The following is a 104,922-nucleotide window of genomic DNA, read 5'->3' as shown; positions in this document are numbered from 1 at the left end:
CATGATGGCCAGAATATAGACCCCATTTCCCAGCTGGGGTTCTGGCTATTGGCTGTAAGCAGACCTACCATGCGGCAGCTTGTGACTCTTTGGAGAGTACGTGTTCATTTTCTCTTTATCACCTTCCTTCCTGCTGCCTGGAATGCAGATATCAATATATGGGACCCTGAGGTCAAGACCTTTCAAAGCAAAGGGACACAGAAACTGCATATAGAATGTCACATCACCTAGACTGACTTTGTGGATACCGTGAAGAAGAAAGAAACTTCCATCTTAGGATGCCTGGGTGGCTCAGTCAGTTAAGCATCTGCCTTCGGCTCAGGTCCTGGTCCTGGGGTCCTGGGATGGAGTCCCCACCGGGCTCCCTGCTCAGCGGGAAGCCTGCTTCTCCCTCTGCTTGACGCTCCCCCTGCTTGTGCACGCTCTCTCTCTCTTTCTCTCTCTGGCAAGTAAATAAAATCTTCAAAGAGAAGAAAAGAAACATCTGTCTTGAGGAAACAATGGAACCTAATCCTAACTGCCCCACAAACCTACACATATGCATATAGAAATCTAGACTCTGGTACTATTTTCATTGTACATCAGTGGGGAAAGACAAAGCGATTAGCTTGACAAAAAGTTTTAAAAACGCTTTATAGGAAAATACAAAGGGAATACCTATGAATTTGAGAGAGGGAAGGATTTTTTTAAAAGAGGTTTTATGGTGAAAAACATAAAGGAAACAATAGGTAAACTTTACAACACCAGCATTTTAAACTTTTGTATGACAAAAGAAACTATAAACAAATGTAAAAGACAAATCTGTCATGTTCAAGTTCAGTGTGATGCTGGTTGTGTATGTGGGGTGGGGCAGAGGGGTGGTCAACTAAATTTGAGGAGAGCTGCATATTCATTCCCTTTCCCTCTCAGATAGGGACAGTGCGTAGTAGCTTATCAAAAGATCTGAGAACTTCTACAGAAACCCCCCCCCCCCCCCCGTGTGGAGCTCAGCATTCATACATACAGCTATTTTATTTAACTGTGGGATCGCTCTCTGTGTGTGTCTGTGTGTGTGTGTGTGTGTGTGTGTGGTTAACATCTATGAACTTCTCCTGCTTGTATAAGGAACACATGAAAATGCTGTCATAAGAAATAACTCTTTGGGGTGCCTGGGTGGCTCAGTAGGTTAAGCATCTGCCCATGGCTCGGGTCATGATCCCAGGGTCCTGGGATCGAGCCCCATATCTGGCTCCCCACTCAGCCAGGAGGCTGATTCTCCCTCTCCCTCTGCCCTTCTGCCCCTACCCCAATGCTCCCACTCTCTTCGTCTCTCTCAAGTAAATAAATCAAATCTTTAAAGAAAACAAAACACTTTGCTCATGTGAGAAGTGATTGTTGCGTTCACCTTTGTGTCCCCACAGGTAACTCTTACTCCTTCAGGAGTTTTGACCAGTAGTAGCATTGGAGGGAAGGGGAAGGAAGTGGAGAGGGTGGAGAGGGAGGAGGAGGAGAAAGAGAGGAAGAGAGAAGAGGAAGAAGATGAAGAAGTGGAAGGGGAAGAAGAAAGAAAGGAAGAAAGAAAGAAAGAAAGAAAGAAAGAAAGAAGGAAAGAAAGAAAAAAAGAAAGGAAGAAAGGAAGGAAGAAAGGAAGAAAGAAAGAAAGAGAAAAAGAAATTTGGGGCTTGGGGAGTAGGTGTAAATTCCCCTAGTAAAGTGAACATATCCCAAGAGAAGGAAGTCAGCTGTAGTTTGGGTTGTTCCTTCTCGCAGCCATCAGCTGGAACTACTAGAAGTCGGCATTTTGAAACAGACCCAAGTAGGGAAAAAAGATCTTTTTTTTTTTTTAAAGATTTTATTTATTTATTTGACACAGAGAAAGTACAAGCAGGGGAAGCAGCAGGCAGAGGGAAAGGGAGGAGCAGACTCCCCGCTGAGCAGGGAGCCCAGTGTGGGGCTGGATCCCAGAACCCTGAGATCATGACCTGAGCCACAGGCAGATGCTTAACCATCTGAGCCACACAGGTGCCCCAAAAGATCATTTTAAAGATAATTTAGGGGGCGCCTGGGTGGTTCAGTCGGTTAAGTGTCTGCCTCCATCTCAGCTCATGATCTCTAGGTCCTGGGATCAAGCCCTGCATCAGGCTCCCTGCTCAGGGGAGGAGTCTGCTTCTCTCTTTCTTTCTTTCTCTCTCTCTCTCTCTGTCTCCCCCTCCCCACCATTCATTCTCTCTCTCTCTCTCTCTTTCGAATAAATAATCTTTTTAAAAAAGATAATTTAGGGCAGATCTCAGAGAGTTGTGATGCAGAAAATGGCATTTGTGACAGATTTCTTGCCAGTTATGGGGGGAAAAGGAAAGAGCAGATAAGGTCTAGGATGGTCAATTTAACACTGATCTCTGCCTGTCTCTGTCTCTGTCTTTCTCTCTCTACTCTGACATTAAGGCCTTTATAGTCTTTTTTTTTTTTTTTTTAAGATTTTATTTCTAACTAATCTCTACCTGCAATGTGGGGCTCAAACTCATAACCCGGAGATTAGGAGTCTCGGGCTCCACCGACTGATCCAGCCAGGCTCCCCAAAGCCTTTGTAGTTGAGAGAGAGAGACTTTGTTAAGGATTTTATTTCAAGTATATTTAAAGCCCTTTACTTATTTTGTCTCATTTAATCCTGTGACAGAGGTACTCTAATGCTTATTTTTAGGGTGAGGAAAAAAGACAAACAGTTAATTGTGTAAGGTTAAAAAGTTAGCAAGGGATTGGAGGGAGGATTCCAACCCAGGAGGTTTGCCATTGGTCCAACTCACTTTACCACTGTTCTGCCTATTTCTTGCAGATAGCCACCACATAGCACATGAAACACCATGACAGAGACGAACAACGTGAACATACCGAGTCCAAAAGGACCAGTGGAGTCAGTTCACTTTAGTGACAAGCTACAATTTTCCTGGGAGCGAAGAGAGGAGAAAGCCATTACAGGGTAAGAAGGTCACCTACCTGCAAGCCAGTGGAAGGGGCAGGAAGGGGCCTCCTCTTAAATCCAGATGTGCCAAGTCCAGATATGGTCTTTGGGCACCTCCAGCCAGCACAAGTTTCTGAGTAGGAGGGACAGGCCAGGTTTTTTCTTAGGAAGATATTGGGAGTGATGAGGAGGACGTATGGAGGGTGGAACGACCCAAGATGAGGCCAGTGGAGGAGCAGGGGGCAAACCTTGGGTATTCCCAAAGACCCAGCAGAAGGCAGAAGGAAGGGAAAGAATAAAGGAGGGTTTTGGAAAATTTGGTGTTAGATTTTGTACTGCTAGTCAGGGAAAAGGACCAGAGCTCGCTGAAGCCATGGGCTTGGGCAGAAGTGTTGTTTTTCTGAGATTTGTGCACATTTTGAGTAGCGAGGTTAGCAGAGAGAATGTGCATGCATTGGGATCAGTGATTCTCTTTGCACAGGGCCCAGGTTCCATTAGGACGTCGCCCCAAGTGCCTGGGGGCGAGCAGGGTGATGACAACTTGTAATCTGGTGCCTTGACCGTCGAGGTGGAATGAGCATCCTGAGCGTTCATTGCGCAAGGAGTCAACTTGCAGGAGCGGAAGGCTGGTCCCTTCCCGGGAAGGCCGCCCGGCCGGACTCGCGGGTCCCGCCCCGGGTCCCGCCCTGGCTCGGATCAGAGCATCAGGTGGGGCCCAGGGCACCGGCAGACGAGGCTCAGGCGGCCTCTTCTGGCCCCGACGGGCAGCAAGTAGCCGGTCGACAGTCTGGCCGGTGGTCCAGGGCATTTGCAGGCTCGGACGGGGTGGAGGCGGCTTGGTGGGGGACACCCGTAGGCGCTCGCAGCACCCCACTCTTTTCGTTATGGAATTGATTTCCTAGCGCGCGGGGCCCTGTCACAACCACCCGGATTCCGCCCCAGCCTCCCAGAGGGACGCGCATCGGCCCTTGGCCCCCCGGGAACTGCCCTCCCGGCCCCCCAACTCGCGGACTACAAGTCCCAGCAGCCCCCGCAGCTTGCACCTCCCGCCTCGCAGCGGAGACCCCCGGCGGTCCAAGCGGGGCTCTGGCTGCGCTCGTGGCGGGGCCGGGCGGGGAGGCCGGTCCCGCGGGCGGGGGCGGGGGCGGCTCCGCGACTTCTCCCGCCGCCGCCGCCAAGGGGAGTTTCCAGGAAGTGGCCATATTGGATCCATTCAGCCGCAGCCGCCCGGGCGGAGCGCGTCCCGCAGCCGGCTGGTCCCCGTCGCGGCCCGGGTGCTCGCCCCGGCCCGCCCGCCCGGTGCGGAGCTCGCCATGGCGGCCACTGACCTGGAGCGCTTCTCGGTGAGGGCCCTGCTGGGCCGCGGCGCGCGCGGGAGGCGCGGGGCGCTGGGAGGGGGCCGCCCTGCAGCTGGCCGGGGGCGCCAGGCGGGCTGTCAGCTACGCGCGGCCGGGCCTCGACGCCGGGCTGGCTTGGGGACACCCGAGCGGGCTCTTCGCAGTGCTAGCCTGGGGTCCCGGGGCGTCGGCGGGGGCGCCCCCCTTGGGCGTACGAGAGGCAGACCCCCTTCGCGGGAAGGAGCAAATAAATACCTGGCTGCTTCGGGCCAGGTGCGAGGACAGACTGGGGCCCCAGGAGCCGGAGGTGTGTGTGTGTGGGGGAGGATCCGGGATCCTCCGGACCCCCACATCTCGCCGGGTGTTTCTGCACTGCTGGGGAGATTCGTAGCCGCGCAGGTGCTGTTGGATGGGCACAGCCTGTGAGGATGAAGCCCAAAAGGATCCGAGGGAGTCCTTCAGATGAGCTCAGGGTAGTTGCAGACTCGGATCCTTGAAGACCTTGGGCCTGCTTTGCCTTCCCCCGCCACTCGTCTCCCATCTCCACTCCCCGCCTAAGCGCCCAGATCGTGGGGGCATTCCAGGCAGGTCCCAGCTCAGTGATCCGGTCTCAGGCAGCAATTCCCCCAGGAAGAGCGATTCTAGGTGAATGTTTGTTTGGGCCCCAGTCTGGGTTTGCCTTCGGCAGGGCTACCGGCTCGGGTGGTCCCTGCAGGGGTCTCTGTGGGACTGAGCCCACCAATAGCCAACTTCCTAAAGATGTTTGTAATTCACCTGGGGGAGGGGAGCCTCTTGGGGATCGTGTCTGCCTGTCCCCTGGTGTCTAAGGCTGGATCTGGGTGTGTCTGGGAGGCTGGGCTGTGACAGTGAAGGAAGCTGTATCCTCTTGCCAGCATGTGAGGCCCTGGTCGGGCGGGAAGGGGGAGGGAGGGCGGGCTCGGGGCTGTTGGGGGGGAGGGGGGAAATGTTGAATATGTGACTGATAAGGAATTGGTTCTGGGGCTAAATAAAGGAGCTAGGACTTATGTAATTAATGCTATAAATACTGTCATCTGAATTTATGTATGTAAATTTACCCTTTAATCTGAAAATACATTTGTTGGTCTACTTGGGAAATATGCATAACTGAAGTAGGAGCTTTTGGTTTCCTAATTTCTGGACTGAGGTGTTTTATTCCCATTGAGGAGGAGGCTCTGTGTCCGTCAAGTAAGTTTAAATATAGGAGGAGCAGACTCAGAGGTTGGGTGAATCAGAGGTTTACCTCACCCCTGCACTATAAATTAGAATTTATGTACCCAAGGAGAGCAGTCCCTGAATCCTAAGAGAGCTGATTAGCCGGAGGCCAAGAGATCTGGGGGTGTTTGCGCATCTGTGCATGCGTGTCTGTGTACATTTTCTGTGCCCCGCTGACCAGAAAGTTATGTCTGAGTTTTGTCTGCGGCCAGAGGTTGCTCTAACAGTTGGTTGGTCTTGCTGGTGGGAACGGTATGTAGAGTAACCAGAATCAGACTGCCCGATGTGAATCCTAGACTACTACTCCTTGGCCATGTGACCTTGAGCACGTTAGTTAACCCCTCAGTGTTCTGAATTGGAATAAAAACATTACCTTCCTCCTGGGGTTATTGGGTAGATTCAGTAAGAGAATCCAGGTGAGGTACTTAGAGCAGTGTCTGGCATGCGGTAAGGATTCAATAAATGACACATGATACCTAGTGTCCTGGTAGATGTGGACACTGGCCCTCTGTGTAAGAAGGCAGCAGAAAAGGAGTTTGCTCCGTTACTCAGTACCCTCCCTGGGGCTCTGGTCACTGCACGCCCAGAGGTGGTCCTCAGACCCTGAGCTGAGAGACCTGATAGCACTGCCAGGAGGTGGGCTGGAAAGACCCTTCCCCTCAGATTCCCATGTTGGCATTTCTGTGAGGTTTTCAGGTATTATCTCTTTCACGGGTCAAGGCACAGAGAGGGGACTGACTCAGGTATGGTTGTAAGGCCTTGGTTACTGTGCCAGGTTGAGCTGTCTGGATGGACGCCTTCCACACCCTCCACGCTCTGAGCCATCAGCCTCCTGGGAGGACTTGCATAGGGTTGAATTTGGGTGGAGACCTTGGGTGGGGTTTGGCCTGAATTTAGGAGCCTGGACTCCATTCTCCTCTCCTGGTTTGTCATCCTGGGAAAATCATTTCTTTCTCTGTCTTGGGCCCAACCATACTAATATTCTTCGGAGTTTGTGAAGGTTAATTGCAGTCTATGGCATGTTGAGAGATATGGTTAGGTGTCTGTCCAGCCTCAGGGCCGACTTTGGTGTTAAGCATTGGCCATGAGGCTATGATCTGATTGAACTTTGGCAGGTCTGCTCTCCCCGAACCCCCGTCCGCCCCCGAGGCTGGCTTGGTGGTCAGCCCAGCCCCGGCTGGCCTGGGAACTGTCCCATCCTGGAGCTTAGATGAGCGTACAGAGTTGTACCTCGAGGTCAGTATGTGCTGGGTTCCTGTTCCCCGCATAGCATGATGTAAATAGGCTCGGTGGCCTTTACGTCCTGGCTAGGCTCTGCTCGACCCTAGGTCAGCTGTGCGGTTAGGTTTGACATCCCCTGGATGTGCACGTCTGGGACAGCCCTCTGGGGACTTTCTGGTGCCTCTTGTCTTCCTGGAGCAGCCAGACTCCTGTGCACTCTTGCTGTGCTCCTCCTCCTTACTAGGACCCCCCCCCTCCCCTTACTGGGGCCCAGAGTTTCCTGTCCCCAGGGCCATCTCCTGTGTTTCTTCTGTCAAAATCTCATGGGGCAGGGTTCAGACTCCCAGGTGAGGGGCTTTAGAGCCAGAGAAAGTGTGGCTGTGAGGGGGAGAGGGAAGAAGCGTGCAGCATGGCAGCCTCACGCCTGGCATTCCTCCCAGCCAGTCACCTCCCCCCCCCCCCCCCCGCCATCTCCGCTTTATCCCCAGCACCATCTGTCACTTCCGTTGTCACCCCTGTAATCTTGACACTCCCCCAAGAAGCAGGCTATCCAAGGAGTGCCTATTCCCTCCCTAAAGCAAAAACTGGTGGGAAGGGGTGTGTGGGAGGCAACTCTCTCGTGCAACAGGGCTCTGTCATGGAGTGGTATCTCCCTGTCCTGTAAAAGTGGCCAGGCACCTCCTTGCTGAGGCATCCTGAGAGAGAGACGGGAGCTCAGCAAGGGACATCTGTGAAGCTCTCAGTGCCTGGGGGTGTTAGAGGTCGTTCGTGAGCACCACTGCAAGCCTGCAGCTCTGCCCCACCTCCCTCATGGGCATCGTGCCTTGCTATGGGTGCCGACTTTAGGAAGGCATGCCTGGGATCTTGTTTGGAACGGGTCAGAGCAGGGAGGCTGGTGGAAAGGCACTGAGGATCCAAGGGAACATGTGGTAAGGGACTGACCAGGGTAGGGAGACAGAAGGTGGCAAGAGGGAGCCTAATTACAGTGCCAGCACGATGGGAGAACCGATGGAGGCTGGGACCCCAGGCCTGATTTTTGTCAAAAGCTTTGGTTGTCAGGGAGGGCTCTGGATGTTATCTGCCCATCAGGTTGTTGACGCCAGCAGCCCGCAGTTGGGTGAGGCAGCAGACGCTGGTCATTGGTAAGTTTAGGCCTGAGACCCAACCCCAGCACCCACGTAACCCTTGAGATGACAAAGAGGGTGAAGCCCTCTGAGTTTTGGGCTGTAAGATGGGCGAGGGGGAGGTACGTATTTGGGGCATTAACTACCGTGAATGTCTCTGTGGCTTGGGTCCAGCTACCAGAAGAAAGCAGCTGCAGGATGACAGAGCAAAGGGCCTGAGGGCTGGCTGGCCTCTGTGTGTCCCCTGAAGCTTCTCCAGCCTTTCTGCCACTGTGCTGCCAGCATGGGTCTTGGGATCCCCAGGCATGGCCCCCAAGGCACAAGCTTTCCCAGACAGCCAGAGGAGCCATGCAGGCAGGAGGGAGACACTTATGACCGGGGAAGGGATATTTTCCAAGGGCAGCATGCCATCATGCTAGCGTTGGAGTGCTGTTTGCTGGAGCCATCTGTATCTTCAGGAGTTAGATGAGGAACCATGGCTGGAAAGAGGTGGTGGAAAACAGGGCAAGGGGCATCTCGGTTGTATCTCTACTTGAATTGCCCTGAGTGGTCTTGGCGCAAATTAGATATTCTCCTCAGAACACATGGCTTCTAGGCAGTTCTTGGTCCCTATCCTGGAAGCCAGGTTAGAGGGATAGAGCCAGGGGAGGGGGGAATAAAGACCTATTTCAGATTGCAGGTGCCAGCTACTCTTGGGGGGCCTCCTGGGCTTGGGCCACGTGGGGCCCAGGGTTCTGGAGAGGCTGTGGACATGAACCCAAGTCCACTTTCCAGCCCTGGTTGTGGGGAGAGGGTGCAAATCTGATACTTTGCCCGGGGCTGGGGTGAATGGAGCAAGCAGCAGAATGATAGTACTGAGCTTCCACTGGCCCATGTTGGTACCCTTGCATTTCTCTGTCCCTTCCCAGTGCCGGCATCCATCCTGGGATTGGAGAGGGGGAGGGTCCCCTTCACTGCCCACATTCCCCCTTCTAAGGGTAGGGTCTCATTCACTGTGGAGCACTGTTTCCTTCCAGTGATGTCCAGACCACTTAGGCTTTCGCTGCTGCAAAGCAGTGGGGACTGTTGCCGGAGTCCCTGAGCCAAGTGAGAAAGTATGAACACATGGGTTTCCAGTACCTTCTGAGGCCCAGGGCGTCTTTCTCATCTGCTCCATGGTAGAATGGACCACTCCTTCTCAGACAGCACAACAAAGCCCAAGAAGGTGTTGGGGTAAGCTGGTTGGACCTAGAGACCAGCAAATGCGCTTGGCTTCTTAGAAGCCTTATTTTGACAGGAGACCTGTGAAACAAGCTGTCGTATGTTGCTAAGTGTCAGCCTTGGCTTTCTGTGTGCACGAAAAGGGAGGAAAGTGCCTGCTAATGAGACATGGAAACAGAGAGAATGGAGTATAGGGGTTGGGGCATGGGGTGGCCTTAGGCTCCTGGGGGTAGTTTTGCTCCTAAAGTCCCTTCACTTCCCAGGAGGGGGAACGGAATGACTGGCCTTTGGAGAGTGATGGTGGCCTCCTCCTGGGGCCCAGCTGCCATGGTGCCATTATTGCCACCATGCCGGCACTTTTGCTGTTTGATCCTCGGTCATGTCTTCTCCCCAGGCTTTTGGGGGTTTTGTTGCTGCATTAGGAGAGAGACACTTTTGCTCACAGGTCTGGTGTCTTCTTGATTATGGGTAGGTGAATCCTGACTCTGTCCTTCCCTCGCAGCCCAGGAGAGCAACATTCTCCCCCGCTCCCTCCCGCACACATCCCTTTGGTTATTTCCCGTAACCTTTGACCTGGGCTTAGAGACTTGCTGTGGAATCCTGGGATGTGAGCCTAAGCCTTTCCTGGGAAAATTCCTAAGATTCCTCTCAGACTCAAGGACAGTTGCGCTATGACCACGGGTTCTGGCCAGCGGCCTCTGCTCTGGCTATTTAAGGCCCAGGCTGCTTAGAGCAGCTAGAGCTGGGGGTAGTGTGGTTTATGCCAGGAACATGGGTTGAGAAGGCTCCCAGTGGGGCAATGACTCCTGGGTCCATTGCTCAACAGTAATAGGGCTTCCCTAGGGCTGGGGCTCTCCTGGGGAGTGGGCTTCCTGTTTGCCTGGCAGGTGCTCAGTCCTATGGGTTCTAGGCCTGGGAGCCTGGGGGAAAAGAGTTGTTGAAGGCCAAGGCCCCGGAGAACTCTTTGGAAGGCTTAGGGTGGGGAGTTGCTCTTTGTCCAGGATTCGGGAGCCAAATACCCGTACAGTGGGGTACCATTTCCGCTTCCATCCCAATGACCAACTTAGTTTGGGGGGTTTGACCTCAGGATTCTCTATTCACCCACACCTTCTTTGGCTCTCTTGGTTCAGACATTCAGCAGATTTCTAATTTTTCAGGATAAAATTGTGTTTTTGTGTGGGCGAGCTATCAGACATGGTTTCTCCCCAAAACCCACCTCTCTTCTTGGTGAAAGGAATAGCTCCTTTTGGATGGCAATTAGGGCTGCTCCAGAAAGCTCAGACAGAGCATTTCCTGGTCAGGAAAATGACGTCCTAGTTATCCACTGGGCTGCATAACAAAATGCCATTTTCTACTTTGTTCTGGACAGCCGGGCATGGAGGAACACGGCGGGCCTGAGCAGTTGTTATTTTGGTTGTTGTCTTTGATGTGCCAAAGAAATGATGACACAGAAGCCTGGGGCCTGGCTCAGGAGCCAAAAGCTTGTTAGTGATTAGAGAAGGGATAATGGCCCTGTGGAGTTTCCCATTGTGTATGTAGAGCCCAGAGCTGCCAACTCTCTCTTCTGGAGGTTTGAGGACAGTTAGACCCCCTGAGCCAGCACCCCAGGGACCTGGGGGGGGGGGGTGCACAGGGCCAGAAGCTGGGCCCGCTCCTCACCGGGGTCTGAGCTGAGTTGTCTAACTGAAGGCTTCTCCGGTGGAGCTCTCTCCTGCGGGTCTCCACGCCCCAAGAGCAGAGACATGGGTGTGCTGTCCTTCTAGCTCACTCTCCTACCAGACGCGGTGTTGCGGATCGTGAGGCCGCGGACCAGGTACAGCCCCCAGACAGGTTGTGTTGGGCCCCATGGCATTCTCAATTTGTATTGTTTGCCAACTTTTAAAAATTAGGGGATTGCACGTAAAAATCTAGATTTGTGGATTCCCTTGAAAAATCGTTCGATTTGGCAGCACCAGGCCTCCATTCCCAGAGTTGGCTGGAGTTGCACAGACAGGCTCTGCAGTTCCCTGGCGTTCCCACCTCTCCCGGGGGGACCCCACGCTCAGCCCAGTCAGCAGGTCTCGCAGCCAGCAGGCCGTGGAGTGATGTGGCTGGAAGCGTGGGCTTTGCAGTCATCCTGTCTCCATTCACATCCTGGCTTCACCCTCCTGAGCAGTGTGGTCCCGGGCAAATTCTTAATCTCTTGGAGCCTAAGTTGTCTCATCTGTTTGATGGTGGTGATATGACAGCCTACCTCACAGGGCTGATGCGTGGACAAAATGACACTCAGAGCTGTACGTGGGAAGCTCCTGATAGCCATTGGGTATTGTTGTCCTGGTTATGACTCTACTTTTTCCTCTTCACCCGTTGACATTACCTGCTTGGCCTCTCTAGCCCTTTGAATTTAAACTGCGTTACACTGAGCCCCCGAGGTCTAGGATCCAGTGTCCTCATTTTTTCTTTGGCAGCCATCCCAGTGCCTGGCACATACAGCAGACGGGCCCCGTGTGCGTGTGCCGAGTGACTGACTGAAGGGGTCAGGAGCCTTGTAAGAACAGGGGAGGCAGTATGGCCCGTGGTTTGGGGCCAGGACTCGGCTACTCTCAAATCCTGGCTCTGCCCCGATTTGTTCTCTAAGCGTCCGTGCACCTCAGTTTCCTTACCTGTAAAATGGGGATAATAATGGTGTCTGCCACAGAGGGTGGGAAGGACTGCGTAGGAGCCTGTAGCCACTTAGCTTAGTTCACACAGAGCAGTCCTCAGTGGGGTGTTGGGTCACCAGCTGACGTCTGGTGCTTTCTTTGGTAGACACTGAGATGTTTTACTTTGTGCACTCTTTCCCTGTCCTTACTTTCCTTGCTCTCTCTCTGATCCTCTGTGTTCCGAGTTTCACTCTGGAAGCCCTAGCAGTCGCGGCGTTCTCCGCTGTGAGTACTGGGGGGGCCCACTCAACTAGCAGAGGCAGTAAAGGGGAGGTGTGGCCAGGGGCAAAGGGAAAAGCCCAGAGGTAGAGCAGCAACTGGCTTGCTCTCTCCCGTGGTTTTCTTGGCCCTGCCATTCCCTAAGTGGGCTGTAGCCTGGTGCCAGCTCCCCTCATGCTTACAAATGGTCATCCAGGTTTAGCGTGGTGCACTTGCCTGTCTCTGAGCCGGTCGTGGGATCATGCCGATTGGCTGAGGGCTGTTAGGACCTACCCTTAGAGTGGGAGCTGAGGTCTTACCTGCAAATTGCAGGACATTTGCAGGGTCACCAGGTAGCCATTGGGAGAGCTGAAGTTTCTTTCTGAGTTGTGTTAGGTGAGACATGCCCGTGATGCTTTGGGGGCTGCTGGCTCCTCCGAGGCTGGGTCAGCAGAGACACCTGGTTCAGGCACCTTGGAGTGAGCGGTACACCTTGGATCACGTGTTGTTGATGCCAAATACAGGATCAGAGAAGTTGGCATTAGTGAGAGTCACGCCGCGGTACAGCGAGGAAGTCAGTCTCCCGAGACCAGGCAAGGAGGACCAGTCTGCCCTCCTCAGGACCAGCGGCCTTTCGTCTGTGTGTGTGCATGTGTGTGCACGCACGCCCTGGAGATCGACACTCCCGCCGGCCCTGCGGCTCCTGAGCAGGCGCTGATTGCCCCCGGTGTGTGGTCCCTGGAGTGACAGAGTGCAGCCTGGGCAACAGTGTGGAGACAGGCACCTCCCCGCACTCCACACACGTCTCCAGAGAGAGCCTGGGAGTTGTGTGGGTGAAGGCAGCCAGGGCTGGCTGAGCAAGGATAGGGGGACTTATGTGAGACCCCCCCCCAGTGCTGCTCTTAGCCTTAGCAGCCTGGAACTGTGAGAGAGTGGAGAAACGCAGAAATAGGATGGCGTCTGTTTCCGTGCAAGTACTCCGCAGCCAAGCGTGCGCGCGCGTGCTTTCCAGACGCAGCTGACTGGGTGGGTTTTGGCGGCAGGCTACAGGATGTTGGACTGCATCCTGATTGTGTCACCCTTGGAAGAAGAGGATGAATAAACACATAGCCTTCTCTGCAAGCGCAGCACGCCTTAAATTTTGGAGATTTTCCGTCTCGCCTGGAAGGAAAAATGCTCTAGACTAACCGTTCTGTCCTCCCTCTGATCCTTAAGCTGCGATGAGCAGGTGGAACCGAGACTACATAATGCAGCTCTGTGCGAGGTGGGCAGATGCCCCCGGTGCCGCAGCGGGTGAAGGCAGCGTTCAGTGGCTTGTAAATGGCGGCGTTGTGTGGCATGTTGGGCATCCTGGTGGGAGGGTGGGAAGAGTGGAAAGCCCGACCTCCCCCAGCCTGCAGCCATCCTCAAGCAACTTACAGAGGAGTTGAAGACCGGGATGTGTAAGAAAAGGACAACGCATAGTGCAAGGAAACAGGGTCACAGCCAAGGGAGGGGTGTGGAATGTAAGTATGTAGGGCCAGGTCAGAGCAGGTGCCGGGGAAAGGGGAGAATGAGCTTGGAGCCCGGAGAAAGGGACCGGTTGGAAGAATGAATTCAGAGTTAAACTGGCCGAATCTGTGAGGAAGGCCTCAGGCCGTGAAGGGCCCAGAATGCCGTGCTGGGGGATTTGAACCTGATCCAGGACCTCCTGTGCTCTCTTCACTGTTTCTGATGTGGGCACCAGTGAGAGGAAGCTGCCGTTGGGGCCTCTTTGTTGGGTTATGTTTGCAGTCCTGGGGGGAGCCTGGGCTGGAGTGGGAGGTTGTAACATGATCCCCTGGGGATGGAGGAGATGGAGAAAGGGTCGGCTGTAAGAACAGAGGCTCTGTGGAGAGAGGGTTATTAGAGAGCAGGGGTTGGGGTAACCCTGACTTGTTTGAGGGGTTGGTACAACTGCCCAGAGGGTCCATGTGTAGTCAAGGCTGCCAACACACACACCTGGCCGTCATCAGTGAAAGGTTGCAGTGACTGAGCCAGGCTGGGGGGTGAGGGGAGAGGGATGGGCATCATTAGTCAAGGAGGGAAGGTTGAGTGTATGTGCTGGGAGCTGTGGTTGGGAGGAGAGAATGGTTAGAGCGGTTCGGGCTGAGGCAACAGACTGTGGCTACTAAGAAGTCAGAGAGGGCTCAGGTGCTGAGCAGATCCCTCTGTAGGAGGGCAGGCAGCCAGGGCCCACTGTCCGCTCTCCACATTGGCATGAGAACTGCCACTGTCCTACCACTCAGTAGCTCCCAGGGCTGCCTTCATTTGGGCCTGTTTCCTCCCTTCTGGAGCTGTGGGCAGGACGGCAGGATGGGACTCACACCCTTTGTCCTACCCTGGCCTTGCTTTTCTCGTGGGCAGCCAGGGCCAAGGGGCTCAAGAATAGAGTAGACGTTTCTGCACCATGGAGCTGTCTGAGGCCTGCCCTCCCGAGGTCTGAAGCTGGAAAGGCTGAGCCTGGGAACCTTCCCTTGGAGGACAGCATTTTATCCCCATTCCCAGGGAAGTGAAGAAATCATCCACACAAATTGGAGTCTGACTTTGACCCTCTGCTTCGGGTCCTGGTGGTTTCTTTTTATAGTGCTGTGGGCCAGCTCCAGTGTCCCCAGCTCACTCGGGACCTGCTGCCTGCCTCTCTCCTGAGGCCACGCCTCCATATTCTCATCCAAATCGTCTGTCTGAACAACCAGGGCTGGAGTGGGTGTGGGACGGTGGCATGAGCCAGAGCCTGGGAGTCCCTAGAGAGTACCACTGAGGCAGGAGGGCTGATGCTTCAGTCACAGTGCCCTTAGAGACTAGCCCTGAGACCCGGCGGTAGGTGTGAGGGAGCGCTGGCCCCATTAGCAGGGCCCATTTGTGCACTCCGTGCTTGGGTGCGTGGGCAGCAAGGGGTGCACGTGGAGAACTGTGAGCCCGGCCCAATTGGGGGTGGGTAGCCCTCTGACGGAGAACTAGTGTGAAGGGGTCAGGCCAGACCTGTCTCTGCTTGAGTCCTGTCTCAGAAGGAGTGTCTGTGAGGCCCGGGAGGGAGCTGCGGGAACATACACGTTATCCAATCTTGGCCTCTTGAAATCTTTATTTAAGATAAAGATTCGGGGGACCATCTGGGCCTCCTCTTGGGCAAGAGGATAGGTAAATCCTCAGGGGTAGCAACTAGGATAGATGGTTCCCTGGGCCATCCGTGCCAGAAGACGCCCCAGGCCCAGGCATGGCTTGCCAGCCCAGGTAGAGCAGAGGCGTGTGTGAAAGCGCTTTCCTGGGGTGGGGTCAGGCGCCTGAGGCGCACCGGGCTTCCCCTCCGGAAGCTCCTCCTGGAGTTGGAGCTCTGGCGCGCTCACACTGTGTCCTGAGATTTGGTGAGAATGCAGACAAGTAGGGGGGGTGGCGTTGTCTGTGGGGTGTGGCCTCTCCCCGTGTGGCCTCTCTTCCCTAGGGGCTCACTGCCTTGCTGTTTCTCTCTTGGCAGAATGCAGAGCCGGAGCCTCGGAGCCTCTCCCTGGGGGGCCACGTGGGCTTCGACAGCCTCCCGGACCAGCTGGTCAGCAAGTCGGTCACACAGGGCTTCAGCTTTAACATCCTCTGTGTGGGTATGTGTCCGAGTCTGGCCAGGGGTAGTCGCGGATGGGGGGTTCTCAGATGGGGCGGGGGGGGGGGGACAGGAGCCTTCCAGGAGATGGGGAGTTCCTGCCCTGTCCACCTGTTGAGCTCCCAGGGAGCTCCCAGCAGAGACACTCTTTGGGGGTCAGGGCGACTAGTGTCTTTACCAGGGTCAAGGACAGAGGCTGGGGGCCTGACTCCAGGGGCTTTGAAGAGTGAACACAATTAGACATGTGAACGTGCTTTGTAAACCCAGAGTGTTTATCACAGAGGTTTAGATTTTGTGTTTGTTAAAAACATTAACTGTTGTTCCTACTGCGTGGTAAGGACACTCTGGTAACCGAGACTCCCCGTCGATTATAGTATCACGCAGTACGAGCTCCGGCACACATCTGAACAAATAGAGCCCCAAACAGGGAGACTGGGAGGTTCCATGTGCTCAAGGCCTCGGGCTCCCAGAGGGCACCGAGAGCTCTGCCAGACGCTGCACAGGTGCCGACGCCCTGGCCTCCGCTGGGCTGTGGGGACGCCTCGGGGAACAGTGTATCCTGAGCAGATAAGGCTAGACGGGTCAGGAGGCCACTGGTGGTTCGCACCTGGCCCTGCTGGGCCTGTGACCAGCCTGGGCCCAGGAAGGGTGGTGTGCAGAGCAGGGGACCAGGTCGCACGCTGTCCAGTGGATCTCACAGCTGCCCACATAGCCGTAGCTTATGTCCAAGTCAGCCTTCTGGCCCTTGCTTCCACACATTATTTTTGAGGCCACCGAGAAGGGATGGTTCCTGGTGATGGGGACAGTGAAGGATGGAGTTAGAGGCCCGCCCCCCTCTCTTGTGTGGAGGCTGAGGGTGCCCGCGCCCCACCCTTCCTAGCCAGCAGCCAGGGATAGCCCCGGCTCCAGCCTTTGACACCCTGTCTCCTCCACTCCTTGCTCCCCAGGGGAGACCGGCATCGGCAAGTCCACACTGATGAACACACTCTTCAACACGACCTTCGAGACCGAGGAAGCCAGTCACCATGAGGAGTGCGTACGCCTGCGGCCCCAGACCTACGACCTCCAGGAGAGCAATGTGCACCTCAAGCTGACCATTGTGGACGCTGTGGGCTTCGGGGATCAGATCAATAAGGATGAGAGGCAAGAGGCGGGAAGGGCGGCCCCGCCTAGTCTCATCCCGCCTCCCCCCCGCCCCCCCCCAGAGGCCTTGGTTCTAACACCCCGCTCTAGCACTTTTCATTCCAAGCTGCCCCCATACAAATCAGCCAGCCTCACACCTCATGGGGGCCAGAGGAAGTCCTCTCGGGAAATACCTGAGGTCCTGAGCACCCCTTTGGAGGTTAGGAGACAGGGTCGGCCACCTGTCCCCAGACAGGGACCCCCAGGCAGAAGCCGCTTGTGCCCACAGAGGGAAGGCTTGTGGGCAGCCCCTCGCCCCACGGCTCGGTGCTTGCCTCCTGGGTGACGGAGCTGTCTGTAGTTACAGGCCCATAGTCGACTACATCGACGCGCAGTTTGAAAACTACCTGCAGGAGGAGCTGAAGATCCGGCGCTCCCTCTTCGACTACCACGACACGAGGGTCCACGTCTGCCTCTACTTTATCACGCCCACAGGGCACTCCCTTAAGTCCCTGGACCTGGTGACCATGAAGAAACTGGACAGCAAGGCATGCACCCCCCCAGACTTGTTTCCTGGGCTTCGTGGTCCTTCCAAGTTGGGGACTGCGGTGTGACTGCCCACTGTGGTCCCTGTCAGGGGCTCTGCTGCTTCGGGGCCCTGCAGATAGGCCCTTGGGTTGGTCCTCTCTCTCTATCTTCTCTTACACCTGTCCCTCCTGCTCCAGTGGGCTCCCATCACTCTGGGCTCTTTCTCTAGAGCTCTGTCTCCTGGGCCTGGGCCTGAGCCCTTCCTTTTAGCTGAATTGATTCTTATTCTCAGGTCAAAGCTGGGTTTGCCCAGAGGACTAATTTTGGGGCTGAATGGTGGTTTGGGGGAACCGGGGCTATAAGAAGCACCATAGACGATTGTTACCACCGATTAGAAAGGCTCCAGTGGCTGGGTTCAGGCCAGGACTACCCATGGGAGCAGCTCCTTCTCTCTAGCCTCCTGCCTTTCTGCCCAGGGATGTGGGCCGTCCACAGCTGGGGAGAGCTAACCTCTGCCCCTCTCCCCTGATCCTGGCAGGTGAACATTATTCCCATCATTGCCAAGGCTGACACCATCTCCAAGAGTGAGCTCCACAAGTTCAAGATCAAGATCATGGGCGAGCTGGTCAGCAACGGGGTTCAGATCTACCAGTTTCCCACTGACGACGAGGCTGTGGCCGAGATTAACGCAGTCATGAATGTGAGCATTAGACACTGGCCTCGGGGCCAGAGGGCTTGCAGCCAGCACAGATCTGTGACACACAGCCCCAGAGACTCTGGTTTCCCAGGATTCCAGCCTTAGCCTCTCCAGGAAAGACGGGTGGGCATCTGGGAGCCAGCAGGCCCAAGTCCTGTGGCCAGGAGATGGGAGGAATCGGGTATAGGGCTGGTGCTGGGCCTTCCCTGAGTGTAAGTTTCACAAGATAAGGATTCTGGGCAGAGACTGAAACCTGGAGGAGTAAACAGGCCAGATGCCAGGGTGTAGGAACTTGGAAGAGAGCCAGGCTTGTAGGTCCTGTGAGGCAGCCTCGACTGGCCCCTGGGGAGCCCCAGGGCTGAAAGGACACCTCGCACATGAGGAAGAGGGGGTGCAGGTTCAGCCTGCTCCCCTATTTGGAGGCTCTAGGATACTTCTAAGGAGAGCCAGGAAGTGAGCCCTGGCCAGGCCTTGTTGAGGTCTGGCCACCCCTCCCTGGGGCCCAGGACAGGGTCCATCCGCTAGTCTGTCAGCTCAGTGCTCAGCCGTCCTTGGGCTCCTTTCCAGGCACACTTGCCCTTCGCTGTGGTGGGGAGCACCGAGGAGGTGAAGGTGGGGAACAAGCTGGTCCGAGCGCGGCAGTACCCTTGGGGCGTGGTGCAGGGTAAGTGCAGGAGGAGAGCACATCGCATCGGGGGCCCAGATGTCGTGTCCCGTCCTTCCTGGCTGCCCGCAGCCTCTGTCCTGTGTCCTCCCTGGGATTGTGCCTTGCCTGTCCCGCCTCGGGAGTCTGCCCGTAACACGTTGACCGCTGTCCTGTGTCCTCTCCTCCTGGTGCCTGTCTGCGCGCCCGCCTGATGGCCCACGTGCCCTGTGCTTCCAGTGGAGAATGAGAACCACTGCGACTTTGTGAAGCTGCGGGAAATGCTGATCCGAGTGAACATGGAGGACCTCCGAGAGCAGACCCACAGTCGACACTATGAGCTCTACCGGCGCTGCAAGCTGGAGGAGATGGGCTTCCAGGACAGCGACGGCGACAGCCAGCCCTTCAGGTGACAGCCCACACCGGGAGTGCGCCTGTCTGCACAGCTACGCTGGCATCGGTGCCTGGGGTCTCGTGAGCCAGGGAGAGGGGCTGTGGGGACCCCAGTATCGCTGTGACCGCATGATCCCCCTTCCCACCCCTGCCCCACGCTATCCCGCTGCCATCACACCCTTGGCCTCTTCTCTCTGGGTCTCCACAGCCTGCAGGAGACCTACGAGGCCAAGCGCAAGGAGTTCCTGAGTGAGCTGCAGAGGAAGGAGGAGGAGATGAGGCAGATGTTTGTCAACAAAGTGAAGGAGACAGAGCTGGAGCTGAAGGAGAAGGAGAGGGAGGTGTGTGCGCGCTCGGGTTTGTGGTGAGGCCAGGCCAGGGAGGGAGGGGCCTGGCGGGGTCCCCACAAAGCCCGAGCTCCCCCATTTCTGCTCCCAGCTCCACGAGAAGTTTGAGCACCTCAAGCGGGTCCACCAGGAGGAGAAGCGCAAGGTGGAGGAGAAGCGCCGGGAGCTGGAGGAGGAGACCAATGCCTTCAACCGCAGGAAGGCCGCGGTGGAGGCCCTGCAGTCCCAGGCCTTGCATGCCACCTCCCAGCAGCCTCTGAGGAAGGACAAGGACAAGAAGAAGTAGGTGGTGGTCCCCTGTCCACCCTGGCTCTTGCTCCCTCTGAGCGCCCACTCTGTCCTACTCTTGGCTCCTTCAGTTGACTTTGGTTTTCACCTATGCTCACCTCTTTACCTTTTTGCTCTCATTCCCACCTGCGTCCCCACTCATTCTTGCCCACCTTTCTTTTCCTCTCACTGGTGAGCTTGATATCGCAGGATACCAGGTATCTGCGCACTTTCTGTCTTGCACAAGCGACCCCTTGCCACCCCCCACCTTTCCCTCTTCTCTTCTATCTCTCTTTTCTCTTTCTTTTCTTTCTTTCTCTTTTCTCTCTTTCTCCCTTTTCTCTCTTTCGCTTTTCTCTCTCTCTCTTTCTCCCCTTCTGTAGCCCCTTCAGAGCTGGGGTGGTGAAGACTGGGCCAAATAGGCAGGGTGTGGCCCCTGAAAGGGTGTAGAGGTTTCAGGGAAGGGCTGCCAGGCCTGGAGAGGGCAGGGCCTGGGAATGTCAGCATTTCCAGATTCCAAAAGCTTCTGTGGTTTCTGCTTGGGCAGCTGTGTTGCATGCCCCTCAGTCTCTGAGACAGTAGATGTGGGACCCACACTGGCTGGCAGGTGGTGACGGAGGGCAGCTGACACTTGAGCCCGGGCAGCACTGACCCCTTGGGCAGTATGCTCACTCCCGGTGGAAGGAAGAACCACAGCTCCCTGTAGGGGCTCTGGGGGTCCTGCTCGATAGAGGTGCTGCCCTTCAAGTTAGAGTTGGAGGAGAGAGAAGGACTGGGGAGGGCAAGGAGGCTTTTCCCAGCCTCCAGGAGTGCAGTCAACTTCTTGGCCAGGTGGGGGCAACTCTGAGTCATTTCTCCTTGGCTTTTCAGAGACTCCACACTCTCAACTCTGGCTCCTGGGGATCTCTCTCCTCCACCTCACTTCATTCAGTGTCCCAAACCACATCACACTGTGGGCTCTCGTCCATCCCTGCTTTCCCCTGCCCCTAGTCTGTGTCAGGTACCCTCTCTGTCTTGTCAGCTGAGGAATTAAGCAGGTGACTCCCTTTTTGCCCTCATCCTTGGGCTCCTTGGACTCCCGTTTCTCCTTGGAATGTTTGGCAGTATCTGTGTCCTTGCCGTCCTTTCCTTGCCTTGTGGTTAAGGCCATGCAGCACATAGGAAGCTGTCAGCTCTGGGATGCTACGTGTGGCATTAGCCTGTCCCCACCTCCAGTACTGCATTCCCCAACGCGCGCCCCCCCACGCACCCACACCTCCATGGACACGGTCTGTCTTGCTGTTACTCCAGCCCCGTCACATGCACAGACGCAGGCACATATCTACCAACACACACAGCCCCCAAGATACACGAGCATAGAGGCGTAGTCACATCTAAGCTCCCTGAGCTCCATGAGCTGCTCCCTGGGGGAGGCTAGGGGGACAAAGCCGGGCCTTTAGGAATTGAATGCTTGTTCTTATGCCTAAGGCTTGTCCTCTGCTTTGGGACGGACCCTCCTCCTTTCCATAGTCTCCCTCATCCTGCTCACTGGTGCTGCCCCTCCCCCATCCGCTGGCACTGCTGGCAGAGATGATCCCCCGTCTGTCCCAGGGAGGACACTAGCCCTACATTCCCCTCCACTGTGTGAATTTGCTCTCTGCTTTGCATTTGTCTCCAGCCCCGGCCCCACGTCCAGCTCTTGGCTTGGTGAGCCTGGGGACTCTGTGAATTGGAATCCATGGGGATTTTAAGCGAGTGGCTCAGAAATCTGGTTTCTCCTGGAAAGGGGTCTGTGGGTCTGTGTCCCAGGTGTTGGCACCTAGCGAGACTTTGCCCTGCTCCCTGCCTACTGGGCCCAGGCCATCTGGTTTCAGAAAAGGCAGATAGAGTCTGCTAGGAAATAAGTAATGGAAAAACCCCGCGGAAATGGAAGACGACGATCTGTGGCCAGGTCAGGGCCAGGAGGTGGAGTGCAGGCCGGCTGCACGGGCACTGGCACACCTCTCAGGGTGGGTGTCCATCCCCAGTGTCACGTCTCCCTGCTTTTCCCGTGTGGCCTGGGTCTGGGAGACAGGCGTTCTCTGCCTGCTGGACATGCCAGAAAGCTTCAGTCAGTTTGGCCTCCGGGAGAGACCCTGTGCTCCCGTGCTGGCCTTGCAGGGGCCAGGAGTGGGCTAGGTAAGGTGGCCAGCAGTGCTCCTTCCTCCTGTCCTGGTCAGGGGAAGGGGGTCAGTGCAGAGCGCATTCGAGGTGGTGGGGGGGGTTGTTTCTCATGACCATTTAGTTGAATTGCTTTCATGGGTTGTACTTGGTCTTCAAATTTTAATCTACTTTTGCAAAATTACTTCCCAATCAGATCTTGACCCTCAGCCTGGGATGCCACAAACTGAAGCGAATTCTCTGCTTTGCTCGTCACAAATGCCAAACTGACTGCCCTTTCCCAGCGTCCAACTTGCTGTCTTTTGTTTCTGTTTGATTTGATTGTCTGCGTATCTTTTAATGTGTCTGTTTTTGTTTTGTTTGTTTTATTTTTATTTTTCAGTTAACGCACGCACAGACTTACATGTCAAGAGCGGACTTTAGACTTTCATGTGTTAAGTTGCTTGAGTTACACCTTGTGACCCTTCTTCTCCCATAACATGGTGTGAGGACGGACTGGGAGCCGGTACAGACTCCAGTGTTTACAGCCTTGCTTTGTCCCCTGCCTCCACCCCCAGGCTGCCCTGGGCCTGGTGGGCCACCCCTCTCTGTGCAAACACGTCAAAGCCATGAATGCTGGAATCCAAAACTGACAAGGTTTATTTTTTTCAGAGCCAGTGGCTGGTCTTCCATTTACAGTGTCACTATTCCTTGACGGAGCAGTTATGTGCCACTCTCGCGAAGGCCCCAGCCGGCGATGCTTGGCCTAATTGTTCACCGTCAAGATGGCAACTCATGCGGTGCCCTGGGTGTGGCCGCGTGGTCTGGTGTACATGCTGCAAAATTCACCCTATTCCCCTTCATTTTAATGTTTCTAACCTAGAGCTTAATTTCAATAATAACTTTAGGATACTTCTAAATTTTTATTTTGGCACAAGCGTGAAGACAGATAATATCCTCTCCCATTATTTTCATAAGTAACCCAGATTCCCTGATTTTTAAGAACTAAAAATATCTCTAAACCTTTCTTATGTATAAAGCATCCCTATAATATTTAGGGAGAGGTGGGCAATAAACATCCTGTAATGACAGTGTTTGGAATTTCTTTACGGATGAAAGTGGATCATGAACAAGGCCACGTCCAGTGTTGTAACGCGAATGTAAATGGAACAGCAGCCCAAGCCGTTGTCTGTGCGCTCCAGAGGTGCTACCTGTAAACAGGGACCAACTGCACGTGTGTGTTAAGTGTCTGACTCCAGCTAAGACCCCCAAACCAATCCTGCACATTCCCAGTGCAGAGGACTCCACTGGGAAAAGGTTTTTGTCTCAAGGTCATTGTTTTCTGTTTCCTGGCTGGGTCACAAGGAAAAGAGACGAAGGTGTCTGACGTGTGTGGACAATTTCAGAAAACGCTACCAGCAAAGGAGCTTTCCCCTCTCCACTGCATTCTTCAGGGGATCATTTTAAAAAAGTACTAGGAGCGTCGATTCTTCTCTGTTCCTGTTGGTTTGCGAGCCAGTGGGAGTCAGGGCTGAGAATATGGCGTGATAAAATAGGAGGTGAAAAATGAGTAGCTCAAAGGAAGAATCTCATTTAATGTTGATGGGGCACTGTGCTGGGCACAGGCTACCCAGAATAGTGCGCAGCCCTGCCCTCAAGGAGCTCGCAGTCTAGAGCACTCCTAGTCGGAAGCCTTGAGAAGCTGTGCTAATTTATTGTTGGCTTGGTCGTTTGTTTTTCCTTGTCCTCCATCCTCCTACCCATCACTGTCTCCCCCTTTCTGCCTTGTCCCGCTTTACTGATTTCCAGGACCAAGTCCTGGCTTCATGCTGTGCTTCCAAGATGGGGCTCCATTCAGAGTGGGGAGGAGGGGTGAGCTGTGTGTGTCCGTGGCGACGCAGCAGGAAAAAGGCAGCCTCTCCCTCCTCACCAGGCGCGGAGCAGGCTCTATGGGTGCCCAGAGTGCGACTCTTCCAAGCGTCCTGCCGCGACCAGGGGTGGATCCAGATTTTGAGGGCCTTCAGTGTGGGCATTCAAAAGGCGAATTGGCATATACCTAAGGCCCATGTGGGCCACAAGTGACTTGGCTTTAGGGGGATTATATGTCTGGAGTGTCTTCGGTTGGGTTGAAGTGTGACCTTTAAGATAGCCTCCGTCACCTAACATATTTCTAAAGATGAGGCTCAGTGACCCAGCGGATTTACTGGTTATATAAGAAATGGGGACTCCTGTTCATGGGCCGATCTGGGGACTCTGGAGTGGACATATTCTGCCACCCATCCACCGCAGCGTGTGGGCTGCACCCCAGGCATACTGGAATGCCAGAATTGTGGCTGGTTACCTGTCTGCAGGTGCAAGGCTTATTAGCATCTCTGGGGAGACCCGTCACTGTTCAATTTGCTGAGGTCTGAGCTGCTTCCACAGGTCCCACGGGCTTTAGTGAGCCTCACTGCACTTCTCCCTCTCTGTGCTGCTTGTGTTTGGAAGTTTATCGTCTTTAGCTGAGACCAAATTAGTCCTGGGTGCACAAGGTGAGCTTAAAACGTGCCATTATTTAACAAGCTCCCGGCCCGGGACGTGAGCCCTACTGCGGGGCCTGACGTGCCGCTCCTTTTCAGAGTCATCCTTTGGCATCATCAGGGCTGGCGGCAGGGCTACACCGGCATTTACTATCATGTCTTTCGTACGCCAAGTTGATGTTGGGTAGAATCATGTAATTTATTGTCCAAACTGAGACTTTTCAGAGTGAAAGGAGGTCTTGTAAATAATTATGCCAGATGAACAGCTGTAAGCTAGAATGGTCTCAGGCAGACCGGGACATAGGGTCCCCCGGTGATGGGTAACCCGAGTCTAGGTGGTTTGTAACTGTGTAGACTGACTGCATATGTTTCTGTGTGCCTACGTGTGGGTGCTCGTTAAGTGGGGCTCGTATTACTGGATAAGAGGCCCGAGGGACGTAAGGCTTGCTCCTCTGTTATGTTAACAAGCTTTTCTAAAACTGCTTCACTTGTTAATTCATTTATTCCTTCATACATTGACTGTTTTTGTTCTTTTCCATTCACTTTGTACTTTTTTTTTCCCATTAAATTTTGCATTTATTTTGAGTTTTTGTGGTGTCTTTTTTGGGCAATAGCTTTTGTGAGTCAACATGTTTCCTAGCCTATTGATCTGCCGCACAGCTGGTAAAATACAGCTTGTCTCCTCTGTGACCTTTGTGGGGCTGGTCAGCTGCTGTAGGGTTACGTTTTAACAGTGCCTCCTGCTCTGGGCATCTGTGACAGGCTGCGGAAGGGGTGAGGGATGGAGGAACAAGTTAGGGAGAGAAGACACAGCCTGTGCTCCAGGCATCTGCAGTGGGCGACTGGGTGCAGGAAAGGGAGAGGGCAAACGCTGCCGTTTGAGAGTTTATATCCTTGTGGAGTAGGCTTGACATGGGACAACTAACGTTTGAGTTCTTGTGGTATGTTGGCCATTGCTCTAAGCTGCATTAATGCATTAATTCCTCTCATCTGCATAACAATCCTATGCTTAGGTACTGTTTTCCGCATTTCATAGTTAAGGCACACGGGGGTAAAGTAACTACCCAAAGTCACACAGCTAGTAACTAAGGGAATTGGGATTTTAGTATTGGTAGTCTGTACGCTCAATTCCTGAGCTATAGCCCCACTGCGGCGACCCGGTGGGATGACAGAAGAACAGCAAAAATGTAGCCAAAATTCAAGTGTGCGGTTTGACAGTGCAGGATGGTGGACCTGAGACGGTTTTGTAGAGGTGTGATGCCCTGTTGGTGAGTATTTCGTTGAGGAAGGGCAGACTGGTGGTTGAGGGAAGCGATGACAAGCTCGTGGGTCCATTTGTGAGGACCTTTCTCTGTTGGGCACTAATCTCTGGGATGACCAAAATGAGGAGAGGGGGACTAAGATCAGGGAGCTGACAGCCCAGCAGGGAGACTTGTGTGCAGACATCTCTAATGAAAGTACTGCTCTACTCTACCTGTGGCGAGGCAGGTAGCAGGGAAGCCAAGTCTCTACCGAGCTTTGCAGAGACTCTCCTTGGGAACAGCACAGTACAACTCAGCTCACCTATGTGGGGGAAGGAGTATTTAGACAAGAATTAAAAAGGCCCATGCTGCTCACCTACCCCTCTCTCAGCCCATCTGCCCAAGTCACCATACCTCCATTTTCTGCAGCCACAGTCCTTCACCAGTCCCCGACCATCTGGAGATGGGGACAAGAGCAAGACAAATTGTGTCCATATTTCTCCCACCACAGTGATCCCCAGTCTCTGATCTGAGGTGGGATAGGAGTTCCTGAAGAAAAAAAGAGGAGAGCAGGATGGGACCTGGAATCCCAAGCACGCCTGAACAGCCTATCTGCTTTTCTTAAACTCACAAGTGGTACTTTGGCAACGCACAAGTTTGCTTTTCCTGTTGCTTCTGAAAGATGACAGGGCTGTCCCTTGCCCCAACCCAGGGCTCACAGGTCTGCCTTCTCCTTTTACTCATTTGCTCCAATTGAGAGATTTGCTCTGAGCACCCAGTTTACGCCCAGAGCTCCCTGATTAAGAGACTTTGCAGTTCTCCAGACAGCCTGTGCTTGGCGGGCCCTCAGCGTGAGCCCATACTTGCCCCATGTGGTGCCCACTCCAGTGCAAGGAAGGAGGCAGAGGGCAGTCACGGCCGTCTGTGAGTTGCCCTGAGCAGCACGCTGTCCCTCAGCCTCTCCGTCCGTGCTAGACTGGAGACGGCCGTTGCTGGGCCCGAGGAGATGATATTCCAAGTATACTGAACTGTCAGGTCTACATCCATGGTATCCGATAGACTGAAAATAAGATTCTGACAAGGTTGAAAGGAATTCAAGTTTATTTTTACAAAAGCTCCAACAAGCAAACTTGTGTGGAGAAAAGGTAGAGATTTGTACAGACACTAGTATAGTCTCTCTGGTCTGTGACCACTCTGCACCTACTAGCCTCCCCATGGTTTAGTGCATTTACAAAAAACCGCTGACTTCACAAATGACTGGTAAACAAGTGGTTCGGCCATTCCTATCCCAGCACTACTGACACAGCTCCAGCTGGCGGAGATGGCTGCCTGGGGAATGGCTCTTTGGAGTCAGGGTGTCAGAGAGACAGCTGGCCCCCCCCCCCCCCCCCCCCCGGCCATGCTGGGAAGCTCCTAGCAGCACCGTGGCTGGAGCGGGCTCGGTCTCGGAACCTGCTCCTCTCAACCCAGAGCCCTCAGAGCAGTGTCTCCCCCACTGGGGGTCGGCTGCTAACGTCATTCTTTAGCACAGAGTGCCTTTGATTAAGTGAGCAGACTACTTTAAGAGTAACAAAGGAAAAAAACATGTTTTAGGCTTGATCAAATCACTACATCAAACAAAGCATACTTTACGATCCAGCTCTTGTAAGAGAAGACCCAAGACCGAAGTCAGGGCCAAGTCAGGAGCATGCACCTGGAGGGGGGTCCCATTTTTGCAATGATGGGCAGGGTCACTGGGACCTGAAGTGCTACATGTGTGCCTGGTGTAAGCCTGGGAAGCTGGAAGAACCTGGCCAGCTCCAGCGAATGCAGCAGCGAGAACTGGTCAGTGAGAACCAGCCCGGCCCTTCAGCCCCAAGCAAGGCCCACCGCTGGCTTGACTGCATCCCTTGCTGCAGAAGGAAAACCAAGCAGCAGTGTGACTATTCATTCTTTCACCCTGGTCTCTGACCCATGGGAGAGAAGAGAGCAGGGTCTTGATCTGTCAGACTACGCTTCCCACCAGTGACCCTGACCTGCCTTTTTTTCTCTTCATTGCCTTCTAAAGACTTGGGAACTTTTTCTCAATTGCTTTCCAGTGCCTTCTTTCCTCCTTGTTACAGGATCCATAAAGCCTAGAATTCAGAGGGGTCCCAGCAAGAAGGGGTTGCCATTATGTTCTAAAGGATACTAAGGGTAGGGGCCCAAAGGCTGGGAGGTGGAACAGAAAGCTGTCTGAGCAGGAGGATGACTGCGCACTTCTCAGATGCTGCCCCACCAGCCCCTCGCAGAGGCTCAACTGCTCAGTACCGACCTGTAATTAAAATAGACTGGTCATGCTTGAAGCGGAACCATTTTACATTCTAAGTCAAATTTTGAGTGCTAAAATGTTAGTATAGAGCAATTTCAGGAAGGTGTAACCACTTGACTCAAGAGCATTAACCCCACCATCTTAGGGACATCCACCCCCAACCTCAGTGAAGCCGTCATTGGGCTAACTATGCATTCCATCTTACCCCGTCCATCCTCAGGGATTCTGACCCTTCCATGCCTGCCTCATGGCACCCCAGTACCTGGTACCATATAGTCCTATAAAGGGTGAGGCATCTGCAATTTAACCTCTCCCATAGTAGTAAGCTCAGGGTTGCCTCCTCCTTAGCTGCACACGTCCCCCCGGCTTCACCCCAGCCTCTTGACTACAAGGGTGGCCACTGACATAAAGCTCTTCTTCTGTCAGAGAAACCCACCAACTGGTCCAGTAAAGGAAACATATATCCCATACCCATCCAGAGGGCATGCCAAGTGTGCAAAGCCTGGCCCTTCGGGAGACTCTTCACAGAGTCCCTGTGGCCAGAGCATCTTCTGCAGCCCACAAGCGCCGGGAAGGGTGATGTGTACCATTTGGGGGGCAGAGCGCATCAGCTAGAGGGGCGAAGTGGAGAGCCTGGTCTGGGGCGAAGTTGATGTCTACCTGTGCTTTCTTTAGCAGACCAGATATAGGAGTACACCAGTCGGGCATGAGCCTCTCCAGCTCTAAGGTGATGATGACCAAGGCCAGTGTGGAGCCCTTGAACTGCAGCAGCTGGTGGCCCGCCATACAGTGCTGCAGCTGCCTGGTCAGGGACGCGACGTGGAGGGAAGGATTCCTCTGAGGCAGCAGCTCCACCACGTGGGGCCAGCCCACGATCACCAGGGCGTGGAACTAGAGACCGTGGTTTTTAATGTTAGAACCCAAAAACCCCTACCTTTCATAGATAAATGGCCAAAAGTGCAAACAATTTCAATTTCCATCAGGGAACACCAAATGTTGCCCCACCCTTTTCATTCCCATCATGGCCCCCCAAGGGACTTGAGGCTTAATACTCATTCTGTGGCCAAGTTGAGCTTCAGCCTTGGAGAGAAAAGACAATCTGCTTCCTGACATGGTCATTATGAGCTTAAAGTACCTAGATGACAATGTTTCCATTCTGAAAACAGAAGCATACTATTCAAGATTAAGGTAACAGAAAAGTTACTTGTATCTGTTTGACATGAGCAGAAACTGCAACTTGGCAACAGTGGCCAGTTTTCATAATGAAACAGCCCTTAGCGATTTAATCTTCATGCTTCATAACAGACCAAAACCCCATGACATTTCCACATTGCATAATTTTGCCTTACTAACAGATCATATCCTTAAGAATGACCATCATTCCCGAACTAAAAAAATACCAAGTAATACGACATTTTTTAAGTGCCAGATCAATATGGTCTAAAGCCTCAATAAGGATTGTGTGTAGGTGAATAAAGACAGCTAAGTGAATGTGTGTAAAGTGTAGCAAAAGCAGACAGCTTTTTATGTACAGTATTCATAGAATGGAAAGCTAAATATTTTTGCAGTGTGTATTTAAAAGAGAAACTCACCACAATAGTGCCGTCTAAAAATCTTTATAAAGTTAATTTAATGTCTTATAGAAGTGGGAGTCTGGTGGAACTGTGTTGGATTTAAGATACATTTTCACTCTTACACATGTCTTGAGCCTCGTGGGTCACCTCCCTGTGGTGCATGCGCTAGGGTGTGTGCCTGCCTGTGCTTGGCCGTCCTACGTTGTGAACAGCTGTTCCAAAGGTACCAATGAGTCTAGGGTGGACTCGGCCAGCTCCTCGTACTCACTATGGTCAAGAAGTCCAGCAGCATCCCAATGTAGAGGTCCCAGTGCAGTTTGTCCAAAATAGCCAGCTCCATCCTCAGCAGCTCATTCGGGGTATAGCCAGAGCCGTAGTGCTTTAAGAAGTCTTTTACGTGTGGAATTGACTGTAAAAAGAAAATAAAGAGGCCAAAGCGCTGTATCATGTCATGGTAACTTGTTTTCTTATCCATGGGAACTGGGCATCCATGACCCCAGTAGAAATGTCTTCGGGTGACCTGCCACAGAAAATGCTTCCGAAAGAGAAACCAAGTCAGATCTTGGCAGTGTGTCAAGTCCCCTGGTGGTGATGACAACGTGTAGTGAGTGTCACATGGTCACCCTCTGCAGACAGGTTTTCATTTTCATTCCAGTGGAGTTAACATACAGCGTTATGTTAATTTCAGGTGTACAATCTAGTGATTTAATGCGAACAGGTCTTGATCCCCAAATGCACTCCAGCTCATACCCAAAGGTGCTTTTGAGGGTGGGGCTGTGCCGTCTCCCCTGTTCAGCTGCACAAACTCACTCATGGTTTTTGTTCCTATCATTCCTGTTCTTGATCCCTACCATCCCTCTCTTGTCCCAAAGAGAAAAAGTATGCCTTTGAGCTTCCTGGTCTACACCAGACACAAAACCTCCTAAGGTTTTGGCAACACCATAGCTGCAGCCACATTCCCTTCAACCTTGATTTAAGGCAGCTCATTTCTGGAAAAACGATGACTTTTTCCCGGAAGGACTGGTAAGGCTTGCCTATGACTACACATTCAAGTACAGGTGCTTCAAAGACTATTCTCCTTTTTTTTTAGGTAAACAAAGTATTACCGTAGCTTCCACAGATGCTTCTTTTAAGGCTCATTTACTTGATTTTTAGTTGGACAGAAGCAACTTTGGGGGAGCACAAATTATATTCTAATGAACAGGGGTTAAAAGCACTTTTATGGAAGGTTTGGAACTGGACACACAAGTGATTTTTTTTCTGACCCTTCAGACCCTGAGCTCAGCCAGGGGGGACCCTGTGGAAATGACAGAGACTTCACTATCCCCTAGAGGGGGATAAGTTTAGAGAGAGAAGGAGGGGGGTCTGGGAAGGGTATTCAAAGAGAATCTCCTGATCGGAAACCACAGTGAAACTGCAAAGTCCAACCAATCCTGAAGCATTTGTGGGGGTGCCTCATCTCCCCCAGCATGTGGCCCTCCTGCCCCTCTCAAAGAAGGGTTCCGGAGTCCCTGAGGACCATCTTCATTGACACAGACAAGTCCTTAAGTCTCAAACAGATTTCTTAGATGTAGTTTCTAAGGGTGGACATCAGTCCACATGGTTTGGGAGGCCTTTTTCTTAGCTCAACAGCAGATGCTTCTGTTGGGCGGGAGGCCACATCAGACATCAACCAAGGAGGTAAGGTCCATCTGCAGGAGATCAGGCCTCTGGGTCTGCTGGACCAGGAGAATTCAGCTGTTCTAAGTGCCCATTCGTGGGGTCTTGGGGTGCAATAAAGCTAAAGAAGGAACAGCAGAGATCCTGGGAAGTTAATGAATTTTCCAACATGCCCAACATTCCTAAGGACACAGACTTTTCAGGAAGTCTGAGTGCTCCCATGTTAACACTCCTCTACTTCAAAAGCAGCCCAGACCAGACTGCAATGGATGCCTACCTCCTCTTCTTCGTTCACTTTGGCAGCGAGTCTCAAGGAGGTAACCATGACACATTGGAGTATCCTCTCTCTTATCTGCAAGAATGGAACAAACACATTTGAGCAGAACACGAATGCCAGAAACAAATGGTAAAGCACAGGCAATTACATTTTTTCCTTTTTTCAAAAAGAGATTGACTGTATTCCTCCACAAGTTAGTGCCATTTTAGATTTGAGCAGTGAATATGCTCCTGATTTCAGAACCGTAAGGGACTAGTCAATAGTCCTTTGTTAGGGGAATGAACCATGGTGGGAAATACAGCACCATCTCAGGGAACACACAGTCCCATCCTGGCCTCAGGCTGCACCGGGCTGGCCCAGACAAGCACCTCCTATCTCATCATACGGTAAGTCCTTTCCCAACCAGGTCCTCTCGGAAGGCCAGTCGACACTGAGCCAGACAGGCAGGGGAGTCGATGTAAAGAGGTTCCCATTACAGTTCTACCGTTTCGAACAAGTTCCTTAGTTTATGAGCCTCTGAGCATCTGGGATAACAGAGGTCAGGTTTCCCCTCCCACCCCATTGCCATCCTCACAGGCCTCTCCTACCTTTAATGAAACCAGGAGGCGGCCGAAGGTAGAGCCAGGTTAATAGTAGTCTGGGAGAAGTCGAAAATGTTCTTAAGCTCCAGGAGCCCCAACACGAGTTCCCGGACCTTGTGGCAGATCTCGACCTGCCAGAAAGAGGGGGTAGGGGAGGGCCGGGAAGTTCGTCGGTGGCCCGTCTCGGTCCGCCTGTGGAGCAGGTCTGCCGAAGGTGACCGGAGCGGCTGGGAGAAGTCCCTGCACCTTAAGTTGCGGTGGGACTAAGCGCTTCGCCGTTGCCCAGCCGCTCAGGGACTGAGATGGTCCTCCTCCTGGGCGAGACCGGCCCGCGATTCCCGCCTCGTGCCGCCTGGTGCCTCGTGCCCGGCCCGCACCTGGGGCGGGTCCCAGCGCCGCGGGTGCAGCTCACCTGGGCGCGGGCGCAGGTGGAACCCGGCCGCGTCCCGTGCGCGCGCGGGGAAGGGGGTGAACGCGCTCCCGGGAGGCCCCCGCCGCGGGGCCCGCTAACTGGGGTTGGCCGCCCCTCCACAGGCGCGCCTCGCGACCCAGGGCCAGTTGCAGATGGGCGACCAGCCGGCGCTCGTCCAGAGGGCCGCCCCTGTCCCAGGGCGCGGGCCCGAGAGGTCGCTGCGGGGACGGCGCACCCGGAGCGGCGCGGAGGGCGGGGGCCGCAGCTCGGGGTCCTCTCGGGGACGGCGCGGGGAGCCGCTCTCTCGAAGCCATGGCGAGCGCCGAGTCCCAGGTGAGACCCTCCATAGCGGGCCTTTTATAACCCGGCGCCCCGGCCTTGCAGCTGGGGCCCCGCGGGAGCCGGGCGGGGCAGGCTCTCCCGGCCTTCAGCTGCCCCGGGCGCGCCCGGCCGGTCCGGCTTTGGCCCTGGCTCCCGGGCCGCGGCGCCCAGAGCGCGCGCACGTAGCCAAGGGGTCCCCTCTCCCCGCGCTCCCGGTCCCGCCGCCCACTGTGAGAGGCTTTCCCGCGCGAGGCCCGCGCCCCAGGACCAGAGTCCCGAACCCGGGACGGGGCAGCTGGGGAGCACGCCGGCCCTGGAGAAGGACACCCGGCCGCGGACCCTGCGTCTTACCTCACAGGACGTCTTTGGGACACACAGGACCGGGTAGAGCAGCGTCAAGAGCGCTCCTCAGTCAGACAAGCTTGAGATGGAATTCTGACTTTGTGCGATCGCCTGTAGTGACTTGAACTCTCAGTCTCGGTTACCTCATCTCTTAAAAAGAGACAGTATCTTCCTCACAAAGTAGTTCCTTCATGCGTCCATCTTTCCCCATCAGCAGTTACTCAGTGAAGGCCTGAAATGTGTTAGGACATGACTGTGAATAAAATAGACATGGAATTTACATTCTAGCCGGAAAGACAGGTAATAAACATGAGTAGAATCCCAGCGGTTTCACTTCTAAGTATATGCTCAACAGAAATTCAAAAATGTGCACCCAGAAGACAACTACATAATGTTCCGGGCAGCGGTATTTGTAATAGCCAAACGTCCACCAGCAATTGAATGGGATAAACAAATTGTATATTCACACGATGGAATACTACACCACACCGAAAAAGAACGGATGAATGCTATACCCAATAAGAAAGGATCTCACAAACATAATACCGACTGTAGAGGGGCAGGTACGAAAGGCGTCCTGCTGGATGATTCCATTAGTAAAAGCCTAAGAACAAGAAAAAAAAAAATCTATGACATTAAGAGTTAAGATAGTGGTTACCGTTAGGGGGCAGTGGATAGTAACTGGAAAGGATCGCAAGGAACTTCTAGGGGCTGGTCTTGTTCTATTTCTTGATTTAGATGCTGATTACACAGATATGTTGTTCACTTCGTGAAAATTGACCAAGCTGTGCATTTATGATTTGTGCACTTTATTTAAGGTATACTTCATTAAAAATGTACATTACATTAAATTTACATTAAAATATATGGGAATGTCAGGAGGAGAAGAAAGAAGAAAAGGAATAGAAGAAATATTTCAAGTGGTAATGACTGAGAATTTCCCCAGGTAATATTAGACACCAAACAACAGACCCAGGAAGCTCGGAGAACACTGAGCAGGATAAATGCCCCAAAATAATACCTAGGCATACCATACTCGAACTACAGAAAGTCAAAGATAAAGAAAAATTTTGAAAGAAGCCAGAGTGGGGGAAAGAAACTTACCTATAAAAGAGCAAAGGTAAGAATTACATTGCACGTCTCTTCCGAGATCATGCAAACAAGAAGAAAGTGGGCTGAAATATTTAAAGTGTTGAGAGAAAAAACTATCAACCTGGAACTCTGTATCTAATGAAATTATCTTTCAAGAGTGTTGAAGAAATAAAGATCTTGTATGTAGAGGACCCTACGGAATCCACTGAAAAACGCTTAGAAGTAATAAACAAGTTCATGAAACTTCAGAGTACAAGGTCAATGTACTAGAAAAAAAATCAGTTTTATTTCTATACAATACCAATGAACCACCTGAAAATAAAATTAAAAAAATAATTCCATTTCAGTAGCATAAAAAAGAACAAAACATTTAAGAGTATACCAAAAAAAGTGCAGCATTTATACATTGAAAACTACAAAACATCACTGAAAGAAATTAAAGAAGACCTAAATAAATGGAAAGACATTCCATGTTCATAGATTAAAAGACTTACATTGTTAAAATGGCAATAATTCCCAAATTGATTTGTAGGTTCAACATAATCTTTTAAGTTTCCAGCTGCCCTTTTGTGGAAATTTACAAGGTGCTTCTAAAATTTTTATGGAAATACAAGAGTGTCAGAATAGCCACAACAGTCTTGAAAAGGCAGAACAAAGTTGGAGGCCTTAAACTATATGACTTCAAACCTACAGCAATCAAGACAGCATAGGACTGGCATTAGGTCAGTCTGTTAGATCAATGGAATTGAGTTGAGGGTCTAGGAATCAATAGTCACATTCACGATCAATTGATTTTTGACTAGGGTGCCACAGTAGTTCAGTGGAGGGAAGAATAGGCTTTTCAGCAAATGGTGATGGGACAGCAGGATAGTGATAAACAGAAAAATGAGGCTGGATCCCTATATCTTACCATATACCAAAATAATTCAAAATATATCATAGATCTAAATGTATAAGTTAAAACTATAAAATTCTTGCAAAAATAAGTCTTCATGACCTTGGGTTTGGAAATGGTTTGTTAGGTATGTACCAGAAGTACAATGCAAGAAAGGAAGGAAGGAAGGAAGGAAGGAAGGAAGGAAGAGAAAATACATAAATTGAATTTGATCTAAATTAAAAACTTTTGAGCTACAAAGAACACTCTCCAGAAATTAAAAAGACAACCCACAGAATGGGAGAAAAATTTATGCATATTGTATATCTGAAAAGAGACTTGTATTTAGGATTTAGAAAGAACTCTTACAACTTAATAATGAAAAGACAAATAAAACGGCAAAGATTTGAATAGACATTTCTCCAAAGAAGACGTTCAAATGGTCAATAAGCACATGGAAAGAGGTGCATCATTAGTTATCAAGGAAGTGTGAATCCAAACCAGCATGAGATGCTGTTTTACACCAGTAGGGTGGCTGTAGTCAAAAGACAAGAAAACAGCAAGAGTCGGTGAGGACATGGAGGAACTGTAAACCTCATATATTGCTGATGAGAATATAAAATCGCTGGTAGTGTGGCCACTGTTGGAAACAGCTCAGTAGTTCCTCAAAATGTTAAACATTACAGTAACTGAATGGCCCGGTGATTCCACTGGTAGGCATATTAGACCCAGGAGAAATGAAACGTGTTCACACAAAAACTTATGGCAGCAATATTCATAATGGCCAAAAAGTAGAAACAGCCCAAATGTCTGTCAACTGACAGATGTATAAAAATGTGGTATATCCACACAATGGAATATTACTCAGCCATTTAAAGTAAAGAATTACTGGTCTATGCCACAATAGGGTTGAAGCTTGAAAACATTAAGTGATAGAAATCATTCAAAAAAGGCCACATATTACATAATTCAAGTTATAGGAAATATCCCAAATAAGCAAGAGAAACAGAAAGTTGATTGGTGGGGCTGGGATGTTGACGAGGAGGGGGTGGGGGTGAGTGGGAGTGAGTGCTATGAGTATAGTTTCTTTTTGGTGTGATGAAAATGTTTTGATTGTGGTTATGGTCTGTGTATATAATAAAAACCATTTAAGTTTACAATTTAAATTGATGAATTATATGTGTGATTATATCTCAATAAGGCAGTGTATATGTATATACATAATATATATCATATATAGTATATCAGATGGTGATAAGTGCTATGGAGAAATATGATATATGGAGAAGAGATAAGAAGACTGGGGCTAAAAGTTGAAATTTTAAGTAGAGAGATCATGGTAGAGCTCATTGAGAAGGTGATGTGTGAACAAGACATTCTGAAAGGGATGAGGGAGTGAGGTGGATATCTAGGGGGAGAGCATTCCAGGGCCTAGGTTTGGATCTGGGCTTTGCCACTGTCCATATATCTGACCTTGGACAAGTTACATAATGGCTCTGAGCCTGAGTTTCTTTATCTGTAGAATAGTTGTTCCTATTTTCTAGTAAAATGACTAATAGTACTTATTTCAGAAGGTTATTATATGGATTAAATTAATAATAAAAAAAGAAAGTAAAGCACTTAGAAGAGTACACTGGCACTAAGTCAGATGCTTTATAGTTGTTTTTATTAGCTCCTACTGCAAGTGCAAATGCCCTTGCCTTCTAAGATGGAACCACGCCCAGAATGTCTGTTGAATCAAGGAGGCCAAGCGGAGCTGGTGCAGAATAATGAGGCAGAGGGAAAATTGTAGGAAATGGGGAGAGGGCCTGTGACCTTCAGTCTGTGAGATAGGTAATCATTGGCAGGTTTTGAATACAGAAAGGACACTATCTGATTCATTTTTTAACACCATCACTCTGGCTCCTGTGTTGACAACATTCTAAAGGGGGCAGGGATGCACTCAAGGACACCAGTTTTGAGCTATTGCGGTAATACAGTTGCGCGGTGATGGTGGTAGTGAGAAGTGGTCAGATTCTGGCTCTGTTCTAAAGATAGAAACAAACTCTACTGAAAGATTGGACGTTGGGTATGAGAGAAAGAGACTGCGTTTTGACCTGAGCAATTGTCAGAATTCAGTTTAGATTTATTATGCTGCGGGAAGTATGAGAGGGCGTTTTTGTTGTTGTTGTTGTTGTTGTTGTTTTCACGTCTGGAGGAGGGTGGGGCGGGGATGGGCAGTAACATAGTGAGTAATATAGTGTGTGTGCGCGGGGGCGGGAATCAACCTTTCAGTTCTGGACATAATAATCTTGAACTGTCTATTGCACATCCAAGCGCAGTAGCAGGTGTTCAGAGCATAGGTTCGGACAGGAAACAGGATAGATCATTCGTTCTTTCACAAATATTTATTGAAAACCTGTCCTGTGCTAGATCCTATTTTAAGTCCTATTCTAGGCTCTGGAGATACTTGTGAGAATACAGACAAAGCTCCTCCTGACTTCATCTGTAGTAGAGATACGGGCTTTATAAACAAGTCAGCAATCAAGCGCATTAATGTATGCAAAGTCTTTAGCTCTCTAGGTGGACACAGTGTACAATTGCTTTTTTATTTTTTTGCTATGGTTGTTTTCAATATTTGGAGTACTGCCAGGAGACTAGCGGTGCGACCTAGAAGCACCTCCCTCTCCCGACCGGTGGCAGCCAGGTATCCCCGCCCCAATGCGGGCCAGATTTCTAGCGCAGCCGACCGTCAGCATTACGCAGGCGCGGCCTCAGTCCTGCGTCCTAGGAGACGGACTCTGAAAGCCTCGGCGCAGGCGTAATTCAGGAGGCCGAGGAAGCGTGAGGCCCGGGGATGGGGCGGGGCGAGCTCGGAGTGCGCTTGCGCACTGCCTGCTCTCTCCTGAGGAGCCGCAGTCTCGAGAGCGCCAAGGCGGTGTTTCGGTAATCTCTGGTAAACCTCTCCCGCGAACCCGGCGCCGTTGGACTGCGCCCAGGGCGGGGACCTCCGCCGGGCACCGGAGGGAGCCACGATGCCGGTGAGGAGAGTCGCTCAGCCGCTGGGGTTCCTCATCTCAGCGGCCTGGCTCGGGGGCGCGGCCGTTGCCATGGAGGCGCGGATCAGGCAGGCGGCCGGGGTGGGGCGGGGCAGGGTCCGGCTCGACGGGCCGGAGCGGTAGGGGAGCCTGGCGGGTGGGCTCGGGCCCCGGGAGCTTCCAGCCGGTCCTGGGAGGGGCCCCAGACAGGCCCTGCCACCTTCGCCGGTGCTGCATCCCGCAGGGCCTGCGCTGCTTGACATAAAGGCACAGCGCCAGAGGATGCGCTCTCGCTCCCAGCCCTGCTCACGGAGTAGGGCGTCTGGGAGCGGCCGCGGGGGGTCGGCTTTGGATGCTCCGCACCTGGTGGGGTCTGTATGCCGCGGGGCCAACCCTTGGAAGGTAGCGAAACGAGAGCTGCTTGCTTGTCCAGCCCTTGACTCGAGCTGTCATTTCTTTCGTGGTGCTTTAGCTTACAGTGCAGAATGTAACCCGTAGGTATCTTTGTGTGTGTGTGGCGGGGGGTGGGGGTGGGTGGGTGGTGGTATGTTTGTCTTGTAGGATTTCACAGAGTGTTACCGTACGCTTAACAGGGGGCGTCCTAAGTCCAATCTAGGGTCATGGAGAACACCTGAGCTTTGGTCGGTTTTCTACTGGTTGCGAGGCCTGGGACAATTATTGAATCTTTCTGGGTCCTTAGTTCCCACATAATTAAACTGTTTCTCATGCGGTTTTATCAGGATGAAATAAGGTAATGCACGGCGGAATTGAAGGACAGTGCTTGACATTTAGCATTAAATGCTCAATGTTTGTCCCGCGTCGTGGCTTTCAAGTTATTAGTTCATTCAGCAGATACCGGGCATCAAGCACATTAGGCCCTGGAGGCAAAATATTGAGCAAAACCAGCCAGGTTCTTGAACTTGGGAAGACAGAAGCTTCCCTTCATGGCCAGAGTTGAAAGTCATGTTGATAGAGTCCAGATGCTTATCATTCATGAAGCGAACGGTTGGCATATCATAGAAAGTAGAATCTGGTGAATTGTGAAGTGTTCCTTGTAGGAATGCTGGCCTACAGATGTCAGATCTTTTTTTCAAGAGAATCTATAAATTGTTATTTTTGTGAAATTTCTCCATTTTTAAAATTTTAGCAACTAATTCAAAAATATTGTTAAAGTGCTATGAGCCAAACAAAAGATATATGTGGCTGAATTCAGCCCCTGACTACCAGTTGGGAACCTTTGATGTAGACATTTAAGATAGACATTAATCAAATAAGGAGCAAACAAAAGTAGAATTGAAACTGGTTGTAGATGATGGAGGGAGAAGGGTGCTTTCAGGGCCTATACTGGGATTTGACCTAGTTAGGGAAGTCTTCCCAAGTGAAGTGGCTGTTTTACTGAGATCTGAGAATAAATGAAGGGGAGAGTGAGGAATGTTCTAGGCAGGAGGAACAGCACAGGAATGAAACAGCCTGTGGTAAGAAAGAGCATGGTGACAAGAAAAGGCTTTAAAAAAACTAGTGGCTGTGGCTAAGAAAGCCAAGCAGGGTAGCTAGTGAAATAAGGCTGGACAAGTAGACATGGGCCGGAGCCAGGTCTTACAGACCCCCTAAGGATTGTGATTTTAATCCTGAGATCTGTGGGAAACCATTGAGGAGTTTTAAGTAAGGGAGCAACATGATTAATTTGTATTGAAGCTGTTTGGCCACTCGACAGAACAGACTGTAGGAGAACCTAACTAGATGTGGGTATCCAGTTTAGGGTGAGATCATGGTGACCTAGACTTAGGTGGTGAAAGTAGAGATGGGGAAAATTGTGTTGTATTGATACTGTTCAACTGAACTATTGAGCTTCAGTAACAGGATTGTATTTTTTTAATTGAAGTATAATTGACATATAACGCAGTAATTTCACCTGTACAACGTGATTTGATATTTGTGTACCTTGTGAAATAATCCCCACAGTGAGTCTAGTGACCATCTCTCACCATAAAGAGTTACAAAAATTTTTTTCTTATGATGAATAATTTCAAGATATACTCTTTTAGCAACTTCCAAATATGCAGCGGTGTACTATTGACTATAGTCACCGTACTATGTATTATTTATGCATGACTTACTCATTTTATAACTGGAAATTTGTACATTTGGTCTCTTTCACCCATTTTGTCCACCTCTGTATCCCACTGCCCTCTGGCAGCCACCGGTCTGTTTTCTGTGTCTGTGAGTATTGTTTTGTTTGTTCCTCTGTTTCGTTTTTTAGATTCCACATGTAGGTGAAATCATACTGTGTGTGCCATTTCTTAAGGTTATATTTTAACACAGATGGTTAATCATAAAATTTCAAAAATTGAAACTTTACATATATCAATGTTGATTAGGTTAGAGGGATACTAAAACATTTCTCTCTGCCATTGGACTTTGTTTGCTGTGTTTCATTTCATGTTGTCTTCTATAGAGAAGATAGACTACATATGTCACATGGTAAGAAACATCTTAGCGATGCATTGTAGAAAATAAAACTCAAAGTCTCAGGGGAACACAGGATCTACTACTTTATTCTTGATTAAAGTTGCTAACCAGGTTCAGATGTGTTTTCCTTCAGGCAGGAAACTCAGAGGAAGTCAGGGACTTTTGTGGAGAAAGTCCATAATATACTGATTCATTTTTCTGCTTGAAAAGCATTTATTTACTATAAATGTAAATTAGACTTTCTTTCTCCTCATTTGTATTGTAAAAGAAACCATTTGCCTTTTCATATCTTTTAAGAAGCTTTTTCTGTATATCTGTAAGATCTTTAATTGCATTTAACAAATATTTGTTAGTGCTTAATATATGCAGGGCACTGGGATGGCACAGTAGCCTTTTTCAAATTTGAAATTTAATTTGCTGAAGGTAAAAGTAAATGTTCTTTTCATTATTTGTGAATATTTTCTCCACCAGATCAATAAATCAGAGAAGCCTGAAAGCTGTGATAATGTGAAGGTGGTTGTTAGGTGCCGGCCCCTCAACGAGAGAGAGAAATCAATGTGCTATAAACAGGCTGTCAGTGTGGATGAGATGAGGGGAACTATTACTGTACATAAGACTGATTCTTCCAATGAACCTCCAAAGACATTTACTTTTGATACTGTTTTTGGACCAGAGAGTAAACAACTTGATGTTTATAACTTAACTGCAAGACCTATTATTGATTCTGTTCTTGAAGGCTACAATGGTGAGTATATTATTCACTTTTTCTTAAACAACTTTATCAAGGTATTAATACCCTATAAATTCATCCATTGTAATTGTACAGTTTGATGAGTTGTAGTAAATACATACAGTTGTGAAACCATCACCACAATCCAGTTTTATGACCCCCCAAAGTTCCTATATGCCCCTTTGCAGTCCTACCTCTAGGCATCCATTGACCTGCTTTTGTGTGTAGTTCTGTCTTTGCTCGAAATTTTGTATCTCATCTTCCTAACCTGTTTTCTTTCAGTTGTATAATGTTGTTGAGGGTCATCCATGTTGTTATATATATCAGTACCTTGTTCCTTTTTAATGCCGAATTGTATTGCATTGTATGAATATACCACCTTTTGTGATCTTCAATGGAAATCTGGATTGTGCCAATTTTTTGGCAATTATATATAGTGCTGCTATGAACATTCTTTTATAGAAAGTTCTTTGTGCAGATAAGTTTTTAAGTTTCTCTTGGGTAGATACCTAGAAGTAAAATTGGTGGGTCATATGGTTAATGTATATTTATCTTTTGAAGAAATTGCCAAACTATTTTCCAATGTGGTGACTATTAATTTTTTCCCCCACCAGTGTGTTATGAGGGTTCTTTTAGTTTCTTGACATTCTCACCAACATTTAGATTGTCGGTCTTTTTAATTACAGCCGTTCTAGAGAACCTGTAGTGGTATCTCATTGTTTTAACTTATATTTCTCTATAACTAACAGTGTTGAGCATCTGATCATGTATGTATTAGCCCTTTGTATATCTTTTAAAATATTTTACCTACTTTTCAGTTTCATTGCCTGTGTTATTATTGAGTCATGCTTTTTATACATTCTGGATTCAAATCTTTTGATCAGATAAGTGATTTGGATATATTTTCTTCCAGTATGTGGCTTGTATTTTCATTTTTTTAATGGTGTCTTTCGAAGAGAAAAGATTTTGAGTTTTGATTAAGTCCAGTTTATCGTTTTTTTTTCTTTTATCATTATGCTTTCATTGACATAGGCAAGAAATATTTGCTGAACTCAAGACCAATAAGATTTTCTCTTATGTTTTTATCCAGAAGTTGTAAACATTGTATGTCTTACATTTGGGTCTGTGATTCATTTGGAGTTAATTTTTATAGATGGTGCGTGGTAAGGGCATAAGTTCTTTGCCTTTTGTTCCACCTTCTATGGATATCCAGTTGTTGCAGCACCGTTTGTTTAGACTATCCTTTCCCTATTGAATTAACTTGGTGCTTTTGTCAAATATCAACAGACTATGGTTGCTTGAGTTTATTTCTGGATTGTCTGTTCTATTCCATGTCTATCCTGTTTTTATTACTGTAGGTTTATGTGTAGAAATTAGGTATTGTATGTTCTCTAGCTTTATTATTCTTTTTCAAAATTGTTTTGGCTTTTCTGGATTCTTTGCATTTTCACATAAATTCGAGAATTACCTTGTCAATTTCCACACACACACACACACACACACACACAAAACCAAAAACAAAACCTACTGGGATTTTGGTAGGGATTGTGTTGAATTGTTATTCTGACAATACTGAGTCTTCTAATCCAGAACATGGTATCTTTCTTCATTTATTTATATCTTGTTTAATTTCTCTCATCAGCATTTTGTTGTAGTTTTTAATGTACAGGTCTTGTACTTATTTTGATAAATTTATTCCTGAGTATTTTTTTTTTTACCAGTTTCCCTTTTTTTTTTTTTTTAAGATTTTTATTTATTTGTTAGAGAGAGAGAGAGCACACAAGCAGGGGGAGGGGCAGAAGGAGAGGGAGAAGCAGACTCCCCTGCTGAGCAGGGAGCCCGATGGAGGGCTTGATCCCAGGACCGTGGGATCATGACCTGAGCCGAAGACAGACGCTTAACTGACTGAGCCACCCAGGTGCCCTACCTCTTTCTTTTTTTAAATTTAAACTTTAGTTAACATACAGTGTATTCCTAAGTATTTTTGATGCTTTTGTTTTTATAATTTCATTCTTGGAATTGTATATTTTTGATACATAGGAATGCAATTATTTTAGTAGTTTTTTTAATCAACATAAAATTCAAATAACATAGAATTCACAATTTTAACCATTTTACAGTATATAAGTCAGGGGTTTTAGTACATTCGTAGTGTTATTTGTATCTCTCACTGTTAATCTGTTTCCAGAAGATTTCCATCACCCCCAAAAGAAGCTATGTATCTGTTAGCAGTTACTCCCAGTTTTGCTCCCTCCTACCCTAGCAACTATGTATTTATTTTCTATGTGTACGAGTTTGCCTGTTCTAGGCATTTCATATAAATAGAATCATACTATATAGTCTTTTATGTATGGCTTCTTTTACTTGGTATAATGTTTTCAGCGTTCTTCTACATTATAGTATGTATCAGGACTGCATTTTTTAAGAAAATATTTATTTGAGAGAGAGAGCACAAGCAGGGGGGAGGAGCAGAGGGAGAGGGAGAAGCAGACGCCCTGCTCAGCAGGGAGCCCCATGTGGGTGGGGCTCGATCCAAGGACCCCAGGATCATGACCCCAGCCGAAGGCAGTTGCTTAACTGACTGAGCCACCCAGGCGCCCCAGGACTGCATTTTTTAATGGTAAATTAATACTCCATCAAATGGATATGCTATATTTTATTTATCCATTCGTCCATTGATGAACATTTGTGTTGTTGCCATTTTTGGCTATTATGAATAATGTTGCTGTGAATATTCTTGTACATGTTTTTGTGTAAATGTATGTTTTCCCTTTGCTTAGGTGAATATCTAGGAGTGGGTCAAAAGGTTAACTGCCAGATTGTTTTCCACAGCAGCTGCCCCGTTTTTACATTCTCACTAGCAATGTATGAGGTTTCCAGTTTCTTCACATCTTTGCCAAAACTTGTTGTCTTTTTGGTTACAGCCATCGTAATGGTTATGAAGTGATATCTCATTGTGTTTTGCAGTTGGTTTTTGTATATTGACCTTGTACCCTGAAACCTTGTTAAACCTGTTTATTATTTCTGGTAGGCTTTTATTTATTTATTGGTAAGTTCCCTAGGATTTTCTTTGTACAAGAGCATGTTACCTTCAAATTAAGATAGTACAATTTCTTTCTTTCCCATCTTTTTGTTACCTGAATTGTACTGGCTAGAACCTCCAGTACGGTGTTGAATATGAGTGGTGAGAATGGACATTTTTGTTTTGTTCCAGATCTTAGGGAGAAAGCATTCACTATTTGACCAGTAAGTACGATGTTATCTATAGATTTTTATCAGATTAAGTAAGTTCCCCTTTGTTCTTGTTTTTCTCCCCCCAGGGATGGATTTTGGATCTTGTCAAATGCATTTTTTCTGCACCTATTGAAATCATCTTTTTTTTTTTTTTAAATTTGTTCATATATTCAGTTACATTGATTTTTAAATGTGAAACCAGCCATACCACTTGGTCATGGTATATTATCCTTTTGTATGTTGTTAGATTTGATATGCTAAAATTTTGTTTAAGCTTTTTGTCTATGTTCAGGAGGGATATAGTAGTTTTCTTGTAATGTCTTTATTTGGTTTTGCTATCAGGATAACACTAATTTCATCGAATGAGTTGAAAAGTATTCCCACCTTTTTAATCATATGGAAAAATTTGTCTAGAATTAGTATTGTATCTTCCCTAAGTGTTTGGTGGAATTTACCAGTGAAGTCAACTGGGCCTGGAGTATTTTTTTGTGGGAAGGTTTTTAAAGATTCAATGTCTTTAATAATATAAGGCTTTTTGAGTTACCTGTTTTTCTTTTAGTGAGATCTGGAAGTTTATTTTTCATGGAATTTGTCTCTTTCATCTAAGTTGTTGAAATTATTGGCAAAAAGTTGTTTATATCAATCCTCCATTTTTCTTGTATCAGAATGTGGTGATGTAATCTTTCTCTGATATTGGTATATGGTATTTGTGTCATCTCTTTTTCTTGTGATTAGTCTGGAAGAGGACTAATAAAGTAGGAGTAGGTTCTCCTACTTCCTCTTTTTCTACTTTCTTATGGTGGGAGCTGAGGTAATTATTTTGAGACCTTTCTAACTTTCTAGTATGGAGATTTAATGCTATGAATTACCCCCTAAGTACTGCTTTAGTGGCGTTGTACAGATTTTGACATACTGTGTTTTCATTTTCATGTAGTGCAAGGTACTTCCTTCCCTCTTGATTTCTTCTTTGATCCTTGGGTTATTTAAAAATGTGTTAGTTTCCAGATAATTTGAGATTTTCCAGAGATCTTTGTTACTGATGTCTAGTTTAATTCTGTGTTAGAGAACATACTATGTGAAACTTGAATCTTTTGAAATTAGAAACATGTTATATGACCCAGAATAAGTTTATTATTAAATGTTTGTATATTCTTGAGAAGCATATGTATTTTGCTGTTGTTGGGTGGAGCATTCTATAAATGTTCATTACATCAGTTTGATGGTATCATTCAGGTTTTCTATCTACTTAATTATTTTCTACTTGGTCTATCGATTATTGAGACAGGTATTGAATTCTCTTACTATGTTTTTGTATTTGCCTTTTCCTTTCAGTTCTGTCATTTTTTTACTTGATGTATTTTGAAACCCTGTGAGTAGGTGCATAAATGCTTATGGGTTTCAAGTCCTCTTCATGCATTAACCTCATTTTCATTATGAAATTACTCTCTTTATCCGTAGTAATGTTCTTTACTCTGAAACCTACTTTGATATTAATATAGACATTTTAGCTTTCTTTTGATTTAGTGTTAACATGGTATATCTTTGTTCATCTTTTTTACTTTAACGTATTTGTGTTGTTATATTGAAAGTGCATTTCTAGTACATAGTTATACTGGAGGTCACTAAGATTACCCCAGGTTCAGAGGTTGGTAGGAGAAGTCGAGGGTTTCGGCATATAATTGTACTTACAGCTTTGGTTTATTAGAGCAAAAAAGATACCAAAAAAAGAAAAAAGAAAACAAAAAACAGCAAGGGGAAAAGGTGCATGGGGTGAAGTGTGGAGGAAACCAGGTATAAACTTCCTAGAGGTCCTCTTCTAGTGGGCATACAGGATGTGCTTAATTCTACCATGTAATGCGACAATACCTGTGCAATCTTGTCTGTCAGAGGAGCTCTGTAAGAGACACAGTGTCTGTCCCAGGTTGCTCATGTGGGCGCCCTCAGCCTTGCACTTGCCAAGATCCCACACTCGCAGAAGGAAAGCAGGTGTTTAGTATTAAACCACCTTGTTTATACAAACAGTTTAGGCATAATGAGCTACTCTGTTTGTTAGGGATTAGGGAGAACCCTCCCTAAATCTAAATTCCCAAATGCTAGTCAAAGGCCAAACTTGAAAGCAGGCCTGTCAAAGAATAGTAGCCCCAGATCTGTTGTTAGCTCTCTTCTGTACAGCATTGTGTAGTTGGTAGGTTTTTTTATGTTGTTGTTTTTTAAACCCAGTCTTTCTGTCTCTGCTTCTTAATTGGGTTATCAAAACCATTTATGTCTTGCTGTTGGTTTTGTCTTTGTCCTCTTTTCCTTTTTATGCCTTTCTTTGTATTATTTGTATTCCATTCTGTCTTCTCTGTTGGCTTATAGCAATACATCTTTGTTTTATCTTAGTGGTTGTTTCAAGGTTTATAGTATAAATCTTTAATATATCACACTTTACCGTCAAGTGATATCATGCTACTTCTTGTGTAGTAAAAAAAAAAAAAATTTAAACTCTACTTCTAGTTGTCTCCTCCCAAGTTCCGTGGTGTTGTTGTCGGACATTTACTTCTACATGTTATAAACTCCAAACCACATTGTTGTTATTTTTGTTTAAACCGTCAGTTGTCTTTTAAAGAGATTTAAATAATAGGAAAAAACGTACCTGTTTTCTTACTTATGTACTCACCATTTTTGGTACTCTGTATTCCTTCGTGTAGATCCATCCTCCATCTAGTATCATGGTTTCTGCATTGGGTAACTTCCTCTAATGTTTCTTAGAGTGCAAATCTACTGGTGATGAATTCTTTCAGCTTTTGTAGTCTAAAAAATATTTATTTTGCCTTTGTTTTTGTAAGAAATTTTCACGAGATGTAGGATTCTACGTTGATAGTTTCTTCTTTTAATACTTGAAGGATATTCCTCTACTGTCATCTTTTTGCATTTTGTCCTGGAATTCTGTTTTCCTTATTTTGGTACTTCTTTACATAACATGTCTTTCTCTGGTTGCTTTTAAGATTTTCTTCTATTTCATTGGTTTTGAGCATTTTTGATTATGATGCGCCATGGTTTATTTTTCTTTATGTTTCTGTGCTTACAGTTCATTAAGCTTTTTAGATCTGTGAGTTTGTAGTTTCCATCAAATTTGGAAAATTTTCAGCCATATTTCTTCAAATATTTTCCCTGTCCCCACTCTCTCCATGGGGGACTGCAATGACATGTATATTAAGCTGCTTGAAATTGTCCCACAGCTCATTGATGCTGTTTTTCTTTTTTCTCTGTATTGCATTTTTTATTGTGTCTGTTGGTACGTGTTAAAGTTTACTGATCTGTTATTCTGCAGTGTCTAATCTGCCATTAATCTTTTATGTTTTTCATCTCACACATTGTAGTTTTCATCCCTAGAAGTTTGATTTGGGTCTTTGTTGTATCTTCCATCTAAGTTCTTCCAAACTTCCATCCAAATTTTCCAGTTAACTTTTTAACATGTAGCATATAGTTTTTATAACTGTTTTAATGTCCTTGTGTGCTAATTCTAACATTTGTGTCAGTTCTGAATTGGTTTTGACTGATTGATGAATTTCTTCATTATGAGTTGTATCTTTCTGCTTTTTTGCAAGCTTGACAAATTTTGACTGGATGCCAGACGCTGTGAATTTTACCTTGGCTCTTGGATTTTTTTAATTCCTATAAATATTCATGAGCTTTGTTCTCAGTTGCAGTTATTTGAAAATGGTTTGATTCAGGGTTTTTTTTGTTTTGTTTTGTTTTTGTTTTTTTTAGTTGCAGAGGTAGAATTTAGTGCTCATTACTTGAAGTGCCCTCCTTAATGCCCATCACCCAGTTACCCCATCCCCCCATCTCCCCTCCAACATCCCTCAGTTTGTTTCCTAGGTTCAGCTTCTCTTATGGTTTGCTTCCCTCTCAGATTTCATCTTATTTTATTTTTCCTTCCCCTCCTGTATGGTTCATCTGTTTTGTTTATTAAATTTCACATATGGATGAAATCGTATGGTATTTGTCTTTCTCTGACTCTTTCAGATCTTTTTAAGATCTTTAGTTAGGACTGGAGCAGTACTTAGTCTAAGGTTATTCCCCTAATTCTGAGGCAAGACCCTTTTGTTTACTGTACCTAATGTCCTGTGCATCATGAGATTTTCCAGTCTGGCTGGTGTAGACAGATACTGTTTCTGGCCTTTGTGGGCATTGAGGACTCTTCCTTCCAAATGATCCCCCCCCCCCCATTTAGATAGTTCCCTCACACTCTTGAGATGCTTAGTATTCAGCAGAATACTTGAGGAAGACCTGCAGACCTCTGGAATCTGCAGCTTTCTGCACAGTGTTATCCTCTCTGCTACTGCGTCCTACAAATTCTAGCTGCTTTGGTCTCTTTGGCCTCTGGGCTCCTTCTTGACTCGGGGCATCTTCTCATCATTCCTTGGATTCTGCTGCTGTGTGGCTGCTCTGTGGCCGATTCTCTCTCACAAGGCAAGAAGCTGGGCAGTCATAGATCCTGCCTCACCTGTTTGCCAATTTTCGGGGGTCACGCCCTTTGTTGACTGAGGTCCATTGTCTTGAAAACTGTTGCTTTGTATATTTTGTCTGCTTTTCGTTTCTGTCAAGAGGGTAAATCTGGTCCTTGTTACTCTTTGCTGAAAGCGAAGTGTCACTCATTTAATTTTGAAATAACAAAATTGTGTATTTTAAAAAATAAATGTTGTATGGAGTACTATGTAAATGTCAAGGGAATTTTCACCTATTTTCCATCTGTTATGCTGATTGAAAATTGTTGATAGTAACATAGAAAAAAATATGTTTAAAAAGGACAAAAATCGGGAATACTATAACATAGGGTGTAGTTTACTTGACATTATCAAATGTGCAATGGCAAGTACATAATCCTAATTTTCAACGTTTTTTTTTTTAATTAATAAACTTTCTTTTTAGAGGAGTTTTAGGTTACAGCAAGATTAAGGAAAATACAGAAATTTCCCTTATATCCCTTGTCTCCAAACATATACAAAGTTCCCCACTATCAACATCTTGCACTACAGTGGTGCATTTGTTACGATTGATGAATGTACATTGACACATCAGTATCATCCAAAGTCCATAGTTTACATTAGGGTTCATTGTTGGGGTTGTACATCCTATGGGTTTTGACAAAAATGTAATGATGTGTATCCCCTATTGTAATATCATAAAGAACAGTTTCACTCTCTGCTCTGCTTGTTTATCCTTCCTTCCCCAGCTAAGCCTGGCAGCCACTGATCTTTTTACTGTCTACATAGTTTCACCTTTTCTAGAATGTCACACAGTTAGAATCGTATAGTATTTAACCTTTCAGTTTGGCTTCTTTCACTTAGTAACATGCACTGAAGTTTTCTCCATGTCTTTTCATGGCTTGATAGCTTGTATCTTTTTTGTGCTGATAATATTCTATTGTCTGGATGTACCACAGTTTATTTATCAATTCACTTACTACGGAAGGACATCTCGGTTGCTTCCAAATTTTGGTAGTTATGAATATGCACTGCTGTAAACATCTATATGCAGATTTTTTGTAGGCCTTCTACCATTTTTAAGATGTAGTCATGAAGTCGGGAGGTTGGGTAAAATTTCAGGTCATTTTTAGTTTTTTAAAAGTAAAGTTTTAAGAAAAGTTCATTTTGAAGGAAATGCTAGCATTGGATTTGTTAAGTTGGACATACAAAAACTAGAAATTTGGAATCTCATCTCTGAAAATGAGATGAGATTCTTTTATTCTAGGGGATTCCTGGTCCTCCTTTCTCAGCTTTAAAAATATAGATCAGGGGCGCCTGGGTGGCTCCGTCGTTAAGCGTCTGCCTTTGGCTCAGGGCATGATCCCGGTGTTCTGGGATCGAGCCCCGCATCAGGCTCTTTGGTTGGGAGCCTGCTTCTTCCTCTCCCACTCCCCCTGCTTGTGTTCCCTCTCTCACTGCCTGTCTCTCTGTCAAATAAATAAATAAAATCTTTAAAAAAAAAAATTAAAAAAAATAAAAATATAGATCAATATCCTTTTTGAATCAATAATATTAATATATTTAATGAATTTATGGAATTGTGTTGGGAATTAATTTTGAATTAAAATTTTGGCCTTTACATACTTTTAAAAAATAAGGGCTCTAGAGCCAGGTGAACTGTGTCCACATCTTGTTTCTACCACTTACTATGACATTGAATAAGTAACTCAACCTCTGTAAGCCTTTGTTTCCTCAGCTAATGCATGGAATATAAATAGTGCCTTGCTTTTAGGCTTGGGGTGAAAATTCAGTGAGGATGCATGTAAAGTACATGGTCTCGCACAGAGCAGATGATCAGTGAATGATAGCCGTTGTGTTGGCTCTCACGTGCGGTTTGTGAGTTCATAATATTTTCAGCTCTTTTGAAGGCAATACGTTATATTCTTTTTTTTTTTTTTAAAGATTTTATTTATTTATTCGACAGAAATAGAGACAGCCAGCGAGAGAGGGAACACAGGCAGGGGAGAGGGAGAGGAAGAAGCAGGCTCCCAGCAGAGGAGCCCGATGTGGGGCTCGATCCCAGAACGCCGGGATCACGCCCTGAGCCAAAGGCAGACGCTTAACCGCTGTGCCACCCAGGCGCCCCCAATACGTTATATTCTTAATGGCATAGTTTGAAATATTTAGTTAGAAAAAATCAAAACTTTTTTTTATTTCCATGTGTAAAAAATGGCTTCCGTTGTGATTAAGTATTGTGATGATTGTCACGGAAAGTCTGAAAGTGATGGTGACATAAGAGATTACTTGCATGGGGTGGAAGTAGTTGAAAAGCAATGTCATTTGTGCTGTCTTCTCACACTGTGCTGTCTCCTGCAGAAATTGCAGCTGCTCCCAGGGCTTCCCTGGGCAAATACATCTCATCCCTCCACCTGCCTGCTTGACACATGGATTTGGGTGTGTCATGGGCATTTCGACCTCAGTATGCTCTCAACTGAATTCACAGTCTTTCCCTTCAAACCGTCATTTCTTCTGGTGGTGTTCACCACTTCAGTAGATGACATAGTCATACATCCCTTGTTCAAGCCAGAAATTTGAAAGTCATCCTGGATTCCTCCTTTTCCCCGGTCCCCTGGCTGCTTATTTCCCAGATGCTGTTGCTTCTAACTGTTGCGTGTCTCTGAAGTCCTTCCACCTCTCTCATTCCCTTCTGTTGTCAGCACCATCTCTCATTTGGCTAACCGCTCCAGCTCTTTGACTGGTTTCTTCACATCTCCCCTTTCTTTCGTCCAGTTCTTTGCACACAGTGTAGCCGTAGTGATCCTGATGTCACTCCTAACTGCAAAATCATTCTATGGCTTCACTTTGCTTTCAGGATAAGTTCTTAAAACCTTAGCATGGCTTTCATGGCAGTGTGTGATTAGGCCCTTGCTGGTGTCTTCACCTCTCTGTCCATCTGCCTTCATTTTCCATCTCTGTTTCTTCCATTCTGATCTCATTTCATTTCTGCAAAACCTCTGTTTTCTTTCTTCCTTCTTGCTGCCCACTCTGTTGCTATCTAACTCTTACTCATATTTCAGATTATATCTTAAACTTTACCTTTTCTGGAAGGCCTTTCTTGATCTCCCTCCACTTTCCTCTTGTGTCATTTCTTCTGCCGAGATTATATCCCTTTACTCTCAGCTAGAACTCCGTTTCTCATTCCCAACACTCATCCTGCTTGTAAATATTTGACCAGTATCTCCTTTCCAAGATGATACACACCATAAGATTAAGGATTCTGTTTGTCTTGTTTGTCACCGTGTCCCTGGTGCTTAGCATAATGCCATACTCAGGTGTGTGCCAAGTACTTGTTGAATGAATGAATTTAGGCTTTAGAAAGTTTAAGTTGTATCTGTAATTACTTATAATAATCGTTTTGTCACATTTTTTAATTCCCCCATTCCTTACAGCTTTTACTTAAAAAATACATATTTTAAAAATTAATTTATTTTAGGATTAAGAAGAACAAACCCTGCCATTTACTTGTACTCTACCAGGCTTCGTGCTAATCGCGTGGAGAAAATTGTTTCATTTGATTCTTACTGTTCATGTCAGGTAGTTATTCTTGTCCTCATTTTACCACTGAGGAGACAATCTCCGGGTAGATCCTTGTCTAAGCTCAGGTGGCTAAAAAGTGGCAGATGTGTGGATTCACAGTGAGGCCTTTCTGTTCTAGAACCTGTATTCTTTCGTTGCTGCAATTATACTACCTTCTCCAATTTAATGTCCACATTAAATAATTAACATACACATTACAGTAAATTTCTTATAATTATCCATAATGTAAAATTTTGCTTTTAGTGCTTGGGATACTTTTTATTAATAATTAGGGGTATCTCATTGACTCATGTGGCACAGAGTACATATTATTGTTGATAATAGAAGTGAAATTCATACTTGAATAAATTTTAAATCCAGGGAAGAAATTGCATCACAGTGTCAAAGGAATTACTTTTGAGAGATACTGTTCTGTAGCATTAGACTCTAAATTAAAGTGTTTGATTCTCTTCATCATTTTCAGGGACTATTTTTGCATATGGACAAACTGGAACAGGCAAAACTTTTACCATGGAAGGTGTTCGAGCTGTTCCTGAACTTAGAGGAATCATTCCAAATTCATTTGCTCACATATTTGGTCATATTGCAAAAGCAGAGGGTGATACAAGGTAAAAGAGAATTCTTTTATTTTCTAATATTGAGAAGTACAAACATTAGAAAAGCATATAGGTACAAAACTTATAAACATATTTAAAAACAGCTCTTATTTCTCTGCTTTTTATGTTTTCTAAAATGATGTTTTATTTATAGATTTTTGGTTCGCGTGTCTTATTTGGAAATATATAATGAAGAAGTCCGTGACCTTTTGGGCAAGGATCAGACACAGAGGTTAGAGGTAAGGATCACTGAAATTGAGGTACTTTCTGAAGTAGTAGAATGTTTACTAAATTATGGTTCTTTTTGTCCAAAAGTATTTTTAATGTTTTACTTATTTTTTGACCTGGTAATATGATCATGATTCAAAATTTAAAATGTGAAAATTAATGCTTTGTAAAATTGTTCCTACCCCAACTGCCCACTTTTCCCAGCCCTAAGATAACCACTTTCAGTATTCCTTCATTGTTCCATTATGTAAGCATCAACAAATATAATTTTACTTCTACTCTACAAGTAGTTATACATGTACATTGATCTGCACTTTATTATTTTTTATTTCTTAAAGATTTTATTTATTTATTTGACAGAGAGAGCAAGAGAGCACAAGCAGGGGGAGCGGTAGAGGCAGAGGGAGAAACAGACTCCCTGCTGGCAAGGAGCCCTATGAGGGACTCGATCCCAGGATTCTGGGATCATGACCTGAGGTGAAGGTAGATGCTTAACCATCTGAGCCAGCCAGGCGCCCCTTGATCTGCACTTTTTTTAAATTAAAATTCTTATTCAGATGAGTGTAGAGTCACATGCGGCTGTAAGAAAGAATATGGAGACATTACCCTTTACGTAGATGAACCTTTTACACAGGTCTCCCCAGTGGTACCATTTTACAGAGCCGTAGTAGAGTGTCACAGCCATGATGTTGTTGACACAGTCCACAGATTTTGCTCACAGTGCTCCAATTTTTCTTGTACTCTTTGCGTTTAGATTGGCAGATCCACTGCCACGTTAAGGTACGACACAGTCGTATCACAGAGATGCCTCCTGTTGCCCTTTCATAACCACATCCACCTCTAGTCAGACTACATTGCTCTGTTGTCGTCCCTAACCCCTGACAAGCCCTAATCTACTTTCCAGTTCTAAAATTTTGTCTTTTCAAAAATGTTACATAAATAGAACCATACGATATATAACCTTTTGGGATCAGCCTTTTTCACTTGGCATAACCCCCCCTGAGATTTGTCCAGTTGTTGCATGTATTGATAGTTCATGACTTCTTATTGCTGAGTGGCATTTCATGGTGTATACATGTAAAGTTCAACCGTTGACCTGTTGAAGGACGTCTAGGCAGTTTATAGTTTTTGGCTATTATGAATAAAATATCTAAGAACATTTGCACACAGATTTTTACGTGAATGTGTTTTCATTTTCTGGTATGAATGCCAAGAGTACTCCAGAATTGATTTTAAGTCCGGAATTGTTGAGGTGTCAAAAATAAAGATACTAAGACCAATTATGAATATAGTAAAAAATATTAGTAGTTTTCAATCTTTCTTTTACCTAGAGGAAAAACTAAAGTTGCTGATTGATAAAGTTTAGTTTGTACACTTTTGAGTAAGAGATGGGCACAAAAGACTATTTTTATCATGCATTTCAGAAAAGGGAAATGTGAAATTATATGCATAAATATTGGAGAATTACAAAATTTGTGAATAGGTGCATTATGTTAACTTACAAGCTTAGCTGATTCACATTCATTGTTTTTAAAAATTGAGATAATATAGAATAGATAATATTTACCCTTTTGAAGTATACAATTTAGCAGTTCTTAGTATATTCACAAAATTATACAACCATCACTATCTAATTCTGGAACATTTTCGTTACTCCCAAAAGAAATCCCATGCCCATTAGGAATCACTCCCCATTCCCCCACCTCCTGGTAATCATAACTCACTTTCTGTCCAATGGATTTGCCTAGTCTAAATATTTCATACAAACGGAATCATATAAAGTATGGTCTTCTGTGTCTTGCTTCTTTCATTTAATATAGTGTTTTCACAGTTCATTGACGTTCTTCATTTCTTTTTTTAAAAAATAGCTTTATTGAGATATAATTCATATACCATACAATTTACTCATTTAAAGTGTACTATTCAATGGATTTTGATATATTCATAGAGTTGTACCTCTGTCAATGACAGTTAGTTTTGGAACATTTTCCTTACCCCAAAAAGAGGCACACTGTGCCTCTTAGATGCCACTCTCAACCCAGTCCTAGGCAACCACTGCTCTCCTTTTTGTCTCGATAGAGTTGCCTATTCTGAATATATAATGTGAAGGAATAGTACAATATGCGGTGTTTGATGACTAGCTTCTTTCATTTAGAATCACTTTTCATGGCGCATCCATGTTGCAGCATGTGTCAGTGCTTGATTTTTTTGTTATTGCTGAATAGTAATCCATTGTATGGGCATACTGCATTTTATAGTTTCCATCAGGTGAACATTGGGGTTGTTTCACTTTCCGTCTATTAGGAATAATGCTGTTATGAACCTAGACTTGTACAAGTTTTTGCATGAATATATCTTTTCAGTTCTCCTGGTTGTATACCTGTGAGTGTAATTGCTGGGTCCTGTGGTTAACTGTTTGCTTAAGCTTCTGAGGTGCCAGACTCTTTTGCACAGCGGCTGTACCATTTTACATTCTCGTCACGAGTGAATGAGGTTTCCAGTTTGTCCACATCCTTGTCCGTATTTGTTGTTGTCCTCCTCCAATTTAGCCATTGTAGTCGGTGTCAAGTGGTATCTGCGGGCTTGGTTTCCGTTTCTTTGGTGGCTAACAATTTTGAACATCTTTTCCCATGCTTGTTAGCCATTTTAGTACCTTCTTTAGAGAAATGTCTGTTCTGATCCTTTGTCTGTTTTTAATTGGGTTGTCTTTTTGTTATTAAGTGGTAATACTTCTTTATGTATTCTAGATAGAAGTCCCTTAACAGGTGTATGATTTACACAACTTTTTCCCCATTTATGGGTTGTCTTTTCACTTTCATGATGGTTTCCTTTGAAGCACAAAAATTTTAAAATTTGATCTTGTCTGATTTATCTATGTTTAGTTTTGTTGTTTGTGCTTTTGGTGTTACACCTAAGAAACTATTGTTTTACCCAAGGTCGTGAAGATTTTTGCTTTTGTTTTGTAAGAGTTTTATAGTTGTAGCTTTTACATTTATGTCTTTGATCCATTTTTTTGTTTGTTTGAGTTAATTTTTATATATGGCTGAGGTAGAGGACCAGCTTCATTGTTGCACGTGTGGATATGCAGTTGTCACAGCACCATTTCGAAAAGACTGTTTTTATTCCCCATTGCGCTTTGCTTTTTTGACTGAACGTGGATTGTGGCAGTCTTTGCATACAGTACAGAGAAAGCCTCCTCATTCTTGTTTTTTCTATTGCCCTTTTAAAAAGCTGCATACTATCCTTTATATGGACATAATTAAAATGTATTTAGCTAGCCCTCTCTTGATGAACACTCGGGTTGTTTCTAATCTTTCACTGTTACAAACAATTCTGTAGTAAGTAGTGTTGTACCTATGTGATTTCATACATGTGCAGGAGTATCTGAGGATAAATTCCTGAAGCTAGATTGCTGGGTCATGTGGTAAACAATTGGTAAATATTGCCAAATATTTTAGGATATGAAACAAAAAAAGATTAGCTTTTAAAATATTAATACTGATATTTTATTCAGAATTCCATTATCAGTAAAATAATTAATAATATGCCTAGAGTAGTTGAATGTGGAATAACAGTAGCCACCTTTGTAGAGTGGTGTAGAATACACGTAGAATAACAGCAGCTACTGTTATTAAGCTCTTATAACGTGACCGTAGGCATTCAGTGCGAAAATCTTAAGCAGGCTCCATGCCCAGTACAGAGCCCAACACAGGGCTTGATCTCAGTACCTGAGCTGAAATCAAGAGTTGAATGCTTAACCACCTGAACCATCCAGGAGCCCCTAGCCTTTTTCTGTTTAAGTTTACTATAGAAACTGAAATTTGGAGCAGTGTATTGCAGGCTTAGGTATTGTTTGTTGGACCTTAATGAAGGCCTATTCTGTAATGATGATGTATACATAGGAAATGTCAAGGTCAGTTTCTTTTTTGCTAGTTGTCATTTTTGACGTCAGTTTTGATGGATACTTTAATTCTATGGTTTTACCATTTAAATGTTTCTCATTGCAGAAATTATTAGAATAAAAATCATTTAGAAAGAACATTTCCATTTGTACAGTAATTATGGATCAGATTTATTCTCAGGAACGTTCTTGTCAATGATTCTTAACTGTATTAGACCCAGGGGCCCCTTTTTATAATGTATATTTTGTAATGTCCCTTTGACTATCCTGAAATAAAATTCATAGACAATAATATCTACCTACACACATAATTTTTAAAATATTTGTATACTGACCAGTTGTAATATAAATGAGAACAAAGTACTGAAAAAAATAAAATGCTAGTATTTCATTATATAAATGCTTAGATATGACCACACTCAATGACATAACGAAGCAGTCAGAGGCATAAGTAATCATTATGAATGCAACAGCTGTAAATGCAGACTGTTACAGATATGCTGTATTGGTGATCTAAACCCCTTGAGTGGTGTTTAATGAAATGGTTTTTTAAATAGTGACAAGCTCTTTTTAGTGTTCTGAACAGAATAAAGTAGTAGTTCTTTCCTCAGTTTTATGTATTTCTATTCTTCTTATTATTATTGTGGAAAAGCACTTTGTCTTTATATATAAAATAGAGTCAGGGTCTAGACTCAGGTAATCATAAATAATTTTTTTCACCCATGTGAATATGTGCTAGGATATTCAAAATTGTGTGGGACAATTCTTCATTGATGAACCATCCCACCCATTTCAGGATGTTTAGTATCCATTGCTCCTGCCGGTGAGTGCTAATAGTGTCCTCGAGTGAACCAGAAACTCTCCCTACAAATTTCTGAAACATTCGAGGTTTGGGAGTAACTGCTCCTTTGAGATCTGTTGTTCTAGTGTTATAAACAGTATTTGTTACACAAGTTAAATTCTATGTTTATTATTTTTAAAGATTTTATTCATTTGAGAGAGAGAGAGCATGCTCATGAGCAGGGGGAGCAGCAGAGGGAGAAGCAGATTCCCCGCTGAGCAGGGAGCCCGATGTGGGACTCGATCCCAGGACCTTGGGGTCATGACCTGAGCTGAAAGCAGATGCTTAACTGACTGAACCAGCCAGGTGTCCCTGACAGAAATTATTTGATAGCATTTCCCAATTAAAAAAAAGCTTTCACAAATTTAGAATCACATTTGATTTCTTCATCTTTCATATCTAATCAGTTTATTTACACTTATTAATTGAATTTTAAATTAATGTCATACTGTGTTTGGAAACGACCTTAGATTTGCAGACTAATGCTTGTTAGAAGCGTGTTTCTGGTCCGCAGTTACATGAATGCAGAATGTGAGAGTAAACATTTAAAAACTGTTACAGCAATTTGACATTGTCATGACATCAGATGCATGATTTTTATATTTTTCAGAAATACCAGTTTGCCAGATTAGAAATACACACATTTGTTCCTTACCACAGATTTTCTGAGAAGCATTGATATAGACCAGTAATTTCCAAACATTTGAAAGGTTTAAAGCATTTAAATACATCATCAAACCAGACCTTTACGTGGAAGCACAGTATGCAAAACACATGAAGGTGAAGCTCTCTTTAGAGTTCGTCTCAGCCTCCTCCGGGCACCATGAACTCTCTGGGGCTCTCAGAGCACATTTCAACACCCAGTGGTTTATAGAGACCAGCATACTCCTTTACTACTACCACTTCAGGGCGTATTTATATCCCATGACAGAAAAAGAGGAGTTTTTCCTAATGTATAAATATATCTTATAAATTGTTACCTAAAAGAGACCAAAAAACTCCCAAACCGCCAACTAGATCTCAAGTCAACACCTGGAGCTTGGAGTGTCTGCCCTTGTAATTTTTGTCTCTGGGATTGTTTTTTATTTAAACTTCCGTTTGTCATCTTTGTCTCTGAGGTCCTACTGCCTGTGGAATGGTTCTTTCCACTGGCAGCCATTGACCCGAGCCTCAGCTTCACTTTACAGGTGTACCTCATCTTATGGTGCTTCGCCTTAGAGTCTTTCCAGATTCTGCATTTTGTATCCTGTGTCGAACAAACTGTTGGCACCATTTTCAAACAGCAGTTGCTCATTTCTTGTTTCTGTGTTATGTTTTGGTAATTATTGCAGTATTTCAAACTTTTTCATTATTATATTTGTTACAGTGATCTCTGATCAGTGATCTTTTATGTTACCATTGTAATTGTTTTTGGTGTGCCACAAACCATGCCTAAATAAAACAGCAAACTTAATAAATGTGTATGTTCTGACTGCTCCACTGACTGGCCTTTCCCCATTTCTCTTTCTGTCCTTGGGACTCTCGATTCCCTGACAGACAGCAGTGCTGAAATTAGGCCAGTTGACTGTACACAGTGGCCTTTAAGTGTTCAAGCGAAAGGTAGAGTCGCATGTCTCTTTAAACCAAAAGCTAGCAGTGATTAAGCTTAGTGAGAAAGGCCTGTTGAAAGCCAAGATAGGCTGAAAGTTAGGCCTCCTGCACCAAACAGTTAGCAACTTTTGACTGCAAAGGAAAAGGTCCTGAAGGAAATTGAAAGTGCTACACCAGTGTACCCACAAATGATAAGGAAGCAAACAGACTTACTGCTGATGAAGAAATTTTAGTGGTTCGGACCAAAAATCCTACTAGCCACAACATTCTCCTAAGCCAAAGCCTAATCTAGGGCAAGGCCCTAACTCTTCAATTCTGGGAAGGCTAAGAAAGGTGAGGAGGCTGTAGAAGAAAAGTCTGAAGCTAGCAAGGGTTGGTTCATGAGGTCGAAGGAGGCCATCTCCATAATATGAAAGTGCAAGGTGAAGTCGCACGTGCTGATGTAGGAGCTGTAGCAAGTTAACCAGGAATTCCAGCTAAGATAATTCATGAAGGTGGCTATGCTGAACAGCAGATTTTCAGTGTAGATGACACAGCTTTCTATTGGAAGAAGATGCGGTCTAGGACTTCGATGGCTAGAGAAGTGAAGTCAGTGCCTGGCTTTAAAGGACACACTGACTCTCTTATCACGGGCTAACGCAACTGGTGGCTCTAAGTTGAAGCCAGTGCTCATTTAACACTCTGAAGACTCCTAGGGCTCTTAAGAATTATGCTAAATATACTTTGTCTTTCATCTATAAATGGCACAACGAGGCATGGATGACAGCATGTCTCTCTACAACATGGTTCACTGAATATTTTAAGTCTACTCAGCAAAAAAGATTTCTGTCAAAATATTATTGCTCATTGTGCACCAGGTCACCTAAGAACACTGATGAAGACATACAATGAGATGAGTGTTGTTTTCATGCCTGCTAACACAACATCTATTCTGCAGCCCATGGATCAAGTCTTGTTATTGAAGAAATACATTTCCTAAGACTATAGCTGTCATAGTGCTATTCCTCTAAGGGATCTCGGCAAAGTAAACTGAAAATCTTCTGGAAAGGATTCACACTTCTAGATGCCATTAAGAGCGTTCATGATTCATGAGAAGAGATCACAATATCCGAATTAACAAGAGTTTGGAAGAAGTTAATTCCAGCCCTCATGGATGACTTTGAGGAGCTCAAGATTTCAGTGGGGGAAGTCACTGTAGATGTGGTAGAAACAGCAAGAGAAGTAGGATTAGAAGTGGAGCCTGAAAATGTGGCTAAATTGCTACAACCTCATGATAAAACCTAATGGATGAGGAGTTACTTCCTATGGGTGAATGAAGAAAGTGTTTTTTTGTTTTGTTTTTTTTTTTGTTTTGTTTTGTTTTGCTTTTTTTGAGATGGAATCTACTGGTGAAGATGCTGTGAAGATTATTGAAATGGCAACAAAGGATTTAGAATATTTATAAACTTTGTTGATGGAGCAGTGGTGGGGTTCGAGAGGATTGGCTCCAGTTTTGAAAGAAGTTCTGCTGTGGGTAAAATGCTATCAAACAGCATTACATTCTGTGGAGAAATCATTCTTAAAAGGAAGAGCCAGTCACTGCAGCAAACTTTGTTGTCTTATTTGAGGAAACTGCCACAGCCACCCCAGCCTTCGGCCGTCCCCACCCTAACCAGTCAGCAGCCATCAGCAATGAGACAGGACCCTCCACAGCAAAAAGATGTCAACTGGCTGAAAGCTCAGATGATGGTTAGCATTTTAACAATAAAATATTTCTTAATTAAGGTATATATTACTGTTCTTTAGACATAGTGCTATCACACACTTAATAGGTTACAGTAGAATATAAACATAATTTTATATGGAGTGGGAAACCAAGAAATTCATTGGACTTGGTTTTGTTGAGTATTCACTATATTGCGGTGGTCTGCAACCGAGCCTGTATATCTCCAAGGATGCCTGTCTTTTGTTGACTTGTGGCGGTGACTGCTAGGGTCTTATAAAGTGAATTTTATATTTCTAACACTGTACTTTAAACCTATCCTAAATATATCCTTCATATTTGGTAAATAAGGTCACTCACAGAAAGGTAACATTTTTACTTAGATGTCATAGGTCTGATTATTTCACTCATTTGTTTGAAATCCTCCAGTGTCTTCAAGTTGCTGTTAAGATAAAGACCACTATGCTTAGTCTTACCTCTGGCTACCTCTGTAGCCAGATATCCCACCTATTTTACCTGTGATTCCTATTCTTTCGAGCCAACCTGTCTTTTTTGTTTGTTTTTTGCTTTTTTCTAAGTGCCTAGTTTTGGCCCATTTCAGGATCCTAGCACGTACTTGTTTCCTGCTACTGGAATCTGCATTGGCTGCCTCTTACTTCATGAAGTCTTAGCTTAAACGTCATCTTGGGGAAACTATAAGTCCCTACTTTACTAGCTTAGTCTCTCTATAGTGTATTCTCATACCGTCCTGTATTTTTTTTTCTTCATGACATTATCCCACTTGAAATAATTAGTGTGTGGTGTTACTCATCTGTATGTTCTCACCGTAGGGTGTCACCTGTGCAGGTCTACGTAGGGACTACGTCTACCTTGTCCATCACTCTTGCCTCACTTTTTAGCAGAGGGTCCAACACATAGTAGATGTTTGATAAATAACTGTGGTGCAATTATGGTATGTGCATAAAATCTTAGGGTCATTTTTTCCTTTCCTTTTTAGGTTAAAGAAAGACCTGATGTGGGAGTTTATATCAAAGATTTATCAGCTTACGTGGTAAATAATGCTGATGATATGGATAGAATTATGACACTAGGCCACAAAAATCGTAAGTGTGGTACATAATTGTGATTGAACGTTTGTGTGTTGAGTGGGCTTTTAGAAGCAAAACTGGTGTGGCACTTTGCCCCACAGAGACTGGGTTTTTTAAGTGTCTCGACAACACTTTCTCCTTGATTATTTACTGTGTAGAGAACATGCATGAGTGAAAGAGGTCACACATTGCCTTCTGTGTGGACCAAAATTTTGTTTCTTGGTAATACTGCTATATATTTGAAACTCTCATATAGCTAGCTGTCTCTTTTTAGCTGTAATCATATTGGTTACATTTATGGAACACTTACTATGTGGTAAGGGCCTGTGCTAAGTGCTTTCTTTATAAGAGTGATCTTTTTAAAATCCTCATCCTGGACCATGAAGGTACTAAATTCCTACTTTATGACTGGGGAAACCGAGACTTAGTCTAAGTAACTTGTCCAAGGTTACGTGCTACTTAGTAAGTGGCAGAGTGAGTATCTGAACCTAGGCCGTTGGTCATCATTAACCGAGCACTTTACTGCCTCTCTTTTGTTGACAAGAAAAGCAAACCAAAATTAAATGACATTCTTTTTAATAAGTGTTTGAAGTTTTGTCTAAAAAATAAGTTGCAGCACTATTTAATACACAGATGCTCCAGGCCTGGTACTAGTGATGTTGCTAGCAGCAATTAGAGATCAGAGGTAAAAAAACAAGAACATAGAAAGTAAACATTTTTTAAAAAGTTTTTTTTTGGCTAGGCTATAGATCTAGCAAACTCAAGGAAATTAAGAAAAATTTAAAAAATCCATTGCATTCTTATAAACCAAGTAGTAGAGAAAGGCCAAATTGTAACAGAAAAATGAGCAAAAGATGAACATGAATATGTTATTCCCAGAAGAACTGTGCAGAACAACAAGGATACCACAGGGTGTTCAACTAGACAAGTAATCAGGAAAACGGGTATTAAAACAACAGTGGGGAGGTATCTTACCCGTTGTTCTGAATGGAGCTATGTATCCAGGTTCGTGAAGCTCTGAAGAGATGGGCGCTGGTGATGGGAACGTCCAGTGCTCCAGCCTTTTTGAAGGGCAGTGTAACAGTATCAGCTAAAATTTTAAAATGCATTTCTTTTGACCCAGTGTTTCTAATTTTAATGTATATCTAGATACGTTTTGATATATCTATATTGATAAATATATAGAAAAATATCTTTAGACCTAAACACAAAATGCGTTATTGCAACATTATTTGTAATAGCAAAATTTTGATGCAGTGTAACTATCAGTAAAACATCGGTTATAGAAATTATGGCACAGAAATACTATGGACCATAATGAAGCTATAAAAAAAAGAGTTAAATCTACATGTAGAAACCTGAAAGATTTTCAAGATATATCGTTAAGTGAAAAGAAAGCAAATTGCAGAATAATATGTATTGCATTATCTCATTTATAGATATGGAAAAAAGCCAAATTGTTAAACAGCTGTGTATTTGGGCGGTGTGTGTGTTTGTGTATCCACTTCTGTGTATGTTAAATACTAATGAAAGGACATTTAATAATACCTTTAGGTAAGGGGAAGTAAGATTGGAGAACAGAGACATATGGAGCTTTTACCTTGTGTTTTTGTATGTCTGTATTTCTGAATTTTTTTATACCAGGAGTATGTTCATGTACTGCTTATTCAATAAAAAAATTTTTTTTGACTTAGATTCCATTCACGGTAGTGATTAAAACCATCCCTTACAAACAAAACAAAACAAAAAACCCCACAAAAAACCTCCCATTAACAACTGAAAATTTAATTTGGTATGTGGGATTCGTTCAAGGAAAACTAAACAATTCAAACGAGAGAAATGAAATGAAGACAAAGGCATTTGAAGACCTAAGAGAGCGGAGGAGAATACTCTTGATTAGTAGCTTGAGTCTAAGAATTAGACATTTACAGTACTGCAATTTTCCAAATAGAAAATATCCAAGATATTGCAGATAACCAAGTAGTAAAGTTCTAACATAAAAATACCAATTTTATCATATTGAAATAGAGTAAAATAACTATTCGGGGAAAATAGCAGAGGGAGGAAATGTGACAGTAAAAGCTGCTATTTTAAATAGTTGAAAAATTGATACAAATATAAAATTAGTTCCCGTTTTGTCCAGGTGGTCATAGTATAGAAATAGTTAATTTTACACTTAAGAAAATAAGCCTTTTATCCCAAGAACAAATACGTGATCCTCTTAGCAATTAAAATGCAGATTTAAAATAGTCACTTACATTTGCATTCTGGGCACCATTGTAAATTAGCTAATGTTTCTGTAGAGCAGGGTTTTTCAACCATTAAACCATAATCATTTTCTTTAAAAAATTTTCTTTTTGAATAGGTAATCCATACACATGTAAAATTCAAAAGGCACCAAAGTATACATTGAAAAACAAGTCGTTCTCCTACCCTTGGGTTTCAGTCACCTAGTTCCCTGGCGGAACTCTCTTACTTTGTCCTGTCCCCTTCCCGACACAGTGTATGTATGCCCAAGCATGTCTTTTTAGAGGAAGTGCTTGTCTTTTCCTCATGAGTCCGAGAATAGTATCCTTTATTCACTTAATGGTATTATTTTGGAAATCATTTCACAGTAACACATGGTAGACATTTCAAAGTAACTATATAGTATTTCACTGAATGGATCTACATAATGTATTTACCCAGTCTTTTATTCATGGACTTTTGTGTTGTTTTCACTCATGCTGGTGTTGAGCAATACTGCAGTAAATATTCTTATATGTATGAGTTTATACACATGCAGTCATATTTATAGGATAAGTTTTCCCATAGCATCTTGAAAAATATAAAAATTTAGTTTTTTTCTTACTCCAGAATAAATATTTTGACAAAAATTAAAACTATGTAAGTTTTTTTGTTTTATTTCCATTATGTGATGTATTAGTAGGTTGGAGCATTGAGTCAACTTGATTGCTGCAAGCAGTTTTCTCCTTAGGGATTGTAATGTTCAGTGTAGCATGTTTGTTGCATTGCTTTGTTTTCATAACCAGAAACAAAGAAAAGTCACAGTCATAAATAACATGCTGTACTTACATTGCAAAAATATAATAGGTACTAAAATAGTTAATATGATTTTTTCAAATTACATGTTCTCTCCTACTCCAAATTCAAAAACACTGCTACAGTGTGCTTTGATAATCACATAGCTATAAAACTATTCCTACCCTATGATCTGGTAATTCCAGTTTGGAAAATACATCCCATGAACATAATCCTAAAGAGAAAGAATGGTGTCTGCTCAAAGATGTTCATATTAGTGTTCATTATGAGGACCTAAAATTGGGAAACAATCCCAGATATCAGGGAGTAGCAAAATCAATTTTAATAAAATTTGCAAATTGTTTTTACATGGAAATATAGGAGATTAATGTTAAGTGGAAAAGCCAGAAGATAAAATAATACTCAGTAGGTGTATCTCTACTGATCAGATGTTATGAAGTGGTATTAGATTTTATTTTATTTTTTTAAAGATTTTATTTTTAATCTCTGCACCCAACATGGGGCTCAAACTTAAAACCCTGAGATCAAGAGTCACATGCTCTGCTGATTGAGCAAGGCAGGCACCCCTGGATTTATTTTTTAAGTATATTTGGAAAAAATACATAAGTTTGTAATATGATTTAAAAGAAAATTTTTGTAGAGTCACAAATCCTTGCATTTTCTTTCACTAATTTTTCTTTTACCTTCTTCCATTAGGCTTTCCTTTCCCTTATGACTGCAGTTTACACTCTAGTTACCTGGCTTCTCATATAACCATATGCTAATAAAGAATACCCTTTTAATCTTAAAATTATAAAATCAAGGCTTGCACGGAGAAGTTCTGCATGAATATATAGTAGGAAGATAATTTTGACACTGGCTAAAATTAACAAAATGCTTTTCAAATACTTGGCAATTAAAAAAAAACTAATACATACCTATTATAAAAAACAAAACAACTTTTTCTTTATTTACATAATATATTTATGTAAAATATTTATACTTAAATACTATATTTTGAGTGGATGCTTTGTTTAACAGAAATAGGATTGTACTATATATTCCTTTCTCTGTTTTTTTTTTTTTTTTTTTAGTTCATATGTTATAGGTATTTTCGCATGTCATACATACAGATCTGTTTTGTGTTTTTAAAGGACATATAGTAGCCCATAGTACGATTATTTTTTTAAGATTTTATTTATTTAGAGAGAGCATGCAAGCAGGGGGAGAGGCAGAGGGAGAGGGAGAGGGAGAATCTCAGGCTAGTCCGTGCTGAGGGCTTAGCCCAGCGTGGTGTTCGATCTCACGACCTGAGCCAAAATCAAGAGTCAGATGCTTAACTGACTAAGCCACCAGGTGCCCCATGACTGTTCTGTAGTAGATTGACCACTGTCCTTTTGATTGTTTCTGATCTCTTGGTATTGTAAACAATGCTGTACTGAGTAGCCTGTATCATCTAATGCATATGTGCGAGTATTTCTGTGGTTTGGATTCTCAGAACATAATAGAGATAGCTGAAACAGCAATAATTTTTTTAAATTATTTAACTTTTTTTTTTACCTTAGTTATTTGTTTAGTCAATAATACTTGGGATTGAAATTAAGTGTTTTGTCCTAAAATTACCTCTGTAATATGAGAAACATTACAAATTCTTTTGTTATCAACATAAATTGTCAGGCAGAGAAATTTTTAATGTTAAATAAACTTATCCTTTTCTGGGTTAGCCATGCTCTCTGGCTCTTTGCTGTGATGAGATTAAGTATTTAAAACCATTCTGGACATTTAATTATTTTTAAAACTACTCCCTCTTGTTATACTTTTTAAGAATTTCTTTCCTTTCTTCAAGGTTCTGTTGGTGCAACTAACATGAATGAACACAGTTCCCGTTCCCATGCCATCTTTACAATTACTATAGAATGCAGTGAAAAAGGCGTTGATGGTAACATGCATGTCAGAATGGGGAAGCTCCATCTTGTAGATCTTGCTGTAAGTAAGAGGGCACTACTCAAGGAATAACTTGTGATTTTGTGCATTTTATAAGTGAATAAAAATTCAAGTGAAAATGTGTGATTTACATACAATTTTTAACTTGTTTACTTGTATATGTGTTCTTAACTTATTATTTATTATGGAAACCTTCTCACTTCTAACGTCTATAAAAGTACTAAGAACAGTATGGTCTCCTGTGTACCCGTGACCCACCTTCAGCAGTTATCTCTTCATGCCCAGGCCTGTTTCATCTCTACCATCAGCCGCTTTTTCCCTTCCTCTATTATTTTGAAGCAAATTCCAGATACCATAGCAGATATTTTAGTGTCAAATTTTGTTTTAAACTTTCAGAGGAATATTCTGTATTTTTTATTTTAGCTTTATTTCTGTCTTTGTTTATTGCTAGGGTTCAGAAAGACAGGCAAAAACTGGAGCTACTGGACAGCGCCTAAAGGAAGCCACAAAAATCAATCTTTCGCTTTCCACCCTTGGTAATGTAATTTCTGCCTTGGTTGACGGAAAAAGCACTCATGTTCCTTATCGCAACTCTAAACTGACTCGTCTTCTTCAGGATTCCTTAGGAGGAAATTCAAAAACCATGATGGTAAGACTTAATTGTGGAATAGTTATCATCAGGAAAATTTCAGATTCCTATTTATGCCAATGATTGATATGCATAACATTTTTAAAACTATTAAGTATTTCGCTTGTTGTGATTTGTGGTTATTCTTTTTCAAGTACACTGTGTGTGCTAGTCCATATAATGGGGTTGGAAATCTGTGTGGCTGATGCTTTCTCGTTCAAGAAGGCCAGAGGAGAACTATGTTTCAAAAATTCTTTTTGATGTATCATAATGGTAGTATTAATTTTAACTGCATCAAGTATAAAATATTTTGTATTCCTAATTCAACAGTGTGCAAATATTGGGCCAGCAGATTACAACTATGATGAAACTATCAGTACATTACGGTATGCTAACCGTGCTAAGAATATTAAAAACAAAGCTAGAATTAATGAAGACCCAAAGGATGCTTTGCTTCGCCAGTTTCAGAAAGAAATAGAGGAACTGAAAAAAAAGCTTGAAGAAGGTAACTTTTTGTCAAAATATTAATGTTAATGTTAGCTAAAAATATGTTGCTTACCCACTAAGTGTTCTAATAAAAACAACTTGTTAAAATTCTTTGAGCATCTAACATTGCTATTTAAAGCAATATTTCTGCAAGGTAACTTGATACACACTTTAGCATTTTCATATTAAGTATAATTATGTAATATTTGTGTATGTGATTTTTTAAAATTCATTTACTTTAAACTCCATCTCAATCATCTCAGTCCCCATGTCCTTTTTTTAAAAAAAAAATATTTTATTCATTTGAGACAGAGAGAGCATGAGCAGGGGGAAAAGGCAGAAGGAGAGGGAGAAGCAGACTCCCTGCTGAGCCAGGAGCCCGATGCGGGGCTCGATCCTAGGACCCAGAGGTCATGACCTGAGCTGAAGGCAGATGCTTAACCATCTGAGCCACCCAGGCCATGTCCTTTTATAGATTTCATTTGACCACTTACTAAATAATGAATTTTTTTGGTCTTTGTATAAGAGCAAGTGTTACCATATATGTATTTAGGTGAAGATGACCCAGAGTTCTTTGTGAAAGATATCAGTGGCTATTATTCAAAGTAAAGAAACCTATCAAGGTCATGGGTAAACAGAATTTAGTAAGTAAAAATTCATTGTGTGACTTTGAAAATATGCTTTCATGCTTAAATTTGAACATGCGATTCTGTTTGGGGAATCCTTTTCTAACCAGATGTTAGAAAGTTTGAAGACCTTGTTCATGAGGATGAGAAATTTACAGACTGTCAATCAAGTGCTCAGTGACTCTCCACACTTTCATGCTAAGAACTGATTGGCATAGGGCTGCTCCTTTTCATACCAGATAAACAAAGGGCTTTAGAGTGGGTTTTTTTTTTTTTTTTTTAATAGTATATGGAGAGACTGGATAGGACAGATGTGAATTACACAGATGCCACCATCACAGATGTTTGGAAAGGGTACTGATTCAATAAACTTGGGTAAAATTATTGAGGAAAAGCAGTAATTGAACTGCCTTTTAGATGATGAAATCTGGTATTTTAAATATGACCACTAGGTGGTATTTATAGTCAATATGTTTTAAAGATTTAAAATTTCTTAGATTTGTTAATGTTCAATTCACACCTTTATTTTGCTGCCTTTATTTTTTTACATTTTTTCACTGTGGCAAAATAAACATAGCGTAAAATTTACCATTTTAACTATTTTTATTCTGTGACATTAAGTATGTTAACATTGTTCTATAACCATTACCATCATCCATCCCTAAAACTTTTTAATCATCCCCAAATGAAGCTCTATACCCATTAAACATTTACTCTCCGTCCCCCTCTCTGCCTCAGGCCCTGGTAACCACTATTCTGTCTCTGAATTTGACTATCTAGATAACTCATATGAGTAGAATCATATAATACATGTGCTTTTGTGTCTGGGTTATTTTACTCAGCATAATGTCTTCAAGGTTCATCCATATCATAGCATGTGTCAGAATTTCCTTCGTTTTTAAGGCTGAATAATATCCCATCGTTTGTATATACCACATTTTATTTATCCATTCATCTTTTGGTGGACACGTGGGTTGCTTTTGCCTTTTGACTACTGTAAATAATCTGGCTACGAATGTGGGTGTACAGATACGTTTTTGAGTTCTTGCTTTCACTTCCTTTGAGTATATGCCCAGAAGTGGAATTGATCGATCATGTGGTAATGCTGACTTTATTTTTAAGACATTTCATTTCACTGATGCTTATGACATTTGTTTTTATAATCCAGTTAACAGTGTTATAATATGGTAAATACAGTTGATCATATAAACAATAAAAAAGTAGGGAAAAACATTAAAAGAATAATTTTTAAAATTTTTAATAGACTTAGAAACTTCAAAGTATAGTGAGTTCCTATATACCCATCACCTAGCTTCCCCTTATGTTAACATCTTATATGACTGGAGCATCTTACGGTGAACATCTTACAGTTGTTGGAACTAGAATTTTACATCGATACAGACTTTATTAACTAATCTGTCGATTTTATTTAGATGTTGAGTTTGCTTTCTAGTGCCCTTTTTCTCTAGTCCAGGATGCAGTCTAGCATTACATATTGCATTTAGTTGTCTCCTCCAGTCCCTCATCTTTCTCCACCTTTCATGGTCTTGACACTGTAAAAGTCATATATTTGTAGAATGTTCCTCAATTTGGGTTGTCTGTAGTTCTCTCGTAATTATTCTGCAAGGTTTCTTCCCTCTAAATTCTATAATTTTACATTTTCCTTTGAACTTAAGGTCTATCTTGTGGGGAGATACTTCGAAATTACTAAAGGGTCCTGTTTCTTATCATACCTTTCCCCACTAATTTGAGCATCCATCTGGGGTTCTTGCCAGCAACAATAATTCTGTGGAATTTGCTCCTCGGCGATTTTGTTTTCTCATCATTCCTTCTAATATTTAATGTTTGGAATTCTGTTGTAAGGGGGAGTAGTCCCTCCTCCCCCACTTGTTTATTCGCTTATTTATTTGTCAGTACCGACTCATGGATATTTATTTTAGTCTGTGCATTATAATACAATAATATCATTATTTGTTTCATTGCTCAGATTGTTCGAACTTCTGCCATAGGAGCTCCTTCAGGCTCCTGCCATAGTTGCTGTATCCTTTCACCATGCTTCCATCAATTTTTTGATTTTTGGTTTTGAGTTTTTCTTTATTTCTGGCATCACAGATGTTTTAGGCTCATTTTATATGTTCCCTACCCTAGCATAATACCATCTATTTCTCCCTATTTCCTTTCAGTGGAGAATCGTATTTAGAAACCAAGACTTGGGTGTTAGGTGCACTCACTGCTACTAGGGTGTCACTGTTACTAGGCCAAAGAAAATATTTTTAATAAATTCTTTCTCCCAATATACTTGTCTCTTCTTATCCATTATTTACTGGTTTAGATATTATTGTTTGTGATTAGTATATATTTATTTTTTTCCCCAAATACCTTTGTTTTTTTAGACATTTCATACATGGACAGTGTTATTTTTAAATAACTATTTTGAAGGTAATATAGTACTGATCTGCATTATTAGTTTAATTATTCCCTTTTTTCTTTTTCTTTTTATTATACTCTTTGTACAAGTAAGTCCTTCTTTTCTTATGATATAGTCCTGAAGGTGGGATCACTGTGTTAGATGAGTTTTATCATTCTTAAAAAATATGCAGGTTGAATGAATTTTTAAAAATCTTAGAGGGACGCCCAGCTGGCTTAGTTGGTGGAGCATGTGACTCTTGATCTCAGGGTTTTGAGTTTGAGCTCCATGTTGGGTGTAGAGATTACTTAAAAATAATAAATATTTTAAAAATAAAATAAAATCCTATACAGAAAACTGAGGAGAAAATGCTCCCAGAGTGATCACTGTTTTAAAAAACTGAAATAGTGACTTTAACTCGAAATTTTTGTATTATATGTAGTACTTTATTTAATCATTTGAAATTTTAAGTAGATCAGAAATTTTTTTGAAAGATTTTATTTATTTGAGAGAGAGTGAGAGAGGGAGCACAAGCAGGGGGGCAGCATGAGCTGGGGTTGCAGCAGATGTGGGGCTCTATCCCAGGAGCCTGGGATCATGACCTGAGCCAAAGGCAGATACTTACCCGACTGGGCACCCATTAAGTAAGTAGATCAGAATTTAACTTCTCTTTAGGAAATTTAAAATAAAGCCTCTGTATACATTACGTCTTTTTCCTGAGGTGAGCATGTGATATACTGTTTAGGAATATTAAAATACGGTTTGTTTAGGGCAACAGACTTAATGAAGAAAATTAATGTAGGCCATAACCTGGTATAGAATATAAATTGTTTTGTAAAATTTCTATTTAAGGGGAAGAAATATCAGGCTCTGATATCAGTGGGTCAGAAGAGGATGATGATGAAGAAGGCGAGGTTGGAGAAGATGGAGAGAAAAGGAAAAAAAGAAGGGGTAAGTTCTTTTCAGTGTTCTAGAAATTAACTGGGATTGCTACCTAAATATGGTTTAACATTCATCTGAGTACATGCCTTTTTTTTTTTTTTTGCCATTTTTAGTTATGGTAGCAATTCACACAGAGGAAATGTGCCATATACGTGGTTAATTTTGCCTTATTTTTTTCTCCTATGCTGATCTCCTACTTAGAGTTGAATCATAATACCATATGTTCTGTCTTTTACAGTTTAGAATTGTGAAAATCTGTGATAGTGGTTATACCATGTAAAGATTTCATTCAGGGTTTTAATTTTTTGTGGGGACTTTGATTTGTGTTGGGAACCTAAAATTTTTTTTAAGGGAATCAGGATAATGCGGAGTTTTTCTCAAGCATGGTTAGGCTTTAGAAGTTATTGAATTTTAAATGATGAATTTGTATGAGGATTCTATTTTTTTAATTTACTGCTTTGCTTTATAGAATGTACTTTTGTTCTTACTCTTTTATGGGGCATTTGTTGGCAAGTGTGAAGTAAGTTTGTATTTATTGTGATAAAGATACAGATGACAGGCAAAAGAGAGGGACATATTATAATGGCCCACTTTTCAAATGTTTTTGCTCTTGATGTTTATTTGTTTCAGAACTCTCTTCCATTCATGTGGATCATTAATGTGTGGATCATTGTTTTCAAGCTGGTGCATATTTTGCTTGTCTTATTAAAATCTTGCTGAAAATAAACCCAGGAGTCCCACATTTTAAAACCAAAGGTTCTGTAACTTCAGAAGGCAGGAAGAGCATGATTGAGAGCAAGAGCTGGCCAGCTATAGTCTACTGGCCAAATCTGGCCCACCACCTTCTTTTGTAAATAAAATTTTATTACGTGTCCATGCTCATTTGTTTGCATATGGTATACAGCTGCTTTCAGATGAGGCCGTATGGCCCACAAAGCCTAAAGCACTTATTATCTGTCCCTTAAGAGAAAATGCTTGCTGACCCCTTATTTAGATAAATGGTTTTGTGTTCATACCTATTTTTCACAGACTGTTCATAGCTAAAGCAGATCATAGATTTGTTAAAAATAAAAGTTAAAATAGAAAAAAATGCCATTGCTTAATATGTTAAAATATTTATTAGTAAGATACCTTCCTTCTAGACTTAGAAATTATAATATTTTTAGTGGGCCTTTCACAGTTTTGCCATGAAACCTGAAACATGCATAATTGGTGGAGAGTGAAATTGTAGATGAACCACACTGTGATGAAGGGTAATTCATCATTCCTATAGTTTTAATTGTGCATAACTTTAAATTTTAAAACTCACCTCCTGTAACTTACCAGGTAAATAGTTTAAATAGACTTAAATGTCACCAAATGCCTTATTTTTTATTCACGTCATTCCAACCCTCTGAATTACTGTGTTTTAAGTGGGTAGTGGGGTTTGCCTACAGTAGATGCTTAAAGCAATCCAGTTTCTAACTGCCCCGTCTGGCTTTGTACCTAGAGAATATTGGGTAGTCTACCAAGACTGGTATTAACGGAAAGTACGTTTGGTTCTTTAATGCAAAGCTTGATTGTTCTTTAAAAGTCTCTCTCTGGAACTGAATTTTCCTCTGTGTATGTGTTCATTCTCTTGTTTCCTCTTTCTCTGGTTCCCGTCGGGCTCATTTCTTTGTCTTCCAGGCAGTAGCAGCAGCAGTAGTTCAGACTCCACATGTTCTGTCATAGAGAAACCTCTGGATAAGTCCTTGCCTAGTGAGTGGTAGCTCTTAAATTCTCTCACAGAGCTTTGGCTTTTCCATAAACCATGGGCTTCATTTGAGAAATGCTGCACTGCTCCCCGTCATTACTTAAAGAGTACATGTTGGACTGTTCTCAGTAGAACAAAGCATGTGATGATCCCCCCTTCTTCATCGCTTCAAGTTAACTGTAATTGTTAAAACGTGTGCTTAAGCTTATGTCTGAGACAATGGAAGAGAGATTCGTGCTTTTGCAATTGAGATAATGTAAAGAGAGCTAGTAAGCTGTATCAAAGAATAATTCTTACAGTTCCTTTTTTATATTTCAGGATGAACTTCCAATCCTAGTCAGTAGAAGGGCTAGGCAGTAACAAATCCTGAATTTCTAAAAGTACAAATCACATTTGGCAATACACCAGTGCCCATTATAACATGTCTTAAGTTATAAAGATTTTGTGCTTTGATGTCCTATTCTTAGGGGCAGCTCAAGATTGAAAGCTCCCACGTAAAGAAAAATGTAATGTTTGAAACAAGTAAAGATACACTGGATAGTATTTTATTTCAAATGGCCCCTTTCTCTATTGCTCAACTACCTGATTGATTTTAAGAAACTTTCTAAGCTATGATTAGAGAATTCAGATCCACAAGAAGTTGTTTATGCAGGATCTGTCTAGACGTATTTCAGTCAAAAAGGCTTTTTCTTAAACCTTAAATCAGTTGAAAAGTATTACTAATTTTATGTATATTTTTAGACGAAAAGGGAATTGATTTTTTTTCTACTAGATTGCAGCTTACTGCCTTTTAAAGCATTATCTATGTACTTATTTTTCTAAAACTAATAACGCATTTGTTTATTCTTATGCCTTTAGAGGAAAAATTCCAAGAGTATTAGGAATCGTTTTTTCTCTTGACAGCTCTTTTATTTTACCAAAACAACTAATTTAAAGGACAATTCATAAAATAAAAGAAATTGCTTTAGAAACCATATAGAGGTATTATTTTGTATTATAAACTGTCAGATATGAGAAAATACCTGAGTGGCATTATAATTTAAGTTTCTGTTTTAAAATTTACTTTAAAGAGTAGTTCTATGAACGTATGTTATGAAATGAGTTGTACTTGGTTCGATTCATGCAGTTTTAGTTACTGCTGGTTTACCTAGCACATAACATTAAGTTCTTCTGTTGTGATGTGGGCTTGGTGGTGAAGTGGAAAAATGGTTTTCCCAGCATGTGGTTGCTGTGTGTAACTTGTATGTACCGTCCCTTTTAAAAATACGAATGGCTTTTTTTAAGGTGTTCTTTGCTTGAGTCATCAGTTGATCATTTACCTCTATGGAATCATAATTACCCTTAACAATCTACTAATAGGTTGAATGCAAGTTCGTTATTATACAGGTGTACTTCACTTTATGCAATTAATTTTTTTTCTGAAAAAATTGCTTATAAATCAAATTGGAAAATCAAATCTATTGGGAGAACTTGCTGTCTTTAACATTTCTTCATTAAATCCTTTTGTTAAATTATCACTGCAAATTACTGTAATCCAATTCATCTCTTTAGTTGATTGAGGTTTTTGTGTTGGATTTTCTTAAAGGGGAGGCACACCTGTATGGGATCTTTATATTAGAACATCGAATTGGGAAATTTTGGAAATTGACAATGCAAATTTTGCTACTTTTAACTTACTAATTTTTTAAATTGGCATAATTTTCTGTTTTGTCCTTTTAGATTACTTCCTAGACCTTAGCAGGTTCCCAATTCCATGTATACCATTAGTATAACCACTTGGTGCTGAACTGTTACATTTGCAGGAGTCTGGGAGTCATTGTGAGCTCTTGAGATTGATTTGAATTGTAATCTTAGTCTAAATTAATCTTATTTGCTTAAATTACGTCTCTGTGTTGAATATGCTTTTCTTTTTACATAAAGCCGCTCTTTTTCAGTTTTGGTAATGATTTATTTCTATATTTCTACTATAAGTAAATGCTGTTAAACATTTTTCTTTGTTTTACAAAGGAAATAATGTTTTTCTTTTTTTCCTCTTCATCTCTGTGCATATGCTTCCTGTCTACGATTTGCTTACTACTCTTACTGAAAGATCAAGCAGGTTGGTGTGATTGATTTGCACTCCACATGGTACAATTATTTAAACTATAAAGAACTTTGTTATTTAACTACATATATTTTTTTTAATAGTTTTTTTTTCAAGGTAAGTATCTGTCTTTTCTATTAAAAAAATCTTTCAACATTAGCTTTTTTTTTTTTTAAACTTTTTTTCCTAAATTAAAAAAAAATTCATTTCAGTTTTTGTTCAGGAAGATACTAGGAACATTCTTGTTTCCAAACAATCTTTTTAGAAGAACAATTCTGAGGTATTAGATTGATAGCGACAACTTCACTGGATTCTCTAGACCTAATTGACAAAATAGACAAATATAACAGCAGAACCAGATGACATGATGTTTTTTCCTAATTTTTTAAAAACCCATTAAGCCAAAGTTTGGTAATACAAATATAAATGATTTTCACTTTCAAGCTTTTTTTTTTTTTTTTTTTTTTAACAGCTAGGAATCAAATGCCTGGTTACTTATGCCCATGGGTGCTCATGTAATGAAAAAAAAATTAATTCAGTTAAGTCTTCCTGAAATTCTTCCCTTTAACTTTATCTTGCCAAAGTTCATTTTGACAGTTTTGGTTGGAACACATGGCAAAGGGCAACTAAAAGTATTAAAATTAAATACTGTATGACATCACCATTTTTTAAAGATTTATTTACTTGAAATTTTGTGCAGAATTGTGTTGTGCAGTATTAGAAGGGTTTTTGTTGGTTTGGTTAGGATTTTTAGAAATTCTTTAAAAAAAATGAATTTTTCTAAAAGTGATTTTTAATGATGTCATGATTTTAAGTGCCTGATTAGGAAAGTTGGAATATATTCACATTTAGCCTAACATATTATTTAGAGAGAAATATAATGATTTATCTGAATAATACTGGCTAGAAATTATGTTACTTAAATATTAAACTTTTGAAACTGAACCTAGCTATAAATGCATGGTCATCTTTATGAGACTGTCGTAGGAGCACAATAAGATTTCTGCTGCTTATGCATCAGTTGGAAAATACTACCTGAATGGTTTTGAATAGCTAATGCAATTCAGGCCTAGTAAGTAATTCATCAACAGGCCTACTAAGTAATTCAACACAATTCATCAATTGTATTTCTACATGTAATATCTTATTTTACTGCCTCTTAATGGGGTTGGAAACTGTATGTTTTTAACTGTTAACCAAACAATTAGAACCCTATAAGCCTAAAAATTAATATGCATATGTTTATCAGATCATTTCCACTATACCATTAGTATCCATGTCTTCAAACAGGGTCTGTGTTTTCTGTTTTTTTTGTCTTAACATACTTGCCATTTTTTCTTTAAATATTTGTAATTCTGAGGTGGAAAGTAAGTTGTAATTTTTTAATGCATGTACTTTATTTATTTTTAAAGATTTTATTTTTATGTAATCTCTACACCCAGTGTGGGGCTCTAACTCACAACCCCCAAGATCAAGAGTCGGATGCTCTATCAGCTATGCCAGCCAGCCGCCCTCTGCGTGCACTTAACTTTATACTTGAATTTACACTTTTCTCCCTCAAATTTCCAAGAAATAGTACTACTGATTAGAAATCCTTTCTAGGAGTTCACTAGGAACAGGAATTAGATTAATTTTTAAAATTATTTTTTTAACAGCATAAATCAGAACATTCAGTATAGGTGACTGTGCCAAAGAAGCCAACATATTCAGGTCTCCATCCTGACTTTTGGAATGCAATGAATCACACCACACCAAAGCATGAATTTGGATCAGTGCTCTTATTTACTCTTTTATTTAACTGACTTGTTTTGTGGCTTAAGTATGCTTTGGACTTTTATTTCTATAGAAATGAAGGGTAGTGTATTTTAAACCCTTGGGTTTTGTTTTTTTTAATATAATTGTATCATAAAGATTTAAAGTCTATGAATGATTTTTCATCTCATGGTTCCTGAAAGTGTATGTTCAGATATATATCTGCATCGTCATTATCTTTCAGTTCTCTTTCCTTGTTAGCAGGAGGGGCTAGCTTTTGGGTGGAGACATTAACAATTTATAGACTCCTCTGGTTTACACTCTTCTGTGGTCCTTTGGGAAGGAAGTTAAGAATGACAGAAAGCTTTCAGGAGAGCCTCAAACCAATTCTACGAAAAGTTTGATTGTTTTTCTAAAGGAAAGTATGTTTCAAAGAAATTGTATTACCAGAAATGAATTATATTTGATTCAGTTTCATAACCAGTTTAATAACCTAGTTCTTTATTTTCTCTTTTTGATTTTTCATTTTAATTTCATTATTTTGAAATTCATTCAATAAGCTTTTACTGAACATCTGTTGTGTGTATATTAGGCACTATAGTCAAAATCAGTTGGAAGCTCTATTTCCAACTTCATTATTTGGTTGTATTTCTACTTATATTTGATACTTGGCATATTTAAAATGGCTTAGGTTTAGGATCCTGAGTTTGACACAGTAACGAGCAATTTTAGTTGCTCATTTAAGATACAATGATAGATTATGGTAGCTCAGCAACTGTAAAATGCCTGGTTAGTTATAACCATTATATAATTAGTATAGAACTTCGTCCTTCATACTATGAGATGAAATACTTCCAAATAATTTTATTAGACATAAATTTTAGAAAAACTCTGAAGATATATATTAGAAACTTGTTGCTATAAATTTTGCCTGACACTTTTATCTGTGCAATTTAGGCCTATATGTGACTTCTGTTTATTCATTTGTTTTAATAAATTTTGGGGAAGTATTTTGGGAAGCCACTTGATTTTGTATCTAGTTATCAGAAAAAAGTAACTAATCATACTGCTTTTTTGAACATATCTTATTTGGGGACCCATAGATCTTTGGTTTTTTTTAAAAATTTATTTGGCTTTCCTTTTATTATTAATCTATTAATCTTTCTCTTTTCCCCCCTACTTACCTGTTTTGCTTCTCTTTCACATACTTCTGTTCCTAGTTATCATTGAACGGTTACACATTTTGTTTAGCAATTACTTAAAAAGTTATTCTAGGAACATAGTAAATAGAAATAAAATATATTATTTGATTTCCTTAAAATGTTGATAACTGACTTTGTATTATTGAGGAAATGTATCTTTTATAATTGAAGATAATTTATACAAATCTGAAAAATTGGCTCTAAAGTGATTGTTGGAATTAAATGACTCATATAGGTAAAAAGAAAGTGTCCCCAGATAAGATGGTTGAAATGCAAGCCAAAATTGATGAAGAGAGAAAAGCACTTGAAACAAAGCTTGATATGGAAGAAGAAGAAAGAAACAAGGCTAGAGCTGAATTAGAGAAACGGGAGAAAGATCTTCTTAAGGCCCAGTGAGTATTACTTAATTGAGATGGATTCGTGATTTAAATTTCTGGTATTTTTCCTAGGATATTTATAAGGAAGAAAATTGAATAGTAATTAAAAGCTTGATTTTTGTCTCCAGAATAGCTTTTTCGGATAGAGGGTTTTGTTGTATGTGTTCTATTTCCAAAAATTACATCTGTTTTTACTATTTTGTCTCTATGTAGGAGGAAAAATTATCAGTGAATTTGAATGTTATAGATTAAATTATAAGTTAATTTATACTACCCTGTGATACAATTTGATAGAGGTGTTACATAATTATATACAAATTCTGAAATTTCGCATCCAAATACTTGTAAAGTTTTGGAAAACGGAATTATAGAATAGTAGGTAATTGATGGATATTAAGCATTCTCATTTTTAATCAACAGACAAGAACATCAGTCTTTGCTAGAGAAATTATCTGCACTGGAGAAGAAGGTAATTGTGGGTGGTGTTGATTTATTGGCAAAAGCTGAGGAACAAGAGAAACTTCTTGAAGAATCTAATATGGAACTGGAAGAACGGAGGAAAAGAGCAGAGCAACTTCGCAGAGAACTTGAGGAAAAAGAGGTAACGTGACTTTCTGGTTTTGGTTGACACTTTGCCTTCGGTATTTAACTCCTCTAGTGAAAAGCTTTATATCCATCATATTTAATTAATTAAGTATAGTGGACACACAGTGTTACACTAGTTTCAGATATACATCATAGAGTGATTAAACTTCTCCATATGTTACTCTTTGCTTACCGCAAGTGCTGCTGTCATCTGTCACTGTATAATCCTATTACAGTACTATTGACTATATTCCCCATGCTGTCCCTTTCATCCCCATGACTTATTCCCTAACTGAAGCCCTGTGCCTCCCCCTAGCCTTCACCCATTTTGTCTGTCTCCCCCCCACGCCCAACCATCAGTTTGTTTTCTGTAGTGATGGGTCTCTTTATGCTTTTTGTTTGTTTATTTTTTTTGTTTTTTGGATTGCACATATAAGTCAAATCATATGGTGTCTTATATCTATAATCTTAATAAAATTTTAAAGCAGATCTGTGAATTGCTTTGAAAGATGTTAGTTGCTAAACGTTTTTATCATTTGTTAAATAATTAAATTTTTGATTTAATGAAGAAAATTATTCTGAGTTTGTCAATTTTTGTTGTAGCAAGAACGCTTGGATATTGAAGAAAAATATACCAGCTTGCAAGAGGAAGCACAGGGAAAAACCAAGAAATTAAAGAAAGTTTGGACTATGCTGATGGCTGCCAAATCAGAGGTTGGTCTCCTAGAAATTACCTACAAATGTAGCTCTGAATTAAATTTTTTTTTTTTGAGTAAGTATGATTAAGAATCCTAAAGAGATCTTAATGTATGCTTACAATTTTAAAGAAATAACATTTTCTCTTTTGTGTGCAATTTCAAATTTTAGCTATGAAACTATATTGTATATTTCCAATAACATGGAAATAGTGACAGGTAATATCATTCTGTCCATTGTTTGTGAAGGAACTGTGTAAGCTCTTACAGGGTTTCTTAGGCCAGTGCCTGTATCAGTTGGAACTGTTTTATATTTAAAATCTTGTTTGCCCTTAGTATTTTTATTGATTTTCCGGTAGATGGCTGATCTTCAACAGGAGCATCAGAGGGAAATTGAAGGCCTACTGGAGAATATTCGACAACTTAGCCGGGAGCTCCGACTTCAGATGCTTATCATTGATAACTTCATACCTCAAGATTATCAGGTAAGACGGAAATTCTCTCTTCTGGATATTACATCACTGGCTAGGGTGAAGAAATAAGGAATATAAATTCTAATTTAATTGATGGTAAATATTTACTTTTCTGTTGTCGGCAGTAAAATTTTCTTGAACTAGTGCCATCACATTTCACTTCAGCTGTTAACTTTTTTAATACTAATTCTTTGAGTATGTGAGTATCTAAGAATTTCTCAGCCCTTTGGAGGAACCCAGATTTTTGTAATTGCATTCAGAATCAGAGTATAGGTCCTATTTATATATTCAATTTAATCTTATAAATAGATTAAACAGAACTCCTTTGCTAATTTTTCTCCCCGCTTATGGATACCAGTTGTGTGTATGTGCACGCATGCGTGTGTCTATGTATGGCCTGTGGTTTATATGGTAAAATAAACATAACATGAAATTTACTTTGCTTAACTATTTTTAAGAATACAGTTCAGGGGTGCCTGGGTGGCTCAGTCAGTTAAGCGTCTGACTCTTGATTTCAGTTCAGGTCGTGATTTCAGGAGTCGTGAGATCGGGCCCTGCATCTATCTCTGTGCTTAGTGGGAAGTCTTCCTGATATTCTCTTTCTCCCTCTGCCCTTCCCTCCTCTCTCTTTCTCTCTCCTCCTCACTCTCTCCAAAATAAATAAATCTTGAAAGAAAAAAAAATTCAGTTCAGTGACATTAAGTATATTCACAGTGTTTTGCAATCATCACTGCCATCTCCAGGTGGATGCTGATTCTTAATTCTAGTATAACTTTAAAATCTCAGCCATTTTCTTTACTCAAAATTTCCGTTTTTCTAGTACATTTTAGTAAAGATTAACATACTGATTTTTCAAAAATTTATTTTGAGTCTCTATATAGCATGAAGATTTTTTTCTGAAAATAAGCTTTGATATTTTTTTCCTTTGGACCTCAGGTGCACAGAATTAATTATTGGTTCATGGCACATTCTCCTTATTGGTCCTTGGATGACCTGCTTTTATTTAGTTGGTTAGTTTTTGTTTGTTTGTTTGTTTGTTTTGGTTATTTTGTAGTGAACTTGTCATGCGTAACAAAAGCTAATACCACAGCAGTAACCTACTTCTAACCAAATGGTTTCCCCCTTCCCTCTTCCACCCCTTACCTCTTCCAACTCAAAGTAACCATTATCCTGAATCCCATGTTCTTCATGTTCTTACCTTGCTTTTTATATAAGAATATAGTTTACTTGCATTTACATGTATTCTTTCAAAGTCTGTATTTTTTTATTTATTTAGTAAAGATTTTATTTATTTATTTGAGAGAGAGAACACAAGCAGGGTAAGCGGCAGGCAAAAGGAGAGGGAGAAGCAGTCTCCCCGCTGAGGAGGGAGCCTGATATGAGGCTTGATCCCAGCCCCCTGGGATCATGACCTGAGCAGAAGGCGAACACTTAACTGACTGAGCCATCCAGGTGCCCCACAAAAGTCTATATTTTTAAATGTATAAAAAAGATAATGCTGTATATAATGTTTTTAGGCATTTTTTTAATTTAATATATTAAGATTTTAATTTTGTGAGTATCTTCCTGTCAGTATTTCAAATGTTATTAAATATTAAAAGTAGACCGTCTTTGACTCTTAAAAGGAAATGATTGAAAACTACGTCCATTGGAATGAAGACATAGGAGAATGGCAGCTAGTGAGTATTACCTTCATCCTTTCATGAAATACTTACGGAGTGTTTCCTATACACTGGATCTGTGCTGGCTGCGAGGGGAGAAAGATAGTCCAGAGAATGAATCAAATGAGAATCCAGTAGGGTGGATGTTTTCCTAATTAATTGTATTATAACAGACTTTTCAGGGGAAATGGTGTAAATGGGGCTTCATAGGACTGTATGACCCATAAATCCCTTTCTTTTCCAGCATTCAAATTTCTGGCACATTTTATGAGTGTGACATCAGTATATCTCATAGTAATTTGCCTTACTTACAGTATTAATTGCTAATTAAGACATTTTTCCTCTCTCCCCTTTTTTTCCCTTTTTTGAGAAATGTGTTGCCTACACAGGAAATAACATGAGGAAGCAGACTCCAGCTCCTGATAAAAAAGAGAAAGATGTAAGTGCTTTTTTTTTTTCTTTTGTAACTATAGTTCTTTATTAGGAATGTGGGTCACTAAATTGTGCTATCAATATGATATAAATCAGCTCTGCTGAAAAATCGGTGGATCTTTTGGAAAGAGAAGCCCCAGGAGGGGTGATAGAGGACATTTCTGCTCCCCTCCGTCATGAGGGCAGGCTCACTTTTTGTATGGCAGGAGGGGCATGGTGGCGTCTTCAGAGCACCCTTATTCACCACCTTTCCAGGCCACGGGGGTGGATAGAGACCAGAATGGGTCTGTATGTCCCCAAGCTAGTCCTAGACTTGGGTCAGCAAAAGCAGCAGCTGCAGGGAAAACAGCAGCAGTTTCCCTTTCCTATAAAGGAATTTATAGTGTGTCAGGGCTTCTTATTTACCACCCCTTGGTGAATACATTTGAGACAAGTGGCATTAGAAGATATCTTAGACATTTCTTTGGTCTTGTGTTCTGCAGGTTTTTTCTAGGACTGTATTCATTATTGTACATCTTCCCCCCACATCTGGTTTGAATCCTTCCTGTGAGAGTGTCTTGTGTTTGTTCTCTTTACTTAGCCCTTTGAAGTGGACCTTTCCCACGTGTATCTTGCCTACACTGAGGAGAGCCTCCGGCAGTCCTTGATGAAATTAGAGAGGCCACGGACTTCGAAGGGGAAAGCAAGGCCAAAGACAGGGCGAAGGTAAGAACTGCTTTTCAGTACTAGGAAATAAAGGCAGTGGGATATGCTAATTAGACACATTGAGAGGAAATTTAGTTAACAAAATAAATATTTTAGCTGTTTTGAAAAGGTGCATTTTAGATGTATTCAAATAATCAGAGTCCTTATGTAGTTATGATTTAACTAAGTAAAACTAAAGAATTAAGTCTTCCAACTTCTTTAGTCCTCCTGAGAAATAGAGTTTATTTTTAATTTACTTTGTTCTATCCAAATGTATTAGAAGTCATCTATTATCTTAATCTCTTAGTTCTGAATAACAGTTCTTCTAGTGAGATGCTGATTCATTTACCTGGTCGATTCCCAAGGTCTTGTATTTGCTGCCCTGCTTTTCTATCACGAACATTGCCCCAAGAACCTTGACCTTCTCAATCACCAGTTAAAGAAAACTTTCCTGACCATCTTTCCCTCTCCTTTGAGAGCTGGTTTTGACTGTTGAGTAGTCTGGATGTATCATAACCTAAGCCCAGGGAAATCATGGCTGGAGCTTATTTCTTCTCTCCCTTCCCTACATCAAATACTATTCTGCTTATTTAAACTGATTGTAATACTTGGGGCTCCTGAAATGATAGGAAATACTAAGCTTATTTTTCCCCTACTTTGAGTATATAGACTTCTGAGTTACATGTAAGATGAAGTTGTATGGTTTTAGTATTTTTGTGTTACATAATATCATAGATATAACCTAAAATTTATAAATTTGGTATCGTTGAACTCAGGAGGTATCAGCATTTTTAAAATGTACAAGTTTTTACCTTTTTTAGCATTTGGGTGCCAGTTGTTGAAAACTTTTCTATGTCAACAGAAGCCAGATGTGTGTATTTAGTGAATGAAGAAATCAAAAAAACACAAATCCCATTAGATCTTTTGTATTTCCATTTCTTAAGGGAGGTATTTTCCTCTTCACTCTGCAGTTAATAAGAAAAATTACAATGCAAGGGTGATGATAAGTGGTAAGGCAGTTGGCTTCAGTGTAGAAGAAAAATAGGCAGTGGTTGGGACTGGGGAAAGTGGAGAGTGGTCTGTCTGGAGTGAGTGGCTCCTACCCTGTTCCTAGCTAGTTTGGGGAATAAAGGGCTTGTTGTTTCTGGATCTTCTCGTTTCAAAGGAGGAGCCAAAAATCCAGGTTATTTACATGACGTCTCATAGTGTTTAGTCACTTTTTTTTTTTAAGCATAAGGACCTGAAACAAATAATTTGATAAGGTATGTGGTTACAGTTTTCAGAATGCTCACTTAAAAATATTTATTTTGTGGTTTCACATTAAAAAAAGTTCATTTGAGCCTACATTAGATGAGTCACACTTACCATTCTCTGTGTACCAGAATTAGCCTTCTGTATTATGAAAACAATAGATGGCCATAAACATAGGTAAATATACACAATATAAGGTTTATTGATACTGTGTTACTTTACCTGATAATGTTCAATGGGATATCCTCATTAGAAATGCGTAGTTCAATATGCCAAGCAAAATTCCAGTGAACACAGTACGTTCATGTAGCATTTCCATTGGTCCCTACACATTGTCTGTAAGGTGTTGCTTAGGATTATTTGTGTCTCTTTTTTTTCACTGAATGAACCTGTACCTTCAGCATGCCCCAGAGCAGATAATCAAGGGGTTCAGGTCTGACAAGCATGCAGCCCACTTGGCCTGGCCTGTTTAGTCCAGTTTTAGAAGTTTTCATCCACTCAGTCCCTTACATTCTTGTTGGTAGCGTGGAGTGCCATGCCCTTGCACCTACTTTGGGCAACTTCCCCCTGGCCTAAAAAGGTGGGCTTTCATTGGTCTCTTAACATAGTCAGCCATGTCAAATGTTGGCCTGTTTCTAGACCTTATGGCCACCCTGTATTACCTGCTACATAATGTAAAGTGTTTGCATTCAGTCTTCTAGAAAAGCATTCATGTTTTCTTTTTCTCTCCTCCAAACAGAAAGCGTTCTGCAAAGCCTGAAACTGTAATTGACTCTTTACTTCAGTAAATGTGACAGACTTAAAGTCACAATAAAAGTTAGTGATATTCTCATGCCTGGACAAAATCTTTACTTAAAACACTGAAGACTATTCTGTAATTTCAAATAATGGAAGCTGTAAATCATGGAGTAAGACTGGAACTAATGAGTTGCCTAATAAGTCTTAGTCAATATAAATATTAATGTCATATTAAAATTGTACAACTGGTAATTCTTTAAATTGTCATATTACGCTCCAGTTTATACTGTGCAGGGAAGTTGGGGGAGCAACTCATACTATAGAGAGTTGCAGTTTAAATGTACACATAAGTCTGCTAGTGATTTATTCAACTGCTGTAATAATTAGGTAACTAGATAAAAAAACGTAAGTCCTGTTCTGCACACAGAAAGTAGCAGGTCTCATTGTCCTTTGTTGTGCTGTCATATATGAATACGTGGGCTGCTTATCTAAGACATCATTCGATCCTAACACCCGCCTGGCCTGTTTAAAAATGTTCTCATTTTTATACTAACATTCATTGCGTTTTAAGTATAAGATGACTCATCTCACTGATCTTAGAAAATTTTATAATTCAACAATCAATCTTTAAAAGTATACATGTTTAAAATACAAAAGTTGGAAATATGTTTCTTCTGGATCTCTTGACCTTTTTTGCTGCTTCAAGTCAAATGCACTTTTTTTGTTCTGGTTTTGTGTTCTCTTGAAGCATTGAATTTGTATGTAGATAGGAGTCACAGTTGCAGAAAATTAAGAAGCTAATACTGGTCACTGATCTTTGCCCGTATGTGTATATTTTCTGAAATTTACTTTGAAGTGTGACTTAATGGATTCTTGCTTTCCTGTGTCTGAGTTCTAAACTGTGATGGAAATTGCTCTGTATCTCCCAACTGAGAAAGGTCTCCATTTTCCACAAAATGTAACCAAAGCAGAAAATATGTATATCTTTTAATTCTTTGGCTTTAAAACACTTTGTTTTGTTTTTATTCATATTTTATAAAAAGAAAATATTTTCCCTGAATTTCTTTTATTGACAACTCCCAGTTAGACCATATTCCTCTAAAGATAAGAAATTTTATTTTATAGTAAATAAGTTGTAATAGAATTGTTCTTATGTTGGCTACTTACAAAATTTTAAATTTTTTGTAAGTTAAGCTACACCTAAACAACTTAATATCATATCTTTTAGGAGTTTCAAAATTATGTAATCAGCCCTGAAGTCCATTGATTGCAAGTTTGAGACTTCATAAATAAGTATTTACTAAGTGAACAGTATTTTAATAAGTTTGGTTAAATATTGGTTTGTAGTTACAAAGCTGTGTATAGAGTGGGGGTGAGCATAGGTGGCGTACTTGTGATGTGGTAGTAAAAACGTGTCCCTAAATTTAAAGTACATTTCAAAGGTGGTGTACTAAGTGTCCTGTGTATAGTGAATATTTACTAGGTAATAAGAATTGCATTTAACTGGCAACATTTTCTTTGTAATGTGTGAGATAGTTAGAAGTTTATGACTTCTGTGGGGCATTGTTTAGGTACCGTGAAGACTAGAGGTAAATTTGTGTCTTGTAAAAGCTTTGTGTGCACAGAATATCTTGGGAATTGTAGATGCGCATTTAACTATTAGTAACTGCTCTAGAGAAATCTGAATTTTACCAGTAGAAAAAACCGATGCAGACTTCTTTTTAAAAGTCCTTATTTCTAACCTTTAACCATCCAGTTAATAGGAAAGGACTATCTTTATTTTTATTTTATTTTATTTCATTTTTATTTGAGTAGAGTTGACACCGTGTGACATTAGTTTCAGGTGGGCAACGCAGTGACCTCACCTGCTCTGTTATGCTGTGCTCACCACAAGCGTTGCTCCCCGCTGTCACCATACAGTGCTCTTAGAATATCGCTGACTGTATGCCCTTTGCTGTGGGAAAGGAATAACTTTTGCATTAAGCTTTAAAACACAGGACATTTAAGCCAGTCTGTTAGATTCATTTTTCCATTCCACTTCCGCTGCCGTAACAAAAAGAAGTCTGTAAGAAGTCAGAACATTGAGGAATTTACAAACCAGGCCGCTTTAGTAGTTGTTGTTGTTTTTTTTTTAAGCATTTACATTAGAACTGATTATACCAGATGTACATTAGATATTCATTTTATGAAATACCAAAATAAGATATTCAAGCCAGACTTGAATATCCATATGAAAACATGGGATACTGACTTTGAAACTATTCATTCAGCTTTAATCATAGCAATTCTGTGGTTTCTTCATGTGTACTGTCTTTGTCCATAAAATGAAATATTTTGTAACTTCGGTGTTAATTTCATGAAAGGATATAGATGAAGAAACCTGCTCATTATTTGAAATAAATAGGCAAATTTTAAATAAGTGTCACATATAAATAGGTTGTCGAGTGCATATTTTCTCTCTAATTTAAAAAAGTAATGTTTATTTATTAAAAGGAGCCTTGGTAGAGTGTTAATTGTGATATGATCTTTAACAAACCCTGTTTTAAAACCTCAATTATATATACTAATAATTAGGGTATTAAAATATAGTGGTACCCCCCATTTTTGTTTAGATTCCTGTAAAATATAAGCTTAATCGAAGTATAGGGGGGTGGCCTGCATCTATGTGGAAGTAGAGTCCATTTGCCAAGGTATGTCTTCTTTTTTCTGGGAAAAGGGGACCTTTTTTGCAGCAAGAAATTTAAGGTTCCTTTGGGGGGGGGCAGTGCTACTTCATCTGTAACATGGTTTTTAAAGTTATGATTATGGATTTTGGGTTGTTGTTGTTTTCAGTCTTAAAAATATCTCTCCCCTTAACTCTTACATTAAGGAAAGTCCTTCTCTTTCCGACAGGGCTGTAAATTAAGGAATGGGTAGAGTTTACATTTAAGCACGCCAGTGTCTGCCCAGTTTCTTAATGTATACATTTGTTTTCCTTTTTAGTGATTCTTTGTTCTTAAAATGCTAGAAGAAAACCTAGATCTTCCTAGTGCCTTTGAATTTATACTATAGTTTGATTAATTTAAATCATTAATAACTTCAGTAGGATTACTACAATACTATATACTGGCCAAAATTGCAAATCTTATAATGAGTTTGTTGCATTAATTTCAAAAGCCACACCTTCATTGTATTTTATGTATAAATTGTATTTGTTCAAGTTGTATATATTGATATTGTATGTATACATGCAGCATGGTTAAGTTAGAAATAAAAATCTTTACCTAATACCTCTAGTGCTGGTCTGCTTCTTTCCTGAACTGTCTTGTGTTTATGTCCATCCTGATATTAGTAGGTATGGTCTTTGTGCTTGGCGTCTCAATTTTGTATGGTTAAGAGCCCTGTGTCATTTTATACCCAAAACATTTCATTTTGTGAGTCTCGAAACAGAAATCATTATGGAACACAAACCTGGAAGAAAGGTTTTAAAATGTGCTTCTTCTGGGGCACCTGGATGGGTCAGTTGGTTAAGCATCTGCCTTCAGCTCAAGTTGTGATCAAGGGGAGGTGGGCTCCCTGCTCAGTGGTGAGTCTGCTTCTGCCTCTGCCCTCCACTCATGCTTGTTCTGTCTCTCTCTCTAGTGTTCTCTTTCACATAAACAAAATCTTTAAAAGATAAAAATAAAAAAGTACAATGTGCTTCTTCTAATTGATAACATTTATTTTTTGGGCGCCTGGGTAGCTCATTCAGTTAAGCGTCGCATTCTTGATTTTGGCTCAGGTCATGTTCTCAAGGTCGTGAGATCGAGCCCTGTGTTGGGCTCTGTGCTAGGTGTGAAACCTGCTTAAAATTCTTTCCTTCTCCTTCTGCCTCTGCCACCCACCCTGCACTTTCTTTATCTCTTGAAAAAAAAGAACAAAACCTTCTTTTCACCAAAAATATTTTTATCCAAATTTTGTTATCCTTTTCACTTGGTATTTGAGAGCAGAAACTTAAAGAGGCGTGTATGTAAAATATATCTGACTAAAAGGTAAATGGAGACATTTCTTAGTGCTAAGATCCCATGATCTCTTTCAGCAATTTTTAATAAGCTTAATCTGTGAAACAAAACATTGCTTGGATTATTGTTAACCACGAATTCTTGTAACAGACATTGATTAATTAGCAGGCTCCGTGCTGGGTGGCCCTAAGAAAGTCTTGGCACGCACTGAGAAGTTGTGATTCATCAGCAGGTCTCAGAGGACTTCAATGTGCTTTTTGCATCGGTGACTCCTCTGGCCCTGTCAGCGCTCGCTGTCTTCCTTTTCCCAACTGCTAACTTAGGTCACACTCCTACAGCGTGTAGAACATGAAAACAAGAGGAAAGGCCCGCCATGGCCTAAGCCAGAGAATAGAGAGGGCCGCCTTCGCGTCCTCTGCCCATCCTCCCCAGCCGAGCTGGAGCACCGACACTTTCACCGAGCCATACCCGCAGGAACCCTGCTGCTGCCCGTGTTGTCAGGATGCTGCTGAGGACATGGACTGTCCCAAGGAAGACCCTCGAGAAATCTCTTTTAAAAAACCGAGAACAAAAAACAGAGTGAAAACCATAGCCGAGGACCAGCCTAGGGGACCGCAGTTAGCCAGGGCTTGCCAGAACAGCCCTGAAGCCACAGCCTAACCTTAAAGTGAGTTGGAGGAGCCTCCAAACACGCTTGTCACAATAGCTGACTGTCTCATTCTTAGGCTGTTTCATTTGCAAAGCAAATCAGGTCTTCAGTCCTCCTTCCGAAGTTAAACAAATGTGTGGGAAAATGATTACGAAGAGGCTACTTCAAAAAGAACCTGTTTCCTCTCAGCATTTATCTTGGGCTTCCTGTGACCCAATCTTCAAGTTCCTTTTATCAACGTTATCAGAACATCACTTTGTCTTACCCAAACACGTTTATGGCTCTGACTAAAGAATAAGACAGATCACACATTCTTCCACACCTGCTCCCCTCCCCCACTCCTTTTCAGAGGGCTGGGGAAATTTTAGTGTTTAATCAAAGGCTTTATTTCTCCAGTGGTACAAAGGAATTTAACTGGGACTTTACAACTGCATAAAATATTTCTCGGAGTTGATGCTAATCTTAGTGAGAGGATATTGCCTAACCCAACCTAAAAGTACCAGAGTCATTACAGAAATATTATGTTGGCCTTGATTTCTACTCCATCACGAATTGTGCCACTCCATCACTGGTGTCTTCTGTATTCCTGTGTACCTACACGGTACTGGGTAGAAGGTCTTCTCGATGCTCACAACTTCCCTCAGGAGGGAGTGGTGACCCTAGAAATGAGAATGTCAGCGCAGCACGTCGAGGGCTGTCGTTCAGGAGTGGGAATGGTGAGCGGCCAGGACCGGTGTTCTTCCCGAGCAGCTCAGATGGTATCTAGCACGTATCTACCTGACCACAAGGTCAGAAGAGGCTTCTTCCCAGGGAAAGTGTTTTTGGAGATGTTGCAGCGAGTCGGGTAACATGAATGTGGCTGGGGGAGCATGGGTCGGATGTTGGACAGAGGGCAGAGGGCCATTGGCACAGACGAGCCTGAAAAGGAAAAAGCGATAGGCCAGGACCCTATTGTGAAAGACTTTTCAGTAGGGAATGGGAAGCCACAGACGGATTTTAAGTGGGTCCTTGACATCATTTGTGTTTTAGAGAAACAGCGTGTGGAAAGGTTGGGAAGGGGTAGCTAGATGGCAGCTGGGACAACAGGTGATATGCACACCTGAGCCCTGGAGACTCGCTTGGTCCTGAGCCAGAGGAGCCCAGCGCCCTGTCTTCTCAGGCGGCTCCCTTGTTCTCTTTACTCCCGTTGACCAGCAGGTACCCGGCTGTGCGGCCAGCCCGCAGAACAGGAGACCATGATTGTGTGTGGTTTCTCCCCGGCCAGTAGGAAATAAGGAGCAGCTGGCTGGGCGCCTGAGTGCGTGCATCTAAGAGAAGTTGACAGAAGGCCGGATGGGCAGCCTGCCCTGTGGAGAGCTGAGGAGAACATGTCCAAGCACTCGGGGCGAACCCAGTTCAGGAAACGCTGGGCAGGACCGCGAACTAGATTTTCATTCTCTGCCTGGGAATGCACCTCCAGCTGGAGCTGATGCATTGAACCAAGGACTCAGACTGCGGGAGCAGGGAAAGTGCGTGCCTCGTGCTCCGTGGAAGCCGGCAGGAACGGAGAGGCTCCCCTTGCACGCTGTTGGACCGGGATGTACTGTGCTACGTGCGAAAGGGGCACAGCGCCCTCTGCGCGGTCCCCGTTCTCAGATGATTTGGGCAGCCCGAGAGGCCTTCCAAGATGACATGTGTGGGAGGCTCGCTGGTGTGCACCAGCCAGTAGCAACAAGAGCCCCCCTCCCGCCAACCCCGTACCTTCCTAACTGTGGCCCAAGGATGCTTCAGTAAAAGACATTCAACCATAGATTTGAGTGAAACATGTTTTTTTTTCATTCATTTATTCAGAAATATCTCTTAGCTACTGATGTAGATACAGTGCATTCATTGGCAAAAGGTGTGGATGGCTGATGGCAGGGAGGGAGCGGTTGAGCGTCGTCCTCGTCGTCGTCGTCGTCGTCGTCGTCGTCATGGTGTGTTGCTTGGGCCAGGCAGAGGCACGTGCGTCCCCTTCCCCCTGAAGCGCTGGCTGCTCACTTTCCCCAGTGAAAGAGCTTAAATAACAACTGTCGCACCTTTCCCTGAACTCCCGCTTCTTCCCTTATTCTTCCTATGTGTGTTCATGTCCCTGTGCTCAGTTCATGTGCTCTCGCTGTCTGGGCAAACTCAAGGGCTTATTATTGGGTGTTTCCATGCAGAGCCCAGAACCACCCATCCGGAAGTAAATAGAAATATTAGTTGCATCTTAACCATTGAAACTAAGCTTATGACAGACGTGCCTGGAGCCCGCCTGTCCTTCCGATGGCCGCTTCTAAGTCTTTCTTCCCAACAATCTTTCCTCTTACCATCCTGGCCTCGTACACAAATATAACCCACAACTCATATCCTGTGGCAGACTACAGCTCACATTAGCCATTGAATGCAAATGAGCCTCAATCAAAGAAGAAAGGAAACTGAAGTTTTGAGCATGGCCTTAGAAGGCTCCATGACTCTCTTAGTTACTTGCTGCCCTTGGCATGCTGGTATTTTATGTGGGCAGGGTGAAACTGGCTGTGGTCAGGGTGAGACTTTAAGCTTTTGATTTGTTCCCTTATTTTGAAAGGGTTAAAAAGATGTTACATGTTTTGGTATAATTTTAGCGCTAGTATTAATTTTTGTCACATACGTGGAAGCGAGGAGGAAACGCGAGCGCTCATTCACTGTTACTAGATCCATATTCTTGCAGAGAGCATGGCTTCAAAAGGCAACTTGCAACAACTTGCCCCTGTTTTTGTTCACCCTTTTAATTAAAAAAAAAATGACAGCTTTAAGATATATAATGTAAGTGTACTCCTATACTATCAAGTTCATCTTTCTCAAGCATGCAACTCAGTGGTTTTTAGTATACCCACAGGGCGGCACGGCTGTCACCACTGTCTACTATGAGAACATTTTCCTCTCTCCTAAAGAAGCCCTGTGTCCACTAGGAGTTGCTCCCTAGTCCTTCATCCCCCCAGCCCCTGGCAACCAGTGTTCTACCTTTTTTACCACTATTGTGTTTCCTCCAAATTTTTATTTAAATTCTAGTTAACGTGGAGTGTAATACTGGTTCTAGGAGTTCAGTTTCGTGGTTCATCACTTCTACACGCAGCGCTCATCACAACGAATGCCCTCCTTAATGCCCATCACTCATCTGGCCCTCTCCCTCCCCCCGGCCCCTCCATCAACCCTCAGTTTGTTCTCTGTCATTAAGAGTCTCTTATGGCTTGCTGCCCTCTTTTTTTCCCTTCCCATGTTCATCTGTTTTATTTCCTAAATTCCACTAGATTCACTCATATGTGAAATCGTATGGTATTTTTCTGTCTCTGACTGACTTTGCTCAGCATAGTACGCTCTAGCTCCAACCACATCATTGCAAATGGCAAGATTTCATTCTTTCTGATGGCTGAGTACTCTTTTTCCATTTATCAGTTGACGAACACTGGGCTCTTCCCATAGTTTGGCTAGTGTTCATCTACTTTTGCCCTCTATCGATTTGCCCCTTCCGGACATTTCATATAAATGGAATCATACGAAATATAGCCTTTTGTGTCTGTGTTCTTTCACTTAGCCTAGCGTTTGCAAGATTCATCCATATTGTAGCATGTATCGGTACTTCATTTCTTTTTACTGCCAAGTAGTACTTTGTTGCGTAGGAAGACCACACTTTGTTTATTTTTTCATCAGTTGATTGGCATTTGGGTTGTTTCTGCTTCTTGCTATTATGGATAATGCTGTGATGAATATTGGCATAGAGATTTTTGTGTGCACATAAGTTTTCAGTTTTCTTGGGTAGATTACCTAGGATTAAAATTGCTGGGTCATATAGTAACTGTGTTTAACCTTTTGAGAAACCGTCACACTATTTTCCGAAGTGGCTGCATCATTTCCCTATCACACCAGCAATATATGAGGGTTCCAGCTTCTCCACATCTGCGCCAATATTTGTTATTGTCTGTCTTTTTAACTTTAGTTCTTAAATTTTTAGAAACATTTTCTCATTTATGCTCATGGTCACAGATTTCACATGGAAAGCCAACAGTCTTCTGTCTTGCTTTCACTGATCTTATTCCAAGTCCTATTCCCAAAACAAACCACCTTATGCTACTAGCATAAGTCCAAAACAAAGATTTCTCAATTCACTTACTGTGGGGTTTTATTTCCCACTTTCTGTTATGAAAACTTAAAAACGTGCATAAAAGCAGAGGAGTACAGTTAGCTCCCTGGTACCCACCCCAGCTACAGCAATCATCATCTAATGACCACTCTTGACAACTAGGTTTTGATTTCCCAACGTTAGATATTGTGTGTGAATTTCCCTCCTGAAAAGTGAGGGTTTACCTCATTTATACTACCCCTTCCAAATTTTTTATAGTAAATTATTTTTAGGCCTTATATTACCTGTCAGTTTTGCGTACTTAAATCTCTTGTTCTTATTCATCATTCTTAGACAGTATTGTTCAACTAATCCCTTCCCCAGGTGAGCTGGGATCTTAGTCCCCTACCTTTCTTTCTTTCTGCTTTTACTTGTCAACCATTTTCAGCTGTACTTTTTTTTTTTAAGCCTTTTGATTTTTTTTTATGACTCATAAAAGCTTAATTTTTTTAATTTAGCTTTCCTGACTCTGCGCTTGTGCCTTCAACACTTTGACAACGATTTTCTGCTCAACAAGTAAAGCACGCTTGATCCTGTCACAAACACAGCAGACCGGGAACCACCATAGGCCCTGCTGACGTATTATTTTTTTAATTTTATTTTTTAATTTTATTTTTTTAAAGTTTTTATTTATTTGAGAGAGAGAGTGAGTGAGAGAGAGAGAGCACATGAGCAGGGGCAGAGAGAGAGAGAGGGAGAAGCAGACTCCCCTGCTGACCTGGGGCTCAGTCCCAGGACCCCTGGGATCATGACCTGAGCCGAAGGCAGACGCTCAACCCACTGAGCCACTGAGGCGCCCCATGTTTTTTAGTTTTAGACAACCTCATAAGGACTTTAAGTCTCACAGCACGAACTCCTCGAAGTCAGCTGGGCACACGCCACGTGCGGATTTTGGTACCCTCTCAACCTTCTTGGTACGAAGGAAAACGATTCTCTTACCAGGGGTTTGGGACAGCCTAGTTTTGGTCGAGGCATGTCAGTTTTGGTCGAGGGCAGCCTAGGACGGCATGTCAAACACTGGGCCATTCTGAATGTCTACAGACGCCGTCCCCGGCAGAGGCAGCCGTACCTTTTGTACCATCAGGTTGATAGCATTCGGTCTGTTCTGTAATTCCAGCTAAGTCATCTGTGCTTTGTTGGTTGGTTGGTCCTCAGACTTGAAAATCAAGGGAATTCACATGATCAGGACTGTAAATACTGTTCACTGCAGAGCCGTGTAGTGTGCTGGAGTTCTATTCCCCACCCCCCCACGGACTCAGTGTGATGACTGTGTGCCAGTGAGGGAGGAATGTTCTAAGCATCCAGTTAGCACCTTTTTTTATTCAACATCAGATGGGGGTTAGTGGTACTCATGGACCCGCTCTGCGTACTCTCCTGTCCTGTACATCCAGCGTGGCCTTGTACTCTTTAATCATTTTGTGCGTTACATCGCCATCTGGAAGGAGAACTCCTTGAGAGGGGAGTGGTCTTCTTTCACTTCTATACCAATTTTAGTCTCGTAGTAAATTGAATTGGTTTCCCCAGGAGTTGTCCAGTAAATAGAGCCAATGCCACTGAAGTGACGCCCTGTTGTTCGATTCAACATATACTTTATTTTATAATGTTATAAATATATAAATACTTTTAAAATAAAGCTATTAAAAACTCATAAATTAAGATATTCAGCTTCAGTGCCTGTAGTATTTCCTTTGCACGATCGCTTTTAGCCTTTCCAAGAAGTCTCTCAGCGTACTCTTCTTGACTTCATTCACCGAACAGGTCTGCAAAAGAAACATTTCATTAGCCTGCGTTGCTAACTCAGAGTCTGTCTCTCATGCCTGTCCACTTGAGTCAGGCCTCCTCTGGCACTTGCCACCCGAACAGTTCTTTCCAAACAGGGCCTCCTGTCTAGTGTGACTGGGAGTCTGTGTCGGCCACGAGGCCAGCGCGGTTTGCGGCTCTTCTGGGCGTGCGAATAGACTCCTAGAAGTGGTTACTGTAGCATCACTACCTGTGTACCTGTGGGGGCTGCCGCAGACTCTGGAGAGGTGTGTCACAGCTGGGTGTGCCTAGGGGTCTAACATGAGGCGGAGGCTCCGACCTGCCTGCTGCCGTACCGGGCCTTCTGAGGGCCACCTGGACCGCAGAGAGAGATTCATTCCATTTGCCCTCCTGCCCGTAAACGGCAGCACTCCAGCTTGACAGTACCTCACGTGGAAAGGATTCCATGTACCTACGCCAGGTCACTGCTTCAGTTTGGACCTCCGCTCTGTCCGGTCGTTAGTTACATTGCTTAGGACACACTACTTCATTTATAAAAGCTTCAGTTTCCTCCCTTGGTAAATGGGGACAATTGTGCCCTACTTTTTAGGGTAATTAAAAGGATTAAAATAGAGAACGAGTGTAGTGTCAGCTCCCTAGTCCTTTACCTTCCCTTAAAAATCAGGTGACAGGCCCAGCAAGGGGATAAATGTCCCCAATTCTGGGCTCCTCCTCTTTCCCACACTACCAGTTCTCCCCTCTCCGCTGGATCATTCCCGCCGGCGTATTACGCTGCTGGATATATGCCCCACCTCAGAAGAACTGCCCTTACTCACTCCTGCCCTTCAGCTCTTGTTCCGTTTCTCTGCAGTCTAGTAGCAGAACACCTCAAAAGAGTTTCCTGTGCCGCCTGCCCCTTTCTTTTCACTCCTGCCCACCGGCATTCTCTGTGGAAGCCGCTCCTGTCAGCTATCATCCCAGATCCATTGGCCCTTCTCATCTTCATCTGACTTGACCTTCCGGGGCATTTGACACATTGGATCCCTCCTTGTTTAGAGTTTCTTCACTTGCTCTCTGGGGCACCACGCGCTCTTCCGTTTCCTCCAACTTCACTAGTTACTTCTCAGTGTCTTCTGCTGGACCTCTTCTTCCTGACTTCTGTATGTGAGGGTGCTTCTGGGCTTAGTCCTTGTATCTCTTACTCTGTGTTATTCAGATCTAGGGCTTTAAATGACATCTTTCTGAGGACTCTTCATTTTATACACAAGTCGTGACCTCTCCCCAAAGCCTCTTACTTTTCCTATAATCGCAGCGTCTCCACTTTGGCTATCCAAGAGGTATCTCAAACTGAACTCCTGAACTTGGGCTCAACCTCCAGCCCTGCTTTGCACCCAGTTTTCTAGGCACCAACCTTCTCCCAAAAGGCTTAGGCTGGGAACCAGGAGGCCGCTTTTACTCATTCCCTCACCTCTCACAGTGGGTCTTCTGGCTCTATTTTGAGTTATATCCCAAATCTAACAACCTATTGCCGCTAATCTGTTGAACCCACTATAACCTCCAACCTGGGTTACTGTGATAGCCTCCCAGCAGGGCAGCTTGCTTCTGTGCTTAGCCCTACTCAGTTTACCACACAGCAGCCAGAGTGATCATTTTAAATCACATAAATCAGATTGTAGTCTCTGTTTGGCTCAAAACCCTGTGGGTGTATGCTGCCATACTTAGGGTAGCGTCCAAAGACCATGTGTGATCTACGAAAATCCTCTTTGCTTAATCTGATGCAGCCATCCTGGCTTTCCTACTGATCTTCTACCTCAGGGCGTTTGCACAACTATTTCCTCTGCCTGAAATGTTCTTTCCCCAGTTAGTCATATAGCCTGCTCCTTCACTTAATTCAAATATTTGTTCAGATGATGTCACCAACTGTCAGCCCTTTCCCTCCTGACCCCTATATTCTTTATTCCTTTATTTTGCTTGATAGCACTTACTACCACTGGATATAATATTACGTGTTTGTTTGCTTTTCTAACTCCCCCACTAGAACGTTCTGTGAGAGCAGGCACTGTATCCCCAGTGCCGAGAATAGCAGCTTGCGCTCATAGAGCCTCAACTAATATTTGCAGAGTGAACGAGTGGGTTGATTAATCAAGGGTATTATGACTCTTAAGGAGGAACGGTTAGGAGTCAGGCTGCTGTCCATCAGGAGCCAAGCGGTGGCACGATTCAGCTTACCATGTTTGCCATTGTCTTGAGGTTCCTGTGAAGCCCTCCGAGGAGTTTGTTGGAGCAGCTGTGTGTAGAGAGCTGCCGAAGCACAGTTGTGGCTCTGCAGAAGGTTTCCGTATCAGTTGTGTTCTAGAAAGAGAAATGTCACAGTTAGCCATGTGCTAGCTCTGTTTTGAACATGGGAGAGACGGTTTTCCTTGTGATTGCTTCTTTTCAGGAGGACAAGTGGAGAAAGTGAGTTTGCTCACGGTGGATCAGTATTCAGATATTCCTTTCATGTGAATGAAGGCTGCTGGTCACAGTAAAGACCTCTTCCAATTACCTACAAATGCAGCAAACTTCTCTTTTCCCTTAGACGATTTTGCTGAAAGGCTGCCCGAGTAAAGGCACTCAATTAAGTAAATGACAGAGTGGGGATTTGAGTCTAGAACCATCCGTCTCTGCCTGTGATCTATGTCCATTTTTCTCCACCATGCAAGCCTATATGAGCTTGTCATCAGATTGTGCTCTGTCTCATTGCTGTAAGGTTTTAAAGTCCAGGTTTCCCTGGAAATCCTGCATGCTTATTGAATAAATGAGTGCCCATCCTGTGGCCTGGACACTGGTGCTTTGGGCCGTGCTCTCCATTTAGCCTGCGCTGTGGGAGATGACCGTGTGTGCCAAGTTTGGGGTCCATGTGAGGAGATGAGATGTCTATCCATACAGTTGGAGAGGCGTGCCAAGATTAGGGCTAGGCGTGAGATCAGAAGAGGCTTCTGGGAGAGGGTGCGATTCTGCCGGCCGTGGACACAGCTTCTGGAAGAGCCCTTTGGCCTAGGAGATGCAGCGTCAGTACCTCCGTGGCATGCTGGCAGCCCCGATGTGTGTCTGGCCACATGGCTCTTCCTAGAAATGTTTGGGCCTTAGAACAGGGAATATACAGGTGGGAAAATAGGTCTTTTGGGGAACTTGTCAGAGGGATGGTGACTCAGTCTGAACCAGGCCTGGTGTGTCCTGTCACTTTGCACTGAAGAATGAAATCATGGAGTGCGGAGAACGGTCCTCGCTTGAGCCTGATCTGGCTCAGATCAAGCTGTCTCCAGCCTCTGCGCGGACATGCTTTAGTCCCTTGCCGCCCCAAGTGTGGTCCAGGAAGCAGCAGCACGGACATCACCTGGGAGCTTGTTAGAAATGCAGAATCTCACGCCTGTGATTACCTTCTGAATCACAACGTACATTAACATAAACCACCGGGGGATTTAGATGAGAAGTACCATTGGGGCAGTTTTTTAAGTTCTTGCATATTGTTTCTGATTATAAAGGTAACGTATGTTTACCGTAAAGGTAATATATATTCAGCAAAAATGCATTCAGTCAGTCCCACCAGCCAGAGATAACTGTTGATATCTTGATGAATATCTTTCCATTTTTAAAAATACTTTTTTAAAAATGGGGACCAACTATTGATACTGTTCTGTAGCCTTTTTGCACAATCCATAGTACAAGCGTTAAGTCATTCAGTAGTATGTAAGAACATGGGACTGAGAGCTGCACGGGACCCCATGGCATAGTTGTACCATAATTGGGTAATAGGGTAATACCCTATCATTGCAGTTTTTTGCTTGTGTATTGTGGCAGTGAATCATCTGTGTAAATCTGTGTGTTCATCTCTTATTTCTTTAGGCTAAATTCTAGAAGTGCATTTCATATTTTAGGGTTTTTCCAGGAAGATCTAGACCCAAACTGAAGTACTAGAATCCTAGCCTGCAAGAGCTTCCCGTTCCCCTGTGGGCCTCGATGGCCTATTGGCAAGGCCTTTGGAAGGACACACGCTTAATGAACTGGCCAAGAGCCCTCCTGGAAATATCTCTGGGCTGCGAGAGTCAAGAAACCCCCGTCGGTCTCCGTATCTTTGGAGGCTTAGTGGGTGAGCAGAGGTGGTGAAGCGGAGGGTAAGGCCGATGCTGGCCGTGTGTGCACTTGGAGGCAGATAGCTGTGCCGCTGGACAGAGAACAATGAGGTTCAAGAAGACCAAAAAGAGAAGAGCCCCTTTGCTTATGTTTTCATCAAAACCTCATGAGACTTTTCTAAAACTTTGGCTTGGAGCCTAGAAATTACTGCCTCGGCTTTGAGTATATAGCCTGTAATACAGGAAAAACACCCTCAGGCAGATTCTTCAAAGGGTTTGCTAAAGGCAAGTAGGATAAAATAGGAATTGAAAAGAGTTTGAATCAAATGGGAAAACTTTAAAAGAAAAAAACTTAAAAAGAACTCATTCTGCAGGCAGTTTCCGGGAAGACCGTAAGGTTTTAGTTCCATTGGAATTGCAGCTATAGAATTCTACTCTGTACCGGCTGGCGTCTGCTCGCCACAGCCTACTGGACCTTACAGTTCCGGACTGCTTGGGAAAAGAGACTGAAAAGGAGGAACTTGGGCCCACTCTAGACAGAAGCCTGGCACTCATGGAGTAGCAGCAAGTGGTGGAAGACCGTCTAGGGCTTCTGTGGCAGAGACGCTGTTAGATTTCCAACATGGTCCTTGACTAGCTTCACTAGGGCCATAAAAATCTAGTCCTCGTTGTGCTGTACTCATCATCCCCACCTCGGCCTAAATTTAATGAGCCAATGCTATACATGAGAAAGTCTCTCACTTCTACTTAAAAAAAAAAAAAAAAAGGATTTGAGGGTTGGCATAGAACTATCTGAGGAAGCATGGACTTGATCTCTCTTTGGAAAGGAGGAAATACCTCCCACTAATGGTCCACCCAAGACATCCGTCAGAGACCAGCCAGCTTGCTTGCTTTCCACTTTGCCCTTTCCCAGACCACCTTAGCTTCAGAGGTACTGGGCAGGCATTGCCTGTGAAGTCCAGGATTCAGTTCCGCGCTTTCTTTCCAGCTACTCCCAAGAACAGGATCCCACCCGACTTGGAGATAATAGAATTCTTGATCCCCCAAAGAAAGAAAACTGATACATTGGATTTTGGAAAGATGTCCTCCTTTGGGAACACGAAGAGGTAACGTTTCCTCCCACATACCACCTTGGTGGGTTTTGAAAATAACAGCCTTTCCTTATTCTGTAATATCTTAATAAGTAAGCAGGGCTGTGTCTTTGAGGAAAAGAAAGAATGGAACAAGGAGGTTGGTAATCCAGGAGGAATAGTAGCAGCTTGAGGAAAGCCCGTGAGACAGGTGGGAGTGAAGGAGGGCAGTGGGGACTCGTTTCAGCAGATGTCTACCCATGCGGTGAGGGGCCTGTGTGCTAACTGATGAAGAGGATGGCCACGAACACCAGATCGTGGTGTGGCCTGGCCTGCACCTCAGCAAGGGTGAGACTGGTCTGGTCTTCTACGGCTGGCCCTGACCGGAGTCACAGAGACTTGGATCTTTTCCAGCCACTGGCCCCTCCTTCTTAGAATTACTGCTTCCCTATAACCAGTTTTCACCTTTAACCAAGAGTTATATCATTTTATACTAACACTTTCCACTAACTCAAGAATTGGATTCCAACCAACTTTCAAAATCACTTTCATATCTTCAAATGTGGAAACCGAGGCACAGGGAGATATGGAGACTGGCCAAAGGCCACACAGCTAGTTAATGGCAAAACTGTGGCTAAAGCCACAGGCTGTGTCACTTCGAGACACTCGGCACTTTGGGGCCCAGCCCTTGGCTTTGACAGAGCCCTCTCGGCAGCGCGGTGCCATCTGAGTACCCAGGGCACAGCCCAGTGGGCTCCTGGCTATTTCCTACATATATAAAATGCTAATAGCTGATATATATTATACAATTCTCTATGTATACAGAATCTCCAAGTCCTTCCAGCCTCCTGATGGACAGAGTCTGAAACAGGATGAGATTCTAAAGGACAAAATTATGTAATATGTATTATTAAAGAATATGATACGTTATGCATTAATATTACATAATATATATGATTATATTACAGTATTACATAGTATTGTATATCAGATTCCTCGACTAATCTCCAATGAGATGCGATGGTCCAGACAAAGCCCAAGGAACAGTTTTCCTCACAAAGTAGGACGGGTGTGTTCTGTGGCCCGGGTGCTGGGGTGTGGCTGTGGCCAACCTGCACAGCCGCCCTCCTGGCCACCCCGTCCCCTCTAGTCCGCGTGGAAAGCAGGTGGTTAGGAGACCATTGGCAAATTGAAGCTTTGGGTTTTTCATTCTCAGTCTTGTGTTTCCATGAAAACAGGAACTGATGTGCACAAACCTATTGACATGGCTGTAGTCATATGTTTGTCAGAGAAAATGCACTATCAGCTGTCAAATCTGTCTCCTCCCACTAAAGATAGAGGGGCGGGGGTGAGACGGTACAGGAGGCGGAAAGGCGAGATGCCCAAGCAGCCAGGGCCAGGGATGTGTGGGACCCCGCGTGGCAGGGCAGTTCTGGACCGGGCTGGAAGGGGCTTGGCAGGACATCGCAGCCGAGGGTCTCTGGAGAGCCGCCCCAGAGCCAGTGGGCTGTTAGATGACCAGGCTGTGGAAAAGGAGGGCCTCTGGCACTACCTTCTCTGTTGCCATAGGAAGTCTCTTAGACAAAATGAAAGCTCCCTCGACCTGTAATCTCCATATCTCTTTTTGTGACACCATTTGGTTTTTCAGAAATGTGCGGGCCAGAAAAACTCTCCTTCAACAAGCATTTATTGAGCGCGTCCTATATTCCAGGTGCTAGGCTGGGATATAGGAGGAAAAGAAGGAGCCGTTCCCCGACCAGGATTGGAATTAGGATCACAAAAATCCAAGCTTTCCATTACACATCTTCTAAATCAAGTGAAACCAGAAACACTAAAACATGCTTGAGAGTAAAGATCAGAATTCTCGTTCTTAAAAACATCTAACGCCTTCTAGTTAATTTGGGTCTGTTCACTTTCTGTTAAAAAGTTTCTTGTTCGAACCCCCGTGGATGGTTTTCCTCTCCCAAGTCACTCACGTGCCAAAGCAGACCCCGGGACAGCCCTTACCTTTGGGGCAGCGAAGATGTTGGTGACGGTCAGCTCCATGCACGTGTCCTGGCCCGGAACGAGAGGGCAAGAGACAGAGTCACTTCCAGCTGTACAGAGGGCTCCTTGCCGGGTAGCCCTGACTCCCTCCAACCGCGCAAACTGCCTGCGATCGCCGCGCAGGACAGAAAAGCTGCTGCAGAGAAATCTGCGCTCTGCTCCCTGTCTGTCACCAACCACCAACCACCAGCTTCTCTGGAAGCTGTGATGTTCTTCTCAAGGTCTAAGAAGTACCCACAGCCTCTCCAGAACATCTGGAGAGATGGTGCCTGATAGCTTACTCACGTTTCTCGCTGTGAGGATGTTCAACGTTTTGATGATCTCTTTAATGGTAATACTGAAGTTATGGCCGTGGACGAAGGTGCTGGTGAGTGCTAGTAAGCAGACCAGAGCTGGAATCAGTTGGGAGGTGAGACCCATTAATAGATCTCTGTTTGCAGTGACAATATGAGACAAATCAGTTTACTAGGAGAGGCTCACAATGCAATTCTGACAGAGATCTCTCTATATATAGATTTAAAATTGCTGAAACTGAGGGAAAATGAGGGAAATTGGAAATTTTCGTTACACCAGGTTGTCAGTCATTTGGGGCCAATCAGCACCTCTCTTCCAGGAGAAAAAATACCTCACAGAAACAGGTAAAATGTTCCTGTGAAATCATACCAATAGGAAAATGAAACCTTTTTTTAAAATTAACTACAAAGTATCAGCATAGGAAATTACACCATAATTTGCTCTTTAGATTAATCTTATCAGCTTGGGGTTGCTGCTGGCTTTTTGTTTGCACAGAAGGAAGAGGCCACAGGTGTCCGAATTTGTTTTAGTGCAGTCCTCCTGGGGAAAGATAGAGTAATATCAAGAAAGTTTGACTTGAATAGTGTTTCAGCCTGGCTTCTTCCAAGTATGGGTGGCATCTTGGAAACTCTCCTGTTGTGGAAAAGCTGATCTGGGGTTCTTTCTTGAGGTGGAAGGAAAGTAATGGGCAGACTCTCTCCTGTCCCAGCACTCAGGCATGCCATTCCTTCAGGCTTAGGACTTTGGCAAAAGGCTGGTGCCACCAGGTGGTGCTTAGGCTGGGTCACATCAGGTCCACAGGTCCTTAGCAATACGGGGGCCCCTTGGCAAAGCGTGTCTATCTGGAGGCGTTAGGAATGACCGCTTTGT

At 43.2% G+C, this 104,922-nt stretch overlaps 3 protein-coding genes, 1 long non-coding RNA gene and 1 other non-coding gene across 13 annotated transcripts; 2 read left to right on the top strand and 3 right to left on the bottom strand.

Moving 5' to 3' along the window:
- The first annotated feature begins 4,119 nt into the window (after positions 1 to 4,119).
- SEPTIN8 (septin 8) lies at positions 4,120 to 29,730 on the top strand. Of its 8 annotated transcripts, none has more exons than XM_026507959.4 (10): positions 4,120 to 4,278; positions 15,420 to 15,540; positions 16,487 to 16,682; positions 17,023 to 17,209; positions 17,728 to 17,889; positions 18,454 to 18,550; positions 18,770 to 18,938; positions 19,131 to 19,263; positions 19,361 to 19,551; positions 22,058 to 24,758. In XM_026507959.4, exons 1-10 carry the CDS (start codon positions 4,249 to 4,251, stop codon positions 22,059 to 22,061), a joined length of 1,290 nt encoding a protein of 429 aa, XP_026363744.1. In that variant the 5' UTR covers positions 4,120 to 4,248; the 3' UTR covers positions 22,062 to 24,758. The 8 variants fall into 8 exon arrangements, with proteins under 8 accessions (XP_026363744.1, XP_048076947.1, XP_026363741.1 ...); XM_048220990.2 differs by having other exon boundaries at positions 4,130 to 4,278; positions 17,029 to 17,209; XM_026507956.4 differs by having other exon boundaries at positions 4,135 to 4,278; positions 22,327 to 24,758.
- On the bottom strand, positions 26,498 to 28,469 carry LOC130542739 (uncharacterized). The gene is made up of 2 exons (XR_008957507.1): positions 28,365 to 28,469; positions 26,498 to 27,707 (listed from the first exon to the last, which is right to left on the bottom strand). It is a non-coding gene; the product is annotated as an uncharacterized LOC130542739 (long non-coding RNA).
- Positions 29,731 to 31,214: 1,484 nt separating the features above from the next.
- Positions 31,215 to 33,101, bottom strand: LOC113261490 (uncharacterized). The gene is made up of 3 exons (XR_008957508.1): positions 32,880 to 33,101; positions 31,802 to 31,926; positions 31,215 to 31,289 (listed from the first exon to the last, which is right to left on the bottom strand). It is a non-coding gene; the product is annotated as an uncharacterized LOC113261490 (transcript).
- Positions 33,102 to 37,680: 4,579 nt separating this feature from the next.
- On the top strand, positions 37,681 to 89,272 carry KIF3A (kinesin family member 3A). 2 transcript variants are annotated; one of them, XM_044387397.3, is made up of 19 exons: positions 37,681 to 37,856; positions 40,794 to 41,067; positions 52,801 to 52,945; positions 53,088 to 53,172; positions 62,193 to 62,298; positions 67,151 to 67,290; positions 67,700 to 67,897; positions 68,207 to 68,381; positions 72,248 to 72,346; positions 74,006 to 74,077; positions 76,162 to 76,170; positions 79,345 to 79,501; positions 79,907 to 80,087; positions 80,675 to 80,785; positions 81,126 to 81,251; positions 82,865 to 82,918; positions 83,271 to 83,339; positions 83,913 to 84,037; positions 86,007 to 89,272. In XM_044387397.3, the coding sequence occupies exons 1-19, from the start codon at positions 37,851 to 37,853 to the stop codon at positions 86,053 to 86,055; spliced, it is 2,181 nt and encodes a 726-aa protein (XP_044243332.1). In that variant the 5' UTR covers positions 37,681 to 37,850; the 3' UTR covers positions 86,056 to 89,272. The 2 variants fall into 2 exon arrangements, with proteins under 2 accessions (XP_044243332.1, XP_026363738.1); XM_026507953.4 differs by lacking the exons at positions 74,006 to 74,077; positions 76,162 to 76,170.
- Positions 89,273 to 96,457: 7,185 nt separating this feature from the next.
- Positions 96,458 to 104,178, bottom strand: IL4 (interleukin 4). Its single transcript, XM_026507950.3, has 4 exons — positions 104,044 to 104,178; positions 103,720 to 103,767; positions 98,760 to 98,882; positions 96,458 to 96,550 (listed from the first exon to the last, which is right to left on the bottom strand). The coding sequence occupies exons 1-4, from the start codon at positions 104,176 to 104,178 to the stop codon at positions 96,458 to 96,460; spliced, it is 399 nt and encodes a 132-aa protein (XP_026363735.1).
- Between the last annotated feature and the right edge of the window lie 744 nt (positions 104,179 to 104,922).

The sequence above is a fragment of the Ursus arctos genome, unplaced genomic scaffold, assembly GCF_023065955.2.
Source record: "Ursus arctos isolate Adak ecotype North America unplaced genomic scaffold, UrsArc2.0 scaffold_5, whole genome shotgun sequence".
In the NCBI taxonomy this organism is placed as follows: Eukaryota; Metazoa; Chordata; class Mammalia; order Carnivora; family Ursidae; genus Ursus; species Ursus arctos.
This window is presented reverse-complemented; position numbering and strand designations above follow the sequence as displayed.

Coding starts and splice junctions, on each gene's coding strand:
- IL4 (XM_026507950.3), bottom strand. CDS start 104,178: ATGGGTCTCACCTCCCAACTGATTCCAGCTCTGGTCTGCTTACTAGCA. Junction 103,768..104,043: donor ACATCCTCACAGCGAGAAAC/GTGAGTAAGCTA, acceptor GTTCCGGGCCAG/GACACGTGCATGGAGCTGAC. Junction 98,883..103,719: donor ACATCTTCGCTGCCCCAAAG/GTAAGGGCTGTC, acceptor TTCTCTTTCTAG/AACACAACTGATACGGAAAC.
- KIF3A (XM_044387397.3), top strand. Junction 52,946..53,087: donor AAAGCAGAGGGTGATACAAG/GTAAAAGAGAAT, acceptor TTTTATTTATAG/ATTTTTGGTTCGCGTGTCTT. Junction 72,347..74,005: donor GAAAAGGAAAAAAAGAAGGG/GTAAGTTCTTTT, acceptor TTTGTCTTCCAG/GCAGTAGCAGCAGCAGTAGT.
- SEPTIN8 (XM_057307138.1), top strand. CDS start 4,249: ATGGCGGCCACTGACCTGGAGCGCTTCTCG. Junction 15,541..16,486: donor CTTTAACATCCTCTGTGTGG/GTATGTGTCCGA, acceptor CTTGCTCCCCAG/GGGAGACCGGCATCGGCAAG. Junction 16,683..17,022: donor CAGATCAATAAGGATGAGAG/GCAAGAGGCGGG, acceptor AGCTGTCTGTAG/TTACAGGCCCATAGTCGACT.